Source organism: Hyperolius riggenbachi, chromosome 8 (genome assembly GCF_040937935.1).
Source record: "Hyperolius riggenbachi isolate aHypRig1 chromosome 8, aHypRig1.pri, whole genome shotgun sequence".
NCBI classification, from domain to species: Eukaryota; Metazoa; Chordata; class Amphibia; order Anura; family Hyperoliidae; genus Hyperolius; species Hyperolius riggenbachi.
The window spans coordinates 226,490,642-226,634,820 of record NC_090653.1 but is presented as its reverse complement, the minus strand read 5'-3'; the positions used below and the strand labels follow the sequence as shown (position 1 = coordinate 226,634,820).

General features: G+C 44.3%; 1 protein-coding gene across 1 annotated transcript in view; it reads left to right on the top strand.

The window, feature by feature from the left end:
• The first annotated feature begins 142,005 nt into the window (after positions 1-142,005).
• Positions 142,006-144,179, top strand: part of LOC137527610 (blue-sensitive opsin-like) — a 17,227-nt gene continuing 15,053 nt past the window's right edge. Inside the window, exon 1 of the mRNA XM_068248238.1 lies at positions 142,006-142,498. Coding sequence (XP_068104339.1) covers positions 142,111-142,498 — 388 coding nt within the window. The 5' untranslated portion in view covers positions 142,006-142,110. The remainder of the gene's footprint in view (positions 142,499-144,179) is intronic.

Here is a 144,179-nt window from a genome sequence, read left to right as displayed (position 1 = left end):
AAGCGGAAGAAGCTGATGATTCCGGTTATGTGGTGGAGGAAGTAGCTGGGGAACCAGCGCCGGGATATCAGTTGTCGGATGCTTCAGCTTTTGTTGATGTGGACTTAGGAGCTGATGATTCCGGTCATGTGGTGGAGGAAGTAGCTGGGGAACCAGCGCCGGGATATCAGCTTTCTGATGTTTCACCTCATGTGGATGTGAAGGAGAAGGAAGAGGCTGATGATTCCGGTCATAAGGTGGAGGAAGTAGCTGGGGAACCAGCGCCGGGATATCAGTTGTCGGATGCTTCAGCTTTTGTTGATGTGGACTTAGGAGCTGATGATTCTGGTCATGTGGTGGAGGAAGTAGCTGGGGAACCAGCGCCAGGATATCAGCTTTCTGATGTTTCACCTCGTGTGGATGTGAAGGAGAAGGAAGAAGCTGATGATTCCGGTCATGTGGTGGAGGAAGTAGCTGGGGAACCAGCGTCGGGATATCAGTTGTCGGATATCTCCCTCTTGGATGTTGACGAAGCAGAAGAAGCTGATGATTTCGGTCATGTGGTGGAGGAAGTAGCTGGGGAACCAGCGCCGGGATATCAGTTGTCGGATGTTTCACCTTTTGTGGATGTGGACTTAGGAGCTGATGATTCTGGTCATGTGGTGGAGGAAGTAGCTGGGGAACCAGCGCCAGGATATCAGCTTTCTGATGTTTCACCTCGTGTGGATGTGGAGGAGAAGGAAGAGGCTGATGATTCCGGTCATGTGGTGGAGGAAGTAGCTGGGGAACCAGCGCTGGGATATCAGTTATCGGATGTCTCCCCCTTGGATGTTGGCGAAGTGGAAGAAGCTGATGATTCCGGTCATGTGGTGGAGGAAGCAGCTGGGGAACCAGCGCCGGGATATCAGTTGTCGGATGCTTCAGCTTTTGTCGATGTGGACTTAGGAGCTGATGATTCCGGTCATGTGGAGGAGGAAGTAGCTGGGAAACCAGCGCCGGGATGTCAGCTTTCTGATGTTTCACCTCGTGTGGCGAAGGAGGAAGAAGCTGGCCCGAGTGGAATCCAGACCATCAGGAAGCCACTGACTTTGGGCAGCTTCAACTTCCATAAACTTCTTGGAGAGGGGTCATTTGGCAAGGTTTACCTTGCTTCCCACCGAGCCAGAGACCAACAGCTGGCCATTAAAATGGTCAAGAAAAGGCCATTTATAAAGTATAATGACCCTGAGGAAATATTCATGGAGTGTCAGGTATTGAAGACCCTTGGGAAGGGTCCCTTTATCACTCAGCTCTACGGTACATTCCAGTCAAAGAATTACCTCTGCTTTGCCATGGAGTACCTGAGCGGGGGAGATCTGATGACACTTCTAGATGATGCTGACAAGCCATTTGACATTACGACCCTGAGACTGTTTGCTGCGCAGATGGTTATCGGCCTGGAGTACATCCACTCCAAGGGTGTCATCCACAGAGACATCAAGCCGGAAAACATCCTCCTGGATGGAGTCGGGAACATAAAGATTGCTGACTTCGGCCTGGCAGTGCAAGATGTCTTTGGGGATGACATGGTTGAAGGATGTAACGGGAGCTTGCACTATATGGCCCCGGAGGTGTTCCTAGAGATGGACTACGAACACTCAGTAGACTTCTTCTCTACGGGAATCATGCTTTTTTTGATGGCATGCCTCAAACACCCATTCATGGACAAGTGGGAGAAGGATGAGGCTGTCATCAAAAACTCCATTTATTACAATTATCCAGACTACCCGCCGGAGATGGACCCCACACTGAAAGACTTCCTGGAGAAGCTACTGTGTAAAAACCAGGAAGCGCGTAAAGATCAGATGAAAAACCTGAGGGAAGAGCCGTTCTTCATTTCCATAGACTGGAAGGCTGTAGAGTCCGGAGGGGTGCGGCCCCCATTCCGTGTGGAACCACCATAGGAAGAGCCGAGAGAGACCCCTACTCACTTGGACAACAACAACACTAGTACTATAATAGTTACATAGCTATAATAAAATGTGTAAAAATGACAGCAGTTTTATTGTTTTCTATTAAAAATCAATGAATGAAATTTGATTGGTTGCGGGTGGCTCCGCCCACTTTTTCTAAACTTGGAGTGGAAACCCCCAGCGACCACATTTGCGATATTCGAGGGCCCTGACATCAATATTGTGAGAATGGCAGCCTTGTTAATTTTTCCCATTTAAATCAATCAAAGAAATCTGATTGGTCGGTTTTGGCTCCGCCCACTTTTATGAATTTTAATCCCAGTCCCCCAGTGACCAACTGTGCCAAGTGTCAGGACCCTGCCACTAACCGTCTAAGAGCAGCAGCAATTTTTTTTATTTTTCACTTTTAAACTAATGGCTGAAATTTGATTGGCTGTGGTAGACTCCGCCCACTTTTTATAAATTTTAAACCCAGTCACCCAGTGACCCACTGTGCCAAGTCTGGGAACTCTGGCTTTAATACTGTGAGAATTGCAGCGGTTTACATTTTCCCATTGAAGTCAATAGGGTAAATCTGATTGGTTGTGTGTGGCTCCGCCCACTTTTTTGGGTCCCCAAAATGTGACAAAATGTTTCAGCTTCACCCCATGACCAAGTGACCCAAGTTTGGTGAGGCGGTTGTCAGTCTGAACTGGATCACTGAGGGGGGAGCATTGACTGTTGGAGCTCTGCTCAAAGGACCTATCCGTGGTGTGCCTGTCCGACCATCAGTGCAGGAGGAGCGGAGATAGTCCGAACTTTAAGGCCCTGCTTAGGCCTTTCGTCGGCAGGAGCCTACCTTGCAGGCCGGCTGTCTCAGGATGGAGCAGGCGGCTCCAAAGCACCCTGATCCCACTGGCTTGGGAAGGGGAGGAACATTGACTGTGAAGGACACTGTAGCTTGGGTGCACGCAGTTGATGAATGCTGTTTCTTGATAAAAACTTTGAAGTTCCAGCTAAAGAATGCAATCTTTCGCTACGGAGTGAAATGGCAATCGAGCTTTCTGAATATGGACCCTGAACTGGTAAGCCTGAGACAGAGGATCCGTGAGCAGCAGGCTGTGCTTGAGGGCCTGAAAGCTTACGGGGGACCTATGAGTGAGGCCCTGGTGTGTCGTCAGAGGTTCCAAGCCATGTTAGCAAACAGTGATGATGAATATCTGAACGGAGGTGAGGGAGATTGCGTGGTTATGGAGAAAGGCAGTACGCCTGAGGAGCCTTCTGGTCAGGCGTCTCTCTTACCTGCCATGCATCAACCTACTGAGCAAATTACAGCTGTGCATGTTAAACCTGAAGTTGATGAAGATACGATCTTGGAGGTGATTGTCGGGAGGGAATCTTCCAAGACAGAGGTGGATAATGTATGTAAAGATGATAAAGCTTCCCTAACAGTCAAAGATGGTGGCAAATACGTTAAAACTTTACCTGTGGGGGTGTTGCCGTTGTCAGGGGCTGTGCAGATACATGATGGTTTGGGAGGCGTTATACAAACCTCCCTGGATCCTGACCCTGAGCAGTCAGCATCTGGAGATGATGGTGTGAGCCAAGAGTCCAAAGGACTCATGCAGGTAGAAGGCATATTGCAAAAATGGTAAAATCCCCCATAGGCTTTCATTAGGCCCCTATTTCACTTTCCAAAATCTCAAATCTTTTCAAAGGGCAATGGCTCAGCAGTGGCAAATTTTCTAGCATTGTAGGAACTGTTAGGGGGATCATAACTGGTGAGTTTTGGGTCCCTAGGCCAAAGAGGTCATAGCCTAGGGTCACAAAAACCTGTTTATTTGGGCTATTTCAATGGTAGTGATGCTGACGTACATAAATCGCAGCCATGGCCGTTAGCAACGTCTGAATTTCACGAAATGTCTCATGCAGGTAGAAGACATATTGTTAGACTTGGATTCCAAAGATGGGGTCCCTACATTTCTGCAAACCAGAGTTACAGGGGTCCAAAATTGGTAAAATCCCCCATAGGGTTTCATTGCCTCCCTATTTCACTTTCCAAAATCTCACATCTTTTCAAAGGGCAATTGCTCAGCAGTGGCAAATTTTCTAGCATTGTAGGGACCCTTAGGGGGAACATGACTGGTGAGTTTCGGGCCCCTAGGCCAAAGAGGTCATAGCCTAGGGTCACAAAAACCTGTTTATTTGGGCTATTTCAATGGTAGTGATGCTGACGTACATAAATCGCAGCCATGGCCGTTAGCAACGTCTGAATTTCACGAAATGTCTCATGCAGGTAGAAGACATATTGTTAGACTTGGATTCCAAAGATGGGGTCCCTACATCTCTGCAAACCAGCGTTACAGGGGTCCGAAATTGGCAAAATCCCCCATAGGCTTTCATTGCCTCCCTATTTCACTTTCCAAAATCTCACATCTTTTCAAAGGGCAATTGCTCAGCAGTGGCAAATTTTCTAGCATTGTAGGGACCCTTAGGGGGAACATGACTGGTGAGTTTCGGGCCCCTAGGCCAAAGAGGTCATAGCCTAGGGTCACAAAAACCTATTTATTTGGGCTATTTCTATGGTAGTGATGCTGACGTACATAAATCACAGCCATGGCCGTTAGCAACGTCTGAATTTCACGAAATGTCTCATGCAGGTAGAAGACATATTGTTAGACTTGGATTCCAAAGATGGGGTCCCTACATCTCTGCAAACCAGAGTTACAGGGGTCCAAAATTGGCAAAATCCCCCATAGGGTTTCATTGCCTCCCTATTTCACTTTCCAAAATCTCACATCTTTTCAAAGGGCAATTGCTCAGCAGTGGCAAATTTTCTAGCATTGTAGGGACCCTTAGGGGGAACATGACTGGTGAGTTTCGGGCCCCTAGGCCAAAGAGGTCATAGCCTAGGGTCACAAAAACCTGTTTATTTGGGCTATTTCAATGGTAGTGATGCTGACGTACATAAATCGCAGCCATGGCAGTTAGCAACGTCTGAATTTCACGAAATGTCTCATGCAGGTAGAAGACATATTGTTAGACTTGGATTCCAAAGATGGGGTCCCTACATTTCTGCAAACCAGAGTTACAGGGGTCCAAAATTGGTAAAATCCCCCATAGGGTTTCATTGCCTCCCTATTTCACTTTCCAAAATCTCACATCTTTTCAAAGGGCAATTGCTCAGCAGTGGCAAATTTTCTAGCATTGTAGGGACCCTTAGGGGGAACATGACTGGTGAGTTTCGGGCCCCTAGGCCAAAGAGGTCATAGCCTAGGGTCACAAAAACCTGTTTATTTGGGCTATTTCAATGGTAGTGATGCTGACGTACATAAATCGCAGCCATGGCCGTTAGCAACGTCTGAATTTCACGAAATGTCTCATGCAGGTAGAAGACATATTGTTAGACTTGGATTCCAAAGATGGGGTCCCTACATCTCTGCAAACCAGCGTTACAGGGGTCCGAAATTGGCAAAATCCCCCATAGGCTTTCATTGCCTCCCTATTTCACTTTCCAAAATCTCACATCTTTTCAAAGGGCAATTGCTCAGCAGTGGCAAATTTTCTAGCATTGTAGGGACCCTTAGGGGGAACATGACTGGTGAGTTTCGGGCCCCTAGGCCAAAGAGGTCATAGCCTAGGGTCACAAAAACCTGTTTATTTGGGCTATTTCTATGGTAGTGATGCTGACGTACATAAATCACAGCCATGGCCGTTAGCAACGTCTGAATTTCACGAAATGTCTCATGCAGGTAGAAGACATATTGTTAGACTTGGATTCCAAAGATGGGGTCCCTACATCTCTGCAAACCAGAGTTACAGGGGTCCAAAATTGGCAAAATCCCCCATAGGGTTTCATTGCCTCCCTATTTCACTTTCCAAAATCTCACATCTTTTCAAAGGGCAATTGCTCAGCAGTGGCAAATTTTCTAGCATTGTAGGGACCCTTAGGGGGAACATGACTGGTGAGTTTCGGGCCCCTAGGCCAAAGAGGTCATAGCCTAGGGTCACAAAAACCTGTTTATTTGGGCTATTTCAATGGTAGTGATGCTGACGTACATAAATCGCAGCCATGGCCGTTAGCAACGTCTGAATTTCACGAAATGTCTCATGCAGGTAGAAGACATATTGTTAGACTTGGATTCCAAAGATGGGGTCCCTACATCTCTGCAAACCAGCGTTACAGGGGTCCGAAATTGGCAAAATCCCCCATAGGCTTTCATTGCCTCCCTATTTCACTTTCCAAAATCTCACATCTTTTCAAAGGGCAATTGCTCAGCAGTGGCAAATTTTCTAGCATTGTAGGGACCCTTAGGGGGAACATGACTGGTGAGTTTCGGGCCCCTAGGCCAAAGAGGTCATAGCCTAGGGTCACAAAAACCTGTTTATTTGGGCTATTTCTATGGTAGTGATGCTGACGTACATAAATCACAGCCATGGCCGTTAGCAACGTCTGAATTTCACGAAATGTCTCATGCAGGTAGAAGACATATTGTTAGACTTGGATTCCAAAGATGGGGTCCCTACATCTCTGCAAACCAGAGTTACAGGGGTCCAAAATTGGCAAAATCCCCCATAGGCTTTTATTGCCTCCCTATTTCACTTTCCAAAATCTCACATCTTTTCAAAGGGCAATTGCTCAGCAGTGGCAAATTTTCTAGCATTGTAGGGACCCTTAGGGGGGACATGACTGGTGAGTTTCGGGCCCCTAGGCCAAAGAGGTCATAGCCTAGGGTCACAAAAACCTGTTTATTTGGGCTATTTCAATGGTAGTGATGCTGACGTACATAAATCACAGCCATGGCCGTTAGCAACATCTGAATTTCACGAAATGTCTCATGCAGGTAGCAGACATATTGTTAGACTTGGATTCCAAAGATGGGGTCCCTACATCTCTGCAAACCAGAGTTACAGGGGTCCAAAATTGGTAAAATGTTTTGGGAACTGTATCCTTAGCCAAAGGGAACTGTGATTTGCTTATGCAGAGTGATGGGAAGGGAAGGGAGGTGGAAGTAAAGCTTACTAGAGTCAAATGTAATACCGTGTTTTGCAATATTGAGATAATGCAAAATGAGAATGGTAGTGTGAATTTGTTAATTGAAGATGAAGTGATTGAAAATGTTTCTTTAAATGAAAATGTGGATGTGGAAAAAAAAGAAAGTTGTGTAGAAAATGACATAAAAAGTAAAGAGAATAAACAGGAGGAGAAAGGGGCAGATGGGCAGGCTGCTGTTGATACATCTGTGGGTGCTTCAGGAGAAGGAGTGGTTGGGACCACAGAAAGTATGGAGGAGGTTGTGTTAGCTCTTGGTGCACTTGCAGATGTAGATGAAGTGCTGGGTGTCTTCTATTCTGAAACTAAAAGGTATATTGTAACTGAACTTAAGCTTCTCATTCTTGATGTCCCCCAGCACCACATTTGCGATATTCGAGGTCCATGACATCAATAATGTGAGAATGGCAGCCTTTTTATTTTTCCCATACAAATCAATGAAAGAAATCTGGTTGGTTTTGGCCCCACCCACTTTTCTGAATTTTAATCCCAGTCCCCTGGTGACCAACTGTACCAAGTTTGAGGACCCTGCTATTAACTGTCTAAAAGCGGCAGCAGTTTTACATTTTCCCATTTAAATGAATGGCTGAAATTTGTCTGTGGTAGACTCTGCCCACTTTTTCTAAATTTTAAACCCAGTCACCCAGCGACCCAGTGGGCCAAGTTTGGGAACTCTGGCTTTTATACTGTGAGAATTACAGCTGTTTACATATTCTCATTGAAGTCAATAGGGAAAATCTGATTGGTTGTTTGTGGCTCCACCCACTTTTTGGGGTCCCCAAAATGTGACAGAATGTTTTAGCATCACCCCATGACTAAGTGACCCAAGTTTGGTGAGAGTAACTTCAAAGCTGTACGAGTGGCGAAAGTTTCAAGTTTTCCAACGAAAGTCTATGGGAAAAATAAGGTCTTCGGGGGTCCACCACAGGGGCACAGAGGGTGGGATTGCTTAAAAAAGCACAAGCAATCTATTCGGGTATGAGCCAAACAAATGTGCAAAGTTTCATAATTGTACTCCTGAAACTCTGGGAGGAGTAGCGTATAGAAAATTGCTAAATGTTCATTGGCTGGTGGTAGCTCCGCCCACTTTGGGTGCCCCCCAAAATACTTATTTTAATTTGGGGTGACACCAACAATATGTGGTCCGAGTTTGGGGAGTGTAGCTTCAAAATTGTACGAGTAACAGCGATTTTAAATTTTTCCCTGTCAAAGTCAATACGAAAAATGGGGGCTTCTGGGGTCTGCCGCAGGGGCGCGGAGGGTGGGATCGCTTAATAAAGCACAAGCAGCGTACTTCACTATAAGACGAATAAGTGTGGAAAGTGTGGCGCTTGAACCCCTAAAACTGTAGGAGGCGTAGCGTACAGAAAATGGGGGGTGCTAATAATAATAACTAGATGGTGTCGTTTCTGAAGAAACCACAGGATGTTGGCTATGTGTCTGATTGGCTGCATGTGGCTCCGCCCACCTTGCCAAATTTTAACCCCAGTCACCCAGTGACCCAGTGTGCCAAGTCTGGGAACTCTGGCTTTAATAATGTGAGAATTACAGCTGTTTACATTTTACCATTGAAGTCAATAGGGAAAATCTGATTGGCTGTTTTTGGCCCCGCCCACTTTCAAAATTTTAATCCCAGTCCCCCTGTGACCGACTGTGCCCAGTTTGAAGTCCCTGCCATTAACAGTAAAAGAATGACAGTAACTTATATATTGACATTGATTAGCAATAGGTAACATTTGATTGGCTGTTTTAAGCTCCGCCCATTTTTCTAAATTTTAACATTAACCACCATGTCATGGTCTGTGCCAAGTTTTGGACCTCTGGCTTTAAAACTGTGAGAGTGGCAGTATTTGAAAGCTTTACATTGAAGTGCATTGGTTAAATTTGATTGGATGCTAGTGGCTCCGCCCACTTTTTTTTATTTTTTGACCGCAATCACCCAGTGAGTAACTGAGCCAAGTTTGGGACACCTGGCATTTAAACTGTGATAATAGCAGCAGTTTATCATTTTTCATTAAGGTCAATGGCTGAAATCTGATTGGCTGTTGTTACCCCGCCCCCTTTTTTTACTAATTGCGAATCACAGTCACTCAGTCACTAACACTCCAAAGTTTATGAATGCTGGCATTTAACGTGTAAAAATGGCAGCAGTTTTATTGTTTTCTATTGAAAATCAATGAATGACATTTGATTGGTTGCTGGTGGCTCCACCCACTTTTTCAAAATTTGAAGTGTAAATCCCCAGGGACCACATTTGCGATATTCGAAGTCCCTGACATCAATATTGTGAGAATGGCAGCCTTTTTAATTTTTCCCATTTAAATCAATTAACGAAATCTGATTGGTCGGTTTTGGCTCTGCCCACTTTTATGAATTTTAATCCCAGTCCCCCAGTGACCAACTGTGCCAAGTGTCAGGACCCTACCATTAACCGTCTAAGAGCAGCAGCAATTTTTATTTTTCCCATTTAAACTAATGGCTGAAATTTGATTGGCTGTGGTAGACTCCATCCACTTTTAATACATTTTAAACCCAGTCACCCAGTGACCCACTATGCCAAGTCTGGGAACTCTGGCTTTAATACTTTGAGAATTACAGCTGTTTACATTTTCTCATTGCAGTCAATAGGGAAAATCTGATTGGTTGTTTGTGGCTCCACCCACTTTTTTGGGTCCCCAAAATGTGACAGAATGTTTCAGCTTCACTCCCTGACCAAGTGACCCAAGTTTGGTGAGTGTAACTTCAAAGCTGTACGAGTGGCAAAAGTTTCAAAATTTCCAATGAAAGTCTATGGGAAAAATGGGGTCTTTGGGGGTCCGCCACAGGGGCCCGGAGGGTGAAATTGCTTAAAAAAGCACAAGCAACCTATTCGGGTATGAGCCGAACAAGTGTGCAAAGTTTCAGAATTCTACTCCTTAAACTCTGGGAGGAGTAGCGTATAGAAATTTGCTAAATTTTCATTGGCCGCTGGTAGCTCCGCCTAATTTGGGGTGAGCCCCCAAAATACATCTTTTTATTTGGGGTGACACCAACCATATGTGGTCCGAGTTTGGGGAGTGTAGCTTCAAAATTGTACGAGTGGCAGTGATTTTAAATTTTTCCCTGTCAAAGTCAATACGAAAAAAGGGGTCTTCCGGGGTCCGCCGCAGGGGCCCGGAGGGTGCGATCGCTTAATAAAGCACAAGCAACGTACTTCGCTTGTTTGGCGCTTCTACCCCTAAAACTGTAGGAGGAGTAGCGTATAGAAAATGGGGGGGGGGGCGCCTATAATAAGAAGAAGAACTAGATGGTGTCGTTTCTGAAGAAACCACAGGATGTTGGCTATGTGTCTGATTGGCTGTATGTGGCTCCGCCCACCTTGTCAAATTTTAACCCCAGTGACCCAGTGTGCCAAGTCTGGGAACTCTGGCTTTAATACAGTGAGAATTACAGCTGTTTACATTTTCCCATTGAAGTCAATAGGGAAAATCTGATTGGCTATTTTTGGCCCCACCCACTTTTCAAATTTTAATCCCAGTCCCCCTGTGACTGACTGTGCCAAGTTTGAAGTCCCTGCCAGTAACAGTAAAAGAATGACAGCAACTTATATATTGACATTGAATAGCAATAGGTAACATTTTATTGGCTGTTTTAAGCTCCGCCCATTTTTCTAAATTTTAAAATTAACCACCATGTCATGGTCTGTGCCAAGTTTTGGACCTCTGGCTTTAAAACTGTGAGAGTGGCAGTATTTGAAAGTTTTACATTGAAGTGCATAGGTGAAATTTGATTGGATGTTAGTGGCTCCACCCACTTTTCCTGTTTTTGACCGCAGTCACCCAGTGAATAACTGAGCCAAGTTTGGGACACCTAGCATTTAAACTGTGATTTTAGCAGTGGTTTATCATTTTTCATTAAGGTCAATGGCTGAAATCTGATTGGCTGTTGTTGCCCCGCCCCCTTTTTTCCTACTTGTGAACCACAGTCACCCAGTGACTAACACTCCAAAGTTTGTGAATGCTGGCATTTAACGTGTAAAAATGGCAGCAGTTTTATATTTTTCCATTGAAAATCAATGAATGAAATTTGATTGGTTGCTGGTGGCTACGCCCACTTTTTCAGAACTTGAAGTGGAAACCCCCAGGGACCACATTTGCGATATTCGAGGTCCCTGACATCAATATTGTGAGAATGGCAGCCTTTTTAGTTGTTCCCATTTAAATCAAGCAAAGAAATCTGATTGGTCGGTTCTGGCTCTGCCCACTTTTATGTATTTTGAGTGTTGACGTATAACATAAAATCTGATGGAAAGTGCCGGAAAGTCCTATCTGCTTCCACCGAGCCCCTCCTGTGATGTCATAATAGCCCCATGTTTACCTCTGGTGATGTCAGGGAAGTGATGTCATAATAGCCGTGTGTGTATATAAGCAGAGGTTGAGCATTGAGAGGCTCACTTTTGTCTCCACTTGCACAAGTGAAGACGATTGATTTTGCTCTCGAGCAATTTACTCATTAGTGAGATTCTCATTGGTGAACTATGTTGCGCTGCTGTAAAAGGCACCGCAAAATGAACCTCAGGCTTGAGGTTCAGCAGCCCTCTGTACAGCCAGCTGCCAATGCTGACCCAGAGCCACAACCACCAGCTAGGGGAAGAGCCCAGGCAGCTGTGCGTTCTATCAGGGCTTTCTTGGGCAGACTGTTCTACTGCTGTAGACCTGCCCCATCTACCGGGCGTTCTGCATTAGCACTGGAATATGTGGTATCGGATGATTCCGGTCATGTGGTGGAGGGAGTAGCTGGGTACCCAGCACCGGGATATCAGATATCGGTTATTTCACCTTATGTGGAGGAAGCAGAAGAGGCTGATGATTCTGGTCATGTGGTGGAGGAAGTAGCTGGGGAACCAGCGCCAGGATATCAGCTTTCTGATGTTTTGCCTTATGTGGATGTGGAGGAGAAGAAAGAAGCTGATGATTCCGGTCATGTGGTGGAGGAAGTAGCTGGGGAACCAGCGCCGGGATATCAGTTATCGGATGTCTCCCCCTTGGATGTTGACGAAGCAGAAGAAGCTGATGATTCCGGTCATGTGGAGGAGGTAGTAGCTGGGGAACCAGCGCCGGGATATCAGTTGTCGGATGTTTCACCTTTTGTGGATGTGGACTTAGGAGCTGATGATTCTGGTCATGTGGTGGAGGAAGTAGCTGGGGAACCAGCGCCAGGGTATCAGCTTTCTGATGTTTCACCTCGTGTGGATGTGAAGGAGAAGGAAGAGGCTGATGATTCCGGTCATGTGGTGGAGGAAGTAGCTGGGAAACCAGCGCCGGGATATCAGTTATCGGATATCTCCCCCTTGGATGTTGACGAAGCAGAAGAAGCTGATGATTCCAGTCATGTGGAGGAGGAAGTAGCTGGGGAACCAGCGCCGGGATATCAGTTGTCGGATGTTTCACCTTTTGTGGATGTGGACTTAGGAGCTGATGATTCTGGTCATGTGGTGGAGGAAGTAGCTGGGAAACCAGCGCCGGGATATCAGCTTTCTGATGTTTCACCTCGTGTGGATGTGAAGGAGAAGGAAGAGGCTGATGATTCCGGTCATGTGGTGGAGGAAGTAGCTGGGAAACCAACGCCGGGATATCAGTTATCGGATATCTCCCCCTTGGATGTTGACGAAGCAGAAGAAGCTGATGATTCCGGTCATGTGGTGGAGGAAGTAGCTGGGGAACCAGCGCCGGGATATCAGTTGTCGGATGCTTCAGCTTTTGTTGATGTGGACTTAGGAGCTGATGATTCCGGTCATGTGGTGGAGGAAGTAGCTGGGGAACCAGCGCCGGGATATCAGTTGTCGGATGCTTCAGCTTTTGTTGATGTGGACTTAGGAGCTGATGATTCTGGTCATGTGGTGGAGGAAGTAGCTGGGGAACCAGCGCCAGGATATCAGCTTTCTGATGTTTCACCTCGTGTGGATGTGAAGGAGAAGGAAGATGCTGATGATTCCGGTCATGTGGTGGAGGAAGTAGCTGGGGAACCAGCGTCGGGATATCAGTTGTCGGATATCTCCCTCTTGGATGTTGACGAAGCAGAAGAAGCTGATGATTTCGGTCATGTGGTGGAGGAAGTAGCTGGGGAACCAGCGCCGGGATATCAGTTGTCGGATGTTTCACCTTTTGTGGATGTGGACTTAGGAGCTGATGATTCTGGTCATGTGGTGGAGGAAGTAGCTGGGGAACCAGCGCCAGGATATCAGCTTTCTGATGTTTCACCTCGTGTGGATGTGGAGGAGAAGGAAGAGGCTGATGATTCCGGTCATGTGGTGGAGGAAGTAGCTGGGGAACCAGCGCTGGGATATCAGTTATCGGATGTCTCCCCCTTGGATGTTGGCGAAGTGGAAGAAGCTGATGATTCCGGTCATGTGGTGGAGGAAGCAGCTGGGGAACCAGCGCCGGGATATCAGTTGTCGGATGCTTCAGCTTTTGTCGATGTGGACTTAGGAGCTGATGATTCCGGTCATGTGGAGGAGGAAGTAGCTGGGAAAACAGCGCCGGGATATCAGCTTTCTGATGTTTCACCTCGTGTGGCGAAGGAGGAAGAAGCTGGCCCGAGTGGAATCCAGACCATCAGGAAGCCACTGACTTTGGGCAGCTTCAACTTCCATAAACTTCTTGGAGAGGGGTCATTTGGCAAGGTTTACCTTGCTTCCCACCGAGCCAGAGACCAACAGCTGGCCATTAAAATGGTCAAGAAAAGGCCATTTATAAAGTATAATGACCCTGAGGAAATATTCATGGAGTGTCAGGTATTGAAGACCCTTGGGAAGGGTCCCTTTATCACTCAGCTCTACGGTACATTCCAGTCAAAGAATTACCTCTGCTTTGCCATGGAGTACCTGAGCGGGGGAGATCTGATGACACTTCTAGATGATGCTGACAAGCCATTTGACATTACGACCCTGAGACTGTTTGCTGTGCAGATGGTTATCGGCCTGGAGTACATCCACTCCAAGGGTGTCATCCACAGAGACATCAAGCCGGAAAACATCCTCCTGGACGGAGTCGGGAACATAAAGATTGCTGACTTCGGCCTGGCAGTGCAAGATGTCTTTGGGGATGACATGGTTGAAGGATGTAACGGGAGCTTGCACTATATGGCCCCGGAGGTGTTCCTAGAGATGGACTACGAACACTCAGTAGACTTCTTCTCTACGGGAATCATGCTTTTTTTGATGGCATGCCTCAAACACCCATTCATGGACAAGTGGGAGAAGGATGAGGCTGTCATCAAAAACTCCATTTATTACAATTATCCAGACTACCCGCCGGAGATGGACCCCACACTGAAAGACTTCCTGGAGAAGCTACTGTGTAAAAACCAGGAAGCGCGTAAAGATCAGATGAAAAACCTGAGGGAAGAGCCGTTCTTCATTTCCATAGACTGGAAGGCTGTGGAGTCCGGAGGGGTGCGGCCCCCATTCCGTGTGGAACCACCATAGGAAGAGCCGAGAGAGACCCCTACTCACTTGGACAACAACAACACTAGTACTATAATAGTTACATAGCTATAATAAAATGTGTAAAAATGACAGCAGTTTTATTGTTTTCTATTAAAAATCAATGAATGAAATTTGATTGGTTGCGGGTGGCTCCGCCCACTTTTTCTAAACTTGGAGTGGAAACCCCCAGCGACCACATTTGCGATATTCGAGGGCCCTGACATCAATATTGTGAGAATGGCAGCCTTGTTAATTTTTCCCATTTAAATCAATCAAAGAAATCTGATTGGTCGGTTTTGGCTCCGCCCACTTTTATGAATTTTAATCCCAGTCCCCCAGTGACCAACTGTGCCAAGTGTCAGGACCCTGCCACTAACCGTCTAAGAGCAGCAGCAATTTTTTTTATTTTTCCCTTTTAAACTAATGGCTGAAATTTGATTGGCTGTGGTAGACTCCGCCCACTTTTTATAAATTTTAAACCCAGTCACCCAGTGACCCACTGTGCCAAGTCTGGGAACTCTGGCTTTAATACTGTGAGAATTGCAGCGGTTTACATTTTCCCATTGAAGTCAATAGGGTAAATCTGATTGGTTGTGTGTGGCTCCGCCCACTTTTTTGGGTCCCCAAAATGTGACAGAATGTTTCAGCTTCACCCCATAACCAAGTGACCCAAGTTTGGTGAGGCGGTTGTCAGTCTGAACTGGATCACTGAGGGGAGAGCATTGACTGTTGGAGCTCTGCTCAAAGGACCTATCCGTGGTGTGCCTGTCCGACCATCAGTGCAGGAGGAGCGGAGATAGTCCGAACTTTATTGCCCTGCTTAGGCCTTTCGTCGGCAGGAGCCTACCTTGCAGGCCGGCTGTCTCAGGATGGAGCAGGCGGCTCCAAAGCACCCTGATCCCACTGGCTTGGGAAGGGGAGGAACATTGACTGTGAAGGACACTGTAGCTTGGGTGCACGCAGTTGATGAATGCTGTTTCTTGATAAAAACTTTGAACTTCCAGCTAAAGAATGCAATCTTTCGCTACGGAGTGAAATGGCAATCGAGCTTTCTGAATATGGACCCTGAACTGGTAAGCCTGAGACAGAGGATCCGTGAGCAGCAGGCTGTGCTTGAGGGCCTGAAAGCTTACGGGGGACCTATGAGTGAGGCCCTGGTGTGTCGTCAGAGGTTCCAAGCCATGTTAGCAAACAGTGATGATGAATATCTGAACGGAGGTGAGGGAGATTGCGTGGTTATGGAGAAAGGCAGTACGCCTGAGGAGCCTTCTGGTCAGGCGTCTCTCTTACCTGCCATGCATCAACCTACTGAGCAAATTACAGCTGTGCATGTTAAACCTGAAGTTGATGAAGATACGATCTTGGAGGTGATTGTCGGGAGGGAATCTTCCAAGACAGAGCTGGATAATGTATGTAAAGATGATAAAGCTTCCCTAACAGTCAAAGATGGTGGCAAATACGTCAAAACTTTACCTGTGGGGGTGTTGCCGTTGTCAGGGGCTGTGCAGATACATGATGGTTTGGGAGGCGTTATACAAACCTCCCTGGATCCTGACCCTGAGCAGTCAGCATCTGGAGATGATGGTGTGAGCCAAGAGTCCAAAGGACTCATGCAGGTAGAAGGCATATTGCAAAAATGGTAAAATCCCCCATAGGCTTTCATTAGGCCCCTATTTCACTTTCCAAAATCTCAAATCTTTTCAAAGGGCAATGGCTCAGCAGTGGCAAATTTTCTAGCATTGTAGGAACTGTTAGGGGGATCATAACTGGTGAGTTTCGGGTCCCTAGGCCAAAGAGGTCATAGCCTAGGGTCACAAAAACCTGTTTATTTGGGCTATTTCAATGGTAGTGATGCTGATGTACATAAATCGCAGCCATGGCCGTTAGCAACGTCTGAATTTCACGAAATGTCTCATGCAGGTAGAAGACATATTGTTAGACTTGGATTCCAAAGATGGGGTCCCTACATTTCTGCAAACCAGAGTTACAGGGGTCCAAAATTGGTAAAATCCCCCATAGGCTTTCATTGCCTCCCTATTTCACTTTCCAAAATCTCACATCTTTTCAAAGGGCAATTGCTCAGCAGTGGCAAATTTTCTAGCATTGTAGGGACCCTTAGGGGGAACATGACTGGTGAGTTTCGGGCCCCTAGGCCAAAGAGGTCATAGCCTAGGGTCACAAAAACCTGTTTATTTGGGCTATTTCAATGGTAGTGATGCTGACGTACATAAATCGCAGCCATGGCCGTTAGCAACGTCTGAATTTCACGAAATGTCTCATGCAGGTAGAAGACATATTGTTAGACTTGGATTCCAAAGATGGGGTCCCTACATCTCTGCAAACCAGAGTTACAGGGGTCCAAAATTGGTAAAATCCCCCATAGGCTTTCATTGCCTCCCTATTTCACTTTCCAAAATCTCACATCTTTTCAAAGGGCAATTGCTCAGCAGTGGCAAATTTTCTAGCATTGTAGGGACCCTTAGGGGGAACATGACTGGTGAGTTTCGGGCCCCTAGGCCAAAGAGGTCATAGCCTAGGGTCACAAAAACCTGTTTATTTGGGCTATTTCAATGGTAGTGATGCTGACGTACATAAATCGCAGCCATGGCCGTTAGCAACGTCTGAATTTCACGAAATGTCTCATGCAGGTAGAAGACATATTGTTAGACTTGGATTCCAAAGATGGGGTCCCTACATCTCTGCAAACCAGCGTTACAGGGGTCCGAAATTGGCAAAATCCCCCATAGGCTTTTATTGCCTCCCTATTTCACTTTCCAAAATCTCACATCTTTTCAAAGGGCAATTGCTCAGCAGTGGCAAATTTTCTAGCATTGTAGGGACCCTTAGGGGGAACATGACTGGTGAGTTTCGGGCCCCTAGGCCAAAGAGGTCATAGCCTAGGGTCACAAAAACCTGTTTATTTGGGCTATTTCAATGGTAGTGATGCTGACGTACATAAATCACAGCCATGGCCGTTAGCAACGTCTGAATTTCACGAAATGTCTCATGCAGGTAGAAGACATATTGTTAGACTTGGATTCCAAAGATGGGGTCCCTACATCTCTGCAAACCAGAGTTACAGGGGTCCAAAATTGGCAAAATCCCCCATAGGCTTTTATTGCCTCCCTATTTCACTTTCCAAAATCTCACATCTTTTCAAAGGGCAATTGCTCAGCAGTGGCAAATTTTCTAGCATTGTAGGGACCCTTAGGGGGAACATGACTGGTGAGTTTCGGGCCCCTAGGCCAAAGAGGTCATAGCCTAGGGTCACAAAAACCTGTTTATTTGGGCTATTTCAATGGTAGTGATGCTGACGTACATAAATCACAGCCATGGCCGTTAGCAACATCTGAATTTCACGAAATGTCTCATGCAGGTAGAAGACATATTGTTAGACTTGGAATTCAAAGATGGGGTCCCTACATCTCTGCAAACCAGAGTTACAGGGGTCCAAAATTGGTAAAATGTTTTGGGAACTGTATCCTTAGCCAAAGGGAACTGTGATTTGCTTATGCAGAGTGATGGGAAGGGAAGGGAGGTGGAAGTAAAGCTTACTAGAGTCAAATGTGATACCGTGTTTGGCAATATTGAGATAATGCAAAATGAGAATGGTAGTGTGAATTTGTTAATTGAAGATGAAGTGATTGAAAATGTTTCTTTAAATGAAAATGTGGATGTGGAAAAAAAAGAAAGTTGTGTAGAAAATGACATAAAAAGTAAAGAGAATAAACAGGAGGAGAAAGGGGCAGATGGGCAGGCTGCTGTTGATACATCTGTGGGTGCTTCAGGAGAAGGAGTGGTTGGGACCACAGAAAGTATGGAGGAGGTTGCGTTAGCTCTTGGTGCACTTGCAGATGTAGATGAAGTGCTGGGTGACTTCTATTCTGAAACTAAAAGGTATATTGTAACTGAATTTAAGCTTCTCATTCTTGATGTCCCCCAGCACCACATTTGCGATATTCGAGGTCCATGACATCAATAATGTGAGAATGGCAGCCTTTTTATTTTTCCCATACAGATCAATGAAAGAAATCTGGTTGGTTTTGGCCCCACCCACTTTTCTGAATTTTAATCCCAGTCCCCTGGTGACCAACTGTACCAAGTTTGAGGACCCTGCTATTAACTGTCTAAAAGCGGCAGCAGTTTTACATTTTCCCATTTAAATGAATGGCTGAAATTTGTCTGTGGTAGACTCTGCCCACTTTTTCTAAATTTTAAACCCAGTCACCCAGCGACCCAGTGGGCCAAGTTTGGGAACTCTGGCTTTTATACTGTGAGAATTACAGCTGTTTACATATTCTCATTGAAGTCAATAGGGAAAATCTGATTGGTTGTTTGTGGCTCCACCCACTTTTTGGGGTCCCCAAAATGTAACAGAATGTTTTAGCATCACCCCATGACTAAGTGACCCAAGTTTGGTGAGAGTAACTTCAAAGCTGTACGAGTGGCGAAAGTTTCAAGTTTTCCAACGAAAGTCTATGGGAAAAATAAGGTCTTCGGGGGTCCACCACAGGGGCACGGAGGGTGGGATTGCTTAAAAAAGCACAAGCAATCTATTCGGGTATGAGCCAAACAAGTGTGCAAAGTTTCATAATTGTACTCCTGAAACTCTGGGAGGAGTAGCGTATAGAAAATTGCTAAATGTTCATTGGCTGGTGGTAGCTCCGCCCACTTTGGGTGCCCCCCAAAATACTTATTTTAATTTGGGGTGACACCAACAATATGTGGTCCGAGTTTGGGGAGTGTAGCTTCAAAATTGTACGAGTAACAGCGATTTTAAATTTTTCCCTGTCAAAGTCAATACGAAAAATGGGGGCTTCTGGGGTCTGCCGCAGGGGCGCAGAGGGTGGGATCGCTTAATAAAGCACAAGCAGCGTACTTCACTATAAGACGAATAAGTGTGGAAAGTGTGGCGCTTGAACCCCTAAAACTGTAGGAGGCGTAGCGTACAGAAAATGGGGGGCGCTAATAATAATAACTAGATGGTGTCGTTTCTGAAGAAACCACAGGATGTTGGCTATGTGTCTGATTGGCTGCATGTGGCTCCGCCCACCTTGCCAAATTTTAACCCCAGTCACCCAGTGACCCAGTGTGCCAAGTCTGGGAACTCTGGCTTTAATAATGTGAGAATTACAGCTGTTTACATTTTACCATTGAAGTCAATAGGGAAAATCTGATTGGCTGTTTTTGGCCCCGCCCACTTTCAAAATTTTAATCCCAGTCCCCCTGTGACCGACTGTGCCAAGTTTGAAGTCCCTGCCATTAACAGTAAAAGAATGACAGCAACTTATATATTGACATTGATTAGCAATAGGTAACATTTGATTGGCTGTTTTAAGCTCCGCCCATTTTTCTAAATTTTAACATTAACCACCATGTCATGGTCTGTGCCAAGTTTTGGACCTCTGGCTTTAAAACTGTGAGAGTGGCAGTATTTGAAAGCTTTACATTGAAGTGCATTGGTTAAATTTGATTGGATGCTAGTGGCTCCGCCCACTTTTTTTTATTTTTTGACCGCAATCACCCAGTGAGTAACTGAGCCAAGTTTGGGACACCTGGCATTTAAACTGTGATAATAGCAGCAGTTTATCATTTTTCATTAAGGTCAATGGCTGAAATCTGATTGGCTGTTGTTACCCCGCCCCCTTTTTTTACTAATTGCGAATCACAGTCACTCAGTCACTAACACTCCAAAGTTTATGAATGCTGGCATTTAACGTGTAAAAATGGCAGCAGTTTTATTGTTTTCTATTGAAAATCAATGAATGACATTTGATTGGTTGCTGGTGGCTCCACCCACTTTTTCAAAATTTGAAGTGTAAATCCCCAGGGACCACATTTGCGATATTCGAAGTCCCTGACATCAATATTGTGAGAATGGCAGCCTTTTTAATTTTTCCCATTTAAATCAATTAACGAAATCTGATTGGTCGGTTTTGGCTCTGCCCACTTTTATGAATTTTAATCCCAGTCCCCCAGTGACCAACTGTGCCAAGTGTCAGGACCCTACCATTAACCGTCTAAGAGCAGCAGCAATTTTTATTTTTCCCATTTAAACTAATGGCTGAAATTTGATTGGCTGTGGTAGACTCCATCCACTTTTAATACATTTTAAACCCAGTCACCCAGTGACCCACTATGCCAAGTCTGGGAACTCTGGCTTTAATACTTTGAGAATTACAGCTGTTTACATTTTCTCATTGCAGTCAATAGGGAAAATCTGATTGGTTGTTTGTGGCTCCACCCACTTTTTTGGGTCCCCAAAATGTGACAGAATGTTTCAGCTTCACTCCCTGACCAAGTGACCCAAGTTTGGTGAGTGTAACTTCAAAGCTGTACGAGTGGCAAAAGTTTCAAAATTTCCAATGAAAGTCTATGGGAAAAATGGGGTCTTTGGGGGTCCGCCACAGGGGCCCGGAGGGTGAAATTGCTTAAAAAAGCACAAGCAACCTATTCGGGTATGAGCCGAACAAGTGTGCAAAGTTTCAGAATTCTACTCCTTAAACTCTGGGAGGAGTAGCGTATAGAAATTTGCTAAATTTTCATTGGCCGCTGGTAGCTCCGCCTAATTTGGGGTGAGCCCCCAAAATACATCTTTTTATTTGGGGTGACACCAACCATATGTGGTCCGAGTTTGGGGAGTGTAGCTTCAAAATTGTACGAGTGGCAGTGATTTTAAATTTTTCCCTGTCAAAGTCAATACGAAAAAAGGGGTCTTCCGGGGTCCGCCGCAGGGGCCCGGAGGGTGCGATCGCTTAATAAAGCACAAGCAACGTACTTCGCTTGTTTGGCGCTTCTACCCCTAAAACTGTAGGAGGAGTAGCGTATAGAAAATGGGGGGGGGGCGCCTATAATAATAAGAAGAACTAGATGGTGTCGTTTCTGAAGAAACCACAGGATGTTGGCTATGTGTCTGATTGGCTGTATGTGGCTCCGCCCACCTTGTCAAATTTTAACCCCAGTCACCCAGTGTGCCAAGTCTGGGAACTCTGGCTTTAATACAGTGAGAATTACAGCTGTTTACATTTTCCCATTGAAGTCAATAGGGAAAATCTGATTGGCTATTTTTGGCCCCACTCACTTTTCAAATTTTAATCCCAGTCCCCCTGTGACTGACTGTGCCAAGTTTGAAGTCCCTGCCAGTAACAGTAAAAGAATGACAGCAACTTATATATTGACATTGAATAGCAATAGGTAACATTTGATTGGCTGTTTTAAGCTCCGCCCATTTTTCTAAATTTTAAAATTAACCACCATGTCATGGTCTGTGCCAAGTTTTGGACCTCTGGCTTTAAAACTGTGAGAGTGGCAGTATTTGAAAGTTTTACATTGAAGTGCATAGGTGAAATTTGATTGGATGTTAGTGGCTCCACCCACTTTTCCTGTTTTTGACCGCAGTCACCCAGTGAATAACTGAGCCAAGTTTGGGACACCTAGCATTTAAACTGTGATTTTAGCAGTGGTTTATCATTTTTCATTAAGGTCAATGGCTGAAATCTGATTGGCTGTTGTTGCCCCGCCCCCTTTTTTCCTACTTGTGAACCACAGTCACCCAGTGACTAACACTCCAAAGTTTGTGAATGCTGGCATTTAACGTGTAAAAATGGCAGCAGTTTTATATTTTTCCATTGAAAATCAATGAATGAAATTTGATTGGTTGCTGGTGGCTACGCCCACTTTTTCAGAACTTGAAGTGGAAACCCCCAGGGACCACATTTGCGATATTCGAGGTCCCTGACATCAATATTGTGAGAATGGCAGCCTTTTTAATTGTTCCCATTTAAATCAAGCAAAGAAATCTGATTGGTCGGTTCTGGCTCTGCCCACTTTATTTTGAGTGTTGACGTATAACATAAAATCTGATGGAAAGTGCCGGAAAGTCCTATCTGCTTCCACCGAGCCCCTCTTGTGATGTCATAATAGCCCCATGTTTACCTCTGGTGATGTCAGGGAAGTGATGTCATAATAGCCGTGTGTGTATATAAGCAGAGGTTGAGCATTGAGAGGCTCACTTTTGTCTCCACTTGCACAAGTGAAGACGATTGATTTTGCTCTCGAGCAATTTACTCATTAGTGAGATTCTCATTGGTGAACTATGTTGCGCTGCTGTAAAAGGCACCGCAAAATGAACCTCAGGCTTGAGGTTCAGCAGCCCTCTGTACAGCCAGCTGCCAATGCTGACACAGAGCCACAACCACCAGCTAGGGGAAGAGCCCAGGCAGCTGTGCGTTCTATCAGGGCTTTCTTGGGCAGACTGTTCTACTGCTGTAGACCTGCCCCATCTACCGGGCGTTCTGCATTAGCACTGGAATATGTGGTATCGGATGATTCCGGTCATGTGGTGGAGGGAGTAGCTGGGTACCCAGCACCGGGATATCAGATATCGGTTATTTCACCTTATGTGGAGGAAGCAGAAGAGGCTGATGATTCTGGTCATGTGGTGGAGGAAGTAGCTGGGGAACCAGCGCCAGGATATCAGCTTTCTGATGTTTTGCCTTATGTGGATGTGGAGGAGAAGAAAGAAGCTGATGATTCCGGTCATGTGGTGGAGGAAGTAGCTGGGGAACCAGCGCCGGGATATCAGTTATCGGATGTCTCCCCCTTGGATGTTGACGAAGCAGAAGAAGCTGATGATTCCGGTCATGTGGAGGAGGTAGTAGCTGGGGAACCAGCGCCGGGATATCAGTTGTCGGATGTTTCACCTTTTGTGGATGTGGACTTAGGAGCTGATGATTCTGGTCATGTGGTGGAGGAAGTAGCTGGGGAACCAGCGCCAGGGTATCAGCTTTCTGATGTTTCACCTCGTGTGGATGTGAAGGAGAAGGAAGAGGCTGATGATTCCGGTCATGTGGTGGAGGAAGTAGCTGGGAAACCAGCGCCGGGATATCAGTTATCGGATATCTCCCCCTTGGATGTTGACGAAGCAGAAGAAGCTGATGATTCCGGTCATGTGGAGGAGGAAGTAGCTGGGGAACCAGCGCCGGGATATCAGTTGTCGGATGTTTCACCTTTTGTGGATGTGGACTTAGGAGCTGATGATTCTGGTCATGTGGTGGAGGAAGTAGCTGGGGAACCAGCGCCGGGATATCAGCTTTCTGATGTTTCACCTCGTGTGGATGTGAAGGAGAAGGAAGAGGCTGATGATTCCGGTCATGTGGTGGAGGAAGTAGCTGGGAAACCAACGCCGGGATATCAGTTATCGGATATCTCCCCCTTGGATGTTGACGAAGCAGAAGAAGCTGATGATTCCGGTCATGTGGTGGAGGAAGTAGCTGGGGAACCAGCGCCGGGATATCAGTTGTCGGATGCTTCAGCTTTTGTTGATGTGGACTTAGGAGTTGATGATTCTGGTCATGTGGTGGAGGAAGTAGCTGGGGAACCAGCGACAGGATATCAGCTTTCTGATGTTTCACCTCGTGTGGATGTGGAGGAGAAGGAAGAGGCTGATGATTCCGGTCATGTGGTGGAGGAAGTAGCTGGGGAACCAGCGCCGGGATATCAGTTATCGGATGTCTCCCTCTTGGATGTTGACGAAGCGGAAGAAGCTGATGATTCCGGTTATGTGGTGGAGGAAGTAGCTGGGGAACCAGCGCCGGGATATCAGTTGTCGGATGCTTCAGCTTTTGTTGATGTGGACTTAGGAGCTGATGATTCCAGTCATGTGGTGGAGGAAGTAGCTGGGGAACCAGCGCCGGGATATCAGCTTTCTGATGTTTCACCTCATGTGGATGTGAAGGAGAAGGAAGAGGCTGATGATTCCGGTCATGAGGTGGAGGAAGTAGCTGGGGAACCAGCGCCGGGATATCAGTTGTCGGATGCTTCAGCTTTTGTTGATGTGGACTTAGGAGCTGATGATTCTGGTCATGTGGTGGAGGAAGTAGCTGGGGAACCAGCGCCAGGATATCAGCTTTCTGATGTTTCACCTCGTGTGGATGTGAAGGAGAAGGAAGAAGCTGATGATTCCGGTCATGTGGTGGAGGAAGTAGCTGGGGAACCAGCGTCGGGATATCAGTTGTCGGATATCTCCCTCTTGGATGTTGACGAAGCAGAAGAAGCTGATGATTTCGGTCATGTGGTGGAGGAAGTAGCTGGGGAACCAGCGCCGGGATATCAGTTGTCGGATGTTTCACCTTTTGTGGATGTGGACTTAGGAGCTGATGATTCTGGTCATGTGGTGGAGGAAGTAGCTGGGGAACCAGCGCCAGGATATCAGCTTTCTGATGTTTCACCTCGTGTGGATGTGGAGGAGAAGGAAGAGGCTGATGATTCCGGTCATGTGGTGGAGGAAGTAGCTGGGGAACCAGCGCTGGGATATCAGTTATCGGATGTCTCCCCCTTGGATGTTGGCGAAGTGGAAGAAGCTGATGATTCCGGTCATGTGGTGGAGGAAGCAGCTGGGGAACCAGCGCCGGGATATCAGTTGTCGGATGCTTCAGCTTTTGTCGATGTGGACTTAGGAGCTGATGATTCCGGTCATGTGGAGGAGGAAGTAGCTGGGAAACCAGCGCCGGGATATCAGCTTTCTGATGTTTCACCTCGTGTGGCGAAGGAGGAAGAAGCTGGCCCGAGTGGAATCCAGACCATCAGGAAGCCACTGACTTTGGGCAGCTTCAACTTCCATAAACTTCTTGGAGAGGGGTCATTTGGCAAGGTTTACCTTGCTTCCCACCGAGCCAGAGACCAACAGCTGGCCATTAAAATGGTCAAGAAAAGGCCATTTATAAAGTATAATGACCCTGAGGAAATATTCATGGAGTGTCAGGTATTGAAGACCCTTGGGAAGGGTCCCTTTATCACTCAGCTCTACGGTACATTCCAGTCAAAGAATTACCTCTGCTTTGCCATGGAGTACCTGAGCGGGGGAGATCTGATGACACTTCTAGATGATGCTGACAAGCCATTTGACATTACGACCCTGAGACTGTTTGCTGCGCAGATGGTTATCGGCCTGGAGTACATCCACTCCAAGGGTGTCATCCACAGAGACATCAAGCCGGAAAACATCCTCCTGGATGGAGTCGGGAACATAAAGATTGCTGACTTCGGCCTGGCAGTGCAAGATGTCTTTGGGGATGACATGGTTGAAGGATGTAACGGGAGCTTGCACTATATGGCCCCGGAGGTGTTCCTAGAGATGGACTACGAACACTCAGTAGACTTCTTCTCTACGGGAATCATGCTTTTTTTGATGGCATGCCTCAAACACCCATTCATGGACAAGTGGGAGAAGGATGAGGCTGTCATCAAAAACTCCATTTATTACAATTATCCAGACTACCCGCCGGAGATGGACCCCACACTGAAAGACTTCCTGGAGAAGCTACTGTGTAAAAACCAGGAAGCGCGTAAAGATCAGATGAAAAACCTGAGGGAAGAGCCGTTCTTCATTTCCATAGACTGGAAGGCTGTGGAGTCCGGAGGGGTGCGGCCCCCATTCCGTGTGGAACCACCATAGGAAGAGCCGAGAGAGACCCCTACTCACTTGGACAACAACAACACTAGTACTATAATAGTTACATAGCTATAATAAAATGTGTAAAAATGACAGCAGTTTTATTGTTTTCTATTAAAAATCAATGAATGAAATTTGATTGGTTGCGGGTGGCTCCGCCCACTTTTTCTAAACTTGGAGTGGAAACCCCCAGCGACCACATTTGCGATATTCGAGGGCCCTGACATCAATATTGTGAGAATGGCAGCCTTGTTAATTTTTCCCATTTAAATCAATCAAAGAAATCTGATTGGTCGGTTTTGGCTCCGCCCACTTTTATGAATTTAAATCCCAGTCCCCCAGTGACCAACTGTGCCAAGTGTCAGGACCCTGCCACTAACCGTCTAAGAGCAGCAGCAATTTTTTTTTATTTTTCCCTTTTAAACTAATGGCTGAAATTTGATTGGCTGTGGTAGACTCCGCCCACTTTTTATAAATTTTAAACCCAGTCACCCAGTGACCCACTGTGCCAGGTCTGGGAACTCTGGCTTTAATACTGTGAGAATTGCAGCGGTTTACATTTTCCCATTGAAGTCAATAGGGTAAATCTGATTGGTTGTGTGTGGCTCCGCCCACTTTTTTGGGTCCCCAAAATGTGACAGAATGTTTCAGCTTCACCCCATAACCAAGTGACCCAAGTTTGGTGAGGCGGTTGTCAGTCTGAACTGGATCACTGAGGGGAGAGCATTGACTGTTGGAGCTCTGCTCAAAGGACCTATCCGTGGTGTGCCTGTCCGACCATCAGTGCAGGAGGAGCGGAGATAGTCCGAACTTTAAGGCCCTGCTTAGGCCTTTCGTCGGCAGGAGCCTACCTTGCAGGCCGGCTGTCTCAGGATGGAGCAGGCGGCTCCAAAGCACCCTGATCCCACTGGCTTGGGAAGGGGAGGAACATTGACTGTGAAGGACACTGTAGCTTGGGTGCACGCAGTTGATGAATGCTGTTTCTTGATAAAAACTTTGAAGTTCCAGCTAAAGAATGCAATCTTTCGCTACGGAGTGAAATGGCAATCGAGCTTTCTGAATATGGACCCTGAACTGGTAAGCCTGAGACAGAGGATCCGTGAGCAGCAGGCTGTGCTTGAGGGCCTGAAAGCTTACGGGGGACCTATGAGTGAGGCCCTGGTGTGTCGTCAGAGGTTCCAAGCCATGTTAGCAAACAGTGATGATGAATATCTGAACGGAGGTGAGGGAGATTGCGTGGTTATGGAGAAAGGCAGTACGCCTGAGGAGCCTTCTGGTCAGGCGTCTCTCTTACCTGCCATGCATCAACCTACTGAGCAAATTACAGCTGTGCATGTTAAACCTGAAGTTGATGAAGATACGATCTTGGAGGTGATTGTCGGGAGGGAATCTTCCAAGACAGAGGTGGATAATGTATGTAAAGATGATAAAGCTTCCCTAGCAGTCAAAGATGGTGGCAAATACGTTAAAACTTTACCTGTGGGGGTGTTGCCGTTGTCAGGGGCTGTGCAGATACATGATGGTTTGGGAGGCGTTATACAAACCTCCCTGGATCCTGACCCTGAGCAGTCAGCATCTGGAGATGATGGTGTGAGCCAAGAGTCCAAAGGACTCATGCAGGTAGAAGGCATATTGCAAAAATGGTAAAATCCCCCATAGGCTTTCATTAGGCCCCTATTTCACTTTCCAAAATCTCAAATCTTTTCAAAGGGCAATGGCTCAGCAGTGGCAAATTTTCTAGCATTGTAGGAACTGTTAGGGGGATCATAACTGGTGAGTTTCGGGTCCCTAGGCCAAAGAGGTCATAGCCTAGGGTCACAAAAACCTGTTTATTTGGGCTATTTCAATGGTAGTGATGCTGATGTACATAAATCGCAGCCATGGCCGTTAGCAACGTCTGAATTTCACGAAATGTCTCATGCAGGTAGAAGACATATTGTTAGACTTGGATTCCAAAGATGGGGTCCCTACATTTCTGCAAACCAGAGTTACAGGGGTCCAAAATTGGTAAAATCCCCCATAGGCTTTCATTGCCTCCCTATTTCACTTTCCAAAATCTCACATCTTTTCAAAGGGCAATTGCTCAGCAGTGGCAAATTTTCTAGCATTGTAGGGACCCTTAGGGGGAACATGACTGGTGAGTTTCGGGCCCCTAGGCCAAAGAGGTCATAGCCTAGGGTCACAAAAACCTGTTTATTTGGGCTATTTCAATGGTAGTGATGCTGACGTACATAAATCGCAGCCATGGCCGTTAGCAACGTCTGAATTTCACGAAATGTCTCATGCAGGTAGAAGACATATTGTTAGACTTGGATTCCAAAGATGGGGTCCCTACATCTCTGCAAACCAGCGTTACAGGGGTCCGAAATTGGCAAAATCCCCCGTAGGCTTTCATTGCCTCCCTATTTCACTTTCCAAAATCTCACATCTTTTCAAAGGGCAATTGCTCAGCAGTGGCAAATTTTCTAGCATTGTAGGGACCCTTAGGGGGAACATGACTGGTGAGTTTCGGGCCCCTAGGCCAAAGAGGTCATAGCCTAGGGTCACAAAAACCTGTTTATTTGGGCTATTTCTATGGTAGTGATGCTGACGTACATAAATCACAGCCATGGCCGTTAGCAACGTCTGAATTTCACGAAATGTCTCATGCAGGTAGAAGACATATTGTTAGACTTGGATTCCAAAGATGGGGTCCCTACATCTCTGCAAACCAGAGTTACAGGGGTCCAAAATTGGCAAAATCCCCCATAGGCTTTTATTGCCTCCCTATTTCACTTTCCAAAATCTCACATCTTTTCAAAGGGCAATTGCTCAGCAGTGGCAAATTTTCTAGCATTGTAGGGACCCTTAGGGGGAACATGACTGGTGAGTTTCGGGCCCCTAGGCCAAAGAGGTCATAGCCTAGGGTCACAAAAACCTGTTTATTTGGGCTATTTCAATGGTAGTGATGCTGACGTACATAAATCACAGCCATGGCCGTTAGCAACATCTGAATTTCACGAAATGTCTCATGCAGGTAGAAGACATATTGTTAGACTTGGATTCCAAAGATGGGGTCCCTACATCTCTGCAAACCAGAGTTACAGGGGTCCAAAATTGGTAAAATGTTTTGGGAACTGTATCCTTAGCCAAAGGGAACTGTGATTTGCTTATGCAGAGTGATGGGAAGGGAAGGGAGGTGGAAGTAAAGCTTACTAGAGTCAAATGTGATACCGTGTTTGGCAATATTGAGATAATGCAAAATGAGAATGGTAGTGTGAATTTGTTAATTGAAGATGAAGTGATTGAAAATGTTTCTTTAAATGAAAATGTGGATGTGGAAAAAAAAGAAAGTTGTGTAGAAAATGACATAAAAAGTAAAGAGAATAAACAGGAGGAGAAAGGGGCAGATGGGCAGGCTGCTGTTGATACATCTGTGGGTGCTTCAGGAGAAGGAGTGGTTGGGACCACAGAAAGTATGGAGGAGGTTGCGTTAGCTCTTGGTGCACTTGCAGATGTAGATGAAGTGCTGGGTGACTTCTATTCTGAAACTAAAAGGTATATTGTAACTGAACTTAAGCTTCTCATTCTTGATGTCCCCCAGCACCACATTTGCGATATTCGAGGTCCATGACATCAATAATGTGAGAATGGCAGCCTTTTTATTTTTCCCATACAAATCAATGAAAGAAATCTGGTTGGTTTTGGCCCCACCCACTTTTCTGAATTTTAATCCCAGTCCCCTGGTGACCAACTGTACCAAGTTTGAGGACCCTGCTATTAACTGTCTAAAAGCGGCAGCAGTTTTACATTTTCCCATTTAAATGAATGGCTGAAATTTGTCTGTGGTAGACTCTGCCCACTTTTTCTAAATTTTAAACCCAGTCACCCAGCGACCCAGTCGGCCAAGTTTGGGAACTCTGGCTTTTATACTGTGAGAATTACAGCTGTTTACATATTCTCATTGAAGTCAATAGGGAAAATCTGATTGGTTGTTTGTGGCTCCACCCACTTTTTGGGGTCCCCAAAATGTGACAGAATGTTTTAGCATCACCCCATGACTAAGTGACCCAAGTTTGGTGAGAGTAACTTCAAAGCTGTACGAGTGGCGAAAGTTTCAAGTTTTCCAACGAAAGTCTATGGAAAAAATAAGGTCTTCGGGGGTCCACCACAGGGGCACGGAGGGTGGGATTGCTTAAAAAAGCACAAGCAATCTATTCGGGTATGAGCCAAACAAGTGTGCAAAGTTTCATAATTGTACTCCTGAAACTCTGGGAGGAGTAGCGTATAGAAAATTGCTAAATGTTCATTGGCTGGTGGTAGCTCCGCCCACTTTGGGTGCCCCCCAAAATACTTATTTTAATTTGGGGTGACACCAACAATATGTGGTCCGAGTTTGGGGAGTGTAGCTTCAAAATTGTACGAGTAACAGCGATTTTAAATTTTTCCCTGTCAAAGTCAATACGAAAAATGGGGGCTTCTGGGGTCTGCCGCAGGGGCGCGGAGGGTGGGATCGCTTAATAAAGCACAAGCAGCGTACTTCACTATAAGACGAATAAGTGTGGAAAGTGTGGCGCTTGAACCCCTAAAACTGTAGGAGGCGTAGCGTACAGAAAATGGGGGGCGCTAATAATAATAACTAGATGGTGTCGTTTCTGAAGAAACCACAGGATGTTGGCTATGTGTCTGATTGGCTGCATGTGGCTCCGCCCACCTTGCCAAATTTTAACCCCAGTCACCCAGTGACCCAGTGTGCCAAGTCTGGGAACTCTGGCTTTAATAATGTGAGAATTGGAGCGGTTTACATTTTCCCATTGAAGTCAATAGGGTAAATCTGATTGGTTGTGTGTGGCTCCGCCCACTTTTTTGGGTCCCCAAAATGTGACAGAATGTTTCAGCTTCACCCCATAACCAAGTGACCCAAGTTTGGTGAGGCGGTTGTCAGTCTGAACTGGATCACTGAGGGGAGAGCATTGACTGTTGGAGCTCTGCTCAAAGGACCTATCCGTGGTGTGCCTGTCCGACCATCAGTGCAGGAGGAGCGGAGATAGTCCGAACTTTAAGGCCCTGCTTAGGCCTTTCGTCGGCAGGAGCCTACCTTGCAGGCCGGCTGTCTCAGGATGGAGCAGGCGGCTCCAAAGCACCCTGATCCCACTGGCTTGGGAAGGGGAGGAACATTGACTGTGAAGGACACTGTAGCTTGGGTGCACGCAGTTGATGAATGCTGTTTCTTGATAAAAACTTTGAAGTTCCAGCTAAAGAATGCAATCTTTCGCTACGGAGTGAAATGGCAATCGAGCTTTCTGAATATGGACCCTGAACTGGTAAGCCTGAGACAGAGGATCCGTGAGCAGCAGGCTGTGCTTGAGGGCCTGAAAGCTTACGGGGGACCTATGAGTGAGGCCCTGGTGTGTCGTCAGAGGTTCCAAGCCATGTTAGCAAACAGTGATGATGAATATCTGAACGGAGGTGAGGGAGATTGCGTGGTTATGGAGAAAGGCAGTACGCCTGAGGAGCCTTCTGGTCAGGCGTCTCTCTTACCTGCCATGCATCAACCTACTGAGCAAATTACAGCTGTGCATGTTAAACCTGAAGTTGATGAAGATACGATCTTGGAGGTGATTGTCGGGAGGGAATCTTCCAAGACAGAGGTGGATAATGTATGTAAAGATGATAAAGCTTCCCTAACAGTCAAAGATGGTGGCAAATACGTTAAAACTTTACCTGTGGGGGTGTTGCCGTTGTCAGGGGCTGTGCAGATACATGATGGTTTGGGAGGCGTTATACAAACCTCCCTGGATCCTGACCCTGAGCAGTCAGCATCTGGAGATGATGGTGTGAGCCAAGAGTCCAAAGGACTCATGCAGGTAGAAGGCATATTGCAAAAATGGTAAAATCCCCCATAGGCTTTCATTAGGCCCCTATTTCACTTTCCAAAATCTCAAATCTTTTCAAAGGGCAATGGCTCAGCAGTGGCAAATTTTCTAGCATTGTAGGAACTGTTAGGGGGATCATAACTGGTGAGTTTCGGGTCCCTAGGCCAAAGAGGTCATAGCCTAGGGTCACAAAAACCTGTTTATTTGGGCTATTTCAATGGTAGTGATGCTGATGTACATAAATCGCAGCCATGGCCGTTAGCAACGTCTGAATTTCACGAAATGTCTCATGCAGGTAGAAGACATATTGTTAGACTTGGATTCCAAAGATGGGGTCCCTACATTTCTGCAAACCAGAGTTACAGGGGTCCAAAATTGGTAAAATCCCCCATAGGCTTTCATTGCCTCCCTATTTCACTTTCCAAAATCTCACATCTTTTCAAAGGGCAATTGCTCAGCAGTGGCAAATTTTCTAGCATTGTAGGGACCCTTAGGGGGAACATGACTGGTGAGTTTCGGGCCCCTAGGCCAAAGAGGTCATAGCCTAGGGTCACAAAAACCTGTTTATTTGGGCTATTTCAATGGTAGTGATGCTGACGTACATAAATCGCAGCCATGGCCGTTAGCAACGTCTGAATTTCACGAAATGTCTCATGCAGGTAGAAGACATATTGTTAGACTTGGATTCCAAAGATGGGGTCCCTACATCTCTGCAAACCAGCGTTACAGGGGTCCGAAATTGGCAAAATCCCCCGTAGGCTTTCATTGCCTCCCTATTTCACTTTCCAAAATCTCACATCTTTTCAAAGGGCAATTGCTCAGCAGTGGCAAATTTTCTAGCATTGTAGGGACCCTTAGGGGGAACATGACTGGTGAGTTTCGGGCCCCTAGGCCAAAGAGGTCATAGCCTAGGGTCACAAAAACCTGTTTATTTGGGCTATTTCTATGGTAGTGATGCTGACGTACATAAATCACAGCCATGGCCGTTAGCAACGTCTGAATTTCACGAAATGTCTCATGCAGGTAGAAGACATATTGTTAGACTTGGATTCCAAAGATGGGGTCCCTACATCTCTGCAAACCAGAGTTACAGGGGTCCAAAATTGGCAAAATCCCCCATAGGCTTTTATTGCCTCCCTATTTCACTTTCCAAAATCTCACATCTTTTCAAAGGGCAATTGCTCAGCAGTGGCAAATTTTCTAGCATTGTAGGGACCCTTAGGGGGAACATGACTGGTGAGTTTCGGGCCCCTAGGCCAAAGAGGTCATAGCCTAGGGTCACAAAAACCTGTTTATTTGGGCTATTTCAATGGTAGTGATGCTGACGTACATAAATCACAGCCATGGCCGTTAGCAACATCTGAATTTCACGAAATGTCTCATGCAGGTAGAAGACATATTGTTAGACTTGGATTCCAAAGATGGGGTCCCTACATCTCTGCAAACCAGAGTTACAGGGGTCCAAAATTGGTAAAATGTTTTGGGAACTGTATCCTTAGCCAAAGGGAACTGTGATTTGCTTATGCAGAGTGATGGGAAGGGAAGGGAGGTGGAAGTAAAGCTTACTAGAGTCAAATGTGATACCGTGTTTGGCAATATTGAGATAATGCAAAATGAGAATGGTAGTGTGAATTTGTTAATTGAAGATGAAGTGATTGAAAATGTTTCTTTAAATGAAAATGTGGATGTGGAAAAAAAAGAAAGTTGTGTAGAAAATGACATAAAAAGTAAAGAGAATAAACAGGAGGAGAAAGGGGCAGATGGGCAGGCTGCTGTTGATACATCTGTGGGTGCTTCAGGAGAAGGAGTGGTTGGGACCACAGAAAGTATGGAGGAGGTTGCGTTAGCTCTTGGTGCACTTGCAGATGTAGATGAAGTGCTGGGTGACTTCTATTCTGAAACTAAAAGGTATATTGTAACTGAACTTAAGCTTCTCATTCTTGATGTCCCCCAGCACCACATTTGCGATATTCGAGGTCCATGACATCAATAATGTGAGAATGGCAGCCTTTTTATTTTTCCCATACAAATCAATGAAAGAAATCTGGTTGGTTTTGGCCCCACCCACTTTTCTGAATTTTAATCCCAGTCCCCTGGTGACCAACTGTACCAAGTTTGAGGACCCTGCTATTAACTGTCTAAAAGCGGCAGCAGTTTTACATTTTCCCATTTAAATGAATGGCTGAAATTTGTCTGTGGTAGACTCTGCCCACTTTTTCTAAATTTTAAACCCAGTCACCCAGCGACCCAGTCGGCCAAGTTTGGGAACTCTGGCTTTTATACTGTGAGAATTACAGCTGTTTACATATTCTCATTGAAGTCAATAGGGAAAATCTGATTGGTTGTTTGTGGCTCCACCCACTTTTTGGGGTCCCCAAAATGTGACAGAATGTTTTAGCATCACCCCATGACTAAGTGACCCAAGTTTGGTGAGAGTAACTTCAAAGCTGTACGAGTGGCGAAAGTTTCAAGTTTTCCAACGAAAGTCTATGGAAAAAATAAGGTCTTCGGGGGTCCACCACAGGGGCACGGAGGGTGGGATTGCTTAAAAAAGCACAAGCAATCTATTCGGGTATGAGCCAAACAAGTGTGCAAAGTTTCATAATTGTACTCCTGAAACTCTGGGAGGAGTAGCGTATAGAAAATTGCTAAATGTTCATTGGCTGGTGGTAGCTCCGCCCACTTTGGGTGCCCCCCAAAATACTTATTTTAATTTGGGGTGACACCAACAATATGTGGTCCGAGTTTGGGGAGTGTAGCTTCAAAATTGTACGAGTAACAGCGATTTTAAATTTTTCCCTGTCAAAGTCAATACGAAAAATGGGGGCTTCTGGGGTCTGCCGCAGGGGCGCGGAGGGTGGGATCGCTTAATAAAGCACAAGCAGCGTACTTCACTATAAGACGAATAAGTGTGGAAAGTGTGGCGCTTGAACCCCTAAAACTGTAGGAGGCGTAGCGTACAGAAAATGGGGGGCGCTAATAATAATAACTAGATGGTGTCGTTTCTGAAGAAACCACAGGATGTTGGCTATGTGTCTGATTGGCTGCATGTGGCTCCGCCCACCTTGCCAAATTTTAACCCCAGTCACCCAGTGACCCAGTGTGCCAAGTCTGGGAACTCTGGCTTTAATAATGTGAGAATTACAGCTGTTTACATTTTACCATTGAAGTCAATAGGGAAAATCTGATTGGCTGTTTTTGGCCCCGCCCACTTTCAAAATTTTAATCCCAGTCCCCCTGTGACCGACTGTGCCAAGTTTGAAGTCCCTGCCATTAACAGTAAAAGAATGACAGCAACTTATATATTGACATTGATTAGCAATAGGTAACATTTGATTGGCTGTTTTAAGCTCCGCCCATTTTTCTAAATTTTAACATTAACCACCATGTCATGGTCTGTGCCAAGTTTTGGACCTCTGGCTTTAAAACTGTGAGAGTGGCAGTATTTGAAAGCTTTACATTGAAGTGCATTGGTTAAATTTGATTGGATGCTAGTGGCTCCGCCCACTTTTTTTTATTTTTTGACCGCAATCACCCAGTGAGTAACTGAGCCAAGTTTGGGACACCTGGCATTTAAACTGTGATAATAGCAGCAGTTTATCATTTTTCATTAAGGTCAATGGCTGAAATCTGATTGGCTGTTGTTACCCCGCCCCCTTTTTTTACTAATTGCGAATCACAGTCACTCAGTCACTAACACTCCAAAGTTTATGAATGCTGGCATTTAACGTGTAAAAATGGCAGCAGTTTTATTGTTTTCTATTGAAAATCAATGAATGACATTTGATTGGTTGCTGGTGGCTCCACCCACTTTTTCAAAATTTGAAGTGTAAATCCCCAGGGACCACATTTGCGATATTCGAAGTCCCTGACATCAATATTGTGAGAATGGCAGCCTTTTTAATTTTTCCCATTTAAATCAATTAACGAAATCTGATTGGTCGGTTTTGGCTCTGCCCACTTTTATGAATTTTAATCCCAGTCCCCCAGTGACCAACTGTGCCAAGTGTCAGGACCCTACCATTAACCGTCTAAGAGCAGCAGCAATTTTTATTTTTCCCATTTAAACTAATGGCTGAAATTTGATTGGCTGTGGTAGACTCCATCCACTTTTAATACATTTTAAACCCAGTCACCCAGTGACCCACTATGCCAAGTCTGGGAACTCTGGCTTTAATACTTTGAGAATTACAGCTGTTTACATTTTCTCATTGCAGTCAATAGGGAAAATCTGATTGGTTGTTTGTGGCTCCACCCACTTTTTTGGGTCCCCAAAATGTGACAGAATGTTTCAGCTTCACTCCCTGACCAAGTGACCCAAGTTTGGTGAGTGTAACTTCAAAGCTGTACGAGTGGCAAAAGTTTCAAAATTTCCAATGAAAGTCTATGGGAAAAATGGGGTCTTTGGGGGTCCGCCACAGGGGCCCGGAGGGTGAAATTGCTTAAAAAAGCACAAGCAACCTATTCGGGTATGAGCCGAACAAGTGTGCAAAGTTTCAGAATTCTACTCCTTAAACTCTGGGAGGAGTAGCGTATAGAAATTTGCTAAATTTTCATTGGCCGCTGGTAGCTCCGCCTAATTTGGGGTGAGCCCCCAAAATACATCTTTTTATTTGGGGTGACACCAACCATATGTGGTCCGAGTTTGGGGAGTGTAGCTTCAAAATTGTACGAGTGGCAGTGATTTTAAATTTTTCCCTGTCAAAGTCAATACGAAAAAAGGGGTCTTCCGGGGTCCGCCGCAGGGGCCCGGAGGGTGCGATCGCTTAATAAAGCACAAGCAACGTACTTCGCTTGTTTGGCGCTTCTACCCCTAAAACTGTAGGAGGAGTAGCGTATAGAAAATGGGGGGGGGCGCCTATAATAATAAGAAGAACTAGATGGTGTTGTTTCTGAAGAAACCACAGGATGTTGGCTATGTGTCTGATTGGCTGTATGTGGCTCCGCCCACCTTGTCAAATTTTAACCCCAGTCACCCAGTGTGCCAAGTCTGGGAACTCTGGCTTTAATACAGTGAGAATTACAGCTGTTTACATTTTCCCATTGAAGTCAATAGGGAAAATCTGATTGGCTATTTTTGGCCCCACTCACTTTTCAAATTTTAATCCCAGTCCCCCTGTGACTGACTGTGCCAAGTTTGAAGTCCCTGCCAGTAACAGTAAAAGAATGACAGCAACTTATATATTGACATTGAATAGCAATAGGTAACATTTGATTGGCTGTTTTAAGCTCCGCCCATTTTTCTAAATTTTAAAATTAACCACCATGTCATGGTCTGTGCCAAGTTTTGGACCTCTGGCTTTAAAACTGTGAGAGTGGCAGTATTTGAAAGTTTTACATTGAAGTGCATAGGTGAAATTTGATTGGATGTTAGTGGCTCCACCCACTTTTCCTGTTTTTGACCGCAGTCACCCAGTGAATAACTGAGCCAAGTTTGGGACACCTAGCATTTAAACTGTGATTTTAGCAGTGGTTTATCACTTTTCATTAAGGTCAATGGCTGAAATCTGATTGGCTGTTGTTGCCCCGCCCCCTTTTTTCCTACTTGTGAACCACAGTCACCCAGTGACTAACACTCCAAAGTTTGTGAATGCTGGCATTTAACGTGTAAAAATGGCAGCAGTTTTATATTTTTCCATTGAAAATCAATGAATGAAATTTGATTGGTTGCTGGTGGCTACGCCCACTTTTTCAGAACTTGAAGTGGAAACCCCCAGGGACCACATTTGCGATATTCGAGGTCCCTGACATCAATATTGTGAGAATGGCAGCCTTTTTAATTGTTCCCATTTAAATCAAGCAAAGAAATCTGATTGGTCGGTTCTGGCTCTGCCCACTTTATTTTGAGTGTTGACGTATAACATAAAATCTGATGGAAAGTGCCGGAAAGTCCTATCTGCTTCCACCGAGCCCCTCTTGTGATGTCATAATAGCCCCATGTTTACCTCTGATGATGTCAGGGAAGTGATGTCATAATAGCCGTGTGTGTATATAAGCAGAGGTTGAGCATTGAGAGGCTCACTTTTGTCTCCACTTGCACAAGTGAAGACGATTGATTTTGCTCTCGAGCAATTTACTCATTAGTGAGATTCTCATTGGTGAACTATGTTGCGCTGCTGTAAAAGGCACCGCAAAATGAACCTCAGGCTTGAGGTTCAGCAGCCCTCTGTACAGCCAGCTGCCAATGCTGACCCAGAGCCACAACCACCAGCTAGGGGAAGAGCCCAGGCAGCTGTGCGTTCTATCAGGGCTTTCTTGGGCAGACTGTTCTACTGCTGTAGACCTGCCCCATCTACCGGGCGTTCTGCATTAGCACTGGAATATGTGGTATCGGATGATTCCGGTCATGTGGTGGAGGGAGTAGCTGGACCGGGATATCAGATATCGGTTATTTCACCTTATGTGGAGGAAGCAGAAGAGGCTGATGATTCTGGTCATGTGGTGGAGGAAGTAGCTGGGGAACCAGCGCCAGGATATCAGCTTTCTGATGTTTTGCCTTATGTGGATGTGGAGGAGAAGAAAGAAGCTGATGATTCCGGTCATGTGGTGGAGGAAGTAGCTGGGGAACCAGCGCCGGGATATCAGTTATCGGATGTCTCCCCCTTGGATGTTGACGAAGCAGAAGAAGCTGATGATTCCGGTCATGTGGAGGAGGTAGTAGCTGGGGAACCAGCGCCGGGATATCAGTTGTCGGATGTTTCACCTTTTGTGGATGTGGACTTAGGAGCTGATGATTCTGGTCATGTGGTGGAGGAAGTAGCTGGGGAACCAGCGCCAGGGTATCAGCTTTCTGATGTTTCACCTCGTGTGGATGTGAAGGAGAAGGAAGAGGCTGATGATTCCGGTCATGTGGTGGAGGAAGTAGCTGGGAAACCAGCGCTGGGATATCAGTTATCGGATATCTCCCCCTTGGATGTTGACGAAGCAGAAGAAGCTGATGATTCCGGTCATGTGGAGGAGGAAGTAGCTGGGGAACCAGCGCCGGGATATCAGTTGTCGGATGTTTCACCTTTTGTGGATGTGGACTTAGGAGCTGATGATTCTGGTCATGTGGTGGAGGAAGTAGCTGGGGAACCAGCGCCGGGATACCAGCTTTCTGATGTTTCACCTCGTGTGGATGTGAAGGAGAAGGAAGAGGCTGATGATTCCGGTCATGTGGTGGAGGAAGTAGCTGGGAAACCAACGCCGGGATATCAGTTATCGGATATCTCCCCCTTGGATGTTGACGAAGCAGAAGAAGCTGATGATTCCGGTCATGTGGTGGAGGAAGTAGCTGGGGAACCAGCGCCGGGATATCAGTTGTCGGATGCTTCAGCTTTTGTTGATGTGGACTTAAGAGTTGATGATTCTGGTCATGTGGTGGAGGAAGTAGCTGGGGAACCAGCGCCAGGATATCAGCTTTCTGATGTTTCACCTCGTGTGGATGTGGAGGAGAAGGAAGAGGCTGATGATTCCGGTCATGTGGTGGAGGAAGTAGCTGGGGAACCAGCGCCGGGATATCAGTTATCGAATGTCTCCCTCTTGGATGTTGACGAAGCGGAAGAAGCTGATGATTCCGGTTATGTGGTAGAGGAAGTAGCTGGGGAACCAGCGCCGGGATATCAGTTGTCGGATGTTTCACCTTTTGTGGATGTGGACTTAGGAGCTGATGATTCTGGTCATGTGGTGGAGGAAGTAGCTGGGGAACCAGCGCCAGGGTATCAGCTTTCTGATGTTTCACCTCGTGTGGATGTGAAGGAGAAGGAAGAGGCTGATGATTCCGGTCATGTGGTGGAGGAAGTAGCTGGGAAACCAGCGCTGGGATATCAGTTATCGGATATCTCCCCCTTGGATGTTGACGAAGCAGAAGAAGCTGATGATTCCGGTCATGTGGAGGAGGAAGTAGCTGGGGAACCAGCGCCGGGATATCAGTTGTCGGATGTTTCACCTTTTGTGGATGTGGACTTAGGAGCTGATGATTCTGGTCATGTGGTGGAGGAAGTAGCTGGGGAACCAGCGCCGGGATACCAGCTTTCTGATGTTTCACCTCGTGTGGATGTGAAGGAGAAGGAAGAGGCTGATGATTCCGGTCATGTGGTGGAGGAAGTAGCTGGGAAACCAACGCCGGGATATCAGTTATCGGATATCTCCCCCTTGGATGCTGACGAAGCAGAAGAAGCTGATGATTCCGGTCATGTGGTGGAGGAAGTAGCTGGGGAACCAGCGCCGGGATATCAGTTGTCGGATGCTTCAGCTTTTGTTGATGTGGACTTAGGAGTTGATGATTCTGGTCATGTGGTGGAGGAAGTAGCTGGGGAACCAGCGCCAGGATATCAGCTTTCTGATGTTTCACCTCGTGTGGATGTGGAGGAGAAGGAAGAGGCTGATGATTCCGGTCATGTGGTGGAGGAAGTAGCTGGGGAACCAGCGCCGGGATATCAGTTATCGAATGTCTCCCTCTTGGATGTTGACGAAGCGGAAGAAGCTGATGATTCCGGTTATGTGGTGGAGGAAGTAGCTGGGGAACCAGCGCCGGGATATCAGTTGTCGGATGCTTCAGCTTTTGTTGATGTGGACTTAGGAGCTGATGATTCCGGTCATGTGGTGGAGGAAGTAGCTGGGGAACCAGCGCCGGGATATCAGCTTTCTGATGTTTCACCTCATGTGGATGTGAAGGAGAAGGAAGAGGCTGATGATTCCGGTCATGAGGTGGAGGAAGTAGCTGGGGAACCAGCGCCGGGATATCAGTTGTCGGATGCTTCAGCTTTTGTTGATGTGGACTTAGGAGCTGATGATTCTGGTCATGTGGTGGAGGAAGTAGCTGGGGAACCAGCGCCAGGATATCAGCTTTCTGATGTTTCACCTCGTGTGGATGTGAAGGAGAAGGAAGAAGCTGATGATTCCGGTCATGTGGTGGAGGAAGTAGCTGGGGAACCAGCGTCGGGATATCAGTTGTCGGATATCTCCCTCTTGGATGTTGACGAAGCAGAAGAAGCTGATGATTTCGGTCATGTGGTGGAGGAAGTAGCTGGGGAACCAGCGCCGGGATATCAGTTGTCGGATGTTTCACCTTTTGTGGATGTGGACTTAGGAGCTGATGATTCTGGTCATGTGGTGGAGGAAGTAGCTGGGGAACCAGCGCCAGGATATCAGCTTTCTGATGTTTCACCTCGTGTGGATGTTGGCGAAGTGGAAGAAGCTGATGATTCCGGTCATGTGGTGGAGGAAGCAGCTGGGGAACCAGCGCCGGGATATCAGTTGTCGGATGCTTCAGCTTTTGTCGATGTGGACTTAGGAGCTGATGATTCCGGTGATGTGGAGGAGGAAGTAGCTGGGGAACCAGCGCCGGGATATCAGCTTTCTGATGTTTCACCTCGTGTGGCGAAGGAGGAAGAAGCTGGCCCGAGTGGAATCCAGACCATCAGGAAGCCACTGACTTTGGGCAGCTTCAACTTCCATAAACTTCTTGGAGAGGGGTCATTTGGCAAGGTTTACCTTGCTTCCCACCGAGCCAGAGACCAACAGCTGGCCATTAAAATGGTCAAGAAAAGGCCATTTATAAAGTATAATGACCCTGAGGAAATATTCATGGAGTGTCAGGTATTGAAGACCCTTGGGAAGGGTCCCTTTATCACTCAGCTCTACGGTACATTCCAGTCAAAGAATTACCTCTGCTTTGCCATGGAGTACCTGAGCGGGGGAGATCTGATGACACTTCTAGATGATGCTGACAAGCCATTTGACATTACGACCCTGAGACTGTTTGCTGCGCAGATGGTTATCGGCCTGGAGTACATCCACTCCAAGGGTGTCATCCACAGAGACATCAAGCCGGAAAACATCCTCCTGGACGGAGTCGGGAACATAAAGATTGCTGGCTTCGGCCTGGCAGTGCAAGATGTCTTTGGGGATGACATGGTTGAAGGATGTAACGGGAGCTTGCACTATATGGCCCCGGAGGTGTTCCTAGAGATGGACTACGAACACTCAGTAGACTTCTTCTCTACGGGAATCATGCTTTTTTTGATGGCATGCCTCAAACACCCATTCATGGACAAGTGGGAGAAGGATGAGGCTGTCATCAAAAACTCCATTTATTACAATTATCCAGACTACCCGCCGGAGATGGACCCCACACTGAAAGACTTCCTGGAGAAGCTACTGTGTAAAAACCAGGAAGCGCGTAAAGATCAGATGAAAAACCTGAGGGAAGAGCCGTTCTTCATTTCCATAGACTGGAAGGCTGTGGAGTCCGGAGGGGTGCGGCCCCCATTCCGTGTGGAACCACCATAGGAAGAGCCGAGAGAGACCCCTACTCACTTGGACAACAACAACACTAGTACTATAATAGTTACATAGCTATAATAAAATGTGTAAAAATGACAGCAGTTTTATTGTTTTCTATTAAAAATCAATGAATGAAATTTGATTGGTTGCGGGTGGCTCCGCCCACTTTTTCTAAACTTGGAGTGGAAACCCCCAGCGACCACATTTGCGATATTCGAGGGCCCTGACATCAATATTGTGAGAATGGCAGCCTTGTTAATTTTTCCCATTTAAATCAATCAAAGAAATCTGATTGGTCGGTTTTGGCTCCTCCCACTTTTATGAATTTTAATCCCAGTCCCCCAGTGACCAACTGTGCCAAGTGTCAGGACCCTGCCACTAACCGTCTAAGAGCAGCAGCAATTTTTTTTATTTTTCCCTTTTAAACTAATGGCTGAAATTTGATTGGCTGTGGTAGACTCCGCCCACTTTTTATAAATTTTAAACCCAGTCACCCAGTGACCCACTGTGCCAAGTCTGGGAACTCTGGCTTTAATACTGTGAGAATTGCAGCGGTTTACATTTTCCCATTGAAGTCAATAGGGTAAATCTGATTGGTTGTGTGTGGCTCCGCCCACTTTTTTGGGTCCCCAAAATGTGACAGAATGTTTCAGCTTCACCCCATGACCAAGTGACCCAAGTTTGGTGAGGCGGTTGTCAGTCTGAACTGGATCACTGAGGGGAGAGCATTGACTGTTGGAGCTCTGCTCAAAGGACCTATCCGTGGTGTGCCTGTCCGACCATCAGTGCAGGAGGAGCGGAGATAGTCCGAACTTTAAGGCCCTGCTTAGGCCTTTCGTCGGCAGGAGCCCACCTTGCAGGCCGGCTGTCTCAGGATGGAGCAGGCGGCTCCAAAGCACCCTGATCCCACTGGCTTGGGAAGGGGAGGAACATTGACTGTGAAGGACACTGTAGCTTGGGTGCACGCAGTTGATGGATGCTGTTTCTTGATAAAAACTTTGAAGTTCCAGCTAAAGAATGCAATCTTTCGCTACGGAGTGAAATGGCAATCGAGCTTTCTGAATATGGACCCTGAACTGGTAAGCCTGAGACAGAGGATCCGTGAGCAGCAGGCTGTGCTTGAGGGCCTGAAAGCTTACGGGGGACCTATGAGTGAGGCCCTGGTGTGTCGTCAGAGGTTCCAAGCCATGTTAGCAAACAGTGATGATGAATATCTGAACGGAGGTGAGGGAGATTGCGTGGTTATGGAGAAAGGCAGTACGCCTGAGGAGCCTTCTGGTCAGGCGTCTCTCTTACCTGCCATGCATCAACCTACTGAGCAAATTACAGCTGTGCATGTTAAACCTGAAGTTGATGAAGATACGATCTTGGAGGTGATTGTCGGGAGGGAATCTTCCAAGACAGAGGTGGATAATGTATGTAAAGATGATAAAGCTTCCCTAACAGTCAAAGATGGTGGCAAATATGTTAAAACTTTACCTGTGGGGGTGTTGCCGTTGTCAGGGGCTGTGCAGATACATGATGGTTTGGGAGGCGTTATACAAACCTCCCTGGATCCTGACCCTGAGCAGTCAGCATCTGGAGATGATGGTGTGAGCCAAGAGTCCAAAGGACTCATGCAGGTAGAAGGCATATTGCAAAAATGGTAAAATCCCCAATAGGCTTTCATTAGGCCCCTATTTCACTTTCCAAAATCTCAAATCTTTTCAAAGGGCAATGGCTCAGCAGTGGCAAATTTTCTAGCATTGTAGGAACTGTTAGGGGGATCATAACTGGTGAGTTTCGGGTCCCTAGGCCAAAGAGGTCATAGCCTAGGGTCACAAAAACCTGTTTATTTGGGCTATTTCAATGGTAGTGATGCTGACGTACATAAATCGCAGCCATGGCCGTTAGCAACGTCTGAATTTCACGAAATGTCTCATGCAGGTAGAAGACATATTGTTAGACTTGGATTCCAAAGATGGGGTCCCTACATTTCTGCAAACCAGAGTTACAGGGGTCCAAAATTGGTAAAATCCCCCATAGGCTTTCATTGCCTCCCTATTTCACTTTCCAAAATCTCACATCTTTTCAAAGGGCAATTGCTCAGCAGTGGCAAATTTTCTAGCATTGTAGGGACCCTTAGGGGGAACATGACTGGTGAGTTTCGGGCCCCTAGGCCAAAGAGGTCATAGCCTAGGGTCACAAAAACCTGTTTATTTGGGCTATTTCAATGGTAGTGATGCTGACGTACATAAATCGCAGCCATGGCCGTTAGCAACGTCTGAATTTCACGAAATGTCTCATGCAGGTAGAAGACATATTGTTAGACTTGGATTCCAAAGATGGGGTCCCTACATCTCTGCAAACCAGCGTTACGGCGGTCCGAAATTGGCAAAATCCCCCTTAGGCTTTCATTGCCTCCCTATTTCACTTTCCAAAATCTCACATCTTTTCAAAGGGCAATTGCTCAGCAGTGGCAAATTTTCTAGCATTGTAGGGACCCTTAGGGGGAACATGACTGGTGAGTTTCGGGCCCCTAGGCCAAAGAGGTCATAGCCTAGGGTCACAAAAACCTGTTTATTTGGGCTATTTCAATGGTAGTGATGCTGACATACATAAATCACAGCCATGGCCGTTAGCAACATCTGAATTTCACGAAATGTCTCATGCAGGTAGAAGACATATTGTTAGACTTTGATTCCAAAGATGGGGTCCCTACATCTCTGCAAACCAGAGTTACAGGGGTCCAAAATTGGTAAAATGTTTTGGGAACTGTATCCTTAGCCAAAGGGAACTGTGATTTGCTTATGCAGAGTGATGGGAAGGGAAGGGAGGTGGAAGTAAAGCTTACTAGAGTCAAATGTGATACCGTGTTTGGCAATATTGAGATAATGCAAAATGAGAATGGTAGTGTGAATTTGTTAATTGAAGATGAAGTGATTGAAAATGTTTCTTTAAATGAAAATGTGGATGTGGAAAAAAAAGAAAGTTGTGTAGAAAATGACATAAAAAGTAAAGAGAATAAACAGTAGGAGAAAGGGGCAGATGGGCAGGCTGCTGTTGATACATCTGTGGGTGCTTCAGGAGAAGGAGTGGTTGGGACCACAGAAAGTATGGAGGAGGTTGCGTTAGCTCTTGGTGCACTTGCAGATGTAGATGAAGTGCTGGGTGACTTCTATTCTGAAACTAAAAGGTATATTGTAACTGAACTTAAGCTTCTCCTTCTTGATGTCCCCCAGCACCACATTTGCCATATTCGAGGTCCATGACATCAATAATGTGAGAATGGCAGCCTTTTTATTTTTCCCATACAAATCAATGAAAGAAATCTGGTTGGTTTTGGCCCCACCCACTTTTCTGAATTTTAATCCCAGTCCCCTGGTGACCAACTGTACCAAGTTTGAGGACCCTGCTATTAACTGTCTAAAAGCGGCAGCAGTTTTACATTTTCCCATTTAAATGAATGGCTGAAATTTGTCTGTGGTAGACTCTGCCCACTTTTTCTAAATTTTAAACCCAGTCACCCAGCGACCCAGTGGGCCAAGTTTGGGAACTCTGGCTTTTATACTGTGAGAATTACAGCTGTTTACATATTCTCATTGAAGTCAATCGGGAAAATCTGATTGGTTGTTTGTGGCTCCACCCACTTTTTGGGGTCCCCAAAATGTGACAGAATGTTTTAGCATCACCCCATGACTAAGTGACCCAAGTTTGGTGAGAGTAACTTCAAAGCTGTACGAGTGGCGAAAGTTTCAAGTTTTCCAACGAAAGTCTATGGGAAAATAAGGTCTTCGGGGGTCCACCACAGGGGCACGGAGGGTGGGATTGCTTAAAAAAGCACAAGCAATCTATTCGGGTATGAGCCAAACAAGTGTGCAAAGTTTCATAATTGTACTCCTGAAACTCTGGGAGGAGTAGCGTATAGAAAATTGCTAAATGTTCATTGGCTGGTGGTAGTTCCGCCCACTTTGGGTGCCCCCCAAAATACTTATTTTAATTTGGGGTGATGTGAACACTGAACGAAGAACAACGTTTTAAATGTTTTAAATGTTTTATATGTTGCACAACAATGTTTAAGGCTTCCCACTTGCACTACACGTAAGCCGCATGGAATGTAAACATTGGTTGCCATAGCAACCTGAACGCTGCCTACGCTCTTCGCGTTCATGCAGCGCATCATCACTCTTCGCCGCTGGCCGGCGTGGCCCCGCCCCTCTCACCCCCGACCCCTAGCAACACCAGCTCCACTAACCAATCAGTAGCGCCTGGGGTGCGGCTTCCCAAGATATATACAGGAAGCCGCACGGCGCTTCTTTGAACACAGGACACGAGCACGTGAACAAGCGCCAGTCAGGCGCGAAACGGCGTTGTGCAGTCCCTTCACCCTGGTCACCCACACCCTGGTACACCTCAGCGCTGATACCTGCACCAGGTTTGATGTATCAAGACTGTTTGCATGCATGTAATATGTTTGGCATCAGGACACAATAAATAAGAAAGCGGAACAAGGATACAGTTGCCCGGCTTGCTTTGATGTACTTTATTAATTTGGGGTGACACCAACAATATGTGGTCCGAGTTTGGGGAGTGTAGCTTCAAAATTGTACGAGTAACAGCGATTTTAAATTTTTCCCTGTCAAAGTCAATACGAAAAATGGGGGCTTCTGGGGTCTGCCGCAGGGGCGCGGAGGGTGGGATCGCTTAATAAAGCACAAGCAGCGTACTTCACTATAAGACGAATAAGTGTGGAAAGTGTGGCGCTTGAACCCCTAAAACTGTAGGAGGCGTAGCGTACAGAAAATGGGGGGCGCTAATAATAATAACTAGATGGTGTCGTTTCTGAAGAAACCACAGGATGTTGGCTATGTGTCTGATTGGCTGCATGTGGCTCCGCCCACCTTGCCAAATTTTAACCCCAGTCACCCAGTGACCCAGTGTGCCAAGTCTGGGAACTCTGGCTTTAATAATGTGAGAATTACAGCTGTTTACATTTTCCCATTGAAGTCAATAGGGAAAATCTGATTGGCTGTTTTTGGCCCCGCCCACTTTCAAAATTTTAATCCTAGTCCCCCTGTGACCGACTGTGCCAAGTTTGAAGTCCCTGCCATTAACAGTAAAAGAATGACAGCAACTTATATATTGACATTGATTAGCAATAGGTAACATTTGATTGGCTGTTTTAAGCTCCGCCCATTTTTCTAAATTTTAACATTAACCACCATGTCATGGTCTGTGCCAAGTTTTGGACCTCTGGCTTTAAAACTGTGAGAGTGGCAGTATTTGAAAGCTTTACATTGAAGTGCATTGGTTAAATTTGATTGGATGCTAGTGGCTCCGCCCACTTTTTTATTTTTTGACCGCAATCACCCAGTGAGTAACTGAACCAAGTTTGGGACACCTGGCATTTAAACTGTGATAATAGCAGCAGTTTATCATTTTTCATTAAGGTCAATGGCTGAAATCTGATTGGCTGTTGTTACCCCGCCCCCTTTTTTTTACTAATTGCGAATCACAGTCACTCAGTCACTAACACTCCAAAGTTTGTGAATGCTGGCATTTAATGTGTAAAAATGGCAGCAGTTTTATTGTTTTCTATTGAAAATCAATGAATGACATTTGATTGGTTGCTGGTGGCTCCACCCACTTTTTCAAAATTTGAAGTGTAAATCCCCAGGGACCACATTTGCGATATTCGAAGTCCCTGACATCAATATTGTGAGAATGGCAGCCTTTTTAATTTTTCCCATTTAAATCAATTAACGAAATCTGATTGGTCGGTTTTAGCTCTGCCCACTTTTATGAATTTTAATCCCAGTCCCCCAGTGACCAACTGTGCCAAGTGTCAGGACCCTGCCACTAACCGTCTAAGAGCAGCAGCAATTTTTATTTTTCCCATTTAAACTAATGGCTGAAATTTGATTGGCTGTGGTAGACTCCATCCACTTTTTTATACATTTTAAACCCAGTCACCCAGTGACCCACTATGCCAAGTCTGGGCACTCTGGCTTTAATACTTTGAGAATTACAGCTGTTTACATTTTCTCATTGCAGTCAATAGGGAAAATCTGATTGGTTGTTTGTGGCTCCACCCACTTTTTTGGGTCCCCAAAATGTGACAGAATGTTTCAGCTTCACTCCCTGACCAAGTGACCCAAGTTTGGTGAGTGTAACTTCAAAGCTGTACGAGTGGCAAAAGTTTCAAAATTTCCAATGAAAGTCTATGGGAAAAATGGGGTCTTTGGGGGTCCGCCACAGGGGCCCGGAGGGTGAAATTGCTTTAAAAAGCACAAGCAACCTATTTGGGTATGAGCCGAACAAGTGTGCAAAGTTTCAGAATTCTACTCCTTAAACTCTGGGAGGAGTAGCGTATAGAAATTTGCTAAATTTTCATTGGCCGCTGGTAGCTCCGCCTAATTTGGGGTGAGCCCCCAAAATACATCTTTTTATTTGGGGTGACACCAACCATATGTGGTCCGAGTTTGGGGAGTGTAGCTTCAAAATTGTACGAGTGGCAGTGATTTTAAATTTTTCCCTGTCAAAGTCACTACGAAAAAAGGGGTCTTCCGGGGTCCGACGCAGGGGCCCGGAGGGTGCGATCGCTTAATAAAGCACAAGCAACGTACTTCGCTTGTTTGGCGCTTCTACCCCTAAAACTGTAGGAGGAGTAGCGTATAGAAAATGGGGGGGCGCCTATAATAATAAGAAGAACTAGATGGTGTCGTTTCTGAAGAAACCACAGGATGTTGGCTATGTGTCTGATTGGCTGTATGTGGCTCCGCCCACCTTGTCAAATTTTAACCCCAGTGACCCAGTGTGCCAAGTCTGGGAACTCTGGCTTTAATACAGTGAGAATTACAGCTGTTTACATTTTCCCATTGAAGTCAATAGGGAAAATCTGATTGGCTATTTTTGGCCCCACCCACTTTTCAAATTTTAATCCCAGTCCCCCTGTGACTGACTGTGCCAAGTTTGAAGTCCCTGCCAGTAACAGTAAAAGAATGACAGCAACTTATATATTGACATTGAATAGCAATAGGTAACATTTGATTGGCTGTTTTAAGCTCCGCCCATTTTTCTAAATTTTAAAATTAACCACCATGTCATGGTCTGTGCCAAGTTTTGGACCTCTGGCTTTAAAACTGTGAGAGTGGCAGTATTTGAAAGTTTTACATTGAAGTGCATAGGTGAAATTTGATTGGATGTTAGTGGCTCCACCCACTTTTCCTGTTTTTGACCGCAGTCACCCAGTGAATAACTGAGCCAAGTTTGGGACACCTAGCATTTAAACTGTGATTTTAGCAGTGGTTTATCATTTTTCATTAAGGTCAATGGCTGAAATCTGATTGGCTGTTGTTGCCCCGCCCCCTTTTTTCCTACTTGTGAACCACAGTCACCCAGTGACTAACACTCCAAAGTTTGTGAATGCTGGCATTTAACGTGTAAAAATGGCAGCAGTTTTATATGTTTCCATTGAAAATCAATGAATGAAATTTGATTGGTTGCTGGTGGCTACGCCCACTTTTTCAGAACTTGAAGTGGAAACCCCCAGGGACCACATTTGCGATATTCGAGGGCCCTGACATCAATATTGTGAGAATGGCAGCCTTGTTAATTTTTCCCATTTAAATCAATCAAAGAAATCTGATTGGTCGGTTTTGGCTCCGCCCACTTTTATGAATTTTAATCCCAGTCCCCCAGTGACCAACTGTGCCAAGTGTCAGGACCCTGCCACTAACCGTCTAAGAGCAGCAGCAATTTTTTTTATTTTTCCCTTTTAAACTAATGGCTGAAATTTGATTGGCTGTGGTAGACTCCGCCCACTTTTTATAAATTTTAAACCCAGTCACCCAGTGACCCACTGTGCCAAGTCTGGGAACTCTGGCTTTAATACTGTGAGAATTGCAGCGGTTTACATTTTCCCATTGAAGTCAATAGGGTAAATCTGATTGGTTGTGTGTGGCTCCGCCCACTTTTTTGGGTCCCCAAAATATGACAGAATGTTTCAGCTTCACCCCATGACCAAGTGACCCAAGTTTGGTGAGGCGGTTGTCAGTCTGAACTGGATCACTGAGGGGAGAGCATTGACTGTTGGAGCTCTGCTCAAAGGACCTATCCGTGGTGTGCCTGTCCGACCATCAGTGCAGGAGGAGCGGAGATAGTCCGAACTTTAAGGCCCTGCTTAGGCCTTTCGTTGGCAGGAGCCTACCTTGCAGGCCGGCTGTCTCAGGATGGAGCAGGCGGCTCCAAAGCACCCTGATCCCACTGGCTTGGGAAGGGGAGGAACATTGACTGTGAAGGACACTGTAGCTTGGGTGCACGCAGTTGATGGATGCTGTTTCTTGATAAAAACTTTGAAGTTCCAGCTAAAGAATGCAATCTTTCGCTACGGAGTGAAATGGCAATCGAGCTTTCTGAATATGGACCCTGAACTGGTAAGCCTGAGACAGAGGATCCGTGAGCAGCAGGCTGTGCTTGAGGGCCTGAAAGCTTACGGGGGACCTATGAGTGAGGCCCTGGTGTGTCGTCAGAGGTTCCAAGCCATGTTAGCAAACAGTGATGATGAATATCTGAACGGAGGTGAGGGAGATTGCGTGGTTATGGAGAAAGGCAGTACGCCTGAGGAGCCTTCTGGTCAGGCGTCTCTCTTACCTGCCATGCATCAACCTACTGAGCAAATTACAGCTGTGCATGTTAAACCTGAAGTTGATGAAGATACGATCTTGGAGGTGATTGTCGGGAGGGAATCTTCCAAGACAGAGGTGGATAATGTATGTAAAGATGATAAAGCTTCCCTAACAGTCAAAGATGGTGGCAAATACGTTAAAACTTTACCTGTGGGGGTGTTGCCGTTGTCAGGGGCTGTGCAGATACATGATGGTTTGGGAGGCGTTATACAAACCTCCCTGGATCCTGACCCTGAGCAGTCAGCATCTGGAGATGATGGTGTGAGCCAAGAGTCCAAAGGACTCATGCAGGTAGAAGGTATATTGCAAAAATGGTAAAATCCCCCATAGGCTTTCATTAGGCCCCTATTTCACTTTCCAAAATCTCAAATCTTTTCAAAGGGCAATGGCTCAGCAGTGGCAAATTTTCTAGCATTGTAGGAACTGTTAGGGGGATCATAACTGGTGAGTTTCGGGTCCCTAGGCCAAAGAGGTCATAGCCTAGGGTCACAAAAACCTGTTTATTTGGGCTATTTCAATGGTAGTGATGCTGACGTACATAAATCGCAACCATGGCCGTTAGCAACGTCTGAATTTCACGAAATGTCTCATGCAGGTAGAAGACATATTGTTAGACTTGGATTCCAAAGATGGGGTCCCTACATTTCTGCAAACCAGAGTTACAGGGGTCCAAAATTGGTAAAATCCCCCATAGGCTTTCATTGCCTCCCTATTTCACTTTCCAAAATCTCACATCTTTTCAAAGGGCAATTGCTCAGCAGTGGCAAATTTTCTAGCATTGTAGGGACCCTTAGGGGGAACATGACTGGTGAGTTTTGGGCCCCTAGGCCAAAGAGGTCATAGCCTAGGGTCACAAAAACCTGTTTATTTGGGCTATTTCAATGGTAGTGATGCTGACGTACATAAATCGCAGCCATGGCCGTTAGCAACGTCTGAATTTCACGAAATGTCTCATGCAGGTAGAAGACATATTGTTAGACTTGGATTCCAAAGATGGGGTCCCTACATCTCTGCAAACCAGAGTTACAGGGGTCCAAAATTGGTAAAATCCCCCATAGGCTTTCATTGCCTCCCTATTTCACTTTCCAAAATCTCACATCTTTTCAAAGGGCAATTGCTCAGCAGTGGCAAATTTTCTAGCATTGTAGGGACCCTTAGGGGGAACATGACTGGTGAGTTTCGGGCCCCTAGGCCAAAGAGGTCATAGCCTAGGGTCACAAAAACCTGTTTATTTGGGCTATTTCAATGGTAGTGATGCTGATGTACATAAATCGCAGCCATGGCCGTTAGCAACGTCTGAATTTCACGAAATGTCTCATGCAGGTAGAAGACATATTGTTAGACTTGGATTCCAAAGATGGGGTCCCTACATCTCTGCAAACCAGAGTTACAGGGGTCCAAAATTGGTAAAATCCCCTATAGGCTTTCATTGCCTCCCTATTTCACTTTCCAAAATCTCACATCTTTTCAAAGGGCAATGGCTCAGCAGTGGAACATTTTCTAGCATTGTAGGAACTGTTAGGGGGATCATAACTGGTGAGTTTCGGGCCCCTAGGCCAAAGAGGTCATAGCCTAGGGTCACAAAAACCTGTTTATTTGGGCAATTTAAATGGCGGAGATTCTGCCGAACATAAATCGAAGCCATGGCCGTTTAGCATCGTCTGAATCTCACGACATGTCTCATGCAGGTAGAAGGCATATTGTTATACTTTTACTCCAAAGTTGAGTTCCATACATCTCTGCAAACCAGAGTTACAGGGGTGCAAAAGTGGTAAAATCCCACATAGGCTTTCATTAGGCCCCTATTTCACTTTCCAAAATCTCAAATCTTTTCAAAGGGCAATGGCTCAGCAGTCGCAAATTTTCGAGCATTGTAGGAACTGTTAGGGGGATCATAACTGGTGAGTTTCGGGCCCCTAGGCCAAGAGGTCATAGCCTAGGGTCACAAAAACCTCTTTATTTGGGCAATTTCAATGGCGGAGATTCTGACGAACGTAAATCGCAGCCATGGCCGTTAGCATCATCTGAATCTCACGGCATGTCTTATGCAGGTAAAAGGCATATTGTTATACTTTTACTCCAAAGTTGGGTTCCATACATCTCTGAAAACCAGAGTTAAAGGGGTGCAAAAGTGGTAAAATCCCCCATAGGATTTCATTAGGCCCCTATTTCACTTTCCAAAATCTCAAATCTTTTCAAAGGGCAATGGCTCAGCAGTGGCAAATTTTCTAGCATTGTAGGAACTGTTAGGGGGATCCTAACTGGTGAGTTTCGGGCCCCTAGGCCAAAGTGGTCATAGCCTAGGGTCACATAAACCTGTTTATTTGGGCAATTTCAATGGCGGAGATTCTGCCGAACATAAATCGAAGCCATGGCCGTTAGAATTGTCTGAATCTCACGACATGTCTCATGCAGGTAGAAGGCATATTGTTATACTTTTACTCCAAAGTTGAGTTCCATACATCTCTGCAAACCAGAGTTACAGGAGTGCAAAAGTGGTAAAATCCCCCATAGGCTTTCATTAGGCCCCTATTTCACTTTCCAAAATCTCAAATCTATTCAAAGGGCAATGGCTCAGCAGTGGAACATTTTCTAGCATTGTAGGAACTATTAGGTGGATCATAACTGGTGAGTTTCAGGCCCCTAGGCCAAAGAGGTCATAGCCTAGGGTCACAAAAACCTGTTTATTTGGGCAATTTCAATGGCGGGGATTCTGACAAACGTAAATCGCAGCCATGGCCGTTAGCATCGTCTGAATCTCACGACATGTCTCATGCAGGTAGAAGGCATATTGGTATACTTTTACTCCAAAGTTGGGTTCCATACATCTCTGCAAACCAGAGTTACAGGGGTGCAAAAGTGGTAAAATCCCCCATAGGCTTTCATTAGGCCCCTATTTCACTTTCCAAAATCTCAAATCTTTTCAAAGGGCAATGGCTCAGCAGTGGCAAATTTTCTAGCATTGTAGGAACTGTTATGGGGATCATAACTGGTGAGTTTCGGGCCCCTAGGCCAAAGAGGTCATAGCCTAGGGTCACAAAAACCTGTTTATTTGGGCAATTTCAATGGCGGAGATTCTGACAAACGTAAATCGCAGCCATGGCTGTTAGCATCATCTGAATCTCACGACATGTCTTATGCAGGTAAAAGGCATATTGTTATACTTTTACTCCAAAGTTGGGTTCCATACATCTCTGAAAACCAGAGTTAAAGGGGTGCAAAAGTGGTAAAATCCCCCATAGGCTTTCATTAGGCCCCTATTTCACTTTCCAAAATCTCAAATCTTTTCAAAGGGCAATGGCTCAGCAGTGGCAAATTTTCTAGCATTGTAGGAACTGTTAGGGGGATCATAACTGGTGAGTTCCGGGCCCCTAGGCCAAAGTGGTCATAGCCTAGGGTCACATAAACCTGTTTATTTGGGCAATTTCAATGGCGGAGATTCTGCTGAACATAAATCGAAGCCATGGCCGTTAGAATCGTCTGAATCTCACGACATGTCTCATGCAGGTAGAAGGCATATTGTTATACTTTTACTCCAAAGTTAAGTTCCATACATCTCTGCAAACCAGAGTTACAGGAGTGCAAAAGTGGTAAAATCCCCCATAGGCTTTCATTAGGCCCCTATTTCACTTTCCAAAATCTCAAATCTTTTCAAAGGGCAATGGCTCAGCAGTGGCAAATTTTCTAGCATTGTAGGAACTGTTAGGGGGATCATAACTGGTGAGTTTCGGGCCCCTAGGCCAAAGTGGTCATAGCCTAGGGTCACATAAACCTGTTTATTTGGGCAATTTCAATGGCGGAGATTCTGCTGAACATAAATCGAAGCCATGGCCGTTAGCATCGTCTGAATCTCACGACATGTCTCATGCAGGTAGAAGGCATATTGTTATACTTTTACTCCAAAGTTGAGTTCCATACATCTCTGCAAACCAGAGTTACAGGGGTGCAAAAGTGGTAAAATCCCCCATAGGCTTTCATTAGGCCCCTATTTCACTTTCCAAAATCTCAAATCTTTTCAAAGGGCAATGGCTCAGCAGTGGAAAATTTTCTAGCATTGTAGGAACTATTAGGTGGATCATAACTGGTGAGTTTCGGACCCCTAGGCCAAAGAGGTCATAGCCTAGGGTCACAAAAACCTGTTTATTTGGGCAATTTCAATGGCGGAGATTCTGACAAACGTAAATCGCAGCCATGGCCGTTAGCATCGTCTGAATCTCACGACATGTCTCATGCAGGTAGAAGGCATATTGTTATACTTTTACTCCAAAGTTGGGTTCCATACATCTCTGAAAACCAGAGTTACAGGGGTGCAAAAGTGGTAAAATCCCCCATAGGCTTTAATTAGGCCCCTATTTCACTTTCCAAAATCTCAAATCTTTTCAAAGGGCAATGGCTCAGCAGTGGCAAATTTTCTAGCATTGTAGGAACTGTTAGGGGATCATAACTGGTGAGTTTCGGGCCCCTAGGCCAAAGAGGTCATAGCCTAGGGTCACAAAAACCTGTTTATTTGGGCAATTTAAATGGCGGAGATTCTGCCGAACATAAATCGAAGCCATGGCCGTTAGCATCGTCTGAATCTCACGACATGTCTCATGCAGGTAGAAGGCATATTGGTATACTTTTACTCCAAAGTTGGGTTCCATACATCTCTGAAAACCAGAGTTACACGGGTGCAAAAGTGGTAAAATCCCCCATAGGCTTTCATTAGGCCCCTATTTCACTTTCCAAAATCTCAAATATTTTCAAAGGGCAATGGCTCAGCAGTGGCAATTTCCTAGCATTGTAGGAACTGTTAGGGGGATCCTAACTGGTGAGTTTCGGGCCCCTAGGCCAAAGAGGTCATAGCCTAGGGTCACATAAACCTGTTTATTTGGGCAATTTCAATGGCGGAGATTCTGCCGAATATAAATCGAAGCCATGGCCGTTTAGCATCGTCTGAATCTCACGACATGTCTCATGCAGGTAAAAGGCATATTGTTATACTTTTACTCCAAAGTTGGGTTCCATACATCTCTGAAAACCAGAGTTGAAGGGGTTCGAAAGTGGTAAAATCCCCCATAGGCTTTCATTAGGCCCCTATTTCACTTTCCAAAATCTCAAATCTTCTCAAAGGGCAATGGCTCAGCAGTGGCAAATTTTCTAGCATTGTAGGAACTGTTAGGGGGATCATAACTGGTGAGTTTCGGGCCCCTAGGCCAAAGTGGTCATAGCCTAGGGTCACATAAACCTGTTTATTTGGGCAATTTCAATGGCGGAGATTCTGCCGAACATAAATCGAAGCCATGGCCGTTAGAATCGTCTGAATCTCACGACATGTCTCATGCAGGTAGAAGGCATATTGTTATACTTTTACTCCAAAGTTGAGTTCCATACATCTCTGCAAACCAGAGTTAAAGGAGTGCAAAAGTGGTAAAATCCCCCATAGGCTTTCATTAGGCCCCTATTTCACTTTCCAAAATCTCAAATCTATTCAAAGGGCAATGGCTCAGCAGTGGCAAATTTTCTAGCATTGTAGGAACTGTTAGGGGGATCATAACTGGTGAGTTTCGGGCCCCTAGGCCGAAAGAGGTCATAGCCTAGGGTCCAGGGCTGCCATCAGAAATTTTGGGGCCCCTCACACATCATCAGGCCTTCCCCCCCCCCCGGCCCACCCACTGGTTGCTGTGCCTGCCCACTAGCCACCCCACCCCCGTGTCCGTGCGCAAAGTGTGTTGCATTGAAAAATGTGCATGGCTCCGACAATGAAGAAAGCGGCATGCGGCAAAAAGTGGGCATGACCATGGCATGTGTTGGGTGGAGCCAAATACTAGCAAAATACAGGTAGTCCCCGGTTACCAAATGAGATAGCTAGGTAGCCTGATGTAGATGCCCTCAGTATAGGTAGCCTGGTATAGCTGGTGCCCCATTATAGGCCAGCAAGATACAGGTGCCCCAGTATAGGTATTCAGCTATAGGTAGTGCCCCGGTATAGGTAGCCTGGCATAGTGGCCCCCAGTATAGGTAGCTTTCTATGGGTGGTGCACCAGTACAGGTTAGCCAGGTACAAGTGCCCCCAGTATAAGTAGCAAGCTATACGTGCACCAGTATAAGTAGCTAAGTATAGGTGGTGCCCCAGTATAGGTAGCTAGGTATAGGTGGTTCCAGCCCCAGTATAGGTAGCCAGGTATAGGTGATGGCCCAGTATAGATAGCCTGTAGCCAGATATAGGTGGAGCCCCAGTATATAAAGTCCGCTGTAGTGGGCTCACTCATCTGCTCCCCACGTTCAAGCACTGATGTCACTCTTCTCTCAGTGCTGGAACGCAGTGTACTGGTTAGTGAGCCATAGGCCTGCAGCCAGCACATGCGGCCCTTCCAGCGCTTTGGGAGGCCCAGGGCCCCCAGAAGCCCTGGGCCCCTCACTACAGTGTCAGTTGTCCCCCCCTGATGGCTGCCCTGGTAGTGTCCGTCAGGTGTGTTGAACGCCGTCTTCCATTGTCACCCTCCCTTATTCGTACCAGGTTGTATGCCCCTCTTAGGTCGAGTTTAGAGAAGACACATGCATCAGTAACCTGGGAGAACAAGTCATCAATTAAAGGGAGTGGATAACGATTTTTTATAGTAATCTTTTTTCATTCTCTGTAATCGATACATGGCCGAAGCCCACCGTCCTTTTTCTGTACAAAAAAGAATCCTGCTCCGGCCGGAGACTCAGAAGGACGGATGAACCCTTTGGCCAAGTTTTCCTTAATGTAATCCTGCATAGCAAGTTTTTCAGGTCCAGAGAGGTTATATAGATGACCTCTAGGGGGCATACAACCTGGTCTTAATTCAATGGGGCAGTCAAAACTTCTATGAGGAGGAAGTTTGTCTGCCGCTTTGGGACAAAATACATCTGTGAAATCAGAATACTGTGCGGGCAATCCTTCCATTTGAACCTTGGTAATGCAAACAGCAACTTTCTCCATGCAATGATGATGGCAAAAGGAGGACCAGCTTAATAACTGCCCGGAACTCCAGTCAATCTGAGGGGAGTGCTTTTGCAGCCATGGCATACCAAGGATCACTGTGGAAGTGGCCATCTTGAGTACAAAAAATTGCATAAGTTCTTTATGTAGTGCCCCCACCTGACATAACAATACAGGAGTCTGAGACAGAGGTTGTTTCCCCTGAAGTGGCGAGTCGTCCACTGCAGTAACAAAAATCTGTCGGTTCAAAGAAACAAGGGGAAGACCTAAACTCATAGCAAAATCATAATCTATAAAATTGGCTGCTGAGCCCGAGTCTATGAATGCCTGGGTAGACAAAACTTGATCTTCCCAGGTAATAGAACACGGGAGAAACGATTCTCTTTTAGAGGTAACACTGATTCGCCTAGGGTAGTACCTCTAGCTACACCTAGGCGACAGAGTTTTCCGCCCTTAGGACAATTCTGTACCACATGACCCTTCTCTGCACAGTATAGGCAAAGTCTCTCAGTTCGTCTCCGATTCTTCTCTACCTCTGATAATTTGGAGTGTCCGATTTGCATCGTCTCATCCTGAGGAAGGGAAGGAGATGGAGAAGAGAAAGTGATAGGGGCGGATCTTACCGAGGTTCTACCTCGAGTTTGCCTTTGATAACGAACCCGGCAATCTATTCTAACAGCTAATGAGATCGCATCATCAACAGTCTTAGGTTCAGGGTGAATTAACATAAGATCAGCAACAGCGTCAGATAATCCTGATAAAAAACAGTCTAATAAAGCGAACTGCCCCCATCTAGCCGACACAGCCCACCTTCTAAATTTTGCAGCATACGTCTCAACGGTGTTATGCCCCTGTCTGAGGGTTTTGAGTTTCCGTTCAGCAGTAACTGCAATATCGGGATCATCGTATATAATCGCCATGGCTTTAAAAAATTCTTGAACTGAGGCCAAGGCCTCATGACCACTAGGGAGACTGTAAGCCCACGTCTGTGTGTAAATCCCCAGATAGTAAAGTTTTAATAAAAGTGACCCTCTGACTCTCAGACCCTGAGGAAGTGGGACGTAACTCAAAGTATGAAAGGCAGCGATTTCTGAAATTCTGGAAATCCGATCTGTGCCCTGAAAATCTTTCAGGGAGGAGTATCCTGGGCTCCATAACAACAGGGAATGGCACTGGTGCATTAGGTGCTTGAAGGGTGCGCACCACCTCAGACAATTGGTTGATCTGTGTCTGTCGGGCATTGACCGTAATGGTTAAATCATTAACGGTCGTGGTTAGAAGTTCAACCTGACTGCACAGTGTCTCCATAGACATTTTGGTCTGCTGTTTTGTAATGATTGGTGTCAGCAATAAGCAAATGTCTGGTTATTAGGTGATCTGCAGTATCACCAATAAGCCAGACACTATACCTGATTATGTGGTGATCTGCAAAATCACCAATAATGCAAGTATAGCAAGAACAAATGTGATAGTGTAACGATTGGTGTAGCAACACAGACGTCTGATTATGTGTGATCTGCAGTATCACCGATAATACAGACGCTATACCTAATTATGTTGTGATCTGCAGAATCACCAATAATGCAAGTATAGCTAGCAGAATAACAAGGTGTATAATGCTTGGTGCAACAGTAACTGAATAGTTTGAATAGACCTCACCAGAGGAGCTGGTGGGTACAATCAGTGAGGACCTCACCAGTGACAAGGGCTCACTGGTGAGTAGAGAGGTCAGACAGGCAGGGTTCGGTAACAGGTGGACAGATACAGTACAATATCGGCAGGCAAGAGAGTAGTGATAATACAGGCAGAGTCAGCAACAGAGTCAGATGGGCAGAAGTACAGAATTGATAAGCAAGAGCAAGGTCAGAGGTGAGCCAGAGTCATACACAGGTAATCAATAATACAATAATAACAATAATCCTAGTCTTGTGTGAAATCCCTGGTTTACTCCCAGATCAAAGCACACCGGACACTGTCTAAACTGCGCTAACAGTATTCGCAACAGCAGACAGGTTGCGAGTGAATACCGAAGGCTTTTGAAGCAGAGGAGACCCCACAGCCGCGCCCACTCCAATCAGACAATCCGGAGCGCCATGAGTCTCCTCTGATGTCAGCCGACTGGCTGGTCAGCTGACGCTCCTCCTCCCAGCATAAAGGTCCTGTCTACGCGCACGCCCGCGCAATACAGCAACCCTATGGCCAAATGACAATCCCGTCCTCTGCGTACTAGACGCCAGAGGAGCGGGCAAACTCCCCGAGCAGGAAAGCGAGGCGGCTGCGGAGACACCCTGCGTGCCCGCAGCCGTAGCTTCAGCGGATGTTACAGATAGCTAATACAAAGTATAGTGCTTGGTGCAACAGTAGTAGCTGATAGGTTTAGCAATACCTCACCAGAGGAGCTGGTGGGTACTATCAGTACAAAGGCCCTCACCAGAGACCAGGGCTCTCTGGTGAGAGTGGCGAGGTCAGACTAGCAGGTTCGGCAACAGACAGACAGATACAGTACAAAATCAGAAGGCAAGAGGAGGTAGAGCAATCAGGCAGAGTCGGCAACAGGATCAGATGGGCAAAGGTACAGAATCGATAAGCAGAAGGAAGGTCAGAGGCGATCCAGAGTCATACACAAATAAATGCAACAATATAAAGTGCTAACTATAGATAGATGTATATTGCAAACACTGCATATACATCTATCAGAGCAGGAACCTAACTAGGTCTGAGCGCTAACACGAAGTATTCGCAACAGCAGACAAGTTGCGAGTGAACCAGGAAGGCTTAAGAAGCGGAGGAGACCCCTATGGCACGCCCACTCCCATTAGCCAATGAGGACCGGCAAGCGTCTCCTCTGATGTCAGCCGACCGGCCAGTCAGCTGAAGCGCCTCCTCCCTGCATAAAGGTCCTGTCTGTGCGCACGCGCACGCGACAATCCGACCCTATGTGCGGCTGACAAACCCGTCCTCGGCGTGCTAGACACCCGAGGCACAGACAACTCGCCAGGCAGAGAGATGGAGGCAGCTGCGGTGGTAGCGCTGTTCACCACAGCTGCCTCTTCCATGACTGTTACACATCCATACATTGTCATCATCAGGAGTTTTATTTTAGAGGGATTTCACTGGCAAACTCATCCGTACAGTGGCGCTACATTTGGTCTTGAAAATGCTCAGACTGCAGTGCTAAATGATTATCGACCTCCTCCGCACCTCTCTTACAATCTGCATTGTCAATAAGTATTATGGATTTTAATTGCTGTTACTGCCGTTTGGAGTTTTATTGATTATAGCTTATGAGAAGTGTTTATATAACAGCCAGCGTGTTGCTCCTGGATTTACTTTCTATTTGAATACCTACCTATTATAAAAATGATGGCATGGGAACAAGCAGCTTGAACACTGACTTCTCTATTTTTCATAGACATGCACCACTGCTTTCATGGTTTCACATTCATATTTGGTGTGAGATGATCCCTTTATAATCCTCTTCAAAAAGTCACTCATTTCATGCTCAGATTTTGAAATATAACATAGTATATACATTATACAACTATATGAGTCAAGCATAAACTTTATGTCCATGTTTGCATACCAGGCTTTTAGAAGCACATGACTGCATATATCTCTTTATCCAAGAGTCTTTTGGCTGGCATTCCATTAGGATTACAGTGGGAGATGTAAGACTGCACATATTCCTTGTACTCTTCATATGTGAGATGTTTAGCAGTTCTGTAATGGTTTCACATTTTTGTGAGGTGTCATTAAACAAATCCCACTAACCTGAGCCTTTTCCTTAGCTTTTTCCATACTGTAATTATTGTCATTCAACATGGGAGGCTATGGCAAATCAGCAGTGTTTCTTGTTCTTCTTACATTTTGAATGGTTAAAGGGACTCCGAGCACCTCTCATGGGGAGCCTCTTGCAATGGCCATGTGTGTGTCACTTCCTCTTCCTGCTTCATTCAGTGATGCACTTCTCTAACAGAGAAGACAGGGGTGACCCGGAAGTTATAACACAGCCAAGATGGCAAATCGAACAAAAACTATTTGATGTAGAATGGCAATTCAGGCATCAAATGAAAGAGGAGAGCACAAGCTACAGAAAGGTATGCTTTTTTAAGTACTTTGCAGTACTGGTCGGAGTCTCTTTAAAGGCATACCCATGAGAGATGCTCAGAGTCCCTTTAAGACTACTTCTTTTACAATCTTATGGGGCTCTGGATCACTTGTAGGATCTGGTAGCTTGCAGTATATGTATTGGTTGTGGAAATCACATATATCTTGATCAGTCATTTTCAAATCCTGGCGAATCCTTCACCCAAAACAAAGCTTGATTATGTGGTAACCCCCAATCTACTGTAGTGACTCAATGCATTGGGCACTGCCGATTGGCTGGGGCTCACCTGACTCACTCCTCAGAAGCCTCAGTTCCCTGCAAGGTTGCATAGGGACTGTAGTTTCCGAGATAAAGTCTCTACGGATTGATGCATATAAAAATGTACAAGTTAAGAAGAATCAAAAAAAATAAATCAATAATTAATCCAATCCATAGTCACGTCCATATTCCTTATTCAAGTCCATAATTGCTAATCAAAATCAATTAGCATGAATCCAGGAAAAAGATATGCCTTGGATATCCTGAAGTTGATTCCTAATCCTTTGCTGCCATCCAGTGGTGAAAGTCCATAATACCAGTTTATGGCCAGCAAAACTTAACCACTTAAGCCCGAAGGGTTGAAATTTTTTTACATCCGAGCAACTTTCACCCCCCCATTCATTTGCCAATAACTTTATCACTACTCATCACAATTAATTGATCTATATCTTGTTTTTTCCGCCACCAATTAGGCTTTCTGTGGGTGGTACATTTTGCTAAGAGCCACTTTACTGTAAATGCATTTTAACAGGAAGAATAAGAAAAAAATGGAAAAAATTCATTATTTCTCAGTTTTCAGCCATTATAGTTTTAAAATAATACATGCCTCCATAATTAAAACTCACGTACTGTATTTGCCCATATGCCCCGGGTATTTCACCGTTAAAATTATGTCCCTATCACAATGTATGGCGACAATATTTTATTTGGAAATAAAGGTGCATTTTTTCCGTTTTGCGTCCATCACTGTTTAGAAGCCCATAATTTATTAAATCATACTGATATACTCCTTTGACATGCATATTTAAAAAGTTCAGACCCTTAGGTAACTATTTATGTTTTTTTTTTTTTTATTATTGTAATTTTTTTTTTTAATTTAAACTTGTATGTGGGTATTTTTTGGTGTGGGAGGTAAACAGGGTTTTTTTTTAATATATTTATATGTTTAATTTTAAAACTTTTTTTTCTTTGGGTGTAATTTGCTGTTTGGCCACAAGATGGCCAGAATCAAAAAGTCCTGGGAGCGATCGATCTTGCTCCCAGGCAGAAGAAAGGAGCCCAGAGCTCAGAAAAGCCGCAGCGTCTGAAGAGACGGCTTTTCTCCGGGGGGGTCCGATCAGCGAAAGGGATTTATAATCCCTTTCACTGATCGGTGGGCTAGCGGCCAGCAGCGGGGGCGCGCACGGGGGGGCCTGCAGGAGCGCGCGCGACCCGCGGGATTGTGCGCAGCCCAACTGGACGAGAAATCTCATCCAGTTGGGCTTAAGTGGTTAAAATTGAATACAATCACGTAACCTCAACATTATAGACTGTGCTATAACTTATCAATAAAACTGTTAAAGCTAAAATCAATATTAAATTCCCTTGGGGAACGTAGTAGGTCCCAGCGCTGGATACCCTCTGCTGAGGAGAAAGGGGAAGCCTCTTTAGGATCCAGAGGCTTCCTCCTCCTGAGGTAAGTACCCACTTAGGGGCACTCTTTTTCACTACAGGTACACTTTAAAATCTCCACAGTTCCTTAAATAGTGCTTGACGGCTTTGATTCCTGCTCTTTCGTTTATTACTGTATAAAAGTACAAACCATTCACTGTAACTAAAGAATAATGTTCCATAAAATCCAATGACCCATATGCAATTCACTTTTTCTCCTGAGTTTTCTTCTATGTAATATTTTAACCACTTCACAACTGAGGGGTTTTACCCCTTCAGCATCCGAGCAATTTTCTCCTTTCAGCGCTCCTTACATTCATTCGCCTATAACTTTATCATTACTTATCACAATAAAATGAACTATATCTTGTTTTTTTCACCACCAATTAGGCTTTCTTTAGGTGGGACACTATGCCAAGAATTATTTTATTCTAAATGTGTTTTAATGGGAAAATAGGAAAACATTTTGAAAAAAAAAACATTATTTTTCAGTTTTCCGCCATTATAGTTTTTAAATAATGCATGCTACTATAATTAAAATCCATGTAACTTATATGCCCATTTGTCCCAGTTATTACACCATTTAAATTATGTCCCTATCACAATGTTTGGCATCAATATTTTATTTGCAAATAAAGGTGCATTTTTTTCAGTTTTGCGTCTATCCCTAATTACAAGCCCATAATTTATAAAGTAACAGTGTTATACCCTCTTGATATAAATATTTAAAGATTTCAGTCCCTAAGGTAACTATTTAAGTTTTTTTTTTATTGTAATTTTTTTTAATTTATTTTAATATTACAAAAAAAAATATTGGTAACAATTGGGGAGTGTGGGAGTTAATGAGTTAAAATTAATAGTGAAAATAATGTATTTGTATGTGAAAAATGTTTTTGGGTGTAGTATTACTTTTTGGCCACAAGATGGCCACATTTTTTTTGCAGGCGTCCTACAAGCGTCGGAAGGACGCTTGCAGGAAGGGAGGCTGGGAAACTGAGTTTTTTCACAATGATCGCGCTGCTTCTCATAGAAGCATGCCGATCATTGCGGGGGCAGAGATCAACGAACGGGAATGGATTTTCCCGTTCATTGATCTCCGGGCGAGCGGGCGGCAGCATGCACAATCGCGGGAGTGTGCGCACGTGCAAGCGGGAGCGCGGACAGCGGCGGCAGGGGGTGCGTATATCTACGCTCTGGGCGGGGAACTCAAGTCCAAAGGAGCGTAGATATACTGTACCCAGGCGGCGAAGTGGTTAAAACTTGTCAATAAAATCTTTTTTAAACCACCAGCAAGCAAAAAAATACTCATGATAATTTTGATAGTACTTTTAACATACTTTTTGATACTTTTTTCCGTTGCAAAGTGTTAAAAAATTATTTTAAATCAAAGATGAAAAATTTTCTCCTAGGAGAAAACGCAGGTGAAAAAGTGAATTGCATATGGCCCAATGTCTCTAAAATTTGTGTTAACTGCCTTGAATCCTTGAGATACAATGGGATATTTAGTACCAATGGTTGCAAAATTGGTCTATAAACCGGCCTAGCATTTCAAGTCTGACTGTATCCTATAAACAATGGGCCTACCTGGGGGGTTATCACTATTCTTGTGTGTCTGAGGGACAGTATCAAACCGGAATTTGCGCATTGAAAGGGACCAGGAATTTGACTTGTTCAAGTAGTAACCCTTTCTGTACTCATTTTTTTTCCACCAGTTTGTTTAATTGCATTTCTTTGGTCTCCCTTTAAAATGTGATAAATGGACTGTATGGACTGTCATCCAATAGGCCCATGACCATCTTATTGTATTTGTCTGTATCCATGACAGCCACACCCCCTTCCTTGTTTGCTAATATAATGGCCAAGTTTTTATTCTTGGAAACAGGTCTTAATAACTTCAGTGGTTTGTTTTTAAATATTCACCTTTCTTACCTGCATTTCATTAATGTGCTTCAACAGGTCACTTTTAAAAGTCTAAATGTGATGATTGTTAGCACCTGGAGGATTCAAAGTGGATTTATTTTTAACTGTACATTTATTATAAATGGATAATGCATTATTTGTTGGAGGTCTTGAGGGATTATAGTTGGGCCTGGGTCTCTACCCATGGGGTCATACCCATGGGAGGGGGTGAGGGGGCAGCAGCCCTGCAATCGCGCTACATCTGTTTATGATCTTTATTTGTTATTTAGGAATGCTGACCTACTAGTTACATATTTTGACATGATGTTGTACTAAAAGGTTTCCGTCTCCTATTATGTAATTATACTTTTTGACTGTGTGCATACTACCTGCATTTGGTTGCAGTATGTGCTTGTTGCTTAAGTGATGTTTATCTTTTGAATATCTTACTGAATGTTTGTATTGTTGAGTTTATTTTTCAATAAACCTTTAATAGTGAAAAAAAAAATTGCAGACACTTTGCACATTGTAAATTCTCTTAAGTATGCTTTCTTGCATTTTATTTTATTTTGACATTTTTTTCTCTGAAACAGGCCCTGAACAAATATCTTATCAGTTCAGTACCTTCTGGTAAAGACTTGCTTTCTCTGCTCATATAAGTTTTTATCACTTCACAGTTTATGAGTAGAATAATGTTTTTGTCTTTCCCTGTATACGGAATACTCAATATATCTTTCAATATATTTTTCTGCCACTTTCTGTATGCTGCACTATCTCTGTCATTTTTGGTAATATATTCTTTCCGTTTCTCTATGTATGCAGCATTATCTCTCTCATTTTTGGTGATGTATTCTTCTTTCTCGGTATGCAGTGTTATCTTGAAGATTATTTTTTTTTTGAAGATGAATTCCTTCTTTTTCTCTATGTATATGGCATTATATTTTTACTTGTTGGTGGTAAATTCTGTAAATGCTGGTAGTAGATTCCTTCTTTTTTTCTATATTTGGCACTATCTGTATTTTTTATGGTAACATTCCTTATATTTCTCTCTGCTTGTGGCATTATCTCTGTAGTTTTTGGTGGTACAGGCCGTCCCCTACTTACAAACAACCCGAGTTAAAAAAATTTCATACATACAAGTGAATTTGTCTCCTTGTACAAAATATACATTTCTGTTTTTTATTACTTATTTTTGTTGTTTTATGTTATAGTACGGTATTGCAGTTATATGTTAAAGTATTGTATAAACTGCTAAAAATAGTTTAAAACAAATTAAAAACATGTAAAAAAAACAACCAAAAAATTTGTTTAGAAGATATGTCTAAATTCAGAGTTGCATGAAAGTAAATCATTTATCCACATTTCACTATGTATAACACATGACTCACCATAGAAACAAAACCTGTATATGCTTTCTGCCAGTCATTGTATTTAGTGTTACTTTTATAGTTTTTAGAGAAATATCCCCTTTGTTCCTCTTCTTTGTTTTTGTACTTATTGATTTCATATTTTCTACTTCTTTTTGTAGTTTTTCTAATTATTATTTTGTAATGATCACATATTGCCCCACATGCAATTCACTTTTTTTCCATAGTTTTCTTCAAGTTGATATTTTCACACCATGTCAATAAAATGACTTTTAAACCCCCAGCAAGCAAGAAACTACACAAAACAAATTTGATGGTACTTTTTGTACTACTTTTGATATTTTTTCAATTGCAGAGTACTAAAAAGTTGTTTTAAACAGAAGATGAAAAATTATCTCCTATGAGAAAATATAGGAGAAAACAGTTAATTGAATAAGGTTCATTGGCCCATATGCAATTCACTTTTTTTCCTGAGTTTTCTCCTAGGAGATAATTTTTCATCTTCTATTTAAAATAACTTTTTATCACTTTGTAATGGAAAAAGTACCAAAAAGTAGGTGAAAAAGTATTGTAAAAATTATTTTGAGTATTTGTTTGCTTGCTGGTAGGCATTTTATTTTAAGTTGTGAAAATAACGCATAGGAGAAAACTCAGGTGTAAAAGTGAATTGCATATCGCCCATTGTCTTTGTGCTTGTCTTGTTACTGCTGTCGGAACTTTTATTTGAGCTGATAGCTATTTCTGAACTAGCTTGACTGTTTGCACATTTTATCCTTTTCTGTTTAAATTTTAATTTATTCTTCATATTGTTCCAGATTTTTTTTCTTGTTTTAAACATGTATGTTTGTCAACATGTGCCTTTTTCAGAAAATATGCTCGCCATTGTGGTATTTAAATTCATTTGTTCCATTTCTGTGACTGGCTTACAAGAGATTCTAGGTCAACCTTATTACATCATGTACGTCTTTATTAATGACTGTGTTAGCCTAGTACCCTTTGTTGGGAGTAACATCAACTCAAGTACCCCTTCACAAATACCTATTGTTTAGGAATACTTAATAATTGTGGATATATGCTTTTCAAACATTCTTACATTTTTACATGGTTAATTTTTTTTTTAAATCACAAAACGTAACAATACATTGGCAAGTTCAAATGCCCCCTGAGACCAACTAAATCACCCCCAGCCAGGGCTGGGCCGAGGCAGAGGCAAGAGAGGCTCTAGTCTCAGGGCACAGTGTAGGAGGGAGCACACAACTCACGCAGCTATCATTCCCTTATTGAGTTTGAAGATAGAAATAAGAAAAGGGGATACATGGCAGTGACTGCAAGTAAGATAGCTAGAGATTAAGGTGTTGGGGCGCCTCTTAGTCTAATAGTAATCAGTGTGTGATGGCTGTGGTGGGAGGCATGGAGGGGCGCACTTTGGTGTCTCAGCCTTGGGTGCTGGAAGACCTTGTCCCAGCTCTGCCCCTAGCGTTTGGCATACTATGTGTTGAGAACCTAGGGAACATCTCTAGATTGATATATTCCTGCATTTAAGGATTGGTAGCACATTTTCCTCATATTTTACAACACTGTAGCAGTGTTTGTCTGTTACCTGTGGATGGTATCTTATCAATATTTAGCATGTTGGATATATATTTTGCCTTCTGCTTTCAAAGCAAGTTTGCATTTTTGTAAAATTATATTTAGGATCATTCTTTTGATGGTATTCAGCAAAGAATGTGATAGCTTTACAGGTACCCCAGAATTGAATTTGATCCAAATTTTCCCCACTATGTGCATGTATGTGGCCAGTGGTGTAGATAAGGAGCTATGGGTCCAGGTGCAAGTTTTACATGGGGCCCCCCAAGCACTCTATACGTAGCGATTGATACGGCGCACAAAAACCTGCCAATGATTTCCACAGTGTCAGAGGTGCAAGAAGGGGATGGGAAACAGTTTGTTAATGATTACTACTATTTAAAACATCTAAAAAAGTGATTATTACCAGCACAGGACCAATAGAGAGCTAATATTGTGCTTGAAGAAGGGCCACTTGGGGCCCCTCAGGCCCAAGGGCCCCGATGTGGTCGCTATCTCTGCAACCCCCTATTGCTACGCCACTGCATGGGGCGTGCCACTGTTGTATCTCTGCGATTCTCGATATCACCTACTAGCTCATGGAAATGTTCACGTAGTTCTCTTTCCAACATAATATGTGGGACATGAAAGTCATTAGCTTATACTTTATTATTTTTAGGGTCCACAAAATCTTTCCTGATGGATACCACATTACAGACTTTGCACTGATCACATTTAAAAATCCCTTTTGGGGAAGGCAGTAGCCATGTGTTCAGTGATTCTCTTTAATCCATGAACAATGTTTGGTGTTTTTAAATCTCCAATTTTTATATTTGGGGTCTAGGGGGTAAGATCTTTATCACATCATCATTGAAAATAATTATTTGAACTTCTCAGTGGCCATTTTGTGCTGAGACACCATTTTGTGCTGAGATGCCATTTTGTTTATTTAGAACGCCATTTTTTTCTCTAGTTTCATACTATATATATATATTAATACAAGCAAATTACAGAGAGCAGTTAAGAAGCCATTTTTATACAAAGCCAGTATATCGCTGTTCTTTTCCTTAATAATAACATCTTATTTTTCTCTGCCATGCATTTCATGGCTCAAAAACAGCACCTGTTTGCTTTCTCAAGGTTTGTTTTTCCTAGCATGGAATACGCCATAACATAGCAGTCTCAGAACCAAAATACTGCAAGCTTTCATGTTGAGAATAGATGGTAGCCAATTCGCTTCTCTCAGCTTCTGTGAGAAGAATTTCAGCTCATTAGTATATTCCATATTTAATAATGTCATTTATTGGTTGACCAATCGATTTCCATCCAAAATTGATCGTTTCAGTTGATCTGTCCAGGTGTAAAATTTTGCTCGATCGCTGGCGGTTCGGAAGGGCATCGTTAGCGGCGTTTGATTTTGCGATGACTGACGCAGCAATAATCTCACCTGTCTCTTTCTCTGGCTGGCCTTCCTTTCTGTCTTTACCTCACGTCTTGCCCTGTCCTGTGAGAAGGCGAAGTTCAAACAGTACAGCACCCTCTACCATTTGAACTTCCCCTTGTCACATGACGGGACAGGAAGTGAAGGGAGACAGAGAAGGCCAGCCGGAGAAAGGGACAGCACGGACTCAGTCACTCACGCCGGTGGACAGGTAATATCATTGCTGCTGGCTGGGGGAGCATGACAGCAGGAAGGCTTGGGGGCACAAGCAGGTGGCAGCTCCACAGGTTGTGAATCGATTTCATTCTGAAATTAATTCAAAATCTGTGTGCAGTGTATGAGCAGCCAATAGATCCCTCTGTGATCTGGTAGCAATCGACAAGTGTATGGCAGCATTTAGTCCACCTCCCTTTTCTGTTTGCTTTTTGGAATTCTAAAGACTAGTTTGAGGGGTGGTCTTTGATATGCTCAATTGATAAGTTTCATTAGAGAAGTCTCTTCTTGTAATCTTCTCTGCTAAAACTCTACATTCCTTTTAAAATGCCTCCTCTGATTAACACCTAGCTCTTAAATGCTGTCCCACTGCACCTGCCTTTCATGGTTGTTGGTGTTGGCTAGACCAATGGAGGAAGGAGTTGGTTGAGGTGGCCTTTCTATAGATTTCTGTTTGCAGATACCCATCTGGTCCTTTGTGAATATGTAAATTCAAAAAGTTGATGTCAGTCTAATTCATCTCAGATGTAAAGAACATCCTGATTGCATTCTAAATAAGAAGGTGTACAAAATCCTGGAACAACTCCACGGGCCCTCCCACACTATCAGCACCTCCCCCAGTATAGCATATGGGAGGTATTGAACAAGAGGACCTCAGAGAACACAATTGAGCCGCCAGTATTGGAGAGTCCTTGGCCCTAGATTGTACGTCCAACCTGGGTAGTCTCCTCTAATTTGTCCGTTTTCAATCCGGGGATATAGCGCGCAGTGCCGCTCCAGCAGGCAGCTGCTCTGTTCCTAGGATTGATGTACAACCCACGTATTCAGTCCGGAGATGTAGCGCGCAGTTGCCGCTGCAGCGGTCAGCTGCTATGTTCCAAGGGTTATTGCACAATCCACCTGAATAGACAGCTTCCGGCCACCCGTCCTTAGAGCGGTAGCGTCACTTCCTAGTGCGCTTCAGCTCAGTTGCCACATAGACTTCCTTGCGTTCCACCGCTATGATACTTCTCCGTATGTCATAATTTGGTAGATAACGGGTGGTAGACAGCAAGGGATCACTCTGCAATCATGTGGGGTGCCCCTACAAGGTCACAACTTGCGGCTAGATTGACATGTTTCGACGGCACGGCCGTCTTCTTCAGAATCTAAAGGACGGTATGGAGGTCGCCATCTTTATATAATGATATTCATCATTTAGCTCCTCCTTCTCTTAACCCATTAAAGGAGCACTCCTCTCAACATCTCCACACTACTAGGCTGCAAAAAATGGTGTTTATAATTCCATATTGTGCATCTCAAGGTTTCTTTAAGCGGAATTGATGCATAGTCCTTACTCCTCAAATTCCCATTAAATGGAGTTACTTTATAACAATTATTCAGAATTTCCAATTTGCTAGTTTTTTAAAAGATTTTTTTAAAAAAACCACAAAAACTGTAAAAAACTAGGGGATCCAGCAGCTCTCTGGGGAACCAAAATGCTCATACATCAAAAGGGAGCATACCCAATCATGTACCTATAAAACCAAAAAGTTCCATTTCATCATTCAGCCCCTTAGGCATTAAAGTGTCTAGATTGAATATCCACTTAGTTTCCTGCCGCGACATTTTAGACATATAATCCCCCCCCCCCCCTTATGTCTCTATATACCACCTCCAAACCAAAATATATCACATCACGTGTGCTACAATTGTGAAAATCCCTGAAATGTTTGGACAGTGGGTGTCCCTCCCATCCCTTTCCTATATTGTTTAAATGCTCACCAATCCTGCTGGATAGTATTCTCTTGGTGCGGCCAATATATCTCCTCCCACATGGGCAGACCAGGCAGTAAATCACACCCTTAGTATCACATGTAATTAATTCTCTAATTTTGAATGTGTCACTACCCTCTTTAACTTCCGTTATCTTTTTATAACTCTTGGTTTTGTTGCAATTAATACACCTCCCACACCTCACAAACCCCCCATTTCTCTCCAATTTTGGGATATGTGCATAGCTACTGGCTGCCGTTGCCACCTTAAGACCTATATTACCAGACCTCCTATAGGTGATAGGAGGGTTTGCAGGTAGAATTTCATTTAGTGACTTATCCTGCCTAAGGACTGCCCAGTGTTTGGAGATAATGTCCCACACCATCCCACTCCGTGGGCCATATTTCAAATTCAATCTTAAGGAGTAATCCTGTTGTTCCTCTCTGGTTTTCTTAATGAGTAGATTTTTTCTTTCAATAGCTTCCACCTCATTTTTTGCCCCCTCAATGATATCCTCATTATAGCCCTTTTCATTAAATTTAACCGAGAGCACTTCTACTTCCTTCTGATATTCATCATTTTCAGTACAATTCCTTATCAGGCGTATGAACTGGCCCTTAGGTATAGTATTTAGCCAGGGGGGAAAATGGCAGCTCGTAGTAAGAATATAACTATTCACATCTGTAGGTTTAATATATGTCCTTGTTTTTATTTTCCCACTCTCCACATATATATTAATGTCTAAAAAATTAATGGTTTTGTCGCTGATCTCAGATGTGAATTTCAAGTTCATAACGTTACAGTTCAGTTTGGCTATGAACTCCTTCAGGGATTCCTCCGACCCCCTCCAAACGAGCAGGACATCATCAATAAACCTTTTCCAGAGGACCAGGTCCGCGCCGGGCCCCTCATGCCCGTATACATGGGTACTTTCCCAATGGGCCATGAAGAGATTTGCATATCCCGGCGCGAACCGTGTCCCCATAGCTGTCCCGCTCGTCTGAAGGTAAAAATCATCTCCATATCTAAAGTGGTTATGGGTCAATATAAATTCTATTCCTGTTATGATCATGTCTGCAGCGTTTACTGCTGGCTGCAGTGGTATTGTAACCCAAGCAGTTCTGATGTCATTACATACATTTTCTTGCATAGTTTGGTTTGCACTTAAACTAGTTGCTGATTCCATCTGCAGTCGCTCTGAAGTTAATGACAGTTTAATATGCTTTTGTGTAAACAAACATTGTCTGCTGCTATGGAGGGGCAATCCCTTTCCTGCAGGCTGCATATCATTGTCTGCCTTTTCCTGCTGCCAGCCTATGATTAATTACCATTCACTTGTGTGGGAATCTGCAGGTCTGCTCCCATTGGATGACCTCAGTATAAAGAACTGCTTCCTGCAATGCTTGATGGGCTACCATAGTCTCAGATCCTGTCTGTTACTCTGCCCGTGCCCCACCTCGTTCCTAGTCCGTGTGGACTGCGCTGACTCCTGCGAAGGGGTCAGCGAGTCCTCCTAGTTCTGCTCTTGTTTCTAGAAGTTGTTACTTTGCTTGTCTTGTGTCATATATTGGTTCATCGCCAATATATACGCATACTTGCACGTTTATTATTTTCCTTGTATTCGTGTTACGTTGATACATCAGTGTCGCTGATATATACGTACACGAACTGTTTATATCCTGTGTTCCGTTAGTCAGCGTTCCAGCACGCTGAGCTAGTTATCCTGTTCCTGGTCCTGTTTGTGGATTGCGTTCATCTCTGCGAAGAGATAGCGAATCCTTCTGAGTCCTGTTCCCTGTATTACTCCAGTCTTAGTCAGAGTTCCTGCTTATGTCATATATCGGTTCATTGCCGATATATACATATGTTAGTCAGACGTTACAAATAGTTTCATTTGATAGCTGTAATTGTAATACGCTAGGAAATCATACTTATTGTATATTTATCTGTGTTACGTTCATCTATCTTGATCCTGCTATTTCCTGACTATCCTGTCCTGTCTTTGTGAGGCACGCCATTGCTGCAAACGCATTGGCTACCTCATTCCAGTCTGTTTTATTGTGGACGCTTGCTGTCACTAAGTAGTGGCTAGTTAAGCAAGCGTTCATTCTGTCTACCTGTCCTGATCTCCTCAGTCCTGGTTTATGCGCTCAGCGCTACTTTGCGCTGAGACGTTATTACGAAAGTGTTGTTTGTGGCTGTTCGGATCTGCACCGGCTCTGTGCACCACAATCTCCTATTGGAGTCAGTCCTCTCCTCCACTAAACTGGGGATATCCTGATCCCTTGTGCTGGTGTGTGTACCTCCTTCACGTCAGCTTATGTGTTGTATGCTGACTGTGGAGATTACACCTCGAAGCTTAACATTATGGTAGCCCCATTACCAATCCCCATTGTGGGGGGGGGGGGGGGTTCCCAGCAAAAATGACACTGTTTGTTATGGTTCCTGTTCCTTTAAGAAATTTGAGAAACTGAATTCTGAAACAGAAAATGTGTTTTTATCTGAATGTACCAGGTTCCTGGCCAATCCCGAGCTCCAGGCTACTCCTGTTTCAACGTGGGCCCCCCAGCTAGTTTATGTTTTATTTAAGGGAAGATTGTTTCAGTGGGCCTACGATGTCTTGGATCATACCAATTTAAAAGAGAGACCACTGGAATTTCTAGCGTTTGTGATCCATAACTGGCTGCGCAAAACCGATTTGCCTAGCCCTTTTGATAAGCTCCTGGCAGCTTGTCAATCAGCTGCTCCTTCTACTGCCTACAAAAATAATCAGCAAGCAGATAATTGTTCTGATAACTTTTCTTCTGCTAAGGCAGCAGGGTCTAAAGCCAAACGTAAACGCTCCAAAAGAAAAGCGTTACAATCAGCGGAGTCGTTGCCCTTGGCGACTGCGCATCAGATCTGTAATGAGACTCCGCCAGTAGCAGATAATGAAATTCAGTCACCATTCAGGGGAGTCAAATGGACCTATGAAACTACTAATGAACTTTCATTGCTAGCCAGGGAAAATAAAAGTTCTTGTTTAAATGAATTATCTGAATATGATTATGAAGATATATTACAGAGTATTGAACAGATCAATTTATTCGTGCAGCAAGGGAAATTTGCATACACTACAGTTCAACACTTGTTACAGGTATTGGAGATCCTTAGGAATAAGAAATCGGCCAATCACCTGCTAAATAACCCAATGTATGTTTCTGCCACTAACACATTTGCAAACTCTGATCAGCCGGAATGCTCAGCTGTTAAATATGCATGGGATCCTCCATTTGAGAAAGGAGAGATGGAAGCCCTGGTCTATGAATAGAAGAAAGATGCAAGTTCATTTTGTCAGTTTTACAGTGCAAAAAGTGAATTAGTATTGAATGCATGCATTAAGTCTGCCTATAACCTAATAAAAACTGGTGTGTGTGGGTATGACTTTGTGGCTCCATTGATCGATGTGTGGAAGATGATTTTGGACGATTTTTATGCGATTCAATCAGTTGATACCCGGGAAGACACACTGTCAATTGGAGACTGTTCCACTTCTCCAGTTACTGAGTCCCTGCCATGTCTTGTGAATGTTCCCGTAACTCCACCCTGTACCATGGATAACTCAGTGTTACTTCCCAGTAAAACAGAAGCCACTGATACTTTCTTAACTTTGCCCTGCACAAATTTCTCAGCAGAGAATCCAGAGGTCCTGCTGACTTCTGAGTCCAGCCTAGCCAGTACTCATGAGTCTTTGTTCAGTGAAACAGACACCAGAAAAATCTTGCCTGTCTCTGCAAACACTTCTGCAGAAATTACCTGTGTTAATAAAGTTCAACTCCTGTCTGATCCAGCAGATGCCAATAGATGCACTACATCAGTTTCCGAGTCCCAGCAATCCTGTCCAGAAACCTCAGAACCCCAGCATCTGAATTTTCCAATTTCACAATTGAATGGTGATTTAGATGCGCAAACATTGTGTTTTGATCTTCCTGTTTCTACACCTCACTCTAGCTTCGTGAATAACTCAGAGCGTCTGCTATGTGAATCTGAAATCGCAGAATTATTACCGTGTTCAGAAAATGTCCCAGTAAATTTGCCCTGTACCATGAATTGTGCAGTAGATCTCTCCAATGAAACTCAGGTCACAGAATCATTATGCTGTCCAGCAGGTGCTTCCATGGTTTTGCCCTGCAATATGGACTGTTCAGTGATCCTGTCCAGTGAAGCTGTGGTCGCAGAGTCTTATGCTTCACCCAGTACTTTGGATACTTCAAACCCTCTAGCAGAGGAGTCTGAGGCACTGCTTACCTCAGTTGGTGTTGCAGTAATATTCACTTGTCTAGCAGCTGTTTTGGAATTACAGTCTGCTCTAATAAAACTTGATGAATTTCTGCCCAGCAAAGCAGAAGCCATTGAAATATTGTCCTCGTCAGCAAGTGTGTTCGATACCTTGCCCTGTACACAGTCTGATTTAACCAATGTTGTTGAGTCCCTCTCCAGTGTTGTAACAGCCGAGGAACTCCAGCCCTGTCCTCTGAATGTTTCAAAAGTCTTTCCCTGTAACATGGATAATTCTGACTCGCTGGAAAAAATAATAGAAATCTCAGAATTTCAGTCCGGGTTAATGAGTGTTTCTGAAACCCAGCCCTGTATCCTGGAAAATTCTGGTTCTCTGGCCGGTGTGGCAGAAGTTCCAGAGTCCCCTTTCTGTCCAGTGAGTTACTCAGTTTTGCCTAGTTCAGTGGGGATTGCTGCACTACTGACTTGTTTTGCAGCCCTTCATGAGCTCCAATCCAGTGTATTTGATGAATCTCTGTCTAGTCCAGAAGAAGTTATGGGAACCCTGTCTAGTTCGGTGCATACATCAGAAGATTTGTCCTGTCTTGTAAATGCCCCTGAACATGATTTGTTAATAACCTTGCTGGAATCAGAGACATCTAAGTCTGATCCTGCATTTTTTAGTGAGAATCCAGTAACTGTGAAGTCTAGTCATGATGATTTTTTTTTGCCCAGTCCTGGTTTCGGTCCTACCTTGACTGACTTTGAGGTTCGCAGTTCCTTGACATGCCCAGAAGTCTCTCTTGTGCCGGTGTGCCCAGATGTGCTTCGTATGCCAGAGTGCCCAAGTGTGTCTGTGTTGGCGTGCTCACACGCTTCCCTAGTGGAGACATGTTCTGATGTTGCCGGTTGGCCTGCATGCCCGGAGATGGTTCTGGTCCCTAAAAACCCTGATCTTGATGTTTGTCCTTGTGACCCTGACTCTAGAGTTGCCCTGGGTTCCATAGGGGTTCTTGATGGTTCTCCATGTGAGCCTAAGGGGCGTTCTGACCTGTGGGGATCTCTTTGGAGCTTCCAAGTGTTCTGGGAGATCTCTGAGGAAACTTGTCCTGGTACCTTGGACTGGTTCAACGGTGGGTTTTGTGTTGGTAGGGACAGTTCCGGTGGGCATTGCAAAGGCTTTGGCGTTTTTGGACAGTCCCGGGAAGGCGGTGGGTATCGCTCAGAGAGTTTCTGGGGGCTTTTTTCTGGAAGTCGTGGTTCTGATGGGTATCACACTGAGGCTTGTAGTGCTGACGGGCATGGTTCTGTAGGTTCTGGTTCTGATGGGTCCAGTCTTGTGGGGACTGATTCTGGAATTTGGTCTTGCCGGGCTGTCCCGGTCATCATGAATTATCAGTCAGATTGTTTTGTTGGGAATTTCAGTTTTGAAAAGCGTCTGGTATCCGCTTTTAAGGGGGGGGGGGGGGGGTAATGTTATGATCATGTCTGCAGCGTTTACTGCTGGCTGCAGTGGTATTGTAACCCAAGCAGTTCTGATGTCATTACATACATTTTCTTGCATAGTTTGGTTTGCACTTAAACTAGTTGCTGATTCCATCTGCAGTCGCTCTGAAGTTAATGACAGTTTAATATGCTTTTGTGTAAACAAACATTGTCTGCTGCTATGGAGGGGCAATCCCTTTCCTGCAGGCTGCATATCATTGTCTGCCTTTTCCTGCTGCCAGCCTATGATTAATTACCATTCACTTGTGTGGGAATCTGCAGGTCTGCTCCCATTGGATGACCTCAGTATAAAGAACTGCTTCCTGCAATGCTTGATGGGCTACCATAGTCTCAGATCCTGTCTGTTACTCTGCCCGTGCCCCACCTCGTTCCTAGTCCGTGTGGACTGCGCTGACTCCTGCGAAGGGGTCAGCGAGTCCTCCTAGTTCTGCTCTTGTTTCTAGAAGTTGTTACTTTGCTTGTCTTGTGTCATATATTGGTTCATCGCCAATATATACGCATACTTGCACGTTTATTATTTTCCTTGTATTCGTGTTACGTTGATACATCAGTGTCGCTGATATATACGTACACGAACTGTTTATATCCTGTGTTCCGTTAGTCAGCGTTCCAGCACGCTGAGCTAGTTATCCTGTTCCTGGTCCTGTTTGTGGATTGCGTTCATCTCTGCGAAGAGATAGCGAATCCTTCTGAGTCCTGTTCCCTGTATTACTCCAGTCTTAGTCAGAGTTCCTGCTTATGTCATATATCGGTTCATTGCCGATATATACATATGTTAGTCAGACGTTACAAATAGTTTCATTTGATAGCTGTAATTGTAATACGCTAGGAAATCATACTTATTGTATATTTATCTGTGTTACGTTCATCTATCTTGATCCTGCTATTTCCTGACTATCCTGTCCTGTCTTTGTGAGGCACGCCATTGCTGCAAACGCATTGGCTACCTCATTCCAGTCTGTTTTATTGTGGACGCTTGCTGTCACTAAGTAGTGGCTAGTTAACCTCCTGAGCGGTATGGACGAGCTCAGCTCGTCCATCACCGCCGGAGGCTGCCGCTCAGGCCCTGCTGGGCCGATTTTCTTCAAATAAAGTGCAGCACACGCAGCCGGCACTTTGCCAGCCGCGTGTGCTGCCTGATCGCCGCCGCTCTGCGGCGATTCGCCGCGAGCAGCGGCGAAAGAGGGTCCCCCCAGCCGCCTGAGCCCTGCGCAGCCGGAACAAAAAGTTCTGGCCAGCGCTAAGGGCTGGATCGGAGGCGGCTGACGTCAGGACGTCGGCTGACGTCCATGACGTCACTCCGCTCGTCGCTATGGCGACGATCTAAGCAAAACAAGGAAGGCCGCTCATTGCGGCCTTCCTTGTTTATTCTGGGCGCCGGAGGCGATCGGAAGAACGCCTCCGGAGCGCCCTCTAGTGGGCTTTCATGCAGCCAACTTTCAGTTGGCTGCATGAAATAGTTTTTTTTTAATAAAAAAAAAACCCTCCCGCAGCCTCCCTGGCGATCTCAATAGAACGCCGGGGAGGTTAAGCAAGCGTTCATTCTGTCTACCTGTCCTGATCTCCTCAGTCCTGGTTTATGCGCTCAGCGCTACTTTGCGCTGAGACGTTATTACGAAAGTGTTGTTTGTGGCTGTTCGGATCTGCACCGGCTCTGTGCACCACAATCTCCTATTGGAGTCAGTCCTCTCCTCCACTAAACTGGGGATATCCTGATCCCTTGTGCTAGTGTGTGTACCTCCTTCACGTCAGCTTATGTGTTGTATGCTGCCTGTGGAGATTACACCTCCAAGCTTAACAATTCCATTCAAGATGAAAGTTCTTTGTTCTTCCCTCATAGTCAAATCCAGACTCAAAAAATGGTTCACCGCTTTTAAACCTTCCTCATGCTGTATTACAGTATAGAGTGAAACTACATCAAGAGTAGCCAATAACCAACCTTCCTCCCACGATAATCCATCCAAAGTATTCAGGACATGTCTGGTGTCCTCCAGGAAGGCCGGAGTGGACCTCACATACCTCTGGAGAAAGGTGTCCACATATCTAGACAGATTGGACGTGATAGACCCCACTCCAGAAATAATAGGCCTCCCTGGAGGATCAACCAGACTTTTATGTAGCTTTGGAAGATGGTAAAATATTGCCGTCCTAGGGTGGGGTATATTCACAAATTCGAATTCCTTTTTATTTAGAATTCCTTCACGATGGGCTTCTTTTAAAAGATGTTCTAACTCTTCACCAAATCGTATACCAGGGTCACTTCTCAAATGTCTGTAAGTGTGGGCATCACTAAGGAGACGAAGTGCCTCCTTATTATAGTCACTCTCCAGTTGGACAACTATTCCCTCTCCCTTGTCTGCTGGACGTATAATGATATTTTTATTTTGTTGGAGTTTGCTAATGGCCCCAAATTCTTCTCTGGACAAGTTATTCAAGGACATGGGTAGTGGTTTGATTTTCCTTATATCTTTTATAACATTATGTTCAAAAACATGCATTTCTTTACTGATTTCGTTCTGGGGGTTAAATTTCGATGGATTCTTTAGATTTGTGTGTTGAAAGACTGAACTGGTTGATTTCAAGGGTATGGGATTTTTTTGAAAATATTTCTTCAAACACAACCTCCTCATATATTTTTTAATGTCAATAAAAGTTTCAAATTTGTTTAGTTTTGAAGTGGGGGCAAACTTTAAGCCTTTCTCTAGCACTTTCTTCTCCATTTCGTTCAATTCTACCCCACTCAGGTTGTAAATCCCTCTCTCTTTGTCAGTCTTAATCACATTCTTTGTTGTTATAATTTTTTCCTTCTTACTCCTCCCCCCTCTAGTCCCCCTCTTCCTCTGCCCATCTCCCCTCCTGCCTTCTGGCCTTGCGGTAAAAAATATTGATTTATAGTTCCGTTCTCTCTACTCGTATTATAACGTTTAGAACTGTTATCACTCAACGTTTCCCCATTTTTAGAGTCCTTTAATGTAGAGTCCTTTGGAGAACCCTTTTTATCAAAGATTATCCTTGGAGTCCTTTTCCGCTCTTTAGGAATATATTCAGGTACTTGTCTAGATCCTCTTTGAGGTTCCAGAACTGAGTATCTATTTTGGGTTGGAATGGTATAGTTATTTCTTTCCTGTTCTTTAGCTCTGGTTGACATCCTGTGTATATTTTTATTTTTATTTTTATTATTATGATCTCTATGTTTGTTTTTAATCTTATTGTTTACAACAAGACTCTTTTTAAATTCTTTTCTCCTCACTGTTATGTTAAGGTGGTCATCCTCGTAGTCCTGGTCATTCCTATGCATAAGTCTGCCCCAGTCATCACTGGCCTTTTGGGCAGGGCCCACCCGGGACATATTCAGAGAGTCTGGGGTATCGGGAACATCTCCCCCTTCTGGTGTATTTTCCCACATCGGTTCTTCCACTAATTTGGTTTCTGCAGATCTTGTACCACCCTCTGCCCCTTGGGGGTTCCCCCAATTCATCTCATTTTCCCCATAATTTGTATTTATTGTACTATTCCCTTCTCCCACCTCCTTCATATCACATATTCCAGTTACATCCACTGTTTCAAGAGATTGACTATGTGTGCTCCACTCACACTCTACTGCGGCGTCATCTACTGGGGCCATCTGTGGAGCCAATGTATGGATAGGGATATAGTCCCTTATAAATTTCTTTCTTTTTTTTGCTATAATTTCTTTCTCGAGGTTCTCTAATCTGTTATATATATTTCTCTCTAAGTTTCGGTATTCAGGGACCTCGCCAAATGGTTCCATATCTCCTTTCATGCTTTTAATTTCATTATTGAGGCAAAAACACTGGCTCCTTCTGATGTCCCTAATAAATGTGACAACCTGTATGGAAAAATCATGAAACATTTTATCCCATTCTTCCTGTATCGTCGGTGTTGAGAGGTCCATCGCCAGCTGTTTATATATTGTCAAGCCAACCGGCGAGATATCCCACAATATATACTGGTCTAGGGTGGCCACCTCCCACTGACTTTTGGTCTCTTTTATCAACAGTTTTTCAAGGGATCTAAAATTATAGATCACATCCTCCCAATATACCCCCTCCCTTTCATCATAATTCTGTTGGTTAAAAAAGGCGTCAATTCTCCCGCCCTGTTGGTCTCTAAAATCCCAAAGATTATGTCCCTGATCGGCTGCTGCCATATTCCTATGGGGGATTTGATTAGATCTAATTATACACACTGGAAGGCGCTGCCTAAAATTTACGTGAGCTAACTTATACTCACCAAAGAGAACTTCCTCCTGCTGCAACCGTCCAGGCGTGGTTTCCCCCTACCCACACCAACAATAAGGATAAAGTTTAAATACAATGGAGGGTGCGCTGGATTTAAAATTTGTTTTATTCAAATTAAAAAGGACTGTATAAATTACAGGTATTTCTCAATTGATGCCTATATTGCAACAAGTTTTTCAATAAGTGCACACTATACTTGATTTAATGCACGTTCATACACACACGCATTCACACAAGGAGCATGCTGGTTCCCCTTTAAAATTATAAATTAGTAATATTCCACACAAAAAAAAAATAAAAATTTTTTTTTGATGGTAATCAGTTAAGATAATGCGTCCCTAACAAGAGTAAATCCATAAGGACATTATGCACAATTTAACTAAAAAGTCCCTATTAGGGGATATATATAAAATTCTTATAGGCCGTACACCTCTCCACCTGGTACTATTCCACAATACCAGAAACAAACAGAGGAGGATGTGCGTAGATAACTTAATAACACAGCTTGTATATAGGTATATTGTGAGCTTTTTAAGTGCATACAAGAACTTGTTACCGTATCTCACCAGAGGCGAGTGTACAGGTGTTCCTATATATGTATCTCACCACTTCCAGCAGTATTGGAGAGTCCTTGGCCCTAGATTGTACGTCCAACCTGGGTAGTCTCCTCTAATTTGTCCGTTTTCAATCCGGGGATATAGCGCGCAGTGCCGCTCCAGCAGGCAGCTGCTCTGTTCCTAGGATTGATGTACAACCCACGTATTCAGTCCGGAGATGTAGCGCGCAGTTGCCGCTAGTGCAGCTAAAGAGATCAGCAGACTGCCAAGCAACTGGTATTGTTTAAAAGGAAACATCCATATCCCTCTCAGTTAAGGTTCCCTTTAAGGAGTTGTTTACCTAGATACCCCCCACAAGGTCCCATTTTCCAGACCTGTAGACCCTAGAATTTAATTTGATCCAAATTTTCCTCAAGATGTTCACACATGTGGCGTGCCACTGTTGTATCTCTGCAATTCTTAATATTGCCAACATGCTCATGGAAACGTTCACATATTGTAGCTCTCTTGTTTTTCCAACATAATATTTGTGACATGAATATTCAGCCAAATAGACTGCTCCCTTACTTCCACAGTTTATGAATGCCATTAGCTTATACTTTAGATTATTTTTAGGGTCCACAAAATCTTTCCTGATGGATACCACATTGCAGGCTTTGCACTGACCACATTGAAACCTGGGGTGGATTAATTGTCCTTATATGTGGTGGTATATGATTGGTCATGTGGGGTGTGAATAAGGTCAGTGATGCTCCCCATTGGCTAGAGTGATTTCTACTGTGATCTTCAGGAAATGTCTGTTTATGTATTCCTTAAAGGACTTTAGAGCAAAGAATGTGTGGATTGCATTGAGAGCACATATATGATGAACAGGTGGACATAGAGCCTAGATGATTTCCAAACATTCTTGTAGTGGGATGGATAGATGGACAACTATTCTGTGATGATGTGGAGATGACGGCATCGCCCATTAATAGAGTATTATGATTAAATCAATAGCACAAGCAGGATTAAGACTTGAAAAGGTTGTAGATAATGAAGGGGCATGATGGAATGAATGGAGCGAAGTTGACACCAGTATATAGAGCCAGTGTGAGCCATTATCAGGTTGGCTCAGACTTGAGCAGTTAGCACATCGCTGTGTTGAAGCACAGTAGCACTGCACCTAGTTTATTTTCCTGATAAAGCCTTAATAATAATCTTGTAACATATAGAGGCGCCCCACAAGGATATATACCCAATCCTCTTCCTTATTCTTTTTTTGGACAGCAACCTATGCAGCCGTGTTGAGGGTAGGACCCCTTCTCCTCCACAGATAGATCACAAGTTCAGTCACAGCGCCAGGAATTACGTAGTCACCATAAAGATTTCAATCCACCTCCAGAGATTCCTCCTGTATTTTGGGTACTGTGCTGCGCGCTCCCAGCAACCCAAAGGATCAAAAAGGAGAGAATGCTCTCAGTGGATATACAACAGACAAGACTTTATTGGAGATGTTAAAATACAATAAACACTCACATCATGAGGGTCCTACACCAGTTAGGACCCTCCGCGGCTCAATCGCTTCCCACCCTTGTGGTACTCAGCAACAATGCGATCACAGATGCATGGCCCGCTCTCTTCCCGACTAGTTTCGGCCTCACGCCGTCATCAGGGGATAAGAGAGCGGGCGGGCTACACTACACTTTTATACCTAAAATGAGAGTGTCATTACCTCATCCCATAGCGAAGTTCCATAGCTCCGTGCCGAGCGCCGACCCGGAAGTGGACTACTTCCGGTCGGCGGCCATACTGCTTCCTGTATTGTTCTTGGAACGCATTATGCGTTCCACCTTACGGAAAAGCGTGATGCTACTACGCGGATAGTAAAGGAGGGGAGAATAACATTCCCATATCACAATATACATCTATTGTGACGCCTGTTACCAAAACAAGCGTCATATGTACGGCGAACACCGGCATGGAACTTCAAATGGGAAAATAAACCATAACATATATATATAAAATTATTGCACGCAATTTGAATATACATAAGAACCCAATATTGTACAAAATTCATATAGCTGTTATGAATAAATATTCATAAATTCATAAAAAACAGATTGATTTCGGTTATTCATACAATGTTTCTCATGTCGGCTTCAAAATATTCCACAGAGCCATCTAGTGGTTAAAGTGCTAAGTGCTGTTTTAGAAAACACAGTTGTTAGGCTAGCCACTGTACTGTCACCATCTACTGGTCTAAGCAACTATTGCACTATTAAATAAATTACACATATGTATCTCACTCTAACTGATCAATGTTACATTTGATTCTAATCTAAAATCCTAAAATTACTATCTACCTAATACTAAAAATTAAATAAATAATGCTCAGATATTCTCACCGATGTTCTTAATCCTACCTGAGGACAGTCCATTTTCTTTCATGAATTTGCTAAAAAACAAATTAAATTAAAATCAATATTTAGACCGTTAGGGTGCATACAGTTCAATTTGATGATCCAATTCATTTCCAGTTTTGCTAGATCTCTGTCTGGATTATTCCCTCTCCAGTTTTTTGGTACCTGATCAATTGCAGCGAAAATGAGCCCCTTAGGGTTACAGTCATGTTTCTCTCTAAAATGTGCGGAAACCGAGTGATCCACAAAACCTTTTCGGATATTATTGACATGTTCATAGAGTCTCTCCCTGAGTGCCCTAGTGGTAAGACCCACATATTGCAACCCACACGGGCACTCAAGGAGATAAACAACCATTTTAGATTCGCAGTTCATAAAATTCTTAATGGGAAAACTTTCACCACTAATGTTGTTTGTAAAACTGGTGGTCTTCCTCGCCACCTTTATGCAATGTCTACAGGCAAAACATGTGCCACACTTATAAAATCCTTTAAAATCAGCTATCCGCCCCCCAGCATGCACTGGAATGTCTATAGCACTCGTAGTAAGCAAGTCTTTTAAATTAGGAGCCTTCCTATATATAACATTTGGTCTTGCAGGTAAAATTTCAGCCAATTCTGGATCTGCCCTTAGAACATGCCAATGTTTTTGTAATACATGTTCTATTTCTCTGTGCTGTATGTTATAATCGGTGATCATCATCGTTCTTTGGTCACGTCTCTCCTCAAGTGCATTTACTCCAAATAGAATATCTTTCCTGTCCCTCTCCATGATACCCTGTCGGACCTCTTCAACCTCCTCCTTACTGTATCCTTTCTCAACAAAGCGATGCATGAGTATATCTGCCTCTTTTACAAAGTCTTTTCTTTCCGTACAATTCCTATACACCCTTAGTAATTCACTCTTTGGAACTGATTTCAACCAGTTCCTATGGTGACAGCTGTCTGTGGGTATGTAGCTGTTTCGATCAGTGGGCTTAAAAAAGGTCTGTGTTTTAATCCTTCCTTCCTCATTCATAATTTTTAAATCAAGGTAATTTATGCATTCTTTGCTGTAGTCGCAAGTAAATTTCAAATTTTCTTCATTATTATTGATATAATCAATGAATGCCAATAGAGAACTCTCATCTCCATCCCATAGGAAGACTACGTCGTCTATATATCTTTTCCACATTTTTAATTCCTTTTGCTTATTCAGATCAATGTATTGCTCCTCCCATTTGGCGACATATAGATTGGCTAAACTTGGCGCATATTTAGCTCCCATAGCCACACCCACTTCTTGTGCAAAGAATTTTTTATCATACCAGAAGTAATTCTTATTCATGGCAAAATTAAGACACTCTATTAGGAATTGTACCTGTTTGTCATTAAATAGGCCTGCTTTCGCTAGAAAATGCTCTGCTGCTTCTGATCCTTTGTTTTGATTGATCACAGTATAGAGAGATGTAACGTCTACTGTGACTAAATAAGTTTCTTTGTTAATAGTTATAGAGTCTAACATTTTTATCAATTCTTTTGAGTCCTTCAAATAGGATGGAACCTTAGTGACTAGAGGCTGCATAAAACAATCCAGGAATTCTCCCAATCTTGCGGTAATAGAACCTATTCCACTCACTATAGGTCTCCCTGGTGGATTCACGCTATCCTTATGGATTTTAGGTAGCGCATAAATTACGGGGGTTCTATAGTAAGATGGGATTAAGTAATTTGCCTCCTTTTCCAAAAGTATTCCACTTTCTTTTCCCTTCTTGACTAGTTCTGTCAATTCTCTCATATATTCTGGACCCGGGTCTCTACTAAGCTTTTTATATGTAGTATCGTCTTTTAAGATATCATTCATCATATTTCCATATTGATCTTTAGACAAGATTACTATCCCCCAACCTTTATCTGCTGGTTTTATAATCAGTTCTTTACGATCCGTAATGCTTTTAACAGCTTTTTGTATGTGTTTCTGATTATTGATACGTTTAGTCTTAATGTTCATTATGTCTTTACTGACCAGCTTATTGAAAGTCTCAATTTCAAGATGATTCCCATGGGGGGGGGTTATATGTAGAGTTGTTTTTGAGACCACTTACCAGATATGGTAAACTCGAACTAGTACTTGCCATATTTACATTGGGGATGTCACTGTTGTTAAAGAATTTTTTCAGATGCAGTTTTCTGATGAATTTTTGAACGTCAATAGAGGTTCCTGCCTTATTGAATGATCTGCCCGGAGCATACTTTATACCCTTGTCTAATAAGTCTATTTCCTCAGGGTTGAGAGTTACTTGGCTAAGATTAAAGATTCCTCCTCCTCCCACTCCCCTTTCCTTTCTCTTTTGTTTTGACTGTTTCCTTCTCCCCGCTCTACATCCTCTTCTTCTGATTCCTTGCGTTTCTGTTTTTCCCTGGGAGGTTTGGCTAGTTCTAAAAAATGTGGATCTATACCGTCAGTGGGTGTTTCCGGATCTTGTGTGTGTACAGGTGGCACTGGTTGTAGAGGATGGTATCTGTTATAGATCGGAATATGGTATGTAGGCTGGGGTACCCAACCTTTCTTATTGTATTTCCGTGGATATTTGTAATTGGGTGATGAAGGTTTAGGGGGTGGATTTAAATGTTTTGGAAAATATCACGGTGGGTGATGTGGCCCTGTGGGATATCTGGGTGCCGATGGATGTTGGTTATAATGATGTTGGTAATTATGTGGATAATATGGGCGTTGATAGGGTTTACCTGGTTTATGTAACTTGGGTTTATATGGCTGGTGGTGGTCTTTTGGGACCCACCTTGGACCTTTTGGTGTGGGTCTATCTGGTTGTTGGGGAGGTGGAATCGGTGTGGGTGGAGCTTCCACTGGTATATCTTTCTTGTCTGGTGGGTTCCCAATTTTTCCCGACTGCCATTTATAGGCCATTTTCTTTTTATAGTCAGTATGATCTCTAACATATTTTTTCTGTTTTTTAATCTTTATATCTTTATCTACCGTATATACTCGCAAGCAAGCCGACCCGCATGCAAGCCGACCCCCCCACTTTTACCCCAAAAAACAGGAAAAAATGATTGACCCTCATGTAAGCCGGGGGTAGGAAACGCTGGCCGCGTGATCCCCCCAGTATGTCCCAGTATAGCTAGTATAGTGCCCAGTATAGGTAGGTAGTGCTCAGTATAGCTAGTAAAATGCCCCAGTATAGCTAGTATAGTGCTCAGTATAGCTAGTATAGTGCTCAGTATAGCTAGTATAGTGCTCAGTATAGCTAGTATAGTGCTCAGTATAGCTAGTATAGTGCTCAGTATAGTGCTCAGTATAGTGCTCAGTATAGTGCTCAGTATAGCGCTCAGTATAGCCAGTATAGTGCTCAGTATAGCCAGTATAGTGCTCAGTATAGTGCTCAGTATAGCCAGTATAGTGCTCAGTATAGCCAGTATAGTGCTCAGTATAGTGCTCAGTATAGCCAGTATAGTGCTCAGTATAGCCAGTATAGTGCTCAGTATAGCCAGTATAGTGCTCAGTATAGCCAGTATAGTGCTCAGTATAGCTAGTATAGTGCTCAGTATAGCTAGTGAAGTGCCCCAGTTTAGCTAGTATAGTGCCCCATTATAGCTAGTATAGTGCCCCAGTATAGCTTGTATAGTGCCCCAGTATAGCTTGTATAGTGCCCCATATAGCTAGCATAGTGCCCCATATAGCTAGCATAGTGCCCCATATAGCTAGCATAGTGCCCCATATAGCTAGCATAGTGCCCCAGTATGGGTGGGTAGGTGGGTGGGTAGGTGCTGTCCCTCCCCGCTCCCCCGCGGCTGCCGCTGCTATTACCTTAGGCGGCGCCGCTTCCTCTATCCCCGTCCTCCTCCGGTAACTCATTCACAGCAGCGCGCCTCTCGCTGCTGTGATGACGAGGAAACCATAGAGAGCGGCTTCCTGTAGCGGCGATGCCGTTACTATGGGAACCGCTCTCTATGGTTTCCTGCGTCATCACAGCGGGGGGGGCGCGCTGCTGTGAATGAGTTACTTACCGGAGGAGGACGGGGATAGAGGAAGCGGCGCCGCCTAAGGTAATAGCAGCGGCGGCGGCCGCGGGGGGAGCGGGGAGGGACAGCACCTATCCACCCATGACTCGCAAGCAAGCCGACCCCCCAACTTTTGGCCCACTTTTGGGGGGTCAAAAATTCGGCTTGCTTGCGAGTATATACGGTATATCTTTAAGGTAGTGTTGCAAATCTGCAGACAGTTTCTGGTAATCTTCTAATTGTTTATAAGGGTCCAGCTTAGTGCGAGTTTCATCAATTTTTTTGTTAATTTCAACCAGACGTCTCCTTTTGCCCTTAAGTAAAACAGCAATGAGCTCCCTCCCACATTTGTTAAGGAATTCCAACCATTCCTCATCTGAAATGCAATCTCGTTCTTGTTCATTAGGTACAAAGTCCCAACGTAACCTTCTAGGGATCACTCCCTCCTTGCCTTGCCTTGCCTTTCCAGTGAGACTATGTCCCACCACAGGGCCAGTTTCTTCTCGCAGGTAAAACTCAAATATTGAAATTGTGACTCCAGACAGTCCTCTAACTTTTCCTCATATTTCTGTACAAACACTTGTTCTAAATCAATATTGCGGTTCTCAAGAAAGTCAAACACATCCACATCCATGATAAAATCTTGCCTTGTATTACAGGAACAGGGGAACAAAGACAGCCTCACCAAAGGGTAGTCAGTAATCTTGTAACATATAGAGGCGCCCCACAAGGATATATACCCAATCCTCTTCCTTATTCTTTTTTTGGACAGCAACCTATGCAGCCGTGTTGAGGGTAGGACCCCTTCTCCTCCACAGATAGATCACAAGTTCAGTCACAGCGCCAGGAATTACGTAGTCACCATAAAGATTTCAATCCACCTCCAGAGATTCCTCCTGTATTTTGGGTACTGTGCTGCGCGCTCCCAGCAACCCAAAGGATCAAAAAGGAGAGAATGCTCTCAGTGGATATACAACAGACAAGACTTTATTGGAGATGTTAAAATACAATAAACACTCACATCATGAGGGTCCTACACCAGTTAGGACCCTCCGCGGCTCAATCGCTTCCCACCCTTGTGGTACTCAGCAACAATGCGATCACAGATGCATGGCCCGCTCTCTTCCCGACTAGTTTCGGCCTCACGCCGTCATCAGGGGATAAGAGAGCGGGCGGGCTACACTACACTTTTATACCTAAAATGAGAGTGTCATTACCTCATCCCATAGCGAAGTTCCATAGCTCCGTGCCGAGCGCCGACCCGGAAGTGGACTACTTCCGGTCGGCGGCCATACTGCTTCCTGTATTGTTCTTGGAACGCATTATGCGTTCCACCTTACGGAAAAGCGTGATGCTACTACGCGGATAGTAAAGGAGGGGAGAATAACATTCCCATATCACAATATACATCTATTGTGACTATGAGAGGATGTAGAGCGGGGAGAAGGAAACAGTCAAAACAAAAGAGAAAGGAAAGGGGAGTGGGAGGAGGAGGAATCTTTAATCTTAGCCAAGTAACTCTCAACCCTGAGGAAATAGACTTATTAGACAAGGGTATGAAGTATGCTCCGGGCAGATCATTCAATAAGGCAGGAACCTTTATTGACGTTTAAAAATTCATCAGAAAACTGCATCTGAAAAAATTCTTTAACAACAGTGACATCCCCAATGTAAATACGGCAAGTACTAGTTCGAGTTTACCATATCTGGTAAGTGGTCTCAAAAACAACTCTACATATAACCCCCCCCCCATGGGAATCATCATGAAATTGAGACTTTCAATAAGCTGGTCAGTAAAGACATAATGAACATTAAGACTAAGCGTATCAACATTTAGAAACACATACAAAAAGCTGTTAAAAGCATTACGGATCGTAAAGAACTGATTATAAAACCAGCAGATAAAGGGGGGGGGGATAGTAATCTTGTCTAAAGATCAATATGGAAATATGATGAATGATATCTTAAAAGACGATACTACATATAAAAAGCTTAGTAGAGACCCGGGTCCAGAATATATGAGAGAATTGACAGAACTAGTCAAGAAGGGAAAAGAAAGTGGAATACTTTTGGAAAAGGAGGCAAATTACTTAATCCCATCTTACTATAGAACCCCCGTAATTTATGCGCTACCTAAAATCCATAAGGATAGCGTGAATCCACCAGGGAGACCTATAGTGAGTGGAATAGGTTCTATTACCGCAAGATTGGGAGAATTCCTGGATTGTTTTATGCAGCCTCTAGTCACTAAGGTTCCATCCTATTTGAAGGACTCAAAAGAATTGATAAAAATGTTAGACTCTATAACTATTAACAAAGAAACTCATTTAGTCACAGTAGACGTTACATCTCTCTATACTGTGATCAATCAAAACAAAGGATCAGAAGCAGCAGAGCATTTTCTAGCGAAAGCAGGCCTATTTAATGACAAACAGGTACAATTCCTAATAGAGTGTCTTAATTTTGCCATGAATAAGAATTACTTCTGGTATGATAAAAAATTCTTTGCACAAGAAGTGGGTGTGGCTATGGGAGCTAAATATGCGCCAAGTTTAGCCAATCTATATGTCGCCAAATGGGAGGAGCAATACATTGATCTGAATAAGCAAAAGGAATTAAAAATGTGGAAAAGATATATAGACGACGTAGTCTTCCTATGGGATGGAGATGAGAGTTCTCTATTGGCATTCATTAATTATATCAATAATAATGAAGAAAATTTGAAATTTACTTGCGACTACAGCAAAGAATGCATAAATTACCTTGATTTAAAAATTATGAATGAGGAAGGAAGGATTAAAACACAGACCTTTTTTAAGCCCACTGATCGAAACAGCTACATACCCACAGACAGCTGTCACCATAGGAACTGGTTGAAATCAGTTCCAAAGAGTGAATTACTAAGGGTGTATAGGAATTGTACGGAAAGAAAAGACTTTGTAAAAGAGGCAGATATACTCATGCATCGCTTTGTTGAGAAAGGATACAGTAAGGAGGAGGTTGAAGAGGTCCGACAGGGTATCATGGAGAGGGACAGGAAAGATATTCTATTTGGAGTAAATGCACTTGAGGAGAGACGTGACCAAAGAACGATGATGATCACCGATTATAACATACAGCACAGAGAAATAGAACATGTATTACAAAAACATTGGCATGTTCTAAGGGCAGATCCAGAATTGGCTGAAATTTTACCTGCAAGACCAAATGTTATATATAGGAAGGCTCCTAATTTAAAAGACTTGCTTACTACGAGTGCTATAGACATTCCAGTGCATGCTGGGGGGCGGATAGCTGATTTTAAAGGATTTTATAAGTGTGGCACATGTTTTGCCTGTAGACATTGCATAAAGGTGGCGAGGAAGACCACCAGTTTTACAAACAACATTAGTGGTGAAAGTTTTCCCATTAAGAATTTTATGAACTGCGAATCTAAAATGGTTGTTTATCTCCTTGAGTGCCCGTGTGGGTTGCAATATGTGGGTCTTACCACTAGGGCACTCAGGGAGAGACTCTATGAACATGTCAATAATATCCGAAAAGGTTTTGTGGATCACTCGGTTTCCGCACATTTTAGAGAGAAACATGACTGTAACCCTAAGGGGCTCATTTTCGCTGCAATTGATCAGGTACCAAAAAACTGGAGAGGGAATAATCCAGACAGAGATCTAGCAAAACTGGAAATGAATTGGATCATCAAATTGAACTGTATGCACCCTAACGGTCTAAATATTGATTTTAATTTAATTTGTTTTGTAGCAAATTCATGAAAGAAAATGGACTGTCCTCAGGTAGGATTAAGAACATCGGTGAGAATATCTGAGCATTATTTATTTAATTTTTAGTATTAGGTAGATAGTAATTTTAGGATTTTAGATTAGAATCAAATGTAACATTGATCAGTTAGAGTGAGATACATATGTGTAATTTATTTAATAGTGCAATAGTTGCTTAGACCAGTAGATGGTGACAGTACAGTGGCTAGCCTAACAACTGTGTTTTCTAAAACAGCACTTAGCACTTTAACCACTAGATGGCTCTGTGGAATATTTTGAAGCCGACATGAGATACATTGTATGAATAACTGAAATCAATCTGTTTTTTATGAATTTATGAATATTTATTCATAACAGCTATATGAATTTTGTACAATATTGGGTTCTTATGTATATTCAAATTGCGTGCAATAATTTTATATATATATGTTATGGTTTATTTTCCCATTTGAAGTTCCATGCCGGTGTTCGCCGTACATATGACGCTTGTTTTGGTAACAGGCGTCACAATAGATGTATATTGTGATATGGGAATGTTATTCTCCCCTCCTTTACTATCCGCGTAGTAGCATCATGCTTTTCCGTAAGGTGGAACGCATAATGCGTTCCAAGAACAATACAGGAAGCAGTATGGCCGCCGACCGGAAGTAGTCCACTTCCGGGTCGGCGCTCGGCACGGAGCTATGGAACTTCGCTATGGGATGAGGTAATGACACTCTCATTTTAGGTATAAAAGTGTAGTGTAGCCCGCCCGCTCTCTTATCCCCTGATGACGGCGTGAGGCCGAAACTAGTCGGGAAGAGAGCGGGCCATGCATCTGTGATCGCATTGTTGCTGAGTACCACAAGGGTGGGAAGCGATTGAGCCGCGGAGGGTCCTAACTGGTGTAGGACCCTCATGATGTGAGTGTTTATTGTATTTTAACATCTCCAATAAAGTCTTGTCTGTTGTATATCCACTGAGAGCATTCTCTCCTTTTTGATCCTTTGGGTTGCTGGGAGCGCGCAGCACAGTACCCAAAATACAGGAGGAATCTCTGGAGGTGGATTGAAATCTTTATGGTGACTACGTAATTCCTGGCGCTGTGACTGAACTTGTGATCTATCTGTGGAGGAGAAAGGGTCCTACCCTCAACACGGCTGCATAGGTTGCTGTCCAAAAAAAGAATAAGGAAGAGGATTGGGTATATATCCTTGTGGGGCGCCTCTATATGTTACAAGATTACTGACTACCCTTTGGTGAGGCTGTCTTTGTTCCCCTGTTCCTGTAATACAAGGCAAGATTTTATCATGGATGTGGATGTGTTTGACTTTCTTGAGAACCGCAATATTGATTTAGAACAAGTGTTTGTACAGAAATATGAGGAAAAGTTAGAGGACTGTCTGGAGTCACAATTTCAATATTTGAGTTTTACCTGCGAGAAGAAACTGGCCCTGTGGTGGGACATAGTCTCACTGGAAAGGCAAGGCAAGGCAAGGAGGGAGTGATCCCTAGAAGGTTACGTTGGGACTTTGTACCTAATGAACAAGAACGAGATTGCATTTCAGATGAGGAATGGTTGGAATTCCTTAACAAATGTGGGAGGGAGCTCATTGCTGTTTTACTTAAGGGCAAAAGGAGACGTCTGGTTGAAATTAACAAAAAAATTGATGAAACTCGCACTAAGCTGGACCCTTATAAACAATTAGAAGATTACCAGAAACTGTCTGCAGATTTGCAACACTACCTTAAAGATATAGATAAAGATATAAAGATTAAAAAACAGAAAAAATATGTTAGAGATCATACTGACTATAAAAAGAAAATGGCCTATAAATGGCAGTCGGGAAAAATTGGGAACCCACCAGACAAGAAAGATATACCAGTGGAAGCTCCACCCACACCGATTCCACCTCCCCAACAACCAGATAGACCCACACCAAAAGGTCCAAGGTGGGTCCCAAAAGACCACCACCAGCCATATAAACCCAAGTTACATAAACCAGGTAAACCCTATCAACGCCCATATTATCCACATAATTACCAACATCATTATAACCAACATCCATCGGCACCCAGATATCCCACAGGGCCACATCACCCACCGCGATATTTTCCAAAACATTTAAATCCACCCCCTAAACCTTCATCACCCAATTACAAATATCCACGGAAATACAATAAGAAAGGTTGGGTACCCCAGCCTACATACCATATTCCGATCTATAACAGATACCATCCTCTACAACCAGTGCCACCTGTACACACACAAGATCCGGAAACACCCACTGACGGTATAGATCCACATTTTTTAGAACTAGCCAAACCTCCCAGGGAAAAACAGAAATGCAAGGAATCAGAAGAAGAGGATGTAGAGCGGGGAGAAGGAAACAGTCAAAACAAAAGAGAAAGGAAAGGGGAGTGGAAGGAGGAGGAATCTTTAATCTTAGCCAAGTAACTCTCAACCCTGAGGAAATAGACTTATTAGACAAGGGTATAAAGTATGCTCCGGGCAGATCATTCAATAAGGCAGGAACCTCTATTGACGTTCAAAAATTCATCAGAAAACTGCATCTGAAAAAATTCTTTAACAACAGTGACATCCCCAATGTAAATATGGCAAGTACTAGTTCGAGTTTACCATATCTGGTAAGTGGTCTCAAAAACAACTCTACATATAACCCCCCCCATGGGAATCATCATGAAATTGAGACTTTCAATAAGCTGATCAATCAAAACAAAGGATCAGAAGCAGCAGAGCATTTTCTAGCGAAAGCAGGCCTATTTAATGACAAACAGGTACAATTCCTAATAGAGTGTCTTAATTTTGCCATGAATAAGAATTACTTCTGGTATGATAAAAAATTCTTTGCACAAGAAGTGGGTGTGGCTATGGGAGCTAAATATGCGCCAAGTTTAGCCAATCTATATGTCGCCAAATGGGAGGAGCAATACATTGATCTGAATAAGCAAAAGGAATTAAAAATGTGGAAAAGATATATAGACGACGTAGTCTTCCTATGGGATGGAGATGAGAGTTCTCTATTGGCATTCATTGATTATATCAATAATAATGAAGAAAATTTGAAATTTACTTGCGACTACAGCAAAGAATGCATAAATTACCTTGATTTAAAAATTATGAATGAGGAAGGAAGGATTAAAACACAGACCTTTTTTAAGCCCACTGATCGAAACAGCTACATACCCACAGACAGCTGTCACCCTAGGAACTGGTTGAAATCAGTTCCAAAGAGTGAATTACTAAGGGTGTATAGGAATTGTACGGAAAGAAAAGACTTTGTAAAAGAGGCAGATATACTCATGCATCGCTTTGTTGAGAAAGGATACAGTAAGGAGGAGGTTGAAGAGGTCCGACAGGGTATCATGGAGAGGGACAGGAAAGATATTCTATTTGGAGTAAATGCACTTGAGGAGAGACGTGACCAAAGAACGATGATGATCACCGATTATAACATACAGCACAGAGAAATAGAACATGTATTACAAAAACATTGGCATGTTCTAAGGGCAGATCCAGAATTGGCTGAAATTTTACCTGCAAGACCAAATGTTATATATAGGAAGGCTCCTAATTTAAAAGACTTGCTTACTACGAGTGCTATAGACATTCCAGTGCATGCTGGGGGGCGGATAGCTGATTTTAAAGGATTTTATAAGTGTGGCACATGTTTTGCCTGTAGACATTGCATAAAGGTGGCGAGGAAGACCACCAGTTTTACAAACAACATTAGTGGTGAAAGTTTTCCCATTAAGAATTTTATGAACTGCGAATCTAAAATGGTTGTTTATCTCCTTGAGTGCCCGTGTGGGTTGCAATATGTGGGTCTTACCACTAGGGCACTCAGGGAGAGACTCTATGAACATGTCAATAATATCCGAAAAGGTTTTGTGGATCACTCGGTTTCCGCACATTTTAGAGAGAAACATGTCTGTAACCCTAAGGGGCTCATTTTCGCTGCAATTGATCAGGTACCAAAAAACTGGAGAGGGAATAATCCAGACAGAGATCTAGCAAAACTGGAAATGAATTGGATCATCAAATTGAACTGTATGCACCCTAACGGTCTAAATATTGATTTTAATTTAATTTGTTTTGTAGCAAATTCATGAAAGAAAATGGACTGTCCTCAGGTAGGATTAAGAACATCGGTGAGAATATCTGAGCATTATTTATTTAATTTTTAGTATTAGGTAGATAGTAATTTTAGGATTTTAGATTAGAATCAAATGTAACATTGATCAGTTAGAGTGAGATACATATGTGTAATTTATTTAATAGTGCAATAGTTGCTTAGACCAGTAGATGGTGACAGTACAGTGGCTAGCCTAACAACTGTGTTTTCTAAAACAGCACTTAGCACTTTAACCACTAGATGGCTCTGTGGAATATTTTGAAGCCGACATGAGATACATTGTATGAATAACTGAAATCAATCTGTTTTTTATGAATTTATGAATATTTATTCATAACAGCTATATGAATTTTGTACAATATTGGGTTCTTATGTATATTCAAATTGCGTGCAATAATTTTATATATATATGTTATGGTTTATTTTCCCATTTGAAGTTCCATGCCGGTGTTCGCCGTACATATGACGCTTGTTTTGGTAACAGGCGTCACAATAGATGTATATTGTGATATGGGAATGTTATTCTCCCCTCCTTTACTATCCGCGTAGTAGCATCACGCTTTTCCGTAAGGTGGAACGCATAATGCGTTCCAAGAACAATACAGGAAGCAGTATGGCCGCCGACCGGAAGTAGTCCACTTCCGGGTCGGCGCTCGGCACGGAGCTATGGAACTTCGCTATGGGATGAGGTAATGACACTCTCATTTTAGGTATAAAAGTGTAGTGTAGCCCGCCCGCTCTCTTATCCCCTGATGACGGCGTGAGGCCGAAACTAGTCGGGAAGAGAGCGGGCCATGCATCTGTGATCGCATTGTTGCTGAGTACCACAAGGGTGGGAAGCGATTGAGCCGCGGAGGGTCCTAACTGGTGTAGGACCCTCATGATGTGAGTGTTTATTGTATTTTAACATCTCCAATAAAGTCTTGTCTGTTGTATATCCACTGAGAGCATTCTCTCCTTTTTGATCCTTTGGGTTGCTGGGAGCGCGCAGCACAGTACCCAAAATACAGGAGGAATCTCTGGAGGTGGATTGAAATCTTTATGGTGACTACGTAATTCCTGGCGCTGTGACTGAACTTGTAAAGCCTTATTAATATATAGGCAAAACATGTTGAATTTGTGAGTGTTGGTGTTATAATATTGCATGGAGGGGAGGTGGCTTAGGTGTAATACTTGTAGGCCCATTGAGAGAGATTGCTCCCCCCAGTTTCCTTTAACTCAGCACACTTTGGCTTCAACCTCCTTGTGTGTGGTCAACTGGATTACATACTGCAATAATATAGTACAACACTTGATCAAGGCTTTACATACAGTGAATTGGTCAGTAGGTTGGAGGGAGAGATTAGTGCTCTCCCTCTGCTAGACTCGAATGCATTTTTGGCCATGTTTATTTATGTCCATTTTATTATATTTGCACTGTGGCTCATTGCTGTAGGATATATTTCCTCCCTCATGAATGTTAATTGTAAATGGTGAAGGAATATGTTATGTCAACCCAGTTTTATCTGAAATTGAATAAAGGTTATATTTTAGTATTACCATACGTCCGAGATGGGTAAATAGGGTCTGTAGTCACAGCCCCAGCAGCCAAATTCCAATATCAAGAAAAGAGGGGGCTTACCAACTGACAACAACCCACATTATAAGGTTGCGTCAAAGCGTGAGGCATAATTCCATGGCAAGATATGTGTTGTCTTTACTCCAAGGTTGGAAAATCCACTCGAAAAGGCTCCACAGTAGATTCCTTAAAGCAGTGCTGTCCAACTTCATGGGCATGGAGGGCCATTTTTTTTTCAGACCCCATGGTGGAGGGCCGAAGGCTCTTGCTAAAGCCGCAACCCCCCCCCGCCCCTCAGGAAAAAAATGCAATTAAAGGACAATTAGATTGGCAGCACATTCCACAAAATGCAATTTAAGATTTTGGTGAAGTTGCGTGGCGTACACGGCGCGCCAAAAACCATGGGGGTTCCGTTGCGAGTAGAGCGGCACGCAAAAAATGGGTGTGGCCATGGACCAGAATGTGGGTGTGGCCACGGGTGGAGACAAATTTACATGAAATTAGCAATGTGGGACATTAGATTAGGACAGTGGTGGTGAACCTTTTGGAGGCCGAGTGCCCAAACTGCAACCCAAAAGTCACTTACCTATCGCAAAGTGGCAACAGCAATGTAAACTACATACAAACGTTTTAACTCATACATGAACATTATGGAAAATCCAAGGTTTAATGCTATTGTCTCATGATGATGATTCAGCTTTTCCATAGTCTCGCAGTTCGCAATCATGTGACCCCCAACAAGACAAATTCAGTAATCATGAGGCCCCCAACAAGACAAATTCAGCAATCATGAGGCCCCCAACAAGACAAATTCAGCAATCATGAGGCCCCCAACAAGACAAATTCAGCAATCATGAGGCCCCCAACAAGGCAAATTCAGCAATCTTGAGGCCCCCAACAAGACAAAATCAGCAATTTTGAGGCCCCCAACAAGACAAATTCAGCAATCGTGATGCCCCCAACAAATCATGAGGCCCCCAACAAGACAAATTCAGCAATCATGAGGCCCCCAACATGACAAATTCAGCAGTCATGAGGCACATAAATAGAGAGCATTTCACATAAATAGGCAGAAGATAGTGACAGGTGCCCCCCCAGTAAGTGACAGGTGTCCCCCCAGTTAGATAGTGACAGGTGTCCCCCCAGTTAGATAGTGACAGGTGCCCCCCAGTTAGATAGTGACAGGTGCCCCCCCAGTTAGAGAGTGACAGGTGCCCCCCCCAGTTAGATAGTGACAGGTGCCCCCCAAGTTAGAGAGTGACAGGTGCCCCCCAGTTAGAGAGTGACAGGTGCCCCCCAAGTTAGAGTGACAGGTGGCCCCCCCAGTTAGATAGTGACAGGTGCCCCCCAAGTTAGAGAGTGACAGGTGCCCCCCAGTTAGAGAGTGACAGGTGCCCCCCAGTAAGAGAGTGACAGGGGCCCCCCAAGTTAGAGTGACAGGTGCCCCCCCCCCCAGTTAGATAGTGACAGGTGCCCCCCAAGTTAGAGAGTGACAGGTGCCCCCCAAGTTAGAGAGTGACAGGTGCCCACCAGTAAGACAGTGACAGGTGCCCCCCAGTAAGAGAGTGACAGGTGCCCCCCAGTGAGAGCGACAGGTGCGCCCCAGTGAGAGTGACAGGTGCCCCCCAGTGAGAGTGACAGGTGTTCCCCCATTGCCTCGCCCGTTACCTCTCTCCTGTGCCCCGCTGCCGCTGCCTCACAGCTCACTGGCTCAGATCTCACAGATCGCGGCGACTGAAACAAGCAGAGCGCGCGCATAACACCCGCGTGGCAGAACGTCACATGCGGAAGTGACTGATTTCACTTCCGCATGTGACGTACTCCGTGCGAGTAATATGCGCACTCTGTTAGCCTCAGTCGCCGCGATCTGTGAGGTCTGAGCTAGTGAGCTGTGAGGCAGCGGGGACACAGGAGAGGCCACACAAGAGGGAGCAGGCATGGCGCCCATAGCGCACGCCATGCCTGCATCCCGGGGAGAGGAGCGGGCCGCAACAGGAGGCCTGGCGGGCCGGATGCGGCCCGCGGGCCGCCAGTTGGACAGCACTGCCTTAAAGGATAACTTTATAACAGCAATGGTAATCCGCAATGGCCAACTGATATGAATTAATCTCCTGGGCGGTATGTGGAATATACTTCTGAGATGTATGGGTCAGTTAAAGTGGACCCAAACTAAAAATACAAGATTTCATAAATAAAATCTATTTTCTAAATTATAATAATAAATAGCAGCCTTTTTTCAGCTGCATGATGACAAATATAAAATATTTTACATTTATTGGAGAAACCCCTCCCTTCCTTTCATATTGCTGGCAAATAATCCGGCAAACTGGTGGAGTAGATGGTGTCCAGCAAAGGAGGAATTGCTAATGGCTGCCACCTGTATAACCCTAGTTATGCAAAGAGGAGGGTGAAAAGCATGCACTGAAATGCTCATAGGCTTGAAGGAGTGTTTATTTATATTTGTATTTGTCAGAGTGGTGCAACTAAATATTTTGAATTAAAAAATGTTTGGTTTGGGTCCGCTTTAAACAATATACTAGGTAATCTGTTGTCAGCAGAAAATCCAAAGTGCAGTGATACCCCACACTGCAATAAAGCAAACTGTAGAATAGGACTACATTTTGGATTGCGCTATAAGATAAAGTATTTATTAAACCTTAATTAAGTAAACATGTAGATAAATATACAAACAATTATACAATCAAGTATCAGAATGGAATCAGAATCAGAATGGGTTTTATTTGCCAAGTACCCGGTTCGAATTCCAGCCAGGTCAACATCTGCAAGGAGTTTGTATTTTCTCCCCGTGTCTGTGTGGGTCTCCTCCAGGTACTCCAGTTTCCTCCCACATCCCAAAAAAACATACAGATAAGTTAATTGACTTCCCCCTAAAAAAAAAAAAATGTCCCTAGACTATGATACATGCACTACACAATACATACCTAGACAAATGACTATGGTAGGGACTAGATTGTGAGCCCCTCTGAGGGACAGTTAGTGACAAGACAATATACTCTGTACAGCGCTGCGTGATATGTTGGTGCTATATAAATACTTGAAATAAATAAATAATGTAGACCTTCACAGCAGAAAAAATGTATACGTGGGTAAGAAGAAGAAATAGAGGATAAGCACATGAGGATGGGATATGCACGTACTATAATTATAATTAGACATTCTAACATTACAAAATGTGGTTTGCTTACTACATTTCACATGGGGATTGCTAGTTTGGAGGTCCTGGTGGAGAAGATTCTAAAGCACAAACCCAATGAAAGTTTGTTGAGATAGCAGTAGCCAGGGAGGGATCTTTTGCAATTCTGACCGCCCTGGATTGCAGTCTGGAGGAATACAGATGGTGTAGAGATGGAGGGGGGTTCCAATGATCTTCTGGGCAGCTTTGATGACTCTCTGTAGCTTGTGTTTGTCTCTAGTGGAGGCACACGCATACCATACAATGACTTGAGGAGCAGAGAATTGACTGGATGGTGGCGGAGTAGAAGCGGGTCAGAAGGGCACGAGACATGCCAAACTTTTTCAGCTGGCGCAGGAAGAACAGCCGTTGTTGGTTTTTTTCTGACTTTTGGAGGCATTTGCATCCCACCTTAGGTTGCTGGAGATGGTGGTACCCAGGAAGCTGGAGACTCAGTTCAACAGTCAACAGTCAGTTCAACAGTTTTTGTTTTTGCCGAGTTTGAGACAAGCTTATTGACCTTACACCAGTTGCATATCTTCTCAATTTCCTGAGCTTGTTCGCCGCTCTTGTCCAAAAAGCCTCTGATGATGGTATCAGCTGCAAACTTGATTACCTTAAAGGACAACTGTAATGATGGATTTGGAGGCTGCCATATTTATTTCCTTTTAGGAAATACCAGCTGCCTGGCTGTCCTGCTGATCCTCTGTTTCTAATACTTTTAGCCATAGACCCTGAACAAGCATGAACAAGCATGCAGCAGATCAGGTGTTACTGACATTTTTTTCTGGTGTGATTTAGACTCTACTGTAGCCAAATAGACCAGCAGGGCTGCCAGGCAACTTGTATAGCTGAAAAGGAAATAAATATGGCAGCCTCCATATCCCTCTTGCTCTCTTTGACCTAAGGAAGCGACTGGTTGTCGCAAAACGCATTGTCTGTCCGAAGTGCTTAATAAATTGTTAACCATTTGTTTAAGAAACATGTTTACGAGTCTACTTACAAGGTAAGACGAGTTATTCATACCTAAACTTCACAAACAAGGTCTTGCTGAAAAGCATTTCACGGGCGCCTCCTACATGGTTGTTTAGTACCTCCACAAACTGGATCACAGTAAAGCACCAGGCCCTGATGGAGTGTCAAATCTGTGTCTAAAAACCTGCACTTCCAAACAGGCCCCTGTCCTCTCTCTGACATTTGCTAGAAGAATGGATGGGATGGCTGATCACAGCCCGATGCTTTTTAATCGAATGAGATCACCTGCGCTTCTCCCTCTGTGTTGTTTGAAGCTCTGTGTCTGTGCATCGGCTCAAGTGAGTATGTTGATGTGGTCCCAGATGGACTTCTTTAGGCCCTAAGCATGATGGCCTAAGTAGCGATTTAAATCAGTATATCATAATACACCATTCACATTCTTATTTGCACGCTTGATAATTACACGCACTCCAGTGTGAAAAATAACACGTGCAAAAAGAAGAAAACTGACTGCATCAAAAAGCATAAACCAAAAAAATGCCATACAGCAGTGATTCAATGTACAGTATATTGTATCATTGCCCATAATGTGAAATGGGCCACAGGATGGTCTAAAATTGCACCTCTCAAATTATGGTGTACAGCTGTTAGCGACAGTTCACTGTGAGAAATAAATTCAGGTATCTTAGAACACATTCCTTGGCATCATTGACAGATATCCTGTCTGATGGTGGCGCACTATATCCTTGTTATTGTACTCCATTTTTTAAAGACATTTACATGCAAAGATGTGCTAAATGATCCCAGTTGTAGGTTATTATAGACAGGCCTTTCTTCATCAACACATACGTACTGCAGCCTAAAAAAAGAAGAGGTGGAGAAAGGGCGTTGTGATCCGGTACTGACATAGATTCACCTTGGGAGCTGAGACAAGCTTTTCAATCAGTGGCAGGAGCTTAGGGTGATTATATTTTTCAGTGCCAAGTAAAAGCAGGACACCAGAGCGCTGAGAACACGGTTTTCAGGATCTGCAGGAACATCATACAAGAGGACTGTCTAGCATAGGTGCAAAGAAGCCCAGCAAATAAATGTGACCAGGGCAAAGGGTCACTTGAGGTCATGTCATATTCAGCATTAGTGTTGTAGCTTTATTTAAAGCTTTTTTTCCCCACTTTTTTTATTAAAACAGACCAACAGTGAAATCAATCTTTGGCCTGGAATCCACCAGCAGCGCTTTTGTAAGCCTTTTGACTTACAAAAGCCAAAAGGATTTAGGCCAATTAGCAAGAACATTACACTAACAAGCGTTTTTCCATAATCGCGACAAAAATTATTGAAAAATATAATTCCTTGCGATTTTTGCTGTGATTTTAATGTATGTCAATGGAGGTGTTTTTTAAGAAACAAAAATGACCCGAAAAATTCTCTTTGGTGTGTCAGGGCCCTTATTGAGTTTTAATCACAAAGAAGAGGGAACCAAATGTATTGCAAATACATAAAGTTGATCTTAAAACAAGTCAAAAGAAAAATGTACATTCTTGTAATGCTTCCTTCAGATCTGTCACTTTGCCTCAGTGATTCTCTTGTGCTGAAACTGTTTTCGAGAATGAGGATTTTTGCTAATATAATACTTTGGTTGGCTTTTCCTGTGATGTTAAGAGCAATTCTTTTCAGTTATCCCCAGCAACCAATTAAAATTCACATTACATAGGGTGCATACACACATGCAATTCATTCATGGTTGACCATGCTTACGTAACCGTGCAATTCTCCTCCTCGATCCCTAGACCCAAAAGCACGTGACGCATTAATGAATCTTTACTGGTAGTCCAGGACTCTAAACTAAAAATAGCCTCTGAAATCCCCTCTTTCTTTAGTATTAATTGTGAAGGGGACACTTCTCAGGGAATCCGGTGGGCAGCTCACAAAGCCACCATTAGAGGGGAGCTGATCAAAATTTTCTTCCACTAAGCATAAATTAGCAATGGCAAGGATTGTACAGCTTAAAAACGAGATCAGGCAGATGGAGCTTCAGCATGCTAAGGGGATGCCCACAGTGTCTCTATCACAGCTAACCTCACTAAGGACTGAGCTCAAATCACTCCTATTCCAAAAGGCTGATAGAGCCATGCGCCTGACCTCTCAAAAATGTTATGAAAAAGGTGATAAACCAGACACAATGTTAGCTAGGAAGCTGAGTAACCGGCTCATCCTGAACAGACTTCACCCTATCAGAAATAGCTCGGGCACTCTGATCCACGACCCGTCTTCCAAAGTTCAGGAATTTCAGAAATATTATGCCGGCCTGTACGATGACTCCACTACAGATAAACTCCTCACCCCAATAGCTAAGATACAGGAATATCTAAACGACATCCCTATCCCTAAGATTGCTACTAACAACAGCCTCCTCTTAAATTCCCCTATCACAACTAAAGAGGTCCTATCTGATATAAAAAAAAACTCAAGTCATCTAAGGCCCCTGGCCCAGATGGATACACCGCTGCATACTACCAAGCCTTTAAACAAGCATTAGCTCCCAAACTGACTTCCTTTTTTAATAAAATCCTGAGAGGGGAAAAGGATTTCCCACCTGACATGTCCAGAGCTTCTATAGTCGTGATACCTAAACCTGGTGGAGACCCAGCCGAGGTAACTAACTATAGACCGATCTCCCTCATCAACATTGACGTCAAGATCTTCTCCAAGATCTTGGCGAATAGATTAAATCCTCTGCTGCTGAGTGTTATCCATCCAGACCAGACAGGCTTTGTTTCAGGTAGGCAGACAACAGATAATGATCGTAGGATCATCGGTCTGGTTGCCAGGATGAAGCACTGTCGAGCGCCTACTCTGCTTCTCTCTTTGGATGCGGAGAAGGCGTTCGACAGGGTGGACTGGAGATTTCTCAGACTGGTCCTACAAAAATTCGGAATCAGGGGTGAATTTCTTAACAGGATGCAATGTCTTTATACTAATCCCACGACCTCAGTATGTAACATGGGTATCACCTCTTTTTTCTCATTCCTTATCAAGAATGGTACAAGGCAGGGGTGCCCTCTCTCCCCTTTGTTATTTGCTTTATGTATTGAGCCGCTGGCTATCAGGGTCAGGCACTCTCCGGACGATACTGGGGTGGTAGTTGGTAGGTCTGAGTTTAAAACAGCCCTCTTCGCGGATGATACCATCTTTACTCTCTCCAATCCCCTAATTTCAATCCCGAATTTGTTTATTGAGATTGAACGGTTCTGTGTCCACTCAGGTTTCAAAATTAACAACACTAAATCTGAAGCGATCCCCTTTGGTCTTTCAGAACTACAGCAGGCCTCCCTCTCCCACTCCATTGGTTTTAAATTCAGACCTAATGGCTTGAAATATATTGGGGTTGCGATCTCTCAGGATCTCAGAGATTTGTATAAACTTAATTATTTTCCTATAATTAAGAAACTTCTCAGATTACGTGACGATTAGCAACACTACTGCATCTCCCTGCAGGACCATATTTATGCAGTTAAAATGACATTACTACCTAAAATATTGTATCGTTTTAGAGCCTTGCCTATTAGGATTATCAGATGTGGACATGCTGCAATCTAGAATGACCAATTTCATATGGGAGGGGCGCAGGCCCGTATTAAATATACGAACCTGCAGTGGCGTAGCTAAGGAGCTGTGGGCCCCGATGCAAGTTTTACAATGGGGCCCCCCAAGCATTCTATACATAACAATTGATACGGCGCACCAAAACCTGCCAATGGCAACTACAGTGTTAGTGTAACGATCGGTGTAACACAGAGAGGATCTGATTACCGGTGATCTGCAGAATCACTGGGAATACAGATATATACCCGATTATTGATGATCTGCAGTATCACTGATAATCAGATATACTTTCTAACCTCTGGACACCTGAGCAGAGTACGAGTGTTTGGTGCAACAGTAATATTTTGAGGGCTGCACCTCAAGAGCAGGTACAAGGCAGTCAAGAGTACTGCACAAGTACAGATTCCTTCCGAAGGCCTAGACTCTCCCGAGGGAGGAGTCAGGCTGAGCGTAGGAAGGACAGAGCGTGAGTGACACCAAAGAGGTAGTGTCACTAACAGATCTGGGAACTGCCTCTAACAGTAAGGTCAGTTCTCGAGGTCGGGCAAGCCAGGTCGTTAACACACAGACAGTTCAGGTACAAAATCAGGAGACAGATGCAGAGTAAACAGACAAGCAGTGTTCGGCAACAGGGTATCAGAAATATCGAGGTACAGAATCAGGAGGCAGATGCAGAGTCTAAGGGCTAGCCGGGGTTCGGCAACAGAGTTTTAGAATAGCAAGGTACAGGATCAAAGTTCAGAAGAATAGTCAGGCAAGGAGAAGGTCATAACAGATAATCACAATTCCTAGTCTAAGGTGTGAGATCCTTAGCCGTCAACACCTAGGAAACTATCTAAATAATTACAGCTAATGTCACAGAACCGACAGGGTCTGAGTGCTACCACGTAGTGATCGCAACGCCAGACACTGGAGGAATGACCAGGCTCCAGTATATATACACCAGCGCTCTCCAGCGCCTCCCCTAAGTGCTGGACCAATGAGGAGTGAAGCAAATGTCAGCTGACCAGCTTGGTCAGCTGACCCTCTTTTGGCTGCCATATAAACTCTGCCTCTCTGCGCGCACGCGCGTCATTATAAACCTTGGTGGACTATGAGTCCCAGCCACACCAACACTGTCTTGTAATGTGTTTGCTGACCTGCGCGCAGGGTTGGTCGCACCGCCAATGGCACAGGCGGCGGCCTCTCCGCGCTGGGTCAGACTTTTAGCAACAGACCCATGCACGCTAACCGCCGCGTCAGACGCGGCGGTTTCTCTGCGTTCCGCCATGCCATCCGCGGAAAGAGCCGCCTCACGCTGACTTAAAGCGGCGGCTCTTCCGCTTTTTTTCACAGTTAGAGGTTCAGAAGGGGATGGGGAACAGTTTGTTAATGACTACCACTATTCAAAGTATCTATAGAAGTGATTATTATTAGCCCGGGACCAATACAGAGCTAATACTGTAGTTGAGGGAGGGCCCATAAGGGTCCCTCTGGCCCACGGGCCCCAATGCAGTCGCAACCTCTGCAACCCCTATTGCTACGCCCCTGCGAACCTGGTCCGCCACAAACTTCAGGGAGGTTTGGATGCTCCCAACATCTTACATTACTATTATGCCGCAAGACTATCTCAGCTCTTCCAATGGTGCTCTCCTAGAGGTACAGTCAGATGGGTAGACCTAGAGCAAGAACTTATCTCTCCCTTCCCTATTAAGTATCTTTTATGGACCCCTAAACCCTGCTTAGGTACAAATTCTACCTTCTTCCCAATTAATGAACCCGGACATCAATGAAAGGGAATGCAGATCTAAGTCCCCATTAGAATGACCGATGGCTTCTATTAGAAGCTGCGATCTTTCTAAAGAAAAAAAAAAAGTTTCACGTCCTCCCTTCACTTCCTGTAAGCGCTCACTTACAGGAAGAAAAAAAATGACCCCAAATAAAATAAAAAAATTACAATAAAAATAAAAAACATAAATAGTTAACTAAAAGTACAAACTTTTTTAATATGCATGTCAAAAGGGTATATTACTATTATTTTTTTTTTAATTATAAGCTAAGTAAATAGTGATGGACGCAAAACTGAAAAAATGCACCTTTATTTCCAAATAAAATATTGGCACCATACATTGTGATAGGGACATCATTTAAATGGTGTAAAAACCAAGAAAAATGGGCAAATAAAATACGTGGGTTTTAATTATGGTAGCATATATTATTTTAAAGCTATACTGGCCAAAAACTGAGAAATAATGAATTTTTTCCATTTTTTTTCTTAATATTCCTGTTAAAAGCCATTTTGTAACAACTGTGAATCTGGCGGCTGCAAGCGGGCAGGGTATCTCCGCCACCACTGCTGCCGCCGCCGCCATTCCCTGCACTCAGTCCTGCTTTCTGCTCTCGGCGTCTAACACGTCGAGAGCAGTCTTATCACCAGCCCATAGGGTTGCTGTCTCGCGCGGGCGGGCGCGGAGACAGGACCTTTATGCCAGGAGAAGGTGAGTCAGCTGACCTGCCGGTCGGCTGACGTCAGGGATGACTCTCGCCGCTCGGATTGGCGGAAATCCGAGGTGGGAGTGGCTGAGAGTCTCCCTCTTCTCATAAGCCTTCGTTTGCCATTCAGTCGGCGTCTGCTGTCGTGAATACTTACGTGTTAGCGCTCAGACCTTAGACTAGATCCAGGTGTTGAAACCAAGGACTTCACACCAAGACTAGGATTATTGTATATTATTGATTACCTGTGTTTGACTCTGGCTATACTCTGACTTTGCTTTAGCTTACTGTATCTGTACTTCTGCCTATCTGCCTAAAGTTACTGAACCCCTTGCCTGATTACTGATTACTCTTCTGCCTTCCGATTTCTGTACTGATACTGGCTCTCTGTTGCTGAACTTAGCCTGTCTGACCATTCTACTCACCAGTGGGCCCGCACCACTGGTGAGGTGTGCTAATTACCCACCAGTCTTCTGGCGTGGTATCATTGCTATACCGTTTCTGTTGGTGCCTTCCCAGCCCCTCTGGAAAGGCCCATCCAAACTAAACAGTCTCCAGTATTGATAGTGCCTTACCAGCTCCGCTGGTAAGGTCTCGCAAAACTATTATAGTTACGGTTGCACCAAGCACTACACACTTAGCATCCTTGTAGCTATACCGGTATTATATACCGGTTACAGAACAGCAGACCAAACTCATCATGGATACATTGGTCAGTCATGTGGAAGGTTTATTGACCACTACTGACCGATTGTTTCTCAAGGTCAGCACGCAACAGACCCAGATTTTCCAACTATCTGAGGCTCTACAAAAAATTCCCATACCGACTGTACCAGTGCTATCCCCCCCTGTTTCAGAACCCAGACTTCCTCTCCCTGAGAGATTCTCTGGGCAAAGGACCGATTTTTTGAATTTCAAAAATCGGTGCCTCTCGTATTTTGAAGTATGTCCAAGGGCTTCAGGGTCAGAGAGACAGAAAGTCATTTTACTAAAAACACTGTTGTCAGGAGATTCGCAGTCCTGGGCCTATAGTCTTCCAGATAACCATGAGGCTTTGGCATCTGTACAAGATTTTTTGAAAGCAATGGCAGTTATATACGATGATCCCGATTTAGCTACAACATCAGAGCGGAAGCTTAACCTTTTGCCAACTGCGTCACGCCGATGGGCGTGGCCGTGGCGGCAGCCCCAGGACCGCCTAACGCCAATTGGCATAAAGCCCTGGGGCTCTGTTTTGAATGAGATCGCGCGTACGCTGCGCGTGCATCTCATTCTCGGAGGGCGGAGCTCCGCCCCTCTTCAGTCTCCGAGCGGCTATTGCCGCTCGGGAGACTGTTAGACGGTATAATCGCCGTCTAATTACCCGTACAGCGCTGCGATCAGCAGCAGCGCTGTACTGGGGACAGCCGTGTGACACGGCTGTCCCCTCCTGAGCAACAGAGGTGATCGGCTGTCATAGGCTGAAGCCTATGACAGCTGATCACAGGGATTGGCCGGCGGGGGGAGCGAGGGAGGGGGGTATACAACAGGGAAAAAGAAAACCACACTTTTTATTTAAAAAAACAACAAAAAAACAAACACAAATAAACATACAAACACTGGGGGGGCGATCAGACCCCACCAACAGAGAGCTCTGTTGGTGGGGAGAAAAGGGGGAAGGAATCACTTGTGTGCTGTGTTTTGCGGTCCTGCAACTTGGCCTTAAAGCTGCAGTGGCCAATTTAATGAAAATGTGCCTGGTCTTTAGGGGGGTTTAACACAGCAGTCCTCAAGAGGTTAAAACCCTCAGGCAGAAACATAACACTGTTGACATATACGCAGCAGAGTTTAGAAGGTGGGCAGTGACGGCCAGGTGGGGGCAGCATGCATTGCTTGATTGTTTTTTATCGGGCTTATCTGACTCGGTGGCCGACCTGATGTTAGGTCATCCCGAACCTAGGTCGCTGGATGAGGCTATGGCTTTAGCTATAAAAATTGACCGGCGAGTTCGGTTTCAGAAACGGACTCGGGGTACACTCCGGGGATCTAGGAAAGATCCTTCTCTTTCGCAGACTAATTTGGGTTCTTCAGAGCAGACTAGGACCTCTGAGCCTGGGAGGCAGTGGGGTTCAGATTCCCCAACAGAATCTGACTTAGTGAATTCAGATTCTTCACAGATCGCTGATGGGCTGTATCGATCTCTTGTGGCTGGTAGTACCAAAGTCAGTAACTCAGCCATTCCTTTAGAAGATGATAGACTTCTCTTGCCCTGCGTTATCACTTGGGGAGATCGGGTCTAAGAGACACAGGCATTTCTGGACTCAGGTTCGGCGGCCAATTTTATGAGTTACGATTTTGCACTTCAGCTTGGCCTTCCTCTCCAGTCTTTAGGTCAACATGTGATGGTCACCGCGGTGGATAATTCACCACTGCAGGACAAACGATGTCCTTCACAGACCCCGGTTTTGATATGTCAAATTGGGGCTCTCCACAAGGAGAATATTCAGTTTCTTGTTATTAAAATGGCTACCACTTCAGTAATCTTAGGTATGCCTTGGCTCAAGAAACATTCCCCTCGCATTGACTGGGGTTCTAGACAGTTATTGAGTTGGTCCCCTTATTGCCAACACCATTGTTTGGGAAAGGTCACGGTATGTACTACCACGATTCAGGTCGAGGGGTTACCTCACCAGTACGCCGACTTCGCGGACGTATTTTGCTCCCGGGCTGCCGACAAGCTTCCACCACATCGAAGCTTCGACTGTCCCATAGAATTAAGATCAGGTTGTTTGCCCCCTAGGGGCCATTTATATAATTTATCAGGACCGGAAAAACTTGCTATGAAGGAATATATTGCTGACAATTTGGCCAAAGGCTTTATTCTGCCTTCCAAGTCCCCGGCCGGGGCTGGTTTCTTTTTTGTAAAAAAAAAAGACGGTGGTCTCAGACCCTGTATCGATTATAGGGGTTTGAATAAGATTACACTAAAAAATCGTTATCCTCTGCCCCTGATCGACGATTTGTTCTCTCAAGTTACTGATGCTGGTGTGTTCACCAAACTTGATCTTAGGGGGGCATACAACCTGATTCGGATAAGAGAGGGGGACGAGTGGAAGACGGCGTTTAACACGCCCGACGAGCAATACGAATATCTTGTGATGCCCTTCGGGTTGTGCAATGCCCCGGCCGTCTTCCAAGAGCTTATTAATGAAGTCTTCAGAGAATGGTATTAGGAAGGTTCATCTTAGTTTATTTAGACGATATTCTCATTTTTTCACGTACATTGTCTGAACATAGAGACCATGTGAAGTATGTCTTGAATAAATTACGTCAAAACTCTCTCTTTGCCAAGATTGAAAAATGCCTCTTCGAGGTTTCCAGAGTCCCTTTTCTTGGATATGTGATCTCCACAAAGGGACTCGAAAAGGACCCCGATAAAGTATCGGCCGTGTTGGAGTGGCCTCGGCCTATCGGTCTGAAGGCACTCCAACGATTTTTAGGTTTTGCCAATAGCTATAGAAGGGTTATAAAAGGATTTTCTTCTATAATTGCACCCCTTACGGATCTTACCAAGAGGGGGGAGGACACTTACAACTGGTCGTCAGATGCGCAAACTGCGTTCTCTTCACTCAAACTGTTGTTTTGTTCCGCTCCCATCTTAAAGCATGTGGATGTGTCCCTTCCCTTTGTGGTGGAGGTGGATGCTTCGGAAATTGGGGTGGGGGCTGTACTGTCCCAGCACTCCGGCCCGCCGGGCAAATTGCATCCATGTGCATATTTCTCCAGGAAATTTTCCCCAGCTGAGAGGAATTATGATATTGGGAATCGTGAGCTATTAGCTATCAAGCTTGCATTCGAGGAATGGCGTCACTGGCTGGAGGGGGCTCAGCACACTATCACAGTTTTTACAGATCATAAAAATTTAGAATACATTGAAAGTGCCAAACGTCTCACTCCTAGGCAGGCTCGGTGGTCCCTATTTTTCACCAGGTTTAGCTTTATCATTACCTATAGGCCAGGCAGCAAGAATGTTAAGGCTGATGCACTGTCGAGGTGCTTTGAGCCAGAGTCGCTGCAGCCACTCACTCCGGTTAGCATTCTTCCTGAGAATATAGTGATTGCAACCATGGGACTTCAAGTGGAGCAGACAGCCAGTCCAGACTCCTCCGGGATAGATAGTGGAGGGCAAGTGGTGGTTTGGGAAGTCAGTCCGGCAGACAGATGTTGGGCTTTGCCAGCCAGACCCAGAAGCTCAAGACCATTTTCCGCATGGCATCTTGGGTCTTTGAAGCAGGGTCATCCCTCTCCCTCCCGCCCTGAGCAGGGGCAGTCCTCTTCCTCCCATCTTGTCAAGTGTGGGGTGAATAAGGGGGGGAGGGAAGTTCAGGGAGCGTGTCCGGAGTCCATGACTAGGGGGGGGGGGTACTGTAACAACTATGAATCTGGCGGCTGCAAGCAGGCAGGGTATCTCCGCCACCGCCGCCATTCCCTGCACTCAGTCCTGCTTTCTGCTCTCGGCGTCTAACACGCCGAGAGCAGTCTTATCACCAGCCCATAGGGTTGCTGTCTCGCGCGGGCGCGCGCGGAGACAGGACCTTTATGCCAGGAAAAGGCGAGTCAGCTGACCTGCCGGTCGGCTGACGTCAGGGATGACTCTCGCCGCTCGGATTGGCGGAAATCCGAGGTGGGAGTGGCTGAGAGTCTCCCTCTTCCTCATAAGCCTTCGTTTGCCATTCAGTCGGCGTCTGCTGTCGTGAATACTTACGTGTTAGCGCTCAGACCTTAGACTAGATCCAGGTGTTGAAACCAAGGACTTCACACCAAGACTAGGATTATTGTATATTATTGATTACCTGTGTTTGACTCTGGCTATACTCTGACTTTGCTTTAGCTTACTGTATCTGTACTTCTGCCTATCTGCCTAAAGTTACTGAACCCCTTGCCTGATTACTGATTACTCTTCTGCCTTCCGATTTCTGTACTGATACTGGCTCTCTGTTGCTGAACTTAGCCTGTCTGACCATTCTACTCACCAGTGGGCCCGCACCACTGGGGAGGTGTGCTAATTACCCACCAGTCTTCTGGCGTGGTATCATTGCTATACTGTTTCTGTTGGTGCCTTCCCAGCCCCTCTGGAAAGGCCCGTCCAAACTAAACAGTCTCCAGTATTGATAGTACCTTACCAGCTCCTCTGGTAAGGTCTCGCAAAACTATTATAGTTACGGTTGCACCAAGCACTACACACTTAGCATCCTTGTAGCTATACCGGTATTATTGGTGATTCTGCAGATCACCACATAATCAGGTATAGCGTCTGCATTATTGGTGATTCTGCAGATCACCATATAATCAGACATCTGAGTTGCTACACCCAACCGTTACACATTTAGAAAAAAAGAATTCTTAGCAAAATGTACCACCCAAAGAAAGCCTAATTGGTGGTGGAAACACAAGATATAGATCAATTAATTGTGATAAGTAGTGATAAAGTTATTAGCAAATGAATGGGAGGTTAAAATTTCCCTGATGCTTAAAGGGGCCCATACACTGGTCGATTTCAGCCATCGATCATTCAACCGGAAATCGATCCTAATCGAAACTATCGATTTTTGGCTGATTTGGATCGCTTTCGATTGATTTGATCTATCTGACAGGATGGAAAATCTAGGTTGATCTGCTGCTGGACCATAGAGTTGCATTGGATCTAATGGTCCAATAATGCATTTAGATAGATTTCCAATAGATTTAATTCTGAAATCTATTGGAAATCTGTTCCTAGTGTGTGGCACACATCAGATAGATTCCTGTCAGATTCGACTTGACATATTTCAGTATTTATTGGGAGTGAGTCATGAAAAAAAGACTCTCAACATGAAGTAGATATTAGGAAGATCCACACTTGAGCAAGCCAACACGCTCAAAGCAACACCAGGTTTTTATATGGAATCCCATGTGAAAGACCAATACAAAGTGGTGTACACATGAGAAGTGGAACGAAAATCATACATGATTCCAAACATTTTCTACAAATAAATAGCTGCAAAGTGGGGTGTGCGTAATTATTCGGCCCCCTGAGTCAATACTTTGTAGAACCACCTTTTGCTGCAATTACATCTGCCAGTCTTTTAGGGTATGTCTCTACCAGCTTTGCACATCTAGAGACTGAAATCCTTGCCCTTTCTTCTGTGCAAAACAGCTCCAGCTCAGTCAGATTAGATGGACAGCGTTTGTGAACCACAGTTTTCAGATCTTGCCACAGATTCTCGTTTGGATTTAGATCTGGACTTTGACTGGGCCATTCTAATGCATGAATATGTTTTGTTTTAAACCATTCCATTGTTGCCCTGGATTTATGTTTAGGGTCGTTGTCTTGCTGGAAGGTGAACCTCCACCCCAGTCTCAAGTCTTTTGCAGACTCCAAGAGGTTTTCTTCCAAGATTGCCCTGTATATGGCTCCATCCATCTTCCTATCAACTCTGACCAGCTTCCCTGTCCCTGCTGAAGAGAAGCACCCCCAGAGCATGATTCTGCCACCACCATATTTGACAGTGGGGATGGTGTGTTCAGAGAGATGTGCAGTGTTCATTTTCCGTCACACATAGCGTTTTGCATTTTGGCCAAAACGTTCCATTTTGGTCTCATCTGACCAGAGCACCTTCTTCAACATGTTTGCTGTGTCCCCCACATGGCTTGTGGCAAACTGCAAACGGGACTTCTTATGCTTTTCTGTTAACAATGGCTTTCTTCTTGCCACTCTTCCATAAAGGCCAACTTTGTGCAGTGCACAACTAATAGTTGTCCTATGGACAGATTCCCCCACCTGAGCTGTAGATCTCTGTAGCTCGTCCTGAGTCACCATGGGCCTCTTGACTGCATTTATGATCAGCGCTCTCCTTGTTCGGCCTGTAAATTTAGGTGGATGGCCTTGTCTTGGTAGGTTTACAGTTGTGCCATACCCCTTCCATTTCTGAATGATCGCTTAACAGTGCTCTGTGGGATGTTCAAGGCTTTGGAAACCTTTTTGTAGCCTAAGCCTGCTTTAAATTTCTCAATAACTTTATCCCTGACCTGTCTGTTGTGTTCTTTGGACTTCATGATGTTGTTGCTCCCAATATTCTCTTAGGCTTAGTGCATACCAGAGCGGTTCCGCTGCGGTTTGCGATCCGCTTGCGGGTGCGGATCCGCTTGGGTAATGTATTTCAATGGGCTGGTGCACACCAGAGCGGGAGGCGTTTTGCAGAAACGCATACTCCCGGGCTGCTGCAGATTTTGGATTGCGGATGCGTTTCTGCCTCAATGTTAAGTATAGGAAAAACGCAAACCGCTCTGAAAAATGGCACTTCAGAGCGGTTTGCCGGGCGGTTTTTGTTACAGTAGCTGTTCAGTAACAGCTTTACTGTAACAATAGATGAAATCTACTACACCAAAACCGCTACACAAAACGCTAGCTGAAACGCTACAGAAAAAGAAGAAAAAGCGTTTCAAAATCTGCTAGCATTTTGCGGATCTGCTAGCGTTTTTTGATGTGCACCAGGCCTTAGACAACCTCTGAGACCGTCACAGAGCAGCTGTATTTGTACTGACATTAGATTACACACAGGTGCACTCTATTTAGTCATTAGCACTCATCAGGCAATGTCTATGGGCAACTGACTGCACTCAGACCAAAAGGAGCCGAATAATTACGCACACCCCACTTTGCAGTTATTTATTTGTAAAAAATGTTTGGAATCATGTATGATTTTCGTTCCACTTCTCACGTGTACACCACTTTGTATTAATCTTTCATGTGGAATTCCAATAAAATTGATTCATGTTTGTGGCAGTTATGTGACAAAATGTGGAAAATTTCAAGGGGGCCGAATACTTTTGCAAGCCACTGTAGGAGGATCTGTTTGAGTGATGAAACCACAATGCAATTCTTGAGTTCAAAAATTCAAAATCACACTTTATTGTATCAAAAAGATTATCAAAAGGTAAAAACTTTTGTATTTGTCAATAAAAAGTGTAAGGGGCAGGCAATTAGAGCCAGCACCTGCGTGGTGGAGCCCCCCCTGAAGTAGTTAATTTTGCAGGTACTGGCTCTCCTTTGATTAATTTCAGGTGCCCCCACCCCCAGAAGCACAGAGGAAGACAGGTCCCGGCAGCACTGATTGGGCCCGATTTCGCGGGCTGTGCAAACGGGCCAATAGAATAAGAGGAGGTGCTATATAAAGAGGCCGGCTGCGTAGCAAGAGCAGCTGGCTGAAAAAGAAAAACAAGACTCATCATCCACCATGGAGATGTTCGTCGCGGCGATAGTGAGGCGGGCCAGAGCGGAGGATGGCGAGGAGTGGGTCAGGGACCTTTTTGCATCCAGCGGCAGTGAAATGTCGGCGGTGGCTGGACCTTCAGCGCCGCCTGAAGACCCCTCACCACAGACCAGCGGTGCTCTTCCAACCTCTCCTCGAGGCTCAGTGAGGGGGCGGAGTTCGAGCCGAGAGGAGGAGGAAAGGGTGGGCAGAAGACAGTGGGTGAATGAAAGGAGCAAGGAGGTGGCCAGGAGCAGAGAGGAGTGGCCCTGCGTCATGCTGGGCCGGGAAAAGCGCCCTAGGAAAGCCAGAAGGGTCTTTTCTCCACCCCCTCCTCGTCTCTATGCCACCAAGAAACAAGGAGTGAGCAGAGGCCAGTCGTACATGCCTCAGGCTGAGTCAGACCAGGGAACACTTGCAGCTGGACCTGCAGAGGATTACAAGGCTGGCACCAGCTCCCAGGCATCGCAGCAGGAACAGAGGGAGGTCTTGCAAGCAGATGGACCCGGTGAGTTAAATGATCTTGATACTCTTAGTTCAGTTAGTGTTAAACTAGATACATTGTTCAGTATGTTTAATGTGTTATCTGAAAAGGTTAATTGTAAGCAGTATGAGTCGCAGGGACCAAGGCAAGCTGTGAATGCTAGTGAAACTGTGTCTCCGTCTCTAGTGTGGCATCCTCCAGCCATAGCTGGTTTCACCAGCTCCTTCTGTTAGAGCAGGGGTTGCTGAGAAGCATTACAAAGAGGCCCTGCCATGCTCCCTGTGCTCCCTGTCACCTTTGGGTTTTCACCTGAGCTTGTCAATTAAGGAAAACATCTGGAATGAGGATGTTGTAGACATTCTGACACTGTTGCCTTCTTATAAGGATTTTGGGTCTAAGGACAAAAAGAAGAGGATGATAGAAAAAGGCCAGTTACATGATCTTTTAATAATTGGCTGCAAGCATTTTGCATTTACGCTAGTATTGTGGGTGAGCGAAAACCGGAGCTATGCTCGAGTCTTTTCCAACAGGTAGACATTGTGAATGAGGTATATTGCCAGTTCGGTGGAAGTGCATGGTTCATGTACGATGAAGCGTTTAGACAGAGGAAGGCAGTCCACCCTGAATTGATATAGGATACAAAAGACGTCGGCCTGTGGCTTGGCTTTATGCTGCCACAGCGTACAGCATCGTCTAAGCCAAGAACACCTCAGGCAGCGGCGCCTTTTAGAAAGGGCCTCTGTTTCGCCTATAATGATAGTCAATGCAAATTTCTTAGTTATCTCCGTTACAGGCATGAGGGCAGCCTCTGTGGTGGCTCACACTCGGCATCAAGATGCTTTAAAAAATTAGGCATCCAGGCTCAAGGCTCAGGTAAAGAGCTTTTTCTTAAGAGCAGAGACCCCTGTGAGAATACAAAACATGTTGCAATGGCTAAGCATGTACCCAAAGCAGGAGATCAGCCTTCTTCTATTTAAGGGTTTACGGAAGGTTTTGAGATTCTCCCCTTTATGGGTCAGGGATGTGTAGTGGTCCCAAATTTAAAGTCAGTAGATAGGTTTCCTCGGATAGCATTTAAAAAAATATGTAAGGAGGTAGAAGCAGGCCGTGCATCTGGCCCATTTGATGTTCCTCCTTTCGAAAATTTTCGAATTTCTCCCCTTGATGTGGTCCCCAAGAAGGCCAAGAATGACTTCAGAATAATAAACCACCTTTCCTTCCCAAAAGATTCATCTCTTAATGATGCTATTGATAGGGACCTAATCTCAGTCTCATATGTTTCCTGTGAGCAAACTCTGACCGTTATACAGAGGTTTGAAGAAAATGCTCTTTTGGCAAAAACAGACATAAAGTCTACATTTAGACTGCTGCCTATATGTCCCGATGGTTTCAGCTCCTTAGGTTTTTGTTTTGATCGGAAATTTTATTTTGATAGATGCCTCCCCATGGGATGTTCACTATCCTGCTATTATTTCAAGTCCTTTTCATCTTTTCTTGAATGGGTAGTAATGCAAAAAAATGTCTCAGGGAGCCATTGGCCTCAATTCACTAAGCTTATCTCCTGTCTTTAATAACTCTTCTAGAGTTGTTACTATGGTGATAAGGCATGTAGTATTCAGGAAACATTTTACCTCAGGCAAACCTAAAGTTAACTCTTCTGTCTTTAAGTTAACGCTCCAATCCTTAAAAAAACTCCAGAGTTAAATACAGGCTGTTAATTAACTGCGTGTGAAAATAACTATAGAGGAGGTAAATGAACTACAGAGGAGGTAAATGAACTACAGAGGAGGTAAATTAACTAATGAAGAGATAAAATAACTCTCTCACTGTGTGGAGGTAAGTTTTCTCTTGCCTTATTATCTCCAGCATGATCTTAGTGAATTGAGGCCATTGTCCACTACCTGGAGGACTTCCTAATAATTGGTCCTGGGGGCTCTCAGGCTTGTCAGACAGCGCTAGATATCTTTTAGGACACTATGGCAGACTTTGGGGTACCATTAGCTGACGACAGAATGGTTCGCCCTACGACAACACTGGAATTTCTGGGCATAACAATTGATACAGCAAAAATGGAATTCCAGCTCCCGGGGGAAAAGATAGCCGTATTAAAAACCTTATTGGCAACAGTGAGAGAAGTTCAAACTCTGCTGGGCCATTTAGCAATCGCCTCAAGGGTTATGCCCATGGTGCGAGTTTTTTCTAGGAGGCTGGCAAAAAGCATAGCGGGCATAAAATCCCCCTGGCTGCACATTAGGCTAGTGAAAGAAGTTAAAGATGATCTGCTAGTATGGTCTGATTTTTTTATCCTGCTATAATGGCAGATCTCTTTGGCAACATGAGTTTGTATTAGACACGGATATGGATTTTTACACCGATGCTGCAGGCTTGGTGGGCTATGGAGCCTACTGGAATGGCCATTGGTCAGCAGAACAGTGGCACCACTCATGGAGGGAAAATGGAATTTAAAAGAACATTCTGCTTCTTGAACTCTTCCCTGTCTCTTCCCTGTCATTGTCTTTCTGTCTCTATGGGGCAAAGACTTTGCTAACAGCAGAATTCAGTTACAGACAGATAATAGAGGAATTATGTATGCAGTGAATTGCCTATCAGCGAAATTTTGAGCTTGTAGTCAGGCTCCTTAGGCATCTGGTTTTCCTTTGCCTTCATCATAATATTTGGATTAAGGCTGTTTACTTACCTGGGAATGAGAATCTAATTGCAGATTCCCTTTCTCGACAGCAATGGCTCGCTTTCAGAATGCTGGTGCTGGAAGCGAATGATCTTGGTCTAGCCTGCCCCAGTCACCTTTGGGAATTGATTTGGCATTATTTGGAGACAGCGTTAAGAAGTCGTTCTCTCCTCATACATGGGCAAGTTATGAGTTAGCTTGGAGGAAATGGTGTTCATTCTCTTTAGATTACACAGTGTCCCCTTATGAGAATTCAGCTGATGTTTTCCTGGCCTTTATCTGTAAGGAAAAGGATCTGTGATCATCCGATAACTCAATCATAAAAACTCTTGCCGGCATATTCTTCTTTAGGCGACTGGGCCAGAGCCCAGGGCATAATCATTATGCCATTGTAAAACAATTCTTGAAGGGTCTGGGAAAAGGCAGCCGTATTCCAGATAAGTGCAGGCTGGTTTCCTTTTTTATGTTGCAAAATTTGCTAACTTCACTCAGAAATATTTGCAAGGACAGTTATGAATGCTGTTTATTTACAGCGGCTTTCGCGCTGGCCTTTTTTGGTGCCCTGCGCATTTCCGAATTGGTGTCCCCGAATAAGTCTTCGGCGTCCAATCTTAGTTCGGAGCATGTGTTGTTGTATGAGAATAAAGTAAGCATTTTCATTTGCAAGTCAAAAACTGAACAGGTAGGGAAGGGCAGCTGGCTCCATTTAGGAGCTTTGGCTGGTTCCTCTTATTGCCCAGTGCAGGAACTTCTGTCAGTTAAACCTATGTCCCGTTCATTTCTAGTGCATAGAAGTCTCTTCATTTCAGTTTAGGTCGGTTTTCAAAAAATGTCTGACTTACCTGGGCCTCCGGGATTGTAATTTCACGCCTCACTCATTCAGAATTGGAGAGGCCATGGAAGCGTCCAGGCTGGGGATACCCGATGGGGCAATTCAAAGGATCGGTAGGTGGGAATCCGATAGGTTCCGCTTATATATCAGACCTAACCTGTATTTATGATTTATTTTTCAGGTCAAAAATTATGTGTATGGGTGATAGGTCACTCATTTGTGTATTGGGCAAGAAGGAGAGCTCGGAACAGGCCTTATTCCACAAATCTTTTCCTCTGTCCTGATCAGTTTCAGGTGCTTTGGTAAGGTACAAGAGGCCTCCGCTGGGCCGGCCTGATTTCTCTAATTCTCAAAAAGCTTACCATTTGGCCTGCTCCGGACATCCTTATTATCCATATTGGCGGAAATGATTTAGGAAAAATTAATACAATCGAGTTCATGCGAATGATGGAGATGGACTTTAGGTTGCTGGCTTCTCAGCTTCCTGATACGAAGTTGATTTTATCGGAAATTATTCCAAGACTGTTATGGTTTTCTAATAAACTCAAATTTGTTGAAAAAATAAGGAAGCGGGTTAATAGATTTTTGGCAAAAATTCTGCCAGAGTTGGGTGGCATGTCAATCCGCCACGGGAAACTGGAGGGTGCTGTGGCTGCCTGTATAGGAGTGATGGCGTTCACCTCTCTCCTATAAGCCTTGATAAATTAAATAGCAATTTGCATTCTGGTATTGAAAGGGCCACGGGGTTGGGGGACCAGTCCGGCTAGGCAGGACTGGTTTATGGGTAATGTCACTCTGCGGGTGGACATATGTTTTTTTGATTACATTTGATTTAACCCTTTAATGGTGATGTTTGAAGACAATTTATTGGTTAATAAATTAATTTGATTTCTCAATTAATGGTTTCTGGATGAGTTATCCAGATGGTTATTGTACCCCAATAAATGGCCGCGGCCTTTCGCCAATTTTGTGTTTGTGTGTTATTTGACTTTATTAGTAATTATGTTAAGTGTTTACCTGAATGTGGGGTGCAACACCATGTAAGGGGCAGGCAATTAGATCCAGCACTTGCGTGGTAGAGCCCCCTCTGAAGGGGTTAATTTCGAAGGTACTGGCTCTCCTTAATTTCAGGTGGCCCCCCCTGGCAGCACGGATGAAGACAGGTCCCGGCATCGCTGATTGGGCCCGATTTCGCAGGTTGCGCGAACTGGCCAATAGAAGAAGAGGAGGTGCTATATAAAGAGGCCAACTGCGTAGCAAGAGCAGACGGCTGAAAAAGAAAAACAAGACTCTTCACCCCCCCAAAATTATCATCGCAGTTGCGTACGGAGTACAGTCCCGGGTAATGTCACCCTGCAGGCGGACATTTGTTTGTTTGATTACATTTGACTTAACCTTTTAATGGTGATGTTTGAAGACAATTTATTGGTTAATACATTAATTTGATTTCTCAATTAATGGTTTTCTGTTATCCAGACGGTTATTGTACCCCAATAAACGGCTGCGGCCTTTCGCCAATTTTATGTTTGTGTGTTATTTGACTTCATTAGTAATTATGTGAAGTGTTTACCTGAATGGGGTTGCAACACCATGTGTTTGCAGCTGAGGATCTGCTTGCCAGTCATCAGTAAGGTGCCGGGTTGTATCTGGTGGGAATGGATGCTTCAACATTTTTCTCATAGACTGTGTATGTTATACTTTAAAGATCAACCCGAAACAGACTACAGGGAGTGCAGAATTATTAGGCAAATGAGTATTTTGACCACATCATTCTCTTTATGCATGTTGTCTTACTCCAAGCTGTATAGGCTCGAAAGCCTACTACCAATTAAGCATATTAGGTGATGTGCATCTCTGTAATGAGAAGGGATGTGGTCTAATGACATCAACACCCTATACCAGGTGTGCATAATTATTAGGCAACTTCCTTTCCTTTGGCAAAATGGGTCAAAAGAAGGACTTGACAGGCTCAGAAAAGTCAATAATAGTGAGATATCTTGCAGAGGGATGCAGCACTCTTAAAATTTCAAAGCTTCTGAAGCGTGATCATCGAACAATCAAGCATTTCATTCAAAATAGTCAACAGGGTCGCAAGAAGCGTGTGGAAAAATCAAGGCGCAAAATAACTGCCCATGAACTGAGAAAAGTCAAGCGTGCAGCTGCCAAGATGCCACTTACCACCAGTTTGGCCATATTTCAGAGCTGCAACATCACTGGAGTGCCCAAAAGCACAAGGTGTGCAATACTCAGAGACATGGCCAAGGTAAGAAAGGCTGAAAGACGACCACCACTGAACAAGACACACAAGCTGAAACGTCAAGACTGGGCCAAGAAATATCTCAAGACTGATTTTTCTAAGGTTTTATGGACTGATGAAATGAGAGTGAGTCTTGATGGGTCCGTGGCTGGATTGGTAAAGGGCAGAGAGCTCCAGTCCGACTCAGACGCCAGCAAGGTGGAGGTGGAGTACTGGTTTGGGCTGGTATCATCAAAGATGAGCTTGTGGGGCCTTTTCGGGTTAAGGATGGAGTCAAGCTCAACTCCCAGTCCTACTGCCAGTTTCTGGAAGACACCTTCTTCAAGCAGTGGTACAGGAAGAAGTCTGCATCCTTCAAGAAAAACATGATTTTCATGCAGGACAATGCTCCATCACACGCGTCCAAGTACTCCACAGCGTGGCTGGCAAGAAAGGGTATAAAAGAAGAAAAACTAATGACATGGCCTCCTTGTTCACCTGATCTGAACCCCATTGAGAACCTGTGGTCCATCATAAAATGTGAGATTTACAAGGAGGGAAAACAGTACACCTCTCTGAACAGTGTCTGGGAGGCTGTGGTTGCTGCTGCACACAATGTTGATGGTGAACAGATCAAAACACTGACATAATCCATGGATGGCAGGCTTTTGAGTGTCCTTGCAAAGAAAGGTGGCTATATTGGTCACTGATTTGTTTTTGTTTTGTTTTTGAATGACAGAATGTATATTTGTGAATGTTGAGATGTTATATTGGTTTCACTGGTAAAAATAAATAATTGAAATGGGTATATATTTGTTTTTTGTTAAGTTGCCTAATAATTACGCACAGTAATAGTCACCTGCACACACAGATATCCCCCTAAAATAGCTAAAACTAAAAACAAACTAAAAACTACTTTCAAAAAAATTCAGCTTTGATATTAATGAGTTTTTTGGGTTCATTGAGAACATGGTTGTTGTTCAATAATAAAATTATTCCTCAAAAATACAACTTGCCTAATAATTCTGCACTCCCTGTAGTGTTGTTGCCTGAAATGTACTGTTTCATCGTACAAAGCATATTGTGTCTACTATCTGTCAAAATGGAATTATCTTCTACATTCATGTTATGAATAATTTTTATTGACAAATACAAAAGTTTTTACCTTTTAATAATTTATTGATACAATAAAGTGTGATTTTCAATTTCTGAACTTAAGAATTGCATTGTGGTTTAATCTATCAAACAGATCCTCCTATATAAAAAACAGATTCAACTTGACAGACATCTGACAGAAATCTATCTTATGGTCGAATCTGCTGAAAATCTGTAAGTGTATGGCCACCTTAAGGTGAAAAACGACTGAAGGCTGAACTGGTTAAGTAGCGTTTTGTAAACTATTTCATGAGCGTTTTGGGAGCGATTTTAAAAAGTGCAAGCTTTTTGGCACGATTGTGATAGCAATTTGCGATTTTAATTCTAATTGGTCCTTTCAAATGATTTTTTTTTTTTTTACAGTTTGCAGTCATTTCAAATCGCACACAAATTGATATGTGTAGTGATTCATGAGCGATTGCCAGCGCTTCAATACATTACATTGAAGCGCAAATGCTCCCAAAATGCTTCATGTCCTGCAATTGCGATTTTGCTAATCGCAATTGCTACTGTGGAATTTGTTACATTTATTTACATTGGCAGAGCATTTAGAGAAATCGCTAGCAATTGAAGGCGCTCCCTAAACACTCAAAAAAGCGTCTAGTGGGTTCCAGGCCTAACTGATTGTAACCAGACTGTGGGACATCCGGCAGTTTCTGCTAAGTGCATTTTATAATGTTTCTTAGTACATTTTATTTCTTAATAATATTTGTACTTATCGCTTGCTTATCTGACAACCTTTTATTATAAAGTTATTTATTATGGTGGTACATATCTCAGTTTTATGTAATGTAATTAACCACTACTGAGAGTTTTTCCCCTTCTGTACCACAGCAATTTTCACCTTTCAGCGCTCCTTTCATTCATTCGCCTATAACTTTATTACTACCTATCACAACAAAACAATCTATATCTTTTTTTCGCCACCAATTAGGCTTTCTTTGCTAAGTATTTTTTTATTATTTATTATCGGGCAGCACGGTGGCGTAGTGGTTAGCTCTCTCGCCTTGCAGCGCTGGGTCCCTGGTTCGAATCCCAGCCAGGGCACTATCTGCAAAGAGTTTGTATGTTCTCCCCGTGTCTGCGTGGGTTTCCTCCGGGCACTCCGGTTTCCTCCCACATTCCAAAAACATACGGATAAGTTAATTCGCTGCCCCTAAAAAAAAAAAAATTTGGCCCTAGACTACAGTACTTACACTATATAATATAGACATATGGCAATGGTAGGGATTAGATTGTGAGCTCCTTTGAGGGACAGTTAGTGACAAGATATATATATACACTGTACAGCGCTGCGTAATATGTCGGCGCTATATAAATACTAAATAATAATAATAATATTCTAAATGCATTTTTATGGAAATAAGAAAAAAATGAAAAAAAAAAACATAATTTCTCAGTTTTTGGCCTTTATAGTTTTAAAACAAAACGTTTTGCTGTGGATAAAACCCACACATTTTATTTGCCCATTTTATTTGCCCTAGTACAATGTATGGCGCCAATATTTTATATGGAAATAAAGGTGCATTTTTTTAGTTTCGCGTCCATCAAGCCCATGAATTAAAAAATACCAGTAATATACCTCTTAACATACATATGAAAAAAAATTAAGTCCCTAAGGTAACTATTTATTTCATTTTTTTAATCGTTATTTTTTTTAATGCAAAAAACATTATGTGGGTACTATAGGAGAGTGTGGGAGGGCGAGAGTTAATTTTAAATGTAAGTGTGGGTCTTTTTATTAAAATAAATATATGTAGGTGTAATTTTACTATTTGGCCACAAGATGTTCTCGCGCATTTTTCCTGTTTACGTACCATCAGTACATGAACAGGAAGTGATGCATGGATGTGTTACTTCAGAAGTTACAATGACACCGGCATCTCAATGATGCCTGTGATCATTGACACGGGGACTTACATTCATTCATCTCCCCTCTAACAGGCAGCAACAAGTACCCACACGGAAACGAGTGGCGGCCATCCGCCACAACAAACGAATATCTACGCCCCTGGGCAGAAACTGAAGTCCTGCAGGATGTAGTTATACCATCTGTAACCACATAAGTGGTTTAAGTTTAGCACTAGTAGAGTATTAGAGTGTACAGGACACAAGGAAAACATAACAGAAATGCACCCTGTGTAATTCCCCCTCACTTGTGTCTAATCACTAGTTGTAATTTGATCTCCCCCTGTGTCACACCTATGGTAGATAAGCAGATAAGGCCATTTGAAAGCACAGTAAACAATATGTCTGCTTCCATGAATCAGGAAGTAGAAACTGTGTAGATTTATTTTATGATTTGTATCGGCTATAACAAATACATGTTTTTGTTTGAAGGTTATTATGCTGTTGTGTATCTTTTAGTGCAGAGAGGAGTTCTGAGTTCAGGTCCACTTTTTCTGTAAACTAGGCCTTCAAATCATCCTTTTTTATTCTTTTGTAAACACCATTTAATTTATATTTGAGCCTGTACTGCCATCTTGTGTACATGTGAGAAATGTCATTCTGTTACTACCATGCCTCCTTGTTGCAAACAAACATGTCAAAAGGAATTCACTGTATAATCCGCTTTAGTTTTGATTGTTTCATTCTTTTTAGTCTATTCCTATTTAAAGATTGAAGACTAAATATATATGACTGGCAATATTGTGCTGCAAAAAAGAGGCTTACTGCAATATTTGTATTTCTTTTTTCATTTTTGTTTTATTTCATTGTATTTGTTTATTTATTGTAGGAAACCTGAGCTAATGTTACTATGGAAGTTACCATCTAAATTGTCTTTTAGCTCAGTTACATCTTGGCAGGAAGAGCACTGCCAGGGCCCTCTCATCCCCCTGGATCCTTGAAATAAATGCTTCAGCTGCATAGCACTACTTGCAATCTCAGATCCACAGGCTCCTATAATCTTGTCATACCCAGAGTCCACCAGAAAACTTTTGGTCCCAGTGCCTTCTGTCATGCTGCTCCTACATTATGAAACTCCTTACCTCAGCATATCAGGACAGCTCCATCTCTGAACGTGTTTAAATCCAGACTGAAAACCCACCTGTTCAGTCTGGCATTTGCAGAAATATAATTTTGTTGTGTTAACACTTCATCCTATTACCAATTACTGAATCTGAGAGAGCCTAAGCGCTTTGAGTAATATGGGAGAAAAGCGCTATAGAAATGCTATTGTTATTTTCCTCACTAACTACTAACACTAATGCAGACCTCATCCTCTATAAAATACTTTTTTTTTTTAACTTTTATTATATCGTAGGCCATGAGCGGAGGTCTTTTTACTTCAGAGGAGTCTGCTGCAGTGAGAGCAGCTTCCCCCTGGCTTCAAAGTGGTGTGGGGTTTTTTTTCCACTTATATTAGGATGTGAGGGCTTTCCAAAGTGAGTGGGAAGTACAACCATAAACTAGCTGGTATCCCTGGCAAATTCTGACTTAAAGTTACCGTATTTTTCGGAATATAAGACGCTCCGGAATATAAGACGCACCTAGGTTTAGAGGATAAAAATGAGGGGAAAAAAATAATACATTAAACCTAGGTGCGCCCATGGTGCTGGAGCGTCTTGTGGATCTTCCCCCCTCCCCAAGCGCTTTCTAAGCTACAGTAAAACCTTGCTGCCTCACTAACTACCCTACAGTAACTCCTGCTGTCCCATTAGCTACACCAACCCCCTGCAATCCCCACCAGCTCCATTAACCACATCAATTACCTCCATTAATCAGCACTACTTATTACAGCTACAGTAATATTTATACAGAAATCAGAATCTGCAACAAAACTACAAGCAGATACAACAATGTACAGACAGTAGGAATAGGTAAAGGTAACAAGTCTTACAATTTTGAGGAGCAGGTGTCCATGTGGGAGAGGGCCAGTGGAGTGGGCTGTGGGATCAGTGCCCATCCAAAGCACCAGCAGTAGAGGCTGAAGGAGGCAAGGGGGTAATGTCCAGGTCACAGCCAGAGCAGCTTGCTGCGGATGTTGCAGAAGCTGGGTGCTGGTGGGTCTCAGCTGATCAGCCGCTTTTGCACTGCGTGACCCTGACGCACGTGAGCCACCGAGGTCACGCAGTGCGAGAGCGGCAGACCAGGAAGTTACAAGACAGGGATCCGCGCGCCGGTATTGAAGATACAGAAGCAGATGGAGGACTCATCGGCTGGATCCCGGATCGGTAATAACGCCTTCCGCTGCGCTCTGCAATAATAGCATGCCTCAGACTTCCAGCCATCAGCCAAGCAGGCTGAACTCGGCTCTCTCCCCGACATCCATTGAGATCATGGCCACGGTATCCTGGAATATCTGCCGCTCTGCAGCCGCATCTGACCAGCGGCTATCAACTCCAGCACTTCACGGCCACGCTTAGGAGGGGGACAAATGGCCGCACGTGCTGCCTCGGGCGCCATATAAATACGAAATTTCAAACATTTGGAATATAAGACGCACTCACTTTTTCTCCCCACTTTTGGGGGAGAAAAAGTGCGTCTTATATTCCGAAAAATACGGTACTTATATTCAACTAGCAAGTAATTTTTTGAAAGATTTGGAGCTCATTGCTAAAGATGAATAGGCAAAAATACCTGTGAAGACATGCAAAAAGTTGGACTGCAATTATAGGAAGCGTTTGATTGCTGTAATAGCCAATAAAGGCTTTTCTATTGATTATTGAGAAGTGTATGAATAATTTTGGACTGGACACTTTTTGCTCAAATGTAAATAAAAGCTGAGAAATGTTTTTCCCCCACAATAATGCCTCTTGTATACATCGTCTTATTATCTTTTGGGAGACACCTATGTTATTTTGGGTAATATCTTGAGAGGGTGAAGCAGACACAGTATTTTAGGCAAGGCTGTCATCTTCAGGGCATTTATCCTGCCTACATGCTTTAAATTGTGTCTGCCCCACTCTCTCAGAAGACCATAAAGCTTATTTATAATTGGAGTATAATTGGTGGCATATAGCTGTGGCATAGATTGGGTAATAATGATCCCTAGGGTATTTCATGCCCTTGGGTTAAGATTTACATTTAAACTTAGCTGCTAAGGCTTCATATTATATGGGGGCATAGTAAATGCCCTGGCTGCAGACATTTATCTAAAACCCCGAAATTTCACAGAAGCCTTCCAGCAACATTGTGAGTAAACGCGGAAAAGCCGCCGCAAGGGCTCAGAGTGAGGCGGCTGTTTCCGCGTCCAACATGGCGGCACAACGCGAAGAAACCGCCGCATGCCGCTTAAGCAGAGTGGTGGAGTCCGCGTTGGACGCGGCGGTTTGTACGCATAGCGATACCCCTGAGATGGTGGTTGGACGCGGCCGCTTGCTTGGAAAGCGGTGCGGCGGCTTCTGCGCCCGAGTCAGCTGATACTTTGCAAAACATGTCTGGTGTGGTTGGGACTGCTAGTCCACACAGGTTCAGAAGGACGCGCGCGCGCGCTGAGAGGCAAAGCTTATATGACAGTCAGAAAAGAGTCAGCTGACCAGGCGGGTCAGCTGACATTTTCACCACCTGCCATTGGTCCAGCACTTAGGGGAGGCGCTGGAGAGCGCTTTACTATATATACTGGGTGCTGGTCATTCTCTGGTTGTCTGCCGTTGCGATCACAACGTGGTAGCACTCAGACCTTGTCTGTATCTGTGTTCTAGCATAGTTTCCAAAGGTGTTGACATCAAGGAGCTCACATCTTAGCATTAGGAACATTGAATTGTATTTTTTGTTATGACCTTCTGCCTGCCTGACTATTCCTCTGAACTTTGATCTTGTACCTTGCTATTTCTGATATCCTGTTGCCAAACTCTGCTCGTTCCTGGACTCTGTATTTGCCTCCTGATTCTGTACTGTGCTACTCTGATACTCCGTTGCCAAACCCTGTCTGTCTATTGGATTCCGTATCTGCCTACTGAATCTGTACCTTATCTGTCTGTGTGTTAACGACCTGGCTTGCCGACCTCGAGAACTGGCCTTACTGTTAGAGGCAGTTCCCAGACCTGTTAGTGACACCCTCCCTCTCGGGTGTCACTCACGCTCTGTCCTTCCTACCTGCAGCCTAGCTCCTCCCCCCTGGAGAGTCTAGGTCTTAGGAAGGAACATATTTCTGGAGAAGTACTCAAAGTATACTGTTGCATATAACACTCACTTGTTCTCTCTGGTGTCCAGAGGTTAGTAGATATATCTGATTATCGGTGATACTGCAGATCACCAATAATCGGGTATATTCTGTATTCCTGGTGAGAATGCAGTTCGCCGGTAATCAGATCCTCTTTGTGTTACACCGATCGTTACAGAACGGTAGACCAAAAATGCAAATGGACGCACACACTGACCGTCTGGGCGCACTTGCCACTTCGGTGGAAAACATCAACCAAGTGCTGGGTAGTCACAAGACTATGATTGAAACCTTGTCTGGTTCTTTACAAATCCTCCAGACAGCAGTGGATGAGGTGCGATCCCATCCTAGCTCTGACATACGTTTGCCTGTACCCGAGAAATTTTCTGGTGACAGATCTGACTTCCGAAATTTTAAAAGTAGAGTGTTATCTTACTTTGAGTTGAGACCCCGTTCTTCTGGAAATATGACCCAGAGGGTCACATTTATTAAGACTTTGTTATCAGGCGATTCTCAGACGTGGGCGTACAGTTTGCCCACCGGGGATTTGGCCCTCTCTTCAGTGGATGAATTTTTTAAAGCCATGGCAGTAATTTACGAAGACCCAGACCTTGCCGCGACCTCTGAGCGGAAGCTCAAGCTCTTGCGTCAAGGCAGGGGTCCGGTCGAAGATTACGCAGCCGAATTTAGGAGGTGGTCAGTTTCGGCCAGGTGGGACACCTATGCCCTAGTAGATTGTTTCTTATCAGGGTTGTCAGATGAGGTTTCAGATCTCATGTTAAGTCTGCCTGAACCTAAGACAGTCGATGAGGCCATTTCATCGGCCATCCGAGTCGACTGCTGACTGCACTATCAGAAACAGACCCGGGGTAGTAGTCATGTAAGAATGGTGTCCTACGCTGCGCCTCCAGTAACTCCACCTCCTCCTGTCTCGCCTTCACCCGAACCAATGCAAATTGGTCGGTCGAAACTATCCCAAGTGGAGCGAAGACGCAGGATGTCTGAGCGGCTGTGTCTTTACTGCGCAGAGGGGGGGTCATAGAGTACGTAATTGTCCTAACAAGCCGGGAAACGCTATCACCTAGGAGTTGTAGGGGGTAGCACCCTAGGCACGCGGCTTTTACCCCTGGAAGATAAACGGTTACTCCTTCCCTGTACAGTCACATGGGAAGATAAAACTGAGGTTTCTGAGGCTTTTGTTGATTCAGGCTCTGCAGCTAATTTTATGGATTTTGAATTTGCAAAGAAATTGGGTATTCCGTTCACCCCAGTAAAGCCACCCATTCAGGTTACGGCAGTAGATGACTCCCCCGTGCAAAGTGATCATCCGCTGTCTCAGACACCAGAGGTGGAAGTCACTATAGGGGTGTTACATAAGGAGAGACTACAGATTTTTGTGTTACACATGACCACCTCCACAGTCATCCTTGGCATGCCATGGCTGCACTTACACTCTCCACAGATTAATTGGGCTACCGGTCAGCTAACCAGCTGGTCAACTCACTGTTTTCAGCAGTGTTTAGGGAGAGTGACACTGGGCCAGACCAGGATCCAGTTGGAGGGGGTACCAGCAAAATATTCCGAGTATTCTGATGTGTTCTGTCCCAAGGCTGCAGATAAGTTACCTCCACATCGCCCCTTTGATTGCCCCATCGATCTCCGATCGGGTTGTATGCCCCCTAGGGGCCATCTTTACAATTTGTCTGGACCAGAGAAAGTGGCCATGCAGGAATACATTCGTGAAAATTTAGCCAAGGGGTTAATTCGCCCTTCCCGGTCGCCTGCTGGCGCAGGTTTCTTTTTTGTTAAGAAAAAAGACGGAGGCCTGCGGCCTTGCACTGATTACCGGGGCCTGAATAAAATCACAGTAAAGAATCGCTACCCTTTGCCCTTGATAGATGACTTGTTTACACAGATAACCGACGCTAAGATCTTTTCAAAGTTGGATTTACGGGGTGCATACAACCTGGTGCGGATCAGAAAGAGCGATGAATGGAAGACGGCCTTTAACACGCCCGACGGGCATTACGAGTACCTGGTGATGCCCTTCGGGCTGTGTAACGCCCCGGCCGTCTTTCAGGAACTGATTAATAAGGTATTCAGGGAGGTATTGGGCAAGTTTGTGTTGGTATACCTAGATGATATACTTATCTTTTCTAACAACCTCTCTGCGCACAGGACACATGTCAAGTTTGTATTGGATAAACTAAGGCAAAACATGCTTTACACTAAATTGGAGAAATGCATCTTCGAGGTAACATCTGTCACCTTTTTAGGGTACATTATTTACACCTCGGGCCTGTCTATGGATCCTGCCAAGGTTTCTGCTGTGTTGGAATGGCCTCAACCAGTGGGGTTGAAATCTCTTCAGAGATTTCTAGGCTTTGCCAATTACTATAGAAGGTTCATAAAGGGGTACTCCACTGTTATTGCACCCCTCACCTGTCTCACTAAGAAAGGGGCAGATACCACCCACTGGTCTCCAGAGGCTCTGCATGCATTCTCCACTTTGAAAGAACTGTTTTGCTCTGCACCCATCCTGAGACACGTTGACACTTCCTTTCCCTTTATTGTTGAGGTGGACGCCTCAGAGGTCGGGGTAGGGGCTGTGCTGTCCCAGCGGTCAGGGTTGCAGGGTAGATTACACCCATGTGCCTACTTTTCTTGTAGGTTCTCTCCGGCAGAGAGAAACTATGATATAGGCAACAGGGAGCTCCTAACCATCAAATTGTCCTTTGAAGAATGGTGTCATTGGTTGGAAGGAGCAGAACATACAATTACAGTTTACACTGACCACAAAAATTTGGAATACATCGAGGGAGCCAAGAGATTAAGCCCTCGTCAGGCTCAATGGTCATTGTTCTTCTCGAGATTCAGATTTATAATTACGTACACCCCAGGGAGCAAAAACATTAGGGCAGATGCCCTGTCTAGATGCTTTGAGCCAGAGACAGCACAGCCCTCCCTCCCAGAGACCATTGTCCCACAGAGACTGGTATTAGCTACAACTGAGACTTGGAAAGATTAGACAGAGACTTTAGGTCCTTTTCAGCAGGACATCCCAGAGGGGAAGCCCAAAGGGGTTATGTTTATCCCACTGCCATTTCGCCTTCAGATATTGCAGATGTTCCATTCACACAGGAATGCGGGACACCCTGGGGCCTCCAGAACACAGGACCTTGTAGCCAGATGCGCTTGGTGGCCGTCTCTAGCAGCCGATTGCAAAGAGTTTGTTAGAGAGTGTGCGGTGTGTGCTAGGAGTAAGCCCTCCCGACTGGCATCTGTGGGAAGATTGCAGCCCTTGCCCACCCCGAGTGAGCCATGGACCCACTTATCCATGGATTTTGTGGGTGAGCTCCCCAGGTCTGAGGGCATGTCGGTCATTTGGGTGGTAGTCGACCGCTTTAGCAAAATGGCCCATTTCGTGCCCTTGAAAAGACTCCCCTCGGCCCAGGAATTAGCCGATTTGTTCATCATCCACGTTTTCCGATTGCATGGCATTCCGGAAAACATTGTGTCAGATAGGGGAGTCCAATTTGTTTCCAGATTTTGGAGGGCATTCTGTCACCAAATGGGCATGGAACTGTCATTTTCGTCAGGCTACCACCCACAAACCAATGGTCAGACGGAAAGAGTCAACCAATCATTGGAACAGTTTTTGAGGTGTTACGTTGCAGAAGCGCAAAATGATTGGGTCAAGTTTTTACCCTTCGCAGAATTTGCGCACAATAATTTAAAAAGTTCCTCTTTAGGATTTTGTCCATTCCAGGTAGTGACCGGGAAGTTGCCTAAATTCTCCCCATTGCCAGTCGCCTCCACTCCGTTTCCAGCTCCAGTTTCCACCTGGGGCCCAGGTATGTGGGTCCATTCCCAGTAACTAGAAAGATCAACGATGTCACTTATGCCATTGACCTTCCTGCCTGTATGCGCGGCGTGAGATCCTTTCACGTGTCCCAGCTTAAGCCAGCAGTTCAGGTGGGTCCCACTCCTCCTCCTCCTGTGATGATAGATGACCAACCTGAGTACGAAGTAGAGAAGATTTTAGACTCTCGCATAGTTCAAAACTCAGTACAATATCTGGTTCATTGGAAAGGGTATGGTGTTGAGGAGAGATCATGGGTACCTGAATGTCGCATGCATGCGGACAAATTAAGAAGGGAGTTCCACGCGTTGCATCCTTAGAAGCCTGGTAGGAGCTGTCCGGAGTCCACTCCGCAGGGGGGGGGGGGGGGGGGGGGGGTACTGTGAGGAAACGCGGAAAAGCCGCCGCAAGGGCTCAGAGTGAGGCGGCTGTTTCCGTGTCCAACATGGCGGCACAACGCGAAGAAACCGCCGCATGCCGCTTAGGCAGAGCGGTGGAGTCCGCGTTGGACGCGGCGATTTGTACACATAGCGATACCCCTGACATGGTGGTTGGACGCGGAGAGTCCGCCGCTTGCTTGGAAAGCGGTGCGGCGGCTCCGGCGCCCGAGTCAGCTGATACTTTGCAAAACATGTCTGGTGTGGCTGGGACTGCTAGTCCACACAGGTTCAGAAGGACGCGCGCGCGCGCGCTGAGAGGCAAAGCTTATATGACAGCCAGAAAAGGGTCAGCTGACCAGGCGGGTCAGCTGACATTTTCACCACCTGCCATTGGTCCAGCACTTAGGGGAGGCGCTGGAGAGCGCTTTACTATATATACTGGGTGCTGGTCATTCTCTGGTTGTCTGCCGTTGCGATCACAACGTGGTAGCACTCAGACCTTGTCTGTATCTGTGTTCTAGCATAGTTTCCAAAGGTGTTGACATCAAGGAGCTCACACCTTAGCATTAGGAACATTGAATTGTATTTTTTGTTATGACCTTCTGCCTGCCTGACTATTCCTCTGAACTTTGATCTTGTACCTTGCTATTTCTGATATCCTGTTGCCAAACTCTGCTCGTTCCTGGACTCTGTATTTGCCTCCTGATTCTGTACTGTGCTACTCTGATACTCCGTTGCCAAACCCTGTCTGTCTATTGGATTCCGTATCTGCCTACTGAATCTGTACCTTATCTGTCTGTGTGTTAACGACCTGGCTTGCCGACCTCGAGAAATGGCCTTACTGTTAGAGGCAGTTCCCAGACCTGTTAGTGACACCCTCCCTCTCGGGTGTCACTCACGCTCTGTCCTTCCTACCCGCAGCCTAGCTCCTCCCCCCTGGGGAGTCTAGGTCTTAGGGAGGAACATACTTCTGGAGAAGTACTCAAAGTATACTGTTGCATATAACACTCACTTGTTCTCTCTGGTGTCCAGAGGTTAGTAGATATATCTGATTATCGGTGATACTGCAGATCACCAATAATCGGGTATATTCTGTATTCCTGGTGAGACTGCAGTTCACCGGTAATCAGATCCTCTCTGTGTTACACCGATCGTTACAAACATAAAGAGATTTGGAAGAGAGGTTTGCAGATCTGAAAGAGTAAATACTGTATTAGAAAATGGAGCATTCTTAAACTCTTCCCTGCCAACCGTAATACCTGAGATGTCTGGGGAGTGACCATTATTGCAAAGGGCTCGAAGGGAGCCAAACAATAGCGGAGAGAGGGGGCACCCCTGCCTCGTGCCATTCCTAATTTGGAATACCCCGGTTGTCAAAATCCTGTTACAGAACCACTAGGCCCTGTGTGCAAACCATGCACCGCATTCAAAAAGTCCTTGGCTATGCCAAACTTTTGTAGGACTAGTTCAAAGTACCACTCTATCGAAGGCATTCTCTGCATCCAATGATAGGAGCAGAGAAGGCCTCTGAGATAGGCGTGGAACCTCAACCAGTCCCACTAATCTTCTAACCTTGTCAGTGGTCTGTCTGCCCTGAACAAACCCTGTCTAATTGGGATGTACAACTATGGGTAATAGAGAATCTAGCCGAGCTGGCAAAAGTTTTGAAGAGAGCTTTAGATCAGAGTTGCATTATATGGGCCTTTAATTTGACACTTACACATTTGACACTTATGCATCTCAATTACTTTCCTATTTGCTGCTGCTGTTCTATTCTCTGCTGTTTTCTCTAGCCAGTCTTTGCTCTCTATTCTTTATCTAGACTGTCCGTTTTCCTTTTCTCTCACACAACCCGTCGCTGGCCGCCACCTTCTCACAGATGTCTCTTTCCTCCTCACCGCTGCTATAAGGAGACTTTTTCTGTGCCTCCTCAACTGAGCTGGCTCCAACTGGTCATCTCAGCAGACCCCACGGGCACTTCCCTTGTGTGCCAGCTCAGCTGCTTGAGCAAAGATTTTTTCTTTTAATTTTTACTGAGACCACACTGTCTCTGTCACTGCCTCCACCTCTTTCTTTCTCAGTGCAAGCCCATATTTGCCATTGGCATGCCCACTCCCTCAGTGTAACACACTATTCCTGCTCCAGCAGCACCTGGTAGGCTGCAGCTGCTGGTCATGTATGAACACTTGCCTCCTCTTCTTCTCTCTGTAGCCTTAGTCAGGCTACACATGACTCCCCCTTTTTCATTTTAACCTGCAGGGCTTCTTGTGGTAGACATTTTCTGAATGACCTGATGGTACCACAGGCTACAGTTTCTGCTAAAAAAATAAATTTAAAAAGTGGCAAGCTGGTGTAGAAGTTGTCCACATATAAATGGTATTCTGTTTAGTAAGGGGTTCATAAGGTTCACCACAATGTTTCCATTGGTGCATGTATATGTTGGAGACCCCTCAGGCTGTAGCAAGCTAGCTATCCCCTCATATATGCAAAAATGCCTATGTGTACTCTCGTATGCTATTGCACTGTTCGTACCCTTTGACCTCATATCTAACTCGCTTGCTGGCGATATATTGTTTGATCCCCAGCCTGCCATGAAATGACATGAGGGACTCATCTATTGCATTGTCTCTCCCAGGCATATACATTTCACTGAAATTCATATGATTTAAAAGTGGACTTACTTTAAAAAGGAAGTTTCTGTCTGCATTGTCACGACGGTTTTGGGTATTATCAATGAAATGCAGAAATTTGAACAGCATTTGATATCTCAACATTGGCATGATTGCTGAATACACAAGGGAGTAGTGGATGGGATTTGTTCTATAATACATTCCTAGCTGCAATTTTTTGTTAAAAGTTAGCCTAGGAAAATTTTGAGCTTTGTCATGTTTGCACCCATTTCTTGACGTAAGTGGATGAGGGATTGGTCACCTTTAATTGTGATGAATAAAGGTTTGTCTGCTCAACAAAAAATTCCAGGAATGTTTCAGTAACAAACAACTGAAAAAAGTCATTTGATGTAATTTTCTCGGTCATGTTCTCCATTATACCACTGGCTGCTAAAAATGGAGGCATTTGGTGTGCTTCAATGTTTGAAGGTTTGTTATCTATTATAATAAAAGTATTGGAGATAATTTAAGTTGGAGTGAGCTCTGAGATGTCTCTGGCCAGAGAGCAAACTTTTGTTTTGCACAGCATTTTAGTAAGAGGGCTTTTTGGTCCATTGTAGCTCCTTACATACTCCTAGGAGTTCTGGTTCACCATGAGCTTGCTGGGTACTCTGTAACTATTAGAACAAATGACATATAAGATCAATGTATAAAATATCAGGTGATTATTAGGCACATATTAATTAAGCACGTATATTTTAGTTCCACATTTTTTTAATTGGAAATTAAAGATAGAGCTTTTTTCCATGTCTTTCTACTTAGGTTATCAGATCCTCTTTAAGATTAGCACAACCCTCTGCAATTTCTAATGGTACGTCTTTACTGTTGGTTGCCTGCCCTTGGAGCACCCTGCTTACTATTACTGCCTGCTGTCCTCTCTACTCTGCGATCTGATGGTCCCCCTCTTTCAGGGTGGGTGTCACTGCTGATAACAGATGCAGTGACACTAGAATGCACTCTACTATCAACTCTGGCCTGCTCTGAAGGCCCTACATATTCAGAGCTGGAGTTACTGTCTGTGAGCATTTCTGAGTCTTTTACCAGCAGCCACCCATGACTAGATTCCTCCTTGCTGCTAGTAATTCCAACAGAACATGTGGGCACCAGTAATATCAGCAGTTTTTATTACTCTCAAGTGTAAGAAAACCAGTCATTGCAGCATTGCACCTAATGAGTAAATGTGGTATATCACCCATCCAGGTGTTCCACACACATTTCTCCTTGCTGCTGCTGGTTACTTGCAGCATGGCGCACGCCTCTATAGCTCTATACAACCTCTTTGCCATTATTTATTGTTTTTAAAGTAAAGCAAAGATAGTATCAATATAGTTAGATATAGATAGATATAGGTAGTATCAATGAGGAAAATAAATAAGTGCAGTAACGTAGAAGAGAGAAAGGCGGGAAAGAGGAGTTAAGATAGGGGTTAATCAGGGGTTTACAGGTTAAAAAACTGGGGTGGGGAATGATGAGAGGAATAGGGTAATTTGGGCTTAAAAGTGCTTATGATAGCTAGGTAGGGTTTGCTAGTACTGTACTGGATATTGGTCGTACATGCGCACATAGGCTCGGTAAGGGTTAATGCAGCAAAAATATGCTTTATTTAAAACAGTCTACACTTGTCAAAGATACCTCACTTCAGATCTTAAGGCTCATACACACGTACCAACAATCTGTCCAACTATCTTCCAAACTTGTCTGTTGGAAGATAAGTTGGGCGCAGCGCCGGCCCAAGACTTTTTGCCGCCTGAGGCAAACTTAGAAAAAATTGCCCCCCCCCCAGCCGTGGGTGCGGGGGGGGGGGGGGGCGGCCTCTGAGCTGGAGGGGTAGCGGGCAGAAGGGGGGTATTGGGCCTAGCGGCGGGGAGGGGGGTCAGACCGCCCCCTCCCTCGCCTGGGTCCCCGATCTGCGCTCCACCTCCAGCTTTAAATGGTTACATAGCAGCCGATAGTAAGAGGGACGGTCGGGGATCACAGTGGGAAGTTACAGGCCCATGTTACAGCAGCTTGTAACAGCACAGCACTGAAAAAAAATCACAGGGCACATGTTCAGTTAGAGTATACTGCATGAGTCTGCTATTGTTCCTAGCCTCATGGCTAATTAATATTCACTGCACAGTAGTGTTGTCTATTAGGATCTTTGAATCATCAGGAAGCAGGGCGGATATTACGTCACAATTGGCTTCATAGGCGACAGACAAACATGGAACCTGCCATGAGCTGTCAGAAGCATCATTCTCTGCAAATACTATATAAAAATTCTGTGAAATCCAAACGTGGACAGTGAAATGCATATGTAATGTAAGTACAGCCAATATTTAGCTACTGATATATGTGTTTTTTTTCTCTGAGACCCAATACCTAACAGCTCCTCTTTAAATATAAAATAACAATGTGGGAATTGGATATCTAAAAAAAAAAGTCATTTTTAGGAGACTGAAGATAGATGCAGTTGTTTTTCTCATCAGTTTATTTTCACCTCAGATATCCTTTAAAAGGACTTCCGAGGCCAAAATGAAGAAAATTACACTTTACCTTTTTCTTAGCAGAATCCATGGAGGACGCCCTGCACGTCATGCGCTCCTTTCCGCCGTCAATGTAGGCCTTTCCGTTCCCCCAGGGCTTGCCCCGACCCCACCGAACGGGTCGCATCGATGGCCACTGCCTTGATCCACGGCTGCGCAGTATGCTTTGCCGCGATTGCGACTGCGCAGCCTTTAGCCCGCCTCCCACCGTGCCCGACGTACGCTTCAGGAGGATGCCGGGACCCACTACGCGGCAGGAGGCGGGCTAAAGGCTGCACAGTCACAATTGCGGCAAAGGGTACTGCACAGCCGCGGATCAAGGTGGCGGCCATCTTAGGGGTGGCATCGATGCGACCCGTTCGGTGGGGTCGGGGCAAGCCCTGGGGGAACGGAAAGGCCTACATTGACGGCAGAACGGAGCGGAGGACGCGCAGGGCATCCTCCGTGGATTCTGCTAAGAAAAAGGTAAAGTGTAATTTTCTTCGTTTTGGCCTCGGAAGTCCTTTAAGCACATGGCCATTGGTTTTGTACTAGATAAGTGGGGTGGGCTTAGAACCTCATGAAGTGAGTGTGTCTTCTTTTTATCCTGTAGCTGAAGTCCATAGTTGCACTTTAAATGGAACCTGAGATGGGTGTTGTGGGTGTAATTATACTTACCTGGAGCTTCCTCCAGTCCAATTAGGTACACTCCGGCTGCTCCATTCTCTAGTACCTCCCCCCAGTAATCCGGCTGGCCGCGCTCCTCTGCTAGGTAGGCTGCATGCACCCCCTTTTCTGCTTCTGCAGCTGGGAGCAGCAGAACATTCCTAGGTACAGGGTGCGCACGCGGCCGGGCCACGCATGTGCAGAATCGCATGACTGTCCGGGTTCCTGGGGGGATTTACTAGAGAGCACCTAATGGGGCTGGAGGAAGCCCCAGATAAGTATAAATACACCCACAGCGGCCATCTCAGGTACACATTAAAGCAATCCTGACCTGAAATAAAAAAGATAGATACTTACCTTGAGCAGTCAGAAGCCTCTGTATAGTGCATAGGCTTCCCATATCTTCTTACACTCCACCATTCGATCTCCACCTTATCTAACTGTTCGACCCATTGGGTCAAATACATTTCTTCAGTATAAAAGCAGTGCCCAATTACTTTAAGTTCATAATTTTTTTTTGCTCTATCATTACTTCATTTTTTTTTTAATGAATCTTGTCTTTGTGTGCATGCATGCTTGTGAATGTGTGTGTGCACTAATATGATGCACTCAAAAAGCTGTCTGTTTTATGTTAAATGTAGAAATAATATAACATTTGCCTATGCTGTAATTTCTTATTTTACATCTTTGAAATCAAGGTAACAGTACTATTTGCCTTTGCAAAACTGAACATCCACCTGCAAATTCTCATCCTCCTGCATAAGTAAATTATTGTGAGGAACCGAACAAAGTTCCTTATCATTTCACTGCAGTACCCTAATGCTAGGAACACACCACACAATTTTGTGTTAGATAGATGGTTCGATAGATAATTTCCGACATGTCCCATTTTCGATCAGTTTTCTGATCAATTTCACTTAGAAGTGAATGGAAATAGATAAGAAAAGATGACAGATTTGAATCGGAAATCGTTTGGGAAAGCGAATCAAAAATCGATTGGACGGAAAATAGACTGAAAAAAAACACATCGTGTGTACCCAGCATTAGGCTTACTGAGAACAATTTGGGCACAAAGCTTTGAATCTGGATGATACCATTTATTGGCTAACTATAAAAATTAAAAAATTAAGCTTTTCAGTATATAGTAGTACCTTCTGCAGACTCATCCTGTGTGCTTAGTACTGTGTGACTGCTGAGAACAGTTTGTATAGCTCGCTTATATAAAGGTAATACAGATATGAATTTGCTCGCTGTGTACTCCTGTTACTATGAAAGTCTTTAGAGTAGACTGACACATCCTTGTAACATTTCCTTTTAGCGGCTGCTGCTGTAGTTTCTCCTTGTTTAATCATAAAAAAAAATGTATAAACAATATTTATCGTTTATTGTCAGTACACCTATGGTCTATAGAGCTGACTTGAAGAGTTTGGCTTTTCTTATCTGAAACAAAAAGGAGAGTTTGACTTTAAAAATGCCAAAATACATGTTTATGCAGCTCATTTGTTCATTAAGCTATATAGGTATCTACAGGTGTGTGAGTGTATGAGATAAGTATCTTAAACTGATAGATTAAAGCTGTCCGCCTGTGATTAGGTGGCTTTAAAGGAGATTGTCTTGAAGATTATCCCTTACCACCTTCCCTAGCAAGTCCACCATAGCAGCTTGATAAATCACTAAGCTCAGCTTTTTTATTGTCCAATAAGATTATGCGGGAGAGGAACTTTGGGGCCCATGCCAGACCTTTTCTTCCTTACCTGACTATAAAAGACCCTCTTGCATGACAGCTGCATTGTTCTATAGGGGAGAGGTCCTCTGCCTGCACCAGTGGACCATCAGCGGTTGCAGCTCGGAGGGTTGCTTGTAGTCAACTTCTCTTCACCTGTTTAGTTAACCCCCCTAAGTTCCAAAATGAACAAAGGCCGCCCAGATATGAGGCTGGAGATGCCAGATGATTTCTTCATCCCCATTCCTCTGGAAACAACCAACATTACTTCTCTTAGCCCATTCTTGGTACCCCAGACACATCTGGGGACCCCGGGCATGTTCATGAGCATGTCAGCCTTCATGTTATTTACCATCATCTTTGGCTTTCCCCTGAACATTCTAACCATCGTCTGCACTGCCAAGTACAAGAAACTGCGCTCCCACCTTAACTACATCCTGGTAAACTTGGCTATTGCCAACCTTGTAGTAATCTGCATTGGCTCCGTCACTGCCTTCTACAGCTTCTCTCAAATGTACTTTGCATGGGGCCCTTTGGCATGCAAGATAGAAGGATTTGCAGCAACACTAGGGGGTAAGTATGTATTTTTTATTTATTCTTTACATCTACCTCTGCACTGGATATATACATTAAATACTTTGTGTAGTAGGAGAATAACTGATTCATATTAGTGTAGATCTCCACAATATGTTACATAAAGTTGTCACCTTAATTAGGGATGGTCCCACGGAGAAGCATGTCAGTTTGATCAGCTGATAAATCTGAAAGGCTCTGATTTGCTGTTATGGCTCTCTGGTTTAACGCATGACCATAACTAGCAAATCAGAGCCTTACAAATTTATCAACTGATCACATGCTTCTCCGTGAGTTCTAGGCAGGCCCATCCCTGCCCTTAATTATACCCGTTAGTAGTAAAGCTGAGGTTTGCAGTGCTTGTTTAGTTATTTTGTTTGTTTTGTTTTTTTTACTAATAATTTACTTTGGAAGACTGGTAAAGCAGATGTGTAGCTGTGAAAGGACTGCTTATCATTACCGAAGTTTGCATTAACATTCAAAAGGTGTTTTATGCCTACTGCTGTTTTAACAATGATAGTCAATTTCTAATATAGAGAGCACAATTCTTTTATTAAATATAGCACTATAATCTCTGGCAGCATTAACTGTGCAGCGGGTCTCTTTCCTCCCTCCCTGATTCATTCAAATAGCATGCTGGAGAGCTTGCAATCAATATTTTTCTAACGATACAAATAATACATTTAATTCTAAGTGTTAGTGTACTTATATTTTAAGTGGACCCCCAGTGTAGAAATAAAACCCACATTATTAGCACGGGAAGATGAAATTATAATAGAGTAGTAGGGGAAAAAAGTCTAAAAACTGACCAATTGTGCCTTAATATTCATTTTTTTGTTACTCATGTCCCCTTTCTGAAAAAACTGCCATGGCAGTTTTCTACCTTTGCAAAGACTGCTAATAGATTGTGCCATCTGTGGGAAGGAGGTCCCTAATAGGGTGGCCTGAGGGGTACTCTGCTTCTACCTGTGCCACTGAGCCAGCCTATTTCAGAGAGAAGTGAACAGCAGTGTGATGATAGCCACAGTATGTTGCATTTTTCACTTTGGAATAAACAGCGGAGGTCCACTTAAAAATGTGGTTTAATTAGGGCTCTGATCATTTGTGCATTATGTGTGCATTATTGCCTTTAGCTCTATTTAATAATGTTCACTTATTCCAATATATAAAGTGTATGTTGTTACGGTGTGGCTACACTAATAGTAAACTAGCTACAGTGTGCTGATCCCTGTTTGAATAAAGTGCTACTGAAATGTTCCCATCTCCTTTTAAATGAACTGTTTCATTCTCCTTCCTTCATTGTACATTGTCCTTTTGCTCTCCTTACTTATAACCTCTGAACAGACTGCATTAGAACTTCAAAACAGTCTGAATTAAATAAATTGAACCAATAAAATGCAGTTACTATTTATTTATTTTTTTATTAAGTCAGTCCAAAGCTGCATAAAACTCAAATTTGCATCAAGGATTCTTAGCAACTTTTTGACCATCTCTATGCAGAATGCATTGTGTCTTTGAAATTAGGGCTACCATTTTGCTTTCTACAAATTAATGAAATGAATTGACATTGACTTCATGTGACATTTCTAATGGCTACATTCTACTTCCCAGATTCCTTGAGATAAAATGTTTACTATGTAAGTTGACAGGAAATCCCATTCCTGAGATATTTCTACTTCCT